A 144,179-nucleotide genomic window follows, 5' to 3' on the forward strand; every position below is an offset into this window, starting at 1 on the left:
TGCCATGCTGGCTCAGACCAAGAGTCCATCAAGCCCAGCATCCTGTTTCCATCAGAGGCCAAAACCAGGCACAAGAACCTGGCAATTACCCAAACACTAAGAAGAACACATGCTACTGATGAAATTAATAGCAGTGGCTATTCCCTAAGTATAATTGATTAATAGCCATTAATGGACTTCTCCTCCAAGAACTTATCCAAACCTTTTTTGAACCCAGCTACACTAACTGCACTAACCACGACCTCTGGCAACAAATTCCAGAGCTTTATTGTGCGTTGAAAAATAATTTTCTTCAATTAGTCTTAAATGTGCTACTGACCTCTAATGCTGTGCTTGTCTGCTCAGGCTTTACATCCCTACGAGGGCCTGACATCTAATACTGTGCCTGTCTATCCAGGCCTTATGTCCCTACAAGGGCTTGATCTATAATGCTGTGCCTGTCTGTCCAGACCTTATATCCCTAAAAGGGCTTGACCTCTAATGCTGTGCCTGTCCATCCAGGGATTTGGTCCCTACAAGGGCTTGACCTCTATCCTCTATTGCTGTGCCTCTCCGTCCAGAACTTATGTCCCTACAAGGGCTTGACCTCTAATGCTGTGCCTGTCTGTCCAGGCCTTATGTCCCTACAAGGACTTGCCCTCTATCCTTGAATGCTGTACCTGTCTGTCCAGGCCTTATTTCCCTACAAAGGCTTGACCTTTAATGCTGTGCCTGTCTGTCCAGAATTTATGTCCCTACAAGGGCTTGACCTCTAATGCTGTGCCTGTCCATCCAGGATTTATGTCCCTAAGAGGGCCTGACCTCTCTCCTCAAATGCTGTGCCTGTCTGTGCAGACTTTATGTCCCTACAAGGGCCTGACCTTGGTCCTCGAATGCTGTGTCTGTCCGTCAAGGCCTTATGTCCCTGCAAGGGTTGACCTTTAGCCTCAAATGCTGTGCCTGTCCATCCATACCTTATGACCATATAAGAGCTTGTCCTCTAATGCTGTGCCTGTCCGTCCAGGTTTTACATCCCTATGAGGGCCTGACCTCTAAATCTGTGCTTGTCCATCCAGGCCTTATGTCCCTACAAGGGCTTGACCTCTAATGCTGTGCCTGAACATCCAGGCTTTATATCCCTACAAGGGCTTGACCTCTAATGCTGTGCCTCTCTGTCAAGGCTTTACGTCCCTACAAGGGCTTGATCTCTAATGCTGTGCTTGTCCATCCAGGCCTTATATCCCTACAAGGGCTTTACCTTTATCCTCAAATGCTGTGCCTGTCCTTCGAGCCTTTACGTCCCTACAAGGGTTTGAACTCTAATGCAGTGCATGTCCATCCAGGCCTTATGTCCCCACAAGGACTTGACCTCTAATGCTGTGCATGTCCGTCCATGATTTATGTCCCTAGGAGGGCTTGACCTCTATCCTTGAATGCTGTGCCTGTCAGTCCAGGTCTTATGTCCCTATAAGGGCTTGGCATCTATTCTCAAATGCTGTACCTGTCCATCAAGGCCTTCTGTCCCTACAAGGGCTTGACCTCTAATGCTGTGCCTATCCATCCAGGCTTTATGTCACTACAAGGGTTTGATCTCTAATGCTGTGCCTGTCTGTCCATGATTTACGTCCCTACAAGGGTTTGACCTCTAATGGTGTCCCTGTCCATCCAGGCTTTACAACCCATGAGGGCTTGACCTCTATCCTTGAATGATGTGCCTGTCCATCCAGGCACAGCATTCAAGGCCTCTAATGCTGTGCCTGTCTGTCCAGGCCTTATGTCCCTACAAGGACTTGCCCTCTATCCTTGAATGCTGTACCTGTCTGTCCAGGCCTTATTTCCCTACAAAGGCTTGACCTCTAATGCTGTGCCTGTCCGTCCAGGCCTTATAGAAACATAGAAACATAGAAATGACAGCAGAAGAAGACCGAACGGCCCATCCAGTCTGCCCAGCAAGCTACGCACTTTATCTTTTTTTTTATTTAATCTTTTTCTCTCACCCACCTGTTACTATTGGCTTCCAGTACCCTCCAGCCCTAATTCCCCTCCACCCCACCACCAATGTAGAGAGCAGCGCCGGATCTGCATCCAAGTGAACATCCAGCTCAATTAGGGGTAGCAACCGCTGCAACAAGCAGGCCACACCCCTGCCCCATACTCTTACCCACCCCTGTTTTTTTTTTTTTTTTGAGATGGCAGCCCTCCATCCTTCCGCTCCGTGAAGGTGGAACACCAACCACTGGCCACTGGCATCCCGCTCTGTGAATGCCTCTGTGGCTACTGCCGCTCCGTGCAGTGTTTTGCTGCCTTCATTCCCTATGAGGGCTTGACCTCTAATGCTGTGCCTGTTCATCTAGGCTTTATGTCTCTACAAGGGCTTGACCTCTAATGCTTTGCCTGTCTGTCCAGGCCTTATGTCCCTACAAGGGCTTGACCTCTATGCTCGAATGCTGTACCTGTCCATCTAGGCATTATGTCCCTACAAGGGCTTGACCTCTAACGCTGTGCCTGTCTGTCCACATTTGAAATGTAAGAACATAAAAAGCTGACTTCAGATGTTTGGAGCTTGCATGTTTCATATGCTCAGTAGTTTTCATGACCTTCATAATATGTGCCATGTTCCTGAAATCTTTTTTAGATGCCAACAGTAATGTTTCTAGTACTATAGAAAACTGGTGCTAGTTGCCATCTAGTTCATCCTCTGTCTTCCCATAGTTTACAGAAGCACTGTGTAAACTACAAAGTCAACATATGTCGATATTGTAGATTCAGGTGGGAGACGATGTCAGCGCTTCGTTTGGTCCTAATGGCTGAATCCTCGTTGCAAAGCGAACCCTCAGTCTAGCACAGGCAATTCAAAATACTAATCCTTCACAGCATGGATCCTTAATTAAAACAAACAAATTTCTTTTAGTTTCAGGGCAGAGCAGCGAACTTCCTCCATCTTGCTCAGGAAGTCACGATCTGTTTGCACATGCTTAAATCCTAACAATTGTTTACCTTTTAACACTCTAGGGGCCAACCCATTCCAGGGTGCCCTTTCCTGCTCAAAGGAAAGGGAACTCTCCCCGGTGTAGCCGGCCTATCTTTTAGTACCTGTTGACCCATGTTGAACCACTGTTCACATGGCACCCTCCTCCACATCACCACGCTTTGAAGGCTCGTGCTCCACTCTAGGGGCCAACCCATTCCGGAGAGCCCTTTCCTGCTCAATGGAAAGAGAACTCTCCCTGGGGTAGCCAGCCTATCTCTTAGTACCTTTTGACCCATGTTGAACCGCTTTTCACATGGCTGTTCACATGGCACCCTCCTCCACATCGCCAAGCTTTGAAGGCTCGTACTCTACTCTAGGGGCCAACCCATTCCAGGGAGCCCTTTCCTGCTCAAAGGAAAGGGAACTCTCCCCGGTGTAGCTGGCCTGTCTATACGATTTTGGAGCGGCCTTGAAGGGAATGGGGAAAGCCATTGGGGCTCCCCTCAGGCTCAGCGCACTGAAGGTGCACACGCTGACCCCGTATTTTGTAACATGTGCGCGGCAGCACGTGCATGTTACAGGTGTAGATTTGTTCGCACCAGGTTGCGCGAACAAATCTACGCCCGCGCGTATGTTTTAAGATCTGCCTCTTAGTGTCTTTACCTCTATCTGTGCAGTAATCTTTGCATGGACAAGTGATCCTACCACCCTCCTGGTTTAGGTCAAATGTATGTTCTGATGGATAGGGCAACCTTTAATCTGGGCAAGAAAACTTCTTCCATGGACGTCCGATAATCCTGTCCTTGCACAGTCTTTTCTCCCCAGGGCTTGAAGACTCTGGATTGGTGGTCCTCGAGGATTTATACAGTTATTGTAGTCTTGATTAGCAGTTTTTCCACTCTTTAGTTCATCTCAATCTTTGACTCTCCTCTGAATCCCTTATGTGAGGGATCCCTGATGTAGATTTTTCTTACCCTGCTCCACCGCAGGTAAGAAAGGGCAGCCAAAAATCTTCCTTCTGGATATTTAAACTTAATGTCCCTTTTTCCTCAACTGAATATAACTCCAGAGTTACTCCTCACAATAGATCACCACTTCTAGGGCAGGTGTTCCCTATCCCTGCGCATCCCAGACACAGAGTTCCCTATTCCCTGAATCCAAGAAAGGCCCAGATGTCCAGTGAGGCTCCCACCACAAAAAGCTTAAAATCCCCAAAAAAGCCTGAAGGAATATCCAAACCAGCTAGCAAATAGACTGGCAGAAACAACCTCCCGACCCTGCTTAGGAATCCCAGTCTAGGTCAGCCTGTTCCCTCTGACTGGGCCAGCAAAGTACAAAAAGTTTAAGCTCCCCACTACCTCCCACTCTTCAAAAATTATACAAGACTGCTTCCAGACTGTCAGTAGAGAGCTATTATAAAGCTTCCTAGGGAGATGGCAATTCTCCGGCCTGTCAAAGAGAGGCACTGAAATTTGAATGGGTCCTCCTCCCATCTACTAACCTGATCAAGCTAGCATTCCTGGACATACTGGTAAACAAAGAATGGCTCTCGGTTACTCCTAAGAAAATTGAAAATTCAAGAGATAGGAAGCAATGTCCTTTTGTAGATAGCAAAAATCAGAAACAGAGAGTAAGATTAGTTTTCTCATTGGAGAAAGGTAAATAGTGGAGTGCCTCAGGGATCTATTCTGGGATCAGCACTTTTTAATCTACCATATAAATGGGCTTGGACCGACGTGCTGCAAATGCGCTGTAGAGAGCAGCTCTACTGTGCATGCGCAAGAGCACGTCGGTCAGAGGGCAGCAACATGGTGCTGGGAAGGAATGAAGCGGCGGGGAGGAGCAGCGGCGATGGCGGCTGCACACAAGGTCTCCGGGGGGTCTCTCTCTCACGTGAGGAGAAGTGGCGGCACAGACATAGAAATGGGAGGTCTCCAGGGGTCTCTCTCTCACATGCGCGCCTCATCACCAAGCATCGGGCGGGCCAGCAACGAGTCCAGTGGAGAGGCGCGCACGAGAGAGAGACCCCTGGAGACCTCCCATGGAGCAGCGGCAGTATCTAAGCCTCAGGCACGCATTCTGGATAAGAGAAGAGGGAGTGGAGGAGGGCTGAGGGAGAGGGACGGGGTTGTGGAAGAGGTGGGAGGGGAAGGAAGAGGATGTGAGTAAGTGGGGAGGGTAAAGTGGAGTACAGAAAAAGGGAGTGGAGGAGGGCTGAGGGAGAGGGAAGGGGTTGAGGAGGAGGTGGGAGGGGAAGGAAGAGGATGTGAGTAAGTGGGGAGGGTAAAGTTGTGGAGTACAGAAAAAGGGGTGGAGGAGGCCTGAGGGAGAGGGACGGGGTTGTGGAAGAGGCGGGAGGGGATGGAAGTGGATGTGAGTAAGTGGGGATGGTAAAGTGGAGTACAGAAAAAGGGAGTGGAGGAGGGCTGAGGGAGAGGGAAGGGGTTGAGGAGGAGGTGGGAGGGGAAGGAAGAGGATGTGAGTAAGTGGGGAGGGTAAAGTGGAGTACAGAAAAAGGGAGTGGAGGAGGGCTGAGGGAGAGGGAAGGGGTTGAGGAGGAGGTGGGAGGGAAGGAAGAGGATGTGAGTAAGTGGGGGAGGGGAAAGTTGTGGAGTACAGAAAAGGGAGTGGAGGAGGGCTGAGGAAGGGGTTGAGGAGGAGGTGGGAGGGGAAGGAAGAGGATGTGAGTAAATGGGGAGGGTAAGGTTGTGGAGTACAGAAAAAGGGAGTGGAGGAGGGTTGAGGGAGAGTGAAGGGGATGAGGAGGAGGGTGGGAGGGGAAGGAAGAGGATGTGAGTAAGTGAGGAGGGTAAAGTTGTGGAGTACAGAAAAAGGGAGTGGAGGAGGGCTGAGGGAGAGGGAAGGGGTTGAGGAGGAGGTGGGAGGGGAAAGAAGAGGATGTGAGTAAGTGGGGAGGGTAAAGTTGTGGAGTACAGAAAAGGGAGTGGAGGAGGGCTGAGGGAGGGGAAGGGGTTGAGGAGGTGGGAGGGGAAGGAAAGGGAAAATGAGAAGGGATGGAAGGAAGAGGATATAGTGGGGAAGGGTAAAGTGGAGTAGAGAAAAAGGGAGTGGAGGAGGGCTGAGGGAGAGGGGAGAAGGGGAAGGAAAGGGAAGGTGAGAGGGGAAGGAAAAGGGAAGAGGATATGACTGAACAAGTGGGAAGGGTAAGAAGTTCTGGAGAAGAGAAAAAAGTGGAGGAGGGCTGGGAGAGGGAAGGGGTTGTAGATGAGGTGAGAGGGGAAGGAAAAGAAAGATGAGAGGGGATGGAAGGAAAAGGGAAGTTGTGGAAAACGGAGAGGCTCTAAGCGTGCTGGTCTGACCGATGGAATCTCGTTCGTTTTAACGGGCTTAACGGCTAGTATATTTATAAATGATCTAGAAAGAGGAATGATGAGTGAGGTGATCAAATTCTCAAATGACACAAAATTATTCAGAGTTGTTAAATCATAAGCGGATTGTGATAAATTGTAGGAGGAACTTGTGAGACTGGAAAACTGAGCATCCAAATGGCAGATGAAATGAATGTTAACAAGTGCAAAGTGATGCACATAGTAATAGTAACCCATGTTATAGTTACACGGTAGGTTCCATTTTTGGAATTACAGCCCAGGAAAACAATCTGGGCATCATAGTGGACAATAAGGGGAAATCAATGGTTCAGTGTATTTCAGAAGTCAAAAGAACAATCAGAATGTTAGAAATTATTAAGAAAAGAATGGTGAATAAAATGCAGAATGTCATAGTTCCTCTATATACTCCATGGAGAGACGCACCTTGAGTACTATGTGCAATTTTGGTAACTGCATCTCAAATAAGATATAGCTGCTGTACTGGAAAACGTTCAGAGAAGGGTGACCAAAATGATAAATGGAAAGGCTAAAGAGGTTAAGGTTGTTCAGCTTGAAGAAGATACAGCTGAGGGGAGAAATGATAAGTCTATAAAAATCATGAGGACTAGAACGGGAACATTTGAATTGGTTATTTACTCTCAGATAATACAAAGATTAAGAGGCACTCTATGAAGTTACTAAGTAGCTCATTTAAAACATAATCATGAAAAATTTGTTTTCACTCAACACACAAGTAATCTCTAAAATTCATTGCCAGAGGATGTGGTTTAGTGTGTTTTGAAAAAAAAGTTTTGGACAAATTTTTGGAAGAGAAGTCCCTAAACTGCTATTAATCAATTTGATTTATGTACAGTTTAGGTCCTTGCCAGGTACTTGTATCCTGGATTGGTCACTGTTGGAAACAGGATAAGAACATAAGATATGCCATACTGGGTCAGACCATCAAGCCCAACATCCTATTTCCAACAGTAGCCAATCTAAGTTGCAAGTACCTTCAAGTACCCAAACAATAAAATAAATCACAAGCTGTACATGCTGTACATGATAGACCCTTGGTCTGACCCAGTATGGTAACTTCTTATATTCTTAATCATATTTATGTAAGTACTGACTAAAGGGGCTGTCCATTTTTGACTTTTATAACTAGGATGGGCCAATGACTACCCAAAATTCTACAACAAAAGATAGAATATCAAATTTGAATAAATGAAAGAAAGAAATTCCACATCAGTAAGGTTGGGCCACCCCACTCAATTATGATCATGGTGGTGACTCCCTGAAGAGATATTGTAATCAACACCTGAAAAGAACTTGGCTACAAGGATTGTCAGAACTTGGGTGGAAATTAGAGAAGGGATAGGATATTATAGGAGATTTAGGGCCTCATTTTCCAATATCGCATTGGTATCGCATGCAATACCAAAAAAGGGGTGTAAGACTGTTATTGCAAGTTGTGCTATTAGCCCAATTTGGGCTAATAGCACAACTTGCCAGTATATTGCAGTTCATGATGTCTCCTGACAGGCCTGTATCAGTATAATGCACAGAGAGAGAGAGAGAGAGAGAGAGAGAGAGAGAGAGAGAGAGAGAGAGAGAGAGAGAGAGCAAGCCTTACCATAGTGCCACCTCCCTAGATAGGTATTTGTATCCCTATGGGAGGCCCACCTAGTAACTTGAGGTGAGGTTTAAGTATTAGTGTAGGAGGTTAGGGGCCACTTTCACATTTAACATGAGACGTACGAACAGAACAGTGGTCTCTTGTGAAGATTTGATGACCTACGGAGTGAGGAAACTCACCCAAAGATGAGATTTGGGCAATGTTCTCTCAACCTAGCTTGATGGACTCTCTACCTGGGTAACAAATACCTGTCTAGGGAGGCGGCACCATGGTAAGTTTCTCTCTCTCTCTCTCTCTCATATACAGGCCTGTCAGAAGATACCATGATAAACCTTTACCGGCCTGTAGTGCATGCGATTGCACAACGTAACGCAAATGAAAGAGGTGTAGTTATTGGCCATGCTAACAGTGCAGCTGTTTTGCAGCACATGATAAATCCTCTCTACTTTACTCCACCCCCTGAATATATAATTAAAAATTTGCATGCATTAACTGCTGTTAGCGTGGTTTGCAGAATTATCACATGCGGTAACTCCTTGGAAAATGAGGCCCTTAGTGTCTGAACACTAGATACTTGATCAAGATCAGAATAGGCTTCAATAAAGGACAGAAACTTAGGGATGTGAATCGTTTTTGAACGATTAAAATTGTCAGATAATTTTAAAATCGTCCAAAATCGTTAGAGTGCACGATACAATACAAATGCCCCCGATTTATCGTCTGGGGCATTTGTATTGTATCGTTAAATAGGGCGCGGGAAAACCGGCACACCAAAAAAACCCTAAAACCCACCCCGAACCTTTAAAACAAATCCCCCACCCTCCCGAACCCCCCAAAATGTTTTAAATTACCTGGAGTCCAGTGGGGGGGTCCTGGCGCGATCTCCCTCTCTCTGGCCATGACTGCGTTAATGGCGCCGGTGGCCCTTTGCCCTTATCATGTGACAGGGCAAAGGTAGCGCCGGCGCCATTTTGGTTCCTGGCTCCCGACGTCACGCGTGCAGGAGATCGCCCCCGGACCCCCGCTGGACCCCCAGGGACTTTTGGCCAGCTTGGGGGGGGCCTCCTGACCCCACAAGACTTGCCAAAAGTCCAGCGGGGGTCCGGGAGCGACCTCCTGCACACGGGCCGTATTGCCAATCTTCAAAATGGCGCCGGCGCTACCTTTGCCCTCACTATGTCATACGGGCGACCGTATGACACAGGCCATGACAGAGTTCATCAAAGAGAACCCCTTGGAGAGGGGCTTCATTCGGAAGTCAAAGTCCCCAGTGGGGGCTGGGTTCTTCATCGTTGGAAAGAAGGATGGAAGCCTTCACCCTTGCATCGACTACCGGGGCCTGAATACTATAATGGTCAAGGACCATTACCCCTTGCCCTGCATCTCTGAGGTCTTCGATTGACTACAAGATGTGAAGATGTTCTCCAAGTTGGATCTCCGAGGGGTGTAAAACCTGATCCAAATCAAGGAGGGTGATGAATGGAAGACGGCCTTCAACAACCGAGACGGCCACTATGAGTATTTAGTGATACCGTTCAGGCTCTGTAATGCTCCAGCGGTGTTCCAGAGCACCATGAACGAGATGCTATATACTAAATACTAAATACTAGATACTAAAACCAACTATAATACTTGGCGATTTCAACCTCCACGCTGAGATCAACCCCAAAACACAAAGCTGCCAAACATTATTAGACATGCTTTCCAGCTTTAACCTGAAACAACAAGTAAACACCCCCACTCATAAAGCTGGTCACACTTTGGACCTGATTTTCACCTATCACCACTTCTCAGATACATCCATCTCAGCCAACCCAGTCCTGGTCTGATCACTTCCTTATACAATGCAAAACACATTTACAGTCCAGAAACATGACGTGCGCAAGTGAATCTAACTCTTTTAAATACCGCCCTCCCTTTCAACCGGACCTACTACAAAAAGAGCTAGGAAAACAACTTGGAAACCTAGACCTCTCCACCATCAACAGAGCGATTCAATCATGGCACCACCTCACAGAACAAACCGCTAACAAGATAAACCACGAAAAAACAAGACAGAGAAAAATAACCAACGGCAAAAACAACCCATGGTTTAACTCGCATCTAAGATCAATGAAAACAAACCTCAGAAAAATGGAAAAGAATGGAGAAAATCTAATTGCCCAACAAACCTTCAAAGATATCGCACTCAACTTGCCACATATAAAAACACGATTATGACCACAAAACGCAACTACTATAGTCAAAAGATAAAAAACTCATCCAATAACTCAAACGCTCTGTTCAACATTGTCAAAAACCTCGTAGATGAAAAAAGCAACAAAGCCCAAGCAACCAATACAATCTAACCCAAGACCTCGCCATGTTCTTTAAAGACAAAATCAACAGAATAACTAACACATTCAACAACGCCACACCCTCAGAGAATCAATTAGAAACAATGAACATAACACCATGGTCACTGTTCAACCCAATATCTGTCACTGAAGCCGAAAAAATGCTAAAAAAAAATCAACCCTACTCGTCATGACCTAGTAGACACCATCCCTACATGCAACCTGAAAGATATGGCTCATATCATCGCCCCAACCATAGCCGCCATTGTCAACAAATCACTCAAAGAAGGTGAGCTGCCAACCGCACTAAAAACTGCAACCATAACTCCAATATTAAAAAAGAAGAACCTAGACCTTACAGACCTGAATAACTACCGTCCGATCTCAAACCTTCCTCTACTTGCCAAGTTGACTGAGAAGGCAGCTTTGTCTCAACTAAATGAACACCTTGAAAACAACAAAAATCTACATGATGCACAACATGGATTCAGAAAAAACCGTAGTACAGAAACCTTTCGAACGAAATCATAAGAGGTCTCGACAACAAAATAAGCCATCTTCTAGTACTTCTCAACCTATCTGCGGCTTTTGACACCGTTGACCACAAAAGCCTACTATCAAGGCTTGCTAACATCGGCCTCTCAGGCAGTACCCTCAACTGGTTCACCTCATACCTAAATAACAGATTCTTTAAAGTCTCCTTAAACAACAATGCATCAAACCCCTTCCCCCTCGAAACTGGCATACCACAAGGGTCCGCCCTCTCTACCACCCTCTTCAACATATATCTTCTCCCTCTTGCCACCTCATCTCCAGTCTCAGATTAACTTACTATATGTATGCCGATGACATCCAGTTCATCGTCCCAGTTTCCAACACATTAGAAGAGGCACTCATCACAGCAGCCAACCACCTAACCTCAATTAGAAACATACTAAACCAACTAAAGCTATGCCTGAACATGAATAAAATGGAATGCATCCTCTTAGGAAGAAATCTCTCAGAACAAACTATCACTACACACTCCCTTATAATCGACAACATTAACATCCCGATAAAAAATGATACAAAGGACCTCGGCATATGGATTGACAAAGAACTCAACTTAAAAAAGAACATTGCAACCAAAACCAAAGAAAGATTCTACAAGCTGCACGTCCTGAAACATCTAAAACCACTTCTCCACCATCAGGAATTCCGAACAGTGCTACAATCGCTGATTTTCAACAGCCTTGACTACTGCAACTTGCTCCTGTTAGGTTTTCCTAAATCTACACTAAAACCACTCCAACTGCTGCAAAACGCCGCAGCCAGAGTCCTAACAGGCAGACGGAACACATCACCCCCATTTTAAGAAATCTGCACTGGCTCCCAATCAAACAGAGAATCGAATTCAAAACCCTTACAATAGGGCACAATGCCATATACAAAACGGAGAACACCACACTCAACAACATGATCCATCAATACAAACCTCAGTGAACACCAGAACTGCCTGCAGACTACTCCTGGACATACCCTCAATTCCCTCGGCGAAGCTTACGAGCACTAGAAACAGAGCCTTGTCAATTGCAGGACGAAACCTATGGAATTCCATACCACAACACCTAAGCTCAATAATTGACAGCAAATCCTTCAAAAAAGAACTGAAAACTTGGATTTTCAGCCAAACATTCAGAGATGGCGTGGGCTAAACATCATAACCCCACCATCAACAACTCCCATGTCGGATGATCTCACTAATATCTCCTAATGCTCTCCTCCCCCCTCCCCCCTCCACTCTTCAACGCTCTCCGCTCTCCACCTCGCACTATCCCCATAATAACATAAGAACATAAGAAAATGCCATACTGGGTCAGACCAAGGGTCCATCAAGCCCAGCATCCTGTTTCCAACAGTGGCCAATCCAGGCCATAAGAACCTGGCAAGTACCCAAAAGCTATGTCTATTCCATGTAACCATTGCTAATGGCAGTGGCTATTCTCTAAGTGAACTTTATAGCAGGTAATGGACTTCTCCTCCAAGAACTTATCCAATCCTTTTTTAAACACAGCTATACTAACTAGGGGTGTGCATTCGGATTGACCGCATTAGTAAAACGCAACTCATATTTTTTTTTTACTTAAAAAATTGATTCGACATAAACGATCGGATTTCCCACATATCGAACATAGATATGTTCGATATGTGGGAAATCGCGATTGTTGAGCCAAAATAAAAATATAAACCCCCTCACCCTCCTTAATCCCCCCCCCCCGACTTACCACAACTCCCTGGTGATGGAGCGAGGAGTGAGGACGCCATTTCTGCAATCCTTGGCGAGAAGCATGTGACGTCGGCGGCACGTCGAGTGACGCCGGCGTCACGTGATTCCCGGCTCGTTCGGCCCAAAAAGAACTTTTGGCCAGCTTGGGGGGGCCTCCTGACCCCCCCAAGCTGGCCAAAAGTTCTTTTTGGGCCGAACGAGCCGTCCGGCGCGAACGAACCGGGAATCACGTGGCGCCGCGTCACTCAGACGCGACGTCACGTGATTCCCGGCAAGTTCGCGCCGGATGGCTCGTTCGGCCCAAAAAGAACTTTTGGCCAGCTTGAGGGGGTCAGGAGGCCCCCCCAAGCTGGCCAAAAGTTCTTTTTGGGCCGAACGAGCCGTCCGGCGCGAACTTGCCGGGAATCACGTGACGTCGCGTCTGAGTGACGCGGCGCCACGTGATTCCCGGCTCGTTCGCGCCGGACGGCTCGTTCGGCCCAAAAAGAACTTTTGGCCAGCTTGGGGGGGTCAGGAGGCCCCCCCAAGCTGGCCAAAAGTTCTTTTTGGGCCGAACGAGCCGTCCGGCGCGAACGAGCCGGGAATCACGTGACGCCGCGTCACTCGACGTGCCACCGACGTCACATGCTTCTCGCCAAGGATTGCAGAAATGACGTCCTCACTCCTCGCTCGATCACCAGGGAGTTGTGGTAAGTCTGGGGGGGGGATTAAGGAGGGTGAGGGGGTTTATTTTTTTTTTTTGCACATATGTACATATACCCAACTCATTGGATTTTTTTTATGTCCATATTGGCCGCAAGTGGGACCCCCTTTCGGACATAAAAAATATGAACATAAAATTTTGCTCTGCACATCCCTAATACTAACTGCATTCTCTGGCAACAAATTCCAGAGTTTAATTGTGCGTTGAGTAAAAAAGAACTTTCTCCAATTAGTTTTAAATGTGCCCCATGCTAACTTCATGGAGTGCCCCCTAGTCTTTCTACTATCCGAAAGAGTAAATAACCGCTTCACATCTACCCGTTCTAGACCTCTCATGATTTTAAACACCTCTATCATTTCCCCCCTCAGTCGTCTCTTCTCCAAGCTGAAAAGTCCTAACCTCTTTAGTCTTTCCTCATAGGGGAGTTGTTCCATTCCCCTTATCATTTTGGTAGCCCTTCTCTGTACCTTCTCCATCGCAATTATATATTTTTTGAGATGCGGCGACCAGAATTGTACACAGTATTCAAGGTGCGGTCTCACCATGGAGCGATACAGAGGCATTATGACATTTTCCGTTTTATTCACCATTCCTTTTCTAGTAATTCCCAACATTCTGTTTGCTTTTTTGACTGCCGCAGCACACTGTACCGAAGATTTCAATGTGTTATCCACTATGACACCTAGATCTCTTTCTTGGGTTGTAGCACCTAATATGGAACCCAACATTGTGTAATTATAGCATGGGTTATTTTTCCCTATATGCATCACCTTGCACTTATCCGCATTAAATTTTATCTGCCATTTGGATGCCCAATTTTCCAGTCTCACAAGGTCTTCCTGCAATTTATCACAATCTGCTTGTGATTTAACTACTCTGAACAATTTTGTGTCATCTGCAAATTTGATTATCTCACTCGTCGTATTTCTTTCCAGATCATTTATAAATATATTGAAAAGTAAGGGTCCCAATACAGATCCCTGAGGCACTCCACTGTCCACTCCCTTCCACTGAGAAAATTGCCCATTTAATCCTACTCTCTGTTTCCTGTCTTAACATGCTATTCTAATGATGCAGTGATCCCGCCATCCGTTCCTCCTTTACCCCTTCCTCCTTTACTCCCTCCATCCTCCTTGACATGCATATCTCTCTGCCTTATAGTCTTGTTTTTAGAAAGTTGTTTCTCAGTTCTTTGTTGCTGTTAAAGTTTTGTTGACCATGATGCGCCCCTTGTTCAAGAGATTAAGATTTGTTCTAATATATTCCTCTAACAGTTCGTTGTAATTTTTGCCATACTATGTTCCATTTCTTGTTCGATGTAACAACTTGTTCTACTGTAAACCGGGGTGAAGGCTAACTGCTAAACCTCGGTATATAAAAGCTCCGAAATAAATAAATAAATAAATACTCCGCGATCTCTTGTATCAGTGCGTGGTCATGTACCTGGACAACATTTTGATATTCTCGGACTCTCTGACCACTCACCATCAGCATATCATCCAAGTATTGCAATGCCTCAGATAACATAGACTGTATGCGAAAGTCGAAAAGTGCCTTTTTGAGCAGGAGTCCCTTCCCTTCCTGGGGTACATCGTCTCCAGTGAGGGATTCCATATGGACCCCCAGAAGCTGAAAGCCATTCAGGAATGGTCGCAGCCGTCCGGACTGAAGGCACTTCAACGGTTTTTGGGTTTTGCCAACTATTACCGATGTTTTATACCTCATTATGTGTCCATCATTGCCCCGATGACAGCCTTGACCCAGAAAGGCGCGGATCCCAAGAACTGGCCTCCGGGAGTGAAAGGCCACCTTTCGTCGCCTCAAGGAGGCATTCCTGCAGCAACATTGCCTTCGTCATCCGGATCCGCAGCGGCTATTTGTCATTGAGGTGGACTCGTCCAAAGAAGGCATAGGGGCCGTTCTGAGTCAGACTTCCAAAAGTCACATCCATGTGCCTTCCTCTCCCATCAGTTCTCTCTGGCAGAGCGGAACTATGCCATTGGCGACAAGGAGCTCTTAGCCATGAAGGTAGCTCTAGAAGAGTGGCGCCCTTAGCTAGAGGGGGCACAACACCAGTTTACGGTCTACACGGACCATAAAAACCTTGAATACCTGCATCGGGCACAACAACTTAACCCTCGACAGGCACGTTGGGCCTTATTCTTCACCCGATTCAACTTTATTCTACGCTACAGACCTGCTGGGAAGAATATCAAGGCAGTTGCCTTATCATGGATTCGAGTCTACAGAGAATTCTGATGACCCGCAGGTCATCATCAAGCTGTCACGCATCCTACTGTCCGCCACCACGACCATCCCTCCCGGGAAAACTCTGGTTCCGCTGCACTTGCGGAAACAAGTCCTGGTGTTGGCTCATGATTCCCATTGCTCCGGTCATCCAGGGCAATCTCGGACTTTACAGACGCTGCACTGATACTGTTGGTGGCCTAAGGTCAATCAAGATGTCCGGGCTTACGTAAAGTCCTGCCAGTCATGTGCTCATCATAAGAGGATCCCAGGTGCGACCCCAGGCTTGCTTCAGCATTTACCAGCTCCCTCGGAACCATGGACCCATCTGGCGACAGACTTCGTGGTCGATCTGCCGTCATCCAGTGGCAACACGGTCATATGGGTGGTCATCAACCAGTTTAGTAAAATGACACACTTCGTGCCACTCCCAGGGTTGCCGTCTGTACCACAGCTTGCCCAGCTGTTCGTCCAGCACAACTTTAGACTGCATGTTCTACCAAGAAGTATCCTCTCGGACCAAGGCCCTCAATTTGCTGCCAGATTCTGGAGGGCCCTCTGCCAGAAGTTCGATGTCACTCTGGACTACTCTTCCACTTACCACCCACAGGCCAACGGTCTTGCGTACAGGATGAACCAAACTTTAAAGCAGTTTCTCCTTATCTATGTAAATGAGATACAGGATGACTGGGCAAGTCTGCTGCTGAGGGCAGAGTTTGCACTCAATTCTCATCTTTCCACAGCTACCAGATTCTCGCCATTCCAGATAGTCTATGGGAAGCAGCCACGCCCACCACTGCCAGTTCCCATTTCAGTCACTTCTCCGGTAGCCCAACTCTCAGCAGATGAGCTGCACCACCTGTGGATTTCCACATGACGCGCATTGATCAAAGCTGGTCAGGTGGCAAAAAGGTATGCCGATCAGCGAAGAAGACCATACCCGCCTCTCAGGCTGGGTCAAAAGGTATGGCTGAGCACACAGTTCATCCATCTGAAGCTGCCATCAGCGCGATTGGCCCTTGTGATTTAATGGACCATTTCCCACCATTCGACAGGTTGGTGCCGTATCGTATCAGCTTCATCTTCCGCCTTCACTCAAGATACACAACACGTTCCATGTCTCCCTCTTGAAGCCTCTAGTGTTATCTTGGCCACCCAGTATGCCTACGACTTCCCAACCTATTGCATCCGAAGACGACCTCACCTATCAAGTCCGAGAAGTCTTGGATGTGAGAAAACACAGAAAGAAATGGGAGTACCTGTTAGCTTGGGAGGGGTTGGCCAGCATCTTAGACTGGGGTTTGCTTGAGCAATTCCACAGAGACCATCCGTCTAAGCCCAGGCCTCCGGGGAGGCACCCTAAAGAGGGGGGTACTGTCCCCTATCTTGCCCGCAGCGGCAACCTGCTGTGGCAGCCTCTTAAGAAACCCCTAAGTCTGTGCCTGTTGCTCCGGCACGGGTCCCCGGGAAGGCCACCGGGTGGGGAGCCGTCCCTGCTCCTCCCTTGCAGAATCCGACAGGCTTTCCTCCGCGGAGGAAAATCCAAGATGGCTGCCGCCATCTTTAGGTGCGAGGCCGTGCTTCCTCTCTAGATTTAAAGGGGCCAGGCCCCTTTAACTACTTATAGCTGTTTTCAATGAGCTTGAGTAGAGGAAGTATAAAGAGAGGCTTCCTCTGCTCATTCCTTGACTTGGCAATGTCTCTTGTAGCGCTGTTTAAATCTGCTTGCTTCGGTGAGTCTTCTTGCGCTTTGGATCCTTGTTACTGGTTCCTGTCTCATCTTGGTGTTCCTGGTTCCTGACCGAATTGGCTAGCGGTGATTCCTGGTGTGTGACTTCGGACTGGCAAGTGGCGATCCCTTGGCGTGTGACCTCGGACTGGTAAGTGAAGACCCTCTGGCACTTGACCTTGGTCTTCTTCTGCACCACTGTCTCCAAGGGCCCACCTAAGTCCCAGAGACCTGGGTCCCTAAGGGCTACTCCTGGGGGGACTGCGGGTTTCCAGGGGTGAAGCTCCAGTTAGCCCTTGCTCTGAACTTTCAACTCCTTGACTTCTCAAAGGTCCACCTAAGTCTCAGCGGCCCGGGTCCCTACGGGCTCCTCCTGGGGGGACCGCGGGCTTCCAATGGCGAAGACACAGTTCTTCTCCTCGACGTCACGACTCTTCGTCTGCCTCCACAGTCGCCTCAGTCTCCAGTGCCGAGGGTCAGCTGGTCACTTCTTCTGTTCTGCCTCGCCACCCAATGGGAGAACATATGGATCCACTTCCTAAGGTATACCATCCTCCAGTCGGTCCAAGGGTTTACAAACCTGAGCATAACACAGTGAGTTAAAAAAAAAAAATCCATAAACAAATAAAAATATAATATGCAATAATAAAGTATACAGGGGTAATTGTGTTGTGAAGTGAGCATCCCAACAGTATAGGTCTTCAAGAAGTGTCAAATGGATATTGGATTAGCCTTAGTATCAATTTATAATTAGTATTGTTAATTAGAGAAGGCAATAATCTTGATAGAGGTAACTTTCTAGAGATGAAAAGGAATGGAGAATAGGAATGGCTTGATTTTATAGGAATAAGAATTTCATTCAGTTAATTTCAAGACTAGCTTTCTGTAAATGAAGACTCTTGTTTCTAAATGTTATACATACAAAATCAATTACTGTGTATTACTATTGTATGGAAACAAAGAACTCTGACAAATACAGTCCCTATACACTACTAAATTAAAACAGCATTGCAATGTTCTGCAATAAAATATGAGCCCTACATAACTGATCACATCTCCCTATATCTAGATGAGCAGATAAATAGACACAGTTTGATACACACTATACAGTTACTCTAAATCTCTATGCTTTATTAGTTTTTCAATGTTTAAAAAAACTCACATAGCATACAAACTGCAAATGAGATGCTCTTCATTTTGGTACAATTTTAATATCTATTCAGTGTAAATTCCTCTCCCTTTGATTTGTTGCTGGCTTTGGAATTGAACTATTCTTTGCATAGCGATAGCCATTTCCACTTCAGCACATGCACATAAAACACCGCTCCTTCTGCTGAAATGCATACTCTATTCTTATGCAAATTGCAAGAGCATTTTGGAATAATTGTGATCCATAGGGGTGGTTTATAGTTAATTCACCAGTGGTCTAACTGCATTCTAAGCTAGCAAATTGTTTGGTCTTCAGCCTCATAGCTTATTAGTCCAAGACTGTTACACTTTCATCTGTTATCAGCTTATAAACTGGAAGAAAACCCTTTACTATTTGAAGTTTCAATGACAATGTTTTACTCTTTACCTTCAAAGCAAGCATCTCAGACTTTTTTGCTGATGCCATTTACTGACTCTAACTTGTAGGCACTTCTGGAAAGTATACTGCAAGTCTCAGAAATAATTTATTTTGTCTTTTAAGTAATCTATATTTGGTTTTACCTGCACAATGGAAAGAGCCTTTATAACTTTTTTTTTTATTAAAATACTTCATATTGATCAGATTGGGGAATAATGGAAACTATTTCATATAAAATAGCCCAAGGCAAATTCACTGTGCACACCATACTGAAAGAAACCTTCAAGAAACAGAAGAAGGAAATTTATAATTTTGAGACATATCACGAGTCAAAAATCAGTTTTAGGAGACAGTGTCTGCTTTATAAAAGTAGCAATAAAGTAATGAAAGTCAATGTGGAACTGTTACTCTTAGTTTCTCAATACAGTTAAGGTCCATCATAAAATCATTACAGTGTTCAAATGTCAGCATGGCAGGATGGGTGCATTCTTTAACAACATTTGGGGCTACTCAAAAATAAAACAGAGGGGTGACTCCGGGGAATGGTAATGGAATTGAAAGAAGGAAGTCAATGGAATTGAAATGACCCCCCCCACTCCCCAAACACATTCAAATACAGGATGTGGCTGGAAAAAAGAACAAAATTAAGTTTACATGCAGGAAAAAATACAGAAAAGGTATCTGGGAAGAGTAGCAAACCAAGGGAGAAAAGCTAGAAAACTATGTGGACAAAACCTCGTAGTCTGAGCAACAATGTTCTGGATTTGCAGGCCCTCATGGTGAAGGCGGACTTGGATATGTTCATTAGGGATGTGCAGAGCAAAATTTTATGTTCATATTTTTTATGTCCGAAAGGGGGTCCCACTTGCGGCCAATATGGACATAAAAAAAATCCAATGAGTTGGGTATATGTACATATGTGCAAAAAAAAAATTTAAACCCCCTCACCCTCCTTAATCCCCCCCCCAGACTTACCACAACTCCCTGGTGATGGAGCGAGGAGTGAGGACGTCATTTCTGCAATCCTTGGCGAGAAGCATGTGACGTCGGTGGCACGTCGAGTGACGCGGCGTCACGTGATTCCCGGCTCGTTCGCGCCGGACGGCTCGTTCGGCCCAAAAAGAACTTTTGGCCAGCTTGGGGGGGCCTCCTGACCCCCTCAAGCTGGCCAAAAGTTCTTTTTGGGCCGAACGAGCCGTCCGGCGCGAACGAGCCGGGAATCACGTGACGCCGCGTCACTCAGACGCGGCGTCACGTGATTCCCGGCAAGTTCGCGCCGGACGGCTCGTTCGGCCCAAAAAGAACTTTTGGCCAGCTTGGGGGGGCCTCCTGACCCCCTCAAGCTGGCCAAAAGTTCTTTTTGGGCCGAACGAGCCGTCCGGCGCGAACGAGCCGGGAATCACGTGACGCCGACGTCACGTGATTCCCGGCAAGTTCTCGCCGGACGGCTCGTTCGGCCCAAAAAGAACTTTTGGCCAGCTTGGGGGGGGCCTCCTGACCCCCTCAAGCTGGCCAAAAGTTCTTTTTGGGCCGAACGAGCCGTCCGGCGCGAACTTGCCGGGAATCACGTGACGTCGCGTCTGAGTGACGCGGCGCCACGTGATTCCCGGCTCGTTCGACCCAAAAAGAACTTTTGGCCAGCTTGGGGGGGCCTCCTGACCCCCCCAAGCTGGCCAAAAGTTCTTTTTGGGCCGAACGAGCCGTCAGGCACGAACGAGCCGGGAATCACGTGACGCCGGCGTCACTCGACGTGCCGCCGACGTCACATGCTTCTCGCCAAGGATTGCAGAAATGGCGTCCTCACTCCTCGCTCCATCACCAGGGAGTTGTGGTAAGTCGGGGGGGGGGGATTAAGGAGGGTGAGGGGGTTTATATTTTTATTTTGGCTCAACAATCGCGATTTCCCACATATCGAACATATCTATGTTCGATATGTGGGAAATCCGATCGTTTATGTCAAATCAATTTTTTAAGTAAAAAAAAAATATGAGTTGCGTTTTACTAATGCGGTCAATCCGAATGCACACCCCTAATGTTCATTACCATGGATACATGGTTCAATGAGTCTCATGAATGAGGTACAACCATCTTGGGCTATAACCTGTTCAGAAAGGATACAGAGGGAAATAGAAAGGGAGTTATACATCTTTATGCCAGCAGCAATATCCTAGTAACAGAAATGCAGGGGGTGTGTGGGAAGGAAGAGAGCACAGTTGGGCTGTCTTAAAATAAATGATAGCATTTTCATTTATACCAGTGTAGTCTACAGGTCTCTGAATCTGACAGAAGAACTGGACTGGGATTTGACTGAAGACATCCAAAAAGGTGGAAAGGAAAGGAGACGTGTTGTTCATTGGATGGAACCCATGAAGGGGAGATACAATAATGAACCTGGTACTCACAAATGGAGATAGTACCATTAATGTCCAGGTAAGCGCCCATCTGAGTGCCAGTGATCAGATTGTATGATTTTGGTTTAATATAGTGGTCAAGATGAAGAGAAGTCACATGAAAATCAGTTCTGGATTTCAGAAATAGTCTGTGAAAATGGGAAAGTACCTTCAGGAGTAGCTAGAAGACTGAGAGAAGATGAGTAAAGTGGAATAACAGTGGAATAAATTAAAATGAGCTATAACAAAGGAAACAAATCTATATGTAACCCTTCCTTAGTGTATGAGTTGGGTACCGAGGGGGCAAAAATTATTTATAAGTTCTTTGGGGCAGGGATCTTGGCTAACTTTTACATCTCCTCCCATTCCAAGGGGCAGGTCCTTTTGACTAGGGATGGAAAATGGTTTCAGTTCAGGGTGACTACTGATCTGTGTTGGAGCTCCCTTATTCTGCTCTGAGCTCTATGTTGATGCCAAACAAACCACATTTGGACCACATAGGCAGCGTCCAAAATGATGCTCTACTGATACAGTTTTGTTGCATGGCACAGGAGTGGAGGAGTAGCTTAGTGGTTAGAGCAGCTGTCTATGAACCAGGAGAGCAGGCTTCAAGTCCCACTGTTGCTCCTTGTGCAAGTCAGTTGAACATAAGAAATTGCCATGCTGGGTCAGACCAAGGGTCCATCAAGCCCAGCATCCTGTTTCCAACAGAGCCCAAACCAGACCACAAGAACCTGGCAATTACCCAAACACTAAGAAGATCCCATGCTACTGATGCAATTAATAGCAGTGGCTATTCCCTAAGTAAACTTCATTAATAGCCATTAATGAACTTATCCAAACCTTTTTTTGAATCCAGCTACACTAACTGCACTAACCACATCCTCTGGCAACAAATTCCAGAGTTTTATTGTGCGTTGAGTGAAAAAGAATTTTCTCTGATTAATCTTAAATGTGCTACTTGCTAACTTCATGGAATGCCCCCTAGTCCTTTTATTATTCGAAAGTGTAAATAACCGATTCATATCTACTCGTTCAAGACTTCTCATGATCTTAAAGACCTCTATCATATCTCCCCATTGTTTCAGGTACAAACCTAGATTGTGAGCCCTTTGGGGATAGGGAAATACCTACAGTATCTGCATGTAAGCCACTTTGAAGTGCTTAAAAAAAGTGCAAAAAGCAGAATATTAAAAAAAAAAAAACAACATGGTAAATCACACACCACAGTCTGCAGTTTCTCTCAAAATTACAAATCTTTTCTTCTCTATCTGTGCACTAGTCTTTATTAGGCCAGAAACCCATCCACATTTCTGGATTAGATTGTGCAATGGTCCCTCTAAGATAGACCCCCTTGGATGGACAGGAAACCCTTCCTGATGGCACAAAATCTATCTTAGTACAGAGTTTAATGTCTCTATTCCTCAGGGCTTTGGTAGATGCCGGATCGGTGTCCTCCCTTAAATTGGATCTTTACTCACAGTTAGTTGATTAATCTTCTGGTGGGATCCCTGGCAGTAGGAATCCTTGCAGATTGCAGTTCTTGCCAGTCCCCTTGATGGGCAGGAAAAGGGGCAGAAAAACACTTCCTCCCAGATTTTGGAAAACAAATTTTCTTTCCCCAACTTAAATAACTACAGAAATCCACTACAACGGGTTACCACCTCTGTTGGCAGGTCTTCCCTAAACACTGGGTGTCTTCAGCTCAGGGTTCTCCAAACCCTAGCTCATGAAAGGCCCAGGCCTTCAGCAGTGCTTCCCTTAAAACAATCCCAAAATAGTCCCAGAGCAGACACTCTGCACTACATGGGGAGAGTACAGCAGTGGAAGCACTTTGGCTTATCCTGGAGAGGTCTCAGAGGGTTTCTGAGGCTCCAGGTAGGCCCAAAATCCAACTTAGGAAAAGTGCATCCTCTCTCTGACTTCTAAATAAATACTGCCCCCAGAGTCTGTTGGAGAGCTCTGCTATACAGAACCTCGGGACCAAGGGTATCCATTACAGCTCCACATGTGGGAAGACTGTCTATGAATGGATGTTCCTCGAATTATTTCCTAACTGCACTAGGCTGTTTCAAGACCTATTAGTAACCCAAAAAGTGATATGGGTTACATATAAATAAATACAAAGTGGAAAAGGAATTGGATATGTTTTTTAAAGAAGAGGCTGAAAAAAATCAAGGCATTAAGATCAGCATTCAAAAAGTACACCGTAACTCAAAAAGAGGATCATAGGGAAGAATATCTGATGAAACTGAAAGAGACAAGAAAAGAAATCAGGATGTCAAAAGCACAAGAGGAAGATAGGATTGCCAATGAGGTAAAGCAAGGTGAAGAAAACATTTTTTAGCTATATCAGAGAAAGGAAAAAGGCCAGAGGTGGCATTGTAAGACTGAAATAAGACAAGGTCATTGTGTGGAGAAACATGAGGAAAAAACAGAAATATTAAAGAAATACTTCAGTTTGGTATTCAATAAAGAAGATCCTGGAGAAGGACAGTTGTTAGAAAGAGCACAGATGGGGGAGAGACAGATAACAATCTGATTACAGAAGAGTGTTCGAGTGGAACTAGCAAAACTGAAAGTGGACAAGACCATGGGGCTGGATGAGATACATCCCAAGATACTGAAAGAGCTCAGTATGGTGCTGTTCAATAGATCTTTAAAAACAGGGATGGTGCTGCAAGATTGGAGATGGGAATTTGTAGTTCTGCTTCAGAAAATGGTAACAGGGAGAAGCCTGGAAACTACAGACCAGTTAGTCTTACTTTGGTGATGGGAAAACTAATGGAGGGGCCCTCCCCTACAAGGGGACAGGCTGGAGGCTGAGAAGTCTGTTCAACTTTGGTTTTGCTGGATGTCAAGGAATACCAAAGTGGCAAGGAGTAGGTTTTTTCCTCCAAGAGGAACTACCATACATCTGAAATGGAGAAATATAGGAGTAGGGTGAATTAACCCAGTGGGGAACTATCCGATAGTTTTTCTTATGTGAATAGTCCAGGGAACCTAGTATAGATAGAAAGGAGAGGTTTCCTCCCCCCAGAGGAGTTTACCATAGTAGTAAAACTGAGAGGCCAGTGGCCGAAGTGTGGAATGATGCTGTCCTCCTCCCGAGGAATTACCCAAAAGGTGAAGAGCAGGGTGTTCCAAGAGGGGACGGAACTGGGATAAACAGGAGGAATCTCACTTCTATAGGTCATTGGTGAGACATCACCTAGAGTATTGCATCCAGTTCCCCAGGCCATACCTCAGAAAAGATTGACAGAGTGGAAGGGGTTCAGTGAAAGATTAGACTTTGAAATTTAAATATCTATACAATAGACGAGAGGCCCAACTGGGGATGTAGGAAAGAAACCTTCAAATACATAAACAGTATTAGTGTACAAAATAGAAGCATCAATGGAAAAGGCGTTCTAAAACAAGAGTTCATGATATAAGGCTTTGAGCAATAGACCAGTGGTTTCAAACCCTGTCCTGGGGACCCCCCAATAAGTGGGTTTTCAGGATATCCACAATGAATATGCATGAGAGAAAATTTGCATGTTATGGAGGCAGTATATGCAAATTTTCTCTCATGCATATTCAATGTAGATATCCTGAAAACCTGATTGGCTGGAAGGTCTTCAGGCCAGGGTTGGAAACCACTGCAATATACTCAGGAGCAATGTTACTGAATTTATTCACAGAAAATATGGTTCATGCAAGACATGTTCTTCCAGAATGGGAAATACAGGCTAAAATGATAATGGAGTTAAAAAAAGGGATAGAATAAGCACAAAATATCCATAGTTTCAAAAACTGAAGAGATAGTCGAACTAATTAGCATGGGGTCTGTCCCATAGGCTATGAGTACAGTACAGGAATTAAAGGTCCCAGCAAAAAATGCAGACACTCACATCTTTGGTTCTATTTGGAAGGCTGCATTGATATACTTATTTAGCAACTGGCAGAGTGGCTTGTTGGCAGTGTGGCTAGTTGTTAGTGTCAGAGTGCTATTCAGAAAGGCCAGGGGGAACTAGGAAGCAATAGTTTTGGTGTTGGTAACTGTTTAGATTGTGGTGGGACCTGGTGGTTGAAAATGAGAGAGAAGGATTTCTGAGTGTAAAAAGGGAATCTTTCATAAGTATTTACTCTTGAGGGTGGAGTTATAATAGAGGAAGATCACAAAAAGTGTTTTGGGTAAGGAATTATATCCTATAGGTGGTCACTCTATGGCTGGCATTTGAGATACTAAATCCTTGGCAGTGTGGAAAATATACATGGGCATATTGGATGGATCAATTGGTCTTTCTGCCATCATCTTACTATATTATTCACCTCTATTAACAAATGTAGTCTTCTTTGCATTACAGTTACAGTATACCAAACTGATGGAAAGCTAAAGAGTTAGATTTACTTTTTCCATTGCTATCAAGCTTTCCCGAGCAGCAGCTTTTAATACTGAATTTCAGGTTTATGAATTTAATAAAATGCCTTCTATTAATAAGAATCCTGGCATATTAGTCATGCCATGCAGCATTCTGTGACAGCTTTGTAAATGCATTATAATTTGAGGCTGTCTTTGGAAAGCCCTTTTCAGCTGTAAGAAATATTTAAGTGAGGACCTGATTATTTTTTCTTTCTGTCAAAGCAGATGTGTGACCAACAGCGGCATGAGTTAATATGCAGATAGGAAGATTTGATTCAGTGTTCTTGAAAGAAAATGAAGATTCTTTCTTTTTTTTTTTTTTTTATAGTATGGAAGCCTCTGGAGTACTCTGACTGTCAGTGCCAGAATGTAAGTCTCTTTTAATCAGGCTCCCCTGTATCACTGTGGCTGAAGTTTCAGCCCTGAGGTGTATCTAACCGAAATCATTTCATAAAAAGAAGAAAATGCCTATGAACATACACGTAATTTCATGTAATTTTCTATTTTATTCAGGTGTTCTTTAATTGCTGGTAAAGATGTCACAGGCGAATATTCTTGTACCAGTCAAAAAGCATTTGTAAAATCATTTGTGCTAGGACAATACCTGAAAGGCATACCTCTTTGATACATGTGTAGTTAAATGCCTACCAGCTCTCAATGATTGCATTCAATTAAAATGACATCACTTTAAAAAATTATGTCCATATGAGATAATGCTTTACATTGCTTAAATTTTCGAAGTTACACATGAAGTCAGCCCGGCAGCTCAGTGGCAATGCTGTGAAGTGCCGGGTGGACTCCATTCCTAGTTTGCGTCTTCCTCTCCTTGAGTCAACCGGGGCTAGGGATTCTGTAGAGGCAGCATCCACAACTCCTGGAGGGAGATGGCAGTCGTAGTCATATTCCAATGTCAAAAAGCCCAGTCGCCAGAAGAATCCTGGTGCATGGCCTCTGACTAAGGACTGTCACTGACATGATGTCACAAAAGTAAATTGAGAAGGGATATAAAAATCAGGGAGCGGGAGGAATCCTCGGGTAGTTGCAAATGAATGCTTATAGTATGAGATCCCAGCCCTGGCTATGACAGAGCTGGAAGCTCAAAGGAGCAGGATGAAACAGCTGGAGTGAAAAAATGTACACATCTCTGTCATTATGCAGCATTTTTGACATATTTTATATGCTATAATCAAATTAAAACATTTTCATCCTATAAAAATGAAGACAAGAAAATAATGCTCTTACTTTTATGTTTCCTCCCAAGCACGTAACTATTTATGTATTTTTCATTTGTAATCTGTCAACTCTTTGCCACAATACTAGAACTGTTAAACAGGGGCAGATTGGCCTATCGGGGGATCGGGCATCCCCCAGTGGGCCGGTTGCTCTAGTCACGTGGTCTACCGAGCGCGGCTGTGACAGAGCCGCGCTCGGCAGACCACGTGGTATCTCCGGGGCCGGCCGGGGCGGCAAATCCCCAGGCTGGTCCGTCATCGGGAATCCGCCCCTGTGTTAGCATAATAGTGAAATTCCACCATGGCTTATCATAATAATAAATGTTACTGTAGGTAACAAAATGCCATTAGAATATTTTGTGTAAAACAAATTAATTTGGTTTCATTTAGCTTGCAAAAATCAAAATATGCCCTCTAAGTTTTTGTTCACTGTTGATTCTCTGTTTTCAAACTCCTTCAAAGTTAGCTTGAGAGGCAGATACATAGATAACATCCAGTAAATGTGAGTGCATATGAGGAAAGCAAAAACTTTTCTCAGCCTCCTACTCTAGCAGATAGGTATAGGAGAGGGGGGCTATAAGTGGTCTATCAAATCAGAGTCAATTTATAGGTTATGCTGGTGCCACGTCTTCACCTTTTGATCTAAATATTGGGATTCCTCAGTACTCCATACTTTCTTCCATTCTTTTTAATATATTCATTTCTCTAATTTGCCGTGTGTTAGATGTAGATTACCGATGGCATGCTGATGATTTTTGATTTTTTATTCCCAATAAAATTCCATAAAGAAACTCTCAACAAAGTTTCTGAATATATCTTGACATTGAAATCCTGGCTTAATAGCCAAAGGCTAATTCATAATATGGGAAAAACAAAAATTCCTTATTTGGCAAGATGTACTGTTTCAGATCTTCCTAGCTCATTGGTAATAAAGGACACATCCATCAGAATGTCTAGAAATCTAGGAATAATAATGGACACTTTATTATCATTACATCCACAAATAAATAAAGAAGTTAAAGATGCCTTCTATAAGCTACATTTACTTCATTGTCTAAGGCCCTTCTTAACTGAGAACAATATGAAAGCAGCAATTCATTCTTTTTTGGCTTCAACATCTGATTACTGTAAGGCCTTCCGTTGTCCACTCCAAGACCATTGCAGAAGGCGTAGAATGTTGCAACTCGGGTGGTGAAAGGTAGTCCTATGCGACAACACATTACTCCAGTTTTGATAAATCTCCACTGGTTGCCGCTGGTCTAGAGAGTTGAATTCAAAATTCAAAATTTAATTTTCAAGGGAGTGAAGGGTTTGGCACCAGCATCACTTAATGTAGCTCTCAAAATTTACCATTCTAACTCTCCAAACGGGGGCTTCTCAAATCTCTCCTGGTAGACATCCAGTCAGTTGAGTTTTCAATAAATCCACCATGAATAAACATGAGATTTAAAGAAAATCATAGCAAGCACAATCCTGTCAATGAAACAACAATCAAGAGCAAAGTATATAACAGAAAAAAAGTATAATTAGATTGAAACAAAGGAAAAGTCCTTTTCTTTAATCTACCATATTACATTGTATAGAAACCACAATCCTTCTGACATCCTCAAGAAAGAAAAAAAAGGATAATCATAAAGGGTCCTTAAGGAGGAGAACTGGGAGAACATTACCTGTATCAGGGGTCGAGCAGTAGCTGGCCCCGATGGCTTTTTTCTTAATTGGAGAACTGTTTCCTGCGAGACGCTTTCTGCTGGAGACGCTGACGTCACTTACCCCAGACTCAGGAAGGTATTTAAAGTGCCTTCCTTGATTTCTTTTTCTGAGGAGAACTGGGAGGACATTACCTGTACCGGGGGTCGAGCGGTAGCTGGCCCTGATGGCTTTTTTATTAATTGGAGAACTGTTTCCTGCGAGGCGCTTTCTGTTGGAGACGCTGACGTCACTTACCCCAGACTCAGGAAGGTATTTAAAGCACCTCCCTGCAGTGCGCAGCCAAAGCCGGCACACTGACGAAGCCGTGTGTGACAAAGGCGCATGTGCAGCTTTGTCTGTTTCGGCTTCATCTGGTTTTGGATCATTGGAAGGATTTTTGCCTCCCCACTGAATAAAAGTTTCATTATTAAAGATCTCGCCTCTTCTTCCTCCACTGGTGCTCCAACAGTGAGTAAAGTAATTTGGATTGAAGAAAACTGCTAAGGTTAACATATTCCTAAATAAATGTCTCATACAAAGCGTAAAGGAAAAATTCGAGTAGAGAACCCGACTACTCCAATAACAGCAACCTTACAATCTACCCTAACAGGTTTTTTCTCACCTGCGAATATTTTAACTCTGAGTAGGCCGTCCGCTACATTGATAGACGTAGAGCACATGTCTTCTGTGTTGGACACTGATACATCTTTAAGCCCCGGAACTCTAGAGATACCCTCTCATCGAAGCGGCTACCAACATCAGACATCTGGGATAGCTGGTCTCCCGAAGTTGGTGACTGAGTTTACTTCTATTGGGGTGAAAAAAAGATGTAGAAGGGGCTGCTAATATGTCCGCTGGAGAGTCTGGAGGGAAAACCCAGCTGCAACAGCAGATCTCTGGAGCAGCTGGGGGGGGGGGGGGGGAGGAAATCCAGATTTTGTACCAAGGACATCTTTACCAGTTGATAGAGAGGACTTGAACATGGGGCAACATGTTCAAGGGTCTGGGTTGGGAATACAACCTTTGGGTTTGCAATTGGTAACTAAACAGGAAATCACATTGGAATTGGTATGGAAGGCTCTAACTTCCTTAGAATCTTCCATTACTATGTTGGCAAATATAATGTTAGAAACTAAAAATCATATATGTCAATTGGAACCCGTTGTTAATGATAATATAAAGAAAGTGAATGTAATAGAAAAGCAGGTATTTCAAATACAAGATGTACAGAGTAAAGTTATGCAAGGAGAAACACTAAATTCTAGAAAGATAGAATCCCTTGAAAATGAAATTAGGTATAAGAATTTAAGAATTGTGAACTTTCCTTATGTAAAACTTAATTTACCTTTGGATATGTTTTATATTGCGATTCTGGCCGCGAGCGCCGCGACCAGACCCTTATCTCCGTGTTCCTGGACCTGTCCCCGCTTTCACCGGCCCAAATCCCGACGTCAGACACCGCGGCGTATTCCGTCTCGAAGACTAGCTCCAAGATTCTGTGGGCCTTTTCGAGTCGCCGAATGAGTGGGAGTGGGAGCAGTCTCGTACCGACTACGCCTACCCTCCTCCATGCACATACACAACGTGTTCCATGTGTCATTGCTGAAGCCTCTTGTTTTATCCAGGTACCAGTCCCGGGCTCCTGAACCCTCGGACCCTTCAGTACCGGACCAGGTTACGTATCAAGTACGTGAGGTCTTGGATGTCCGGTTTCATCAATGCCGATGGGAGTACCTGCTTGCCTGGGAGGGTTGCAGACCCGAGGATAATTCTTGGGAACTGGCCCGTAACATCCTTGACAAGGACTTATTACGGCAGTTCCATCTGGACTGGCTAAGAAGGGGCATAAGAGGGGAGGTACTGTTGCGGTTCTGGCCGCGAGCGCCTCGACCAGACCCTTACCTCCGTGTTCCTGGACCTGTTCCTGCTTTCACCGGCTTAGTTCTTGTCTTGTTCGGTGGCATCCCAGAGAGGGCGCACCGCCGGGAAGCCATCCATGGATGCCCTGTCTCTAGGCGTGCGCGCGCCACTTGGGCGCTTTTCTAGGCCGTTTCCCACCAGTGGTGACTCCGCCCAAATCCTGACATCAGACGCCGCGGCCTTGATAAGCTGGCCGCGGTCACCCAGTCTTTGCCTTGCAACGGGCTTACCTACCGGATCCCTGTTGCGCTCTGCCCTGGAGTGTCCTACTTTGCTAATTGCTCCGTTCCTGCTTGCCTGCTACAGTGCCTGCTTGGTTCCTGCTCGCCAGCTACAGTGCCTGCTTGGTTCCTGCTTGCCTGCTACAGTACCTGCTTGGTTCCTGCCTGCCTGCTACAATACCTGCCTGGTTCCTGTTTATCTGCTACTGTTCCTGCCTGGTTCCAGTACCCGAGTCCTGCTACAGTTCCTGCCTGGTTCCAGTACCCGAGTCTTGCTACAGTTTCTGCCTGGTTCCAGAACCCAAGCCCCATTACAGTACTGACCTACTGTCCTAGTCTGGTTCCAGTTTCCAGTCCTGATCCACTACCGCCTAAGTTCCAGCGGCCGGGCCCCTATGGGCTCCTCCCGGGGGGCTTCGGCTTCCAAGGGTGAAGCCACCTAAGTCCCAGCGGTTGGGCTCCTACGGGCTCCTCCCGGGGGAGTACCAGCTTCCAGGGTGAAGAGCATCTACGTCCTGCCTGAACATTTGCCTCCTGGCCTGCCACATACTAGAGACATTGAACATCTTTCCCAGTCTCCTGCAGGTCGGCCCAAGGGTCCACTAAACTGACATTCCCTAACATTTTAAGCAGTACGTTACAGAAGTTTTATTATTTCCCCGGGAGACAATACCACCAATTGCAAAAATTTATTTTTTGAATGAAGAATAGAAAGATAATAAAATACCACAAGGAGCTAGTAAACAGTTGCAAAGTGAGGGAGGTAACATAACAGACCTTTTAGAACAGTCTATGGAGGATCAAATAGAATTTAGGGGAACTTTACTGGTTTCATTCATATTTCCCTCTGACAGAGATTCAGTTTTGAAATATTTCTTTCACAATAGATTAAAAACCTTTTTAGGAGGAAAAGTCTGGGTTTACCCAGATATTGCAAGGGAAACTCAGCTGCGAAGGAAAAAATTCTTATCAATGAGTCAGGAAGTTAGAGACCTTGGAGAGGATTTCATAGTGAGATATCCAAGTAAATGTGTTGTTAGATTGAATAATAATAGATACATATTTTTTTATCCTGTTCAGTTGAGATCATTTATCAATGCAAGAGTACCTACAGGTGTGGGGAAACCCAACATAGAAACTGGAGATAAGTATAAAAAAGGTTTGCATATTACCTTAAAGTATTTTCAAGTAAATAATGTGCTATAAATAAGGGCTAGGAGCACTATAATTTCCTTTTACAGGTCACATGGTTTAATTTTTACTAAGATGTAAGTAATATTGTTTGAGAATGCAAATTGATTTAATTACTACGGAAATCTAATTGCCTTTTAATATACGTTAATACCTGCTTAAAAAGGAATTTGATTATAGATAAATGAAAGAATACTTGAAATGAATATTCGCTTAAAATATGATCGGTTCATTGATAATTGTAATGTTGTCTATGTAATGGTTAAATAAATTAGTTAAAATTAGAAAAAAAAAGGGTCCTTTAATACATTTTTTTTAGTTGAGAAAGGTTAAAAAAGTTATGCTAATCTTCCTAATAACCAACTAGCATGGAAATTCAGAAACAAATGTGGCACCTAGTCCTTCAGAAGAAGAAAAATCTTTCCTGTGGTACACTGCCTGTGCCACATCAGGGAACATCATCACCTTTTGATCACCAAAGAAAATATGTTTATTCTTAAAATACTATCCAGATTGGAAGATGTCTCCTTTTGCAGGGTGTGAAGCATAGCACTGCTTCCTAGATGTGATCCTTGGGTGATGACATCCCTGTCCATCAGATCCCAAGTTGAACATACATAATAAACTTGGGATTTACTCTTCATTTTTTGTTTGATCACCACAGATTGATAGAAAAACATAAAACAGGAAAAACAGACCCCAGCAGACAGACTGCTGGATATGACAACATGGCTGTCATATCCAGCAAAATGACTGAATGCAACAACAGCCATTTTGTTATTGCATCTCATACAATGAAAAATTAGCTATGGGGTCAGCAGGACATATTTATGAAGCATTGTAGTAGGTTATGACCTTGTTCTTCCATCTTTGTTCAAATGATTATTGAATAAGAGGACAATTTTAAAATCCACATTATTTCTTTAACCTATAGACTTTGCACCAGTTCTCAAAGTTAAAGTACACAGAATGGCCTAAGGAAAAAGTACCTATAGAGATTTTATCTGCTTTTCTATGATACTTTTTCTCTTTGAAACTCCAGAACTATGGGGCCGATGGAAAACCGTGCACTCATCTGAGCGCATTGTTTAACTTATGATTGGATGCATGTCCATGCCCCTTATGCTATAAAGGGATTAGCGTGTTCAAAATGCGCGTCCAACCCCTGGTGAAAATAATAGCGCTCATCATATGCAAATGCATGTTGATATGGCTATTATTTATTCACCCCAATCTAAAAATTACGGGGTAGATTTTCAAAGGGTTGCACGCGTAAGATACGCGCGCAACCCCCGAAAACCTCCCCCTGCCTCCCCCTGCGCGCACCGAGCCTATTTTGCATAGGCTCAGCGGTGCACGCAAGCCCCAGGACGCGCATAAGCCCCAGGTCTTCGAATAAGGGGCTGGCTGGGGGCGTGGCCGGGGGCATGGCGGCAGGCCGGAGGCATGTCCGGGGTGTGGCGGCAGTCTGTGGGCGGGGCCAGAGGTATGACGGTGGTCCAGGGGTGGGGCCGAGTGCTCCGGCACAATGGCCTGTGCCGGGGCATGAAGCCAGCGGCACACAGGTTGCACAATTGTGCACCCCCCTGTGCGCGCCGACCCTGGATTTTATAACATGCGCGCGGCAGCACCTATTTTCCTAACCCATGGCTGTGCACTAGTTAGGAAAACAAATGCTCGGAAAATAGAGCATCCATTTTCCTAACCTGCTGACAACTTTCAAGCAGATTTGAATGGATGAAATCCATGAGAAGCTGCTGGTGTGCAAGGACCTCATTTGTGGAGTTCTTTACCACAGGAGATTAAAGAATGAACTTGGTGAAATTTAGGAGATATTAAAGGCTCATCTCTTTCAACAAGGCTTTAGCATCTGATACAGATAAACTATTGTTGCTGACCATTTTTTTTCTGTTAATGTATTTTCAGGATGGTATTATGCTGGGTAGTAGTTACAACGGCTTTTATATGTATTTTTAGATTTCTGAGGTTTTTTTAATATGTATTTTTTATGGTTTTTTTTTAAGTAGTTTCAGTTTGTCCTATTGGTGTATTAAATGTGACAACTGTGGACATTTTAGTTGTAGATTGCCTAGACAATATGATAGATGATATATAAATTTACTAAATAAAGAAAGAAAGAAAGAAAGAAAGAAAGCTCAGCCACTTGAATTGAAAATCCAAGATCAATCTAGGTCAGACAATTTGAAAAAATTGCAATTTGACCAAGAATTTTGATTTTGATCTGAAATAATAATATTAATATGCAGGCTTGGGGGGTCATTTATCAAACTGATATATAGCATTTTCGCATGTGAAAATGCCATAATGCATAGTGTGATGCAAATTAGAAAAAGAGGAGGAGTTTGGGGTGGGTTTTGTGGCCAAGTGGACTGGCTTCATAATTTGTGAAATCATATTGTATAGCTTTAACTACACCGTTTTCATTTGTGGAAAGCCATGTGACAGGGCTTTATTGTGCTTTGCAATGTTTTTAGTAGTTTTAAGCTCCTGGAGAGCCAGCCTAGCTATCAGGGCCTTCCTACAACCACTGGGGGGAGGGGGGGGAGAGAGAGAGAGTATTTATACCTCTATATGAGGCCTACCTAGTCACTCGAGGTGAGGTTTACGTATTAGTGGAGGGGTTAGGGGCCACTTTGACATTCAAAGTGAGACATATGAACAGAATAGTACTCTCTTATGAAGATTTGATGACCACCTTAGTGAGGAAACTCAACCAAAGATGAGATTTGTGCAATGTTCTCTCAACCTAGCTTGATGTTACCCAGGTAGAGAGTCCTCCCCCTTTCCTGTCCTCTCTGTCCTTTCTTAAAAAGTTATAGCCCAGTATTGCCATATCCCAATCATGAGATTCTGTGAACCACGTCTCCGTGAGAGCAATAACGTCCAAGTCTGCCTCCACCATTAGGGCTTGCAGATCTGGGATTTTATTGCCCAAACTACCAGGCCAATACAGAACGGTGCGCTCGGCCAAGCGCACCGTTAGCCCCCGTTTGGCCGCTATTATTACCCCTTATACAGTAAGGGGTAATAATAGCACGTGGAAAATGTGCTGCCAACCCCCCCCCCCCCCCCCCGAAACTAATAGCGCTCATCACATGCAAATTAATTTCAGACGGCACCGGGCAAGTGTACAGAAAAGCAGAAAAAACTGCTTTTCTGTACACCCTCTAACTTAATATCATAGCGATATTAAGTCGGAAGTCCCAAAAATAAAAAAATAAAAAAATATTCTTAAAAAAATTAATCTGCCTGCTCAATTTTGCCGGCGTCCATGTTCTGAAACCGTGGCTGTCAGCGGGTTTGACAACCGATGCCGGTAAAATTAAGCATCGGCTGTCTCTGACAGCCACGGTTTCGGAGCATGGATGCCAGCAAAATTGAGCAGCAGATTATTTTTTTTAAGAATATTTTTTTATTTTTGGGACTTCTGACTTAATATCGCTATGATATTAAGTCAGAGGGTGTACAGAAAAGCAGTTTTTTCTGCTTTTCTGTACACTTCCACCAATAAGGAGGTGCTAGGGACACGGTACAGTACCTGAATATAATCCACTTTGAAGCACTGTAAAAAGTGTGAAAAGCGGAATCTAAATCTAAATAAATAAATAATAAAAGTATTTTCTTAGCTGGACATTGAAATTTCAGCACTTCCTGTCTCTTGGCTCTTCACCACAGACTAGATACAAAGGACCTGATATACCCCTCCTAGGCTCACAGTTTCCCGCCCCCAAGCTAATTACAGCCAGACACTTTCTGGAAACTTTTTCTTTTGACTTAAATGAACCCCACAGCAAATGTATGCACCAATATCAATATCTAGTCAGAGAGATTTTAGTGGCAGCTATTTCCAAATAAAGAGAGATTTTAGTGACAGCAATATCTAATTAAATCTAGAGGGTTTCTTTTTTGTTTTTTTGAGACTTACATAAACCTACAACAAATTAATACAGCAATGTTAATATCTAGAAAAAGAGAAAGATTATAATAGCACTTCCCAGAGAACAATATAATATAACACAGAAGCCCTCTAGAATTAGTACAAATTAATAAACAGTTTTTTCTTAGCTGGAAAATGAAATTTCAGCAATTCCCGTCTCTTAACTTTTCACCGCAGACTAGAATACTAAGGACTTGATATACCCCTGCTAGGCTCAGGGCCGAATTTTTAAACCTACGTGTGGGAGGTACATTTGTGTGCTACCCGGCGCAATAAATGTATGCCCAATTTTATAACATGCGCGCGCAGCCACACACATGTTATAAAATCCGGGATTGGCATGCGCAAAGGCGTGCACACTAGTGCACCTTGCGTGCGCTGAGCCCTAGGGGAGCGCCAATGGCTTTCCATGTTCCCTCCTAGGCCCCACCCTGCCCCCGGACCACCCTACCCCACCCCCGCCCCCAGACCACCCGTGTAGTAAAGCCCCAGGACTTACACGCATCCCAGGGCTTTACGCGCATCACCGGGCCTTTTGAAAATAGGCCCGGCGTGCGCAAGCCCGGTTACGCGTGTAAATCCTCCGAAACTCCGGCCCTATATTTCTGAAAGAAAATCAACATTCATCTTAAATTTAAAAAATATTAATTCAAGAAAAAATCTAAGATGAGGGCTTGTCTGGGTGTCCAGTTGACTCCTCTGAAAGACTGGCTAAACAACATCAAAACCACCAAGGCAAACAGAATGTGATACAAGTTGGCTATATAGGGCTGAAGCAGGAAAGAAAAGTGTGACCTTAGTCAACCTTTTCTAACCCAGGCAATAGTTTCCTTGGGGCCGATGCAATAATCTTCACGGAAAGCGGGCGCCAACTTTTCAGCGCCCCCTTTTTAATGCACACATAGCGCCCGCAAGGGGGGCGCCATGCAATATGTAAATAAGGGTGCGCAACCTTAGCGCCTCCTTGCTAAGGAGCAGGCATTAATATCTGAGCGATAAATGTGCATCTGAGACGCACATTTATCTTTTTGCATTTGGAGTGAATGAGTAATAGCCTCATTCACATGCATTTGCATGTGATGAGTGCCAACTCATTCACTCCCCATCGGACACACGTTAAATAGGTGCTAATCCCCTATTGCATTAGGGAGTTGATTAATGCCTATTTAACCCGTGTCCGACATCGGGTTAAACAGTGCGCTCAGCTGAGCGCACTGTATTGCATTGGCCCCCTTGTACTCAGTCGGCACAGCTGTTACTTCTAGTATAAAGTTCCACCTCTTAGGTGAAAAGAAAGTGAGAACTGCTACCAAAATCTTGCTTAGGAACTGTACTAGCTCAATAGATGTTGCAATTTGCCATGTATAAAATAAGTCAGATATATAAAAACCTAACTTAAAAGCCAATCAGCTCTGCTCATAGGTCCAGTTCCTCCTGTGAATGGAAACTGCTGCTGCTGGAATACTACCATTTTCCAGAGATCTAGTGAAGGAAAGGTCACCCCTAACCTTTACATTTGAAAAAGTATTTTACATTATTTAATTTATAAAGCCTGACCTACAGCTACTTTGTGGTGATGTTTAAATCTCTGCATATTTAATGCAAAAGCTACCATACTGTCTCATTCTTATTCAAATAAATACAAATCTCATTGCTACTAAAATTCAGATCTTGTGTGATCCCAATTTTGCCTTTTGTGCAGTCCCGGGCTTTTCTGTGACTATTAGAACATAAGAACATAAGAAATTGCCATGCTGGGTCCGACCAAGGGTCCATCAAGCCCAGCATCCTGTTTCCAACAGAGGCCAAAACCAGGCCACAAGAACCTGGCAATTACCCAAACACTAAGAACAGTTTACTTGAGCTTCTCAAATTATTGCTCTTGGTGTTGTAGTTGGTGCAAAATTTGGCAGCTGGGATAATTTGTGGTTATTAGGCTCCTGAACATGGTTACACTCAATCTCAAACATCTCCACTGGTTAGTGGTACATTTACAAATTCAGTTTGAAGTACTTTTTATGGTTCATAAAGTCATCAGGGGGATGGTCCTTGCTATTTAAGAGATATCTTGGTACCTTTTGTGTCTTCCTGCTCCTTATACTCTGCTGACTTATAGTCTCTCTCTTTCTCTCTCTCTCTCTCTCCTTCTCTGTTGTGGTAACTCAAAAGTTACCCTAACTGTGCCCCCTTTTTTTTTGCAGGCGCTATTCATGCAAAATTTATAGCAAAATAATTAACCTAGGCCCAGTTTTCCCTTGGACCTCCCAGCTTTTGCTGGTCACCAACTAATTGACCAGCAAAGAACAGTGCTCTATTGTGAAGATTTGAATGCCTTCAAAGTGAGGAAACTCACCCAAAGATGAGATTTGTGCAATGTTCTCTCAACCTAGCTTGATGTTTCCAGGTAGAGAGTGATATAAAGCAAACCTGTCCTCCCTGCTTTGAATGTTGTTTTAATCGTATGTCTATTTTTGCTGTACTGTGTTTATTTTTTGTGATTATGTTTGTATGTTTGTAATTCCAATTGAACATTTTCTTTAAGGTAGTTAGTGGAATAAAATAACTTGCAAATAAATGCATAAAAAGCATACACCATGAGAAAGATTATCCGGCAATCAACACATTGGACGCAAACCCAGAACATACTTCAATGTATGTCCTATTTCCATCATTAATGTTCCCTGTGCATTTAGATAAGTTCTTTTATCTCCAGGTATTTCAGTTATCCAGTTAGATTTTAAGAACCTTGATGCAGGGCTTCCTTGTACCTTTATATAGTTTGTTATTGGTGCTCTGGTTTAAAGAATCATATAAATGTGGAAAATAAGTGCATACCAAGTTATTCCTACAGTCAAAATATTCCTAATTTTACCAAGTTCCCATTTGATTTATTTACATCAGATTTGATAGAATGAGCACAGTGAATACTCCAACTGCTTTTAGGCTTTTACACCTATAAATTAACAATATGAGATGGTCAGAATTCTAAGAGAAAAAGGAAAAATTATGGACATGTCAAAATTAATAATAATTTTTATAGAGTACTTAAGCATATTTGGCTTTATGCTTTAGTGCAGGACTTCATATTCCTCCTGGTGATCCCCCAGGCCAATCAATTTTTCAGAAAATCCACAATGAATATGCACGAGATGAATTTGCATATACTGGGTCTCCAATGTACAGAAATCTATCTCTTGCATTTTAATCTTGGATAGCCTGAAAACTGTACAGATTGTGTAATCAGTAGGATAGACAAGGAAGCCCTGCTCTGATACTTTGGAGGCTATTTAATCACCCCTCTCTCCTAATTTTTATGTTAGATATTAAACCTTTATAAGTGATGATCATAATAATGAATTGTATCAGTAGAGGGAGCTCCCACAACATGTATGCATGTTTTCCTTTCTAAACAGAGCGACTATTAGCATTGTAAGAACAGTGCCTGCCCTCCTGATTCATTGTGGAACTGATGAGTGCAGATGCCTGGAAGGCTATAGGACCAAATAATACAAATGCTGTGAAATATTCAGCATCTATCTTTCTTAAAAACTACAATTTCTAAACAGCTGATGTAATATGTGGTGCGCCAGCAAAAGCCTAAAGATTTTCCCCATTAACTTTTAGGCTGAAGCTTTTCAGTCATTTCAAAAAAGATCACATCAAATTAAAAGAGATTGGTAGCTGACAGCAGTGAGCAGCATCTAAACTATAACCAACAGGATGAGAAAAGGCTATGACTAGCATGAAGTAGTCCGAATCTTCTCAATTGTTCATGGTAATCCCCTGGCCACTGAACTTGAACTCCCAGCTCCCAGTGCTCCCTATCATGTCATCAAGGTGCTGTTTATTTGTTTCCTTACCTGACTTTTCTAATCAGAGAAGAAAAGAAGAGAGTTATCAGGGTAAGCCTTGATGACCTTCTCTGTATGAAATCCCTCAAAATACTTGCTTTTTGCCCATTTACTATAGCAGGAAAAGATTCATGGTTATTGTTAATAACTAGCCATAGCATATAAAAAAAAAATGCCTCAGGCTCCACAGGCAAAGGTCAGCCGACAGCACAGTCTGAATTACAGAAGCTATGCTTGTGGCTGTTTTCTATCATAAACTCCATTAGTTATGTCCTGCATGTCTGTGCAATGTGTGGTGAGCACTACAAGCTGTTATTTATCAGTGATGAATCCAGCTAGGTACAGGTCATTCTTACATTATACAAGATTTCTAGAAAAAGCTTCTCTCTCACCAATCAAATATTGTAATATTGTTGACAGACTCAGAAAGTAGTGGGGATACTGGTCATATTTCCCCAATATACAGATGATTGAATCTGATTCATTACACTATCATCCACTATGAGTGCTGGCAGTCATACCTTGGTTCAAATGATTTGTAATTGTGAGTTCAGTTTACTTACGCCTTTCTTTGGGCATAGTCCACATCTGATACAAATTATAACAGACCTGATGCAAAAGCAAAGTTCATTAATGGCATAAAACATTGAGAGAAGACCTTCATAAAAGGGACCATGATATTAATAATGTGTCACTACTGGAATAATGCCCAACCTAAAATAATTGTTCCAAAAAGTCTTCTAATCCATCTAAAAAAATGTATCTTTATTTATATTGCAAGTAAAACTAGTATGGTCATAATGCAATTGAGGAAGCTCTTCTCAATCAAAATAACACATCCACATTTCAAGAAATCTCTACATCAGGAGCATTTAACACATTCAGTGTTGCAATTGGAACTTTTCCCTTCAGCTTGGTTGCATCACCATCTTTAACAGTTGTAGTCCAGGGCAGCAGCCCATGATTGCATTGTACTTCCTGAAAGGCATGGGATAACCTGCACAGAACAGCAGTTGCAACCCTACAGAGCACGTAATGGGATTGGGGGGTGTAGGAATTTGATCTAGTGTGGGAAAATGTGCATAAATTCACTGTTGAGAAGATTAGAAGAGCCTTTTTGGTCTCTATTTACCATCATTTACTAGATTACTATGTAACATAATGATAGTCAATCTTGACATTAATTGGGTTGTTTAAGATTCATGGACCCTTGCTACTGTGGTGAGGTTGACTGAACTTATGTGGTAGGTCCATAGGTCCTCACTGACAGCTGGCAGCTGGCAGAACTATACAGAGCCGCTTCACCCATACAAACTCCTTTCCCCTTGAGTTGGGCCCTTGGATTCTAGGGGCCCAAAAGTCTTAGGCATGAGTCTGGAAGTAGCATATGCATAGATCCAGGGCAAAGCTAGGGTCAGTGGCAGGTGGCAAGAAAGAGTTGTCAATATCCAGACAAAGGTCAGTGGCAGGCAGCAAGTGATTATGGTCAATTTCCAGGCAAAGGTCAGATCCAGAAGTCAGTCCGAAGGCAAGCTTATTAGAAAAGGAAAATGACTGATGCAGCAGGATAGGCAGGAAAGCAAAAATCTGGATAAGATGAGGCTGGACAAGCTAGAGAGGCAAGGCTGGTTTGGAGAATTGATGGAGAGACAAGGCAGGTTGGGCTGGAGAGACAAGGCAAGGCAGGGCAGAAAGCAGCAAAACACACTACATACCAAGATGGAGACCGATTGCTGAGGCATTGGAATGCAGTCTGAGGAGTCTTTAATAGTGAGGGCAGCATGATATCATCAAGGAGCGCTGTGGAGGCTTTCCCGCCATGGGCCTTTTAAGAGGTGAAGTTTTGTGCTTGCATGCACCATAGGACGTCCAGAGCAGGAGCAGGCTGGTGACATGTGGAGCTGCATTCGGGAGCACAGAGAAGACAGTGGAGCCTATGCCATTAGATGGTGCATACTGCGTCCTGAGCTGTACTGGGTGGTGTCAGGGTGAGTACTGTGGCTCACTGGGCCTTCCTGCAAGACATGTTCCTAAATGTACCTCACCTCTTAAGTCCACTCCTCAAGGTCCTGGGTCTTGGAATTCTTTCAACAGCAGAGAAGCTTGGAGGTTGGCTGCTGGTTCACAAGAATTCTCTCCTGGGCTATATCCTTTGCAAGTGATGAGGTATTCCAGCTTGTTGTGTCATCTATAGGAGTCCAAGATTTCCTGTACTTCATAATGAGAGTCTTCTTCAGAAATTATCTCTGAGATTTTGGGGGCTGTCAAGGAGACCAGGAGAGCACAAAGGTTTTCATTAAAGAAACATGGAATACACTGTGTATTCCTAAAGTGGTCGAGAGCTTGAGCTGGAAAGTCACAGATCCCATCTGATGCAAAACTAGAAAATGACCTATAAATCTGGGTGCCAAATGAAGGGAAGGAACTTAGTCTAGGATGCTGGGTGCTTAACCATACTAAGCCATCAACTGGAGTTAAGGATCTATCTATGTCTCTTGTCAGGATATTTCTTCATCTGAGCTGCTGCCTTGGAAATCAGGCAGTTAGTTTATAACCTAAGGTCCTGGAGTTCCTGAGCTGTGAGATGAGCCACCAGACAAGTCAAAGAGAGAGAATGTGGTAGCAGGACCTGTGGATGCTTGACATAGACAACATGGAATAGGGTGGCACTACTGACATGATTGTTGTGTGAGAATTCCACACAAGATAGCAGAATAGACCAATTGTCTCTCATTGACGTATAGGTGAAGGAAGGTCTTGAGGATCTTATTAATCCTCTCTGTTTGGCCATTCCCTTGTGAGTGGTGAGATCTAGGGTAATGCCAAATTTTTTACAAAGACCCTTTCAGTATCGGGCCATGAACTGAAAATCTCTGTCTGACATAATGTTTGAGACCAGTCAATCTAATTGGAAGACGTGTTGGATGAAGAGGCGGGTTAACTCAAGAACAGAAGGCAAGCCTTGGAGAGGAACAAAATGTGCCATTTTAGAGAATCTGTCTACCTTGACCAATATCATGGTGTTGCCATGTGAGAGAAAGAGGTCTATGATAAAATCAGTGAACTAGTGTGTCCAGGGTTCCTTAGCGGCTGGCAATGGCTCTAAAAGCCCCCAAGGTCAGGCACAAGTAGTTTCATGCTGCACACAAACAGGGCAAGATTCCTGTTTTTACCTGTGACCACCAGTAGTGGAGCTGAAGGAGTTCAAAGATATGGGTTACTCCACAATACCCTGCCAGGTGAGATATTTAAGGTGAGGTATTTAAGCCTCCGCTATGCTACCTATCTTGAGTTAGCAAGGACTTTGGTTTAGCTACTCTGACTACTCTAAGCTGCTCGCTTAGATGCCTCGCTACCCTCCACGGAATCTCGCTCCTGACGAAACTCTAGGTACCCGCTCTTCAGCGGCCTCTCGCTTCCAACTACCCTTCAGGGTTTCTACTAACTTGACAACCGCTCCTCTTCATTGCCAGGAATATGCTTGCACTACGCTCCAGTGAATATCTCTATGATCCGGTTCTTCAACTCCACCCACCAGGCTCGGCTTATCCCGCACCGCGGGTTCCTATCTACCTTGAACATCTGAGTGAGACTTTTACATCTGAGACTGTCAGAACGTATCGGCACCTTGCCGGACTCCAGTGCCTTTCCTTCCTGCCTCATATCATCTATACCACAATGCCACAATAAAGCTTTCCACCTACAAGTGTCCGCTCTCTGCGTTTAGCCTATCGCTGTGGTTCCCCACGGGGCCCCTCCCTGTTGGAGGATTCATCTCCATTGCGACTAAGGGTCCACACAATGCCACAAACACAACAGATTGCTAACTCCATAGACTTGGCTCAGCTCGCGGCCTTGCAGGCCATTCCTGGCCTAGCCCAGTGGATCACAGAACAGCAAAAGTCTTTGGAGAGCCTAGCTACTGCCTAGCTACTGCCTTCAATCAATTGCATGCTCAACTGAATTCTTCAGCAACTCCCGTGAAAGAATTGCTGTCTCCAGTGGTGACCTTCAAGACCACTGTACCCTATTCCACACCTAAGAACATAAGAACATAAGAAATTGCCATGCTGGGTCAGACCAAATGTCCATCAAGCCCAGCATCCTGTTTCCAACAGAGACCAAAACCAGGCCACAAGAACCTGGCAATTACCCAAACACTAAGAAGATCCCATGCTACTGATGCAATTAATAGCAGTGGCTACTTCCTAAGTAAAATTGATTAATAGCCATTAATGGACTTCTCCTCCAAGAACTTATCCAAACCTTTTTTGAACCCAGCTACACTAACTGCACTAACCACATCCTCTGGCAACAAATTCCAGAGCTTTATTGTGCGTTGAGTGAAAAAGAATTTTCTCCAATTAGTCTTAAATGTGCTACTTGCTAACTTCATGGAATGCCCCCTAGTCCTTCTATTATTCGAAAGTGAAAATAACCGAGTCACATCTCGTTCAAGAACTCTCATGATCTTAAAGACCTCTATCATATCCCCCCACAGCCGTCTCTTCTCCAAGCTGAACAGCCCTAACCTCTTCAGCCTTTCCTCATAGGGAAGCTGTTCCATCCCCTTTATCATTTTGGTTGCCCTTCTCTGTACCTTATCCATCGCAACTATATCTTTTTTGAGATGCGGCGACAAGAATTGTACACAGTATTCAAGGTGTGGTCTCACCATGGAGCGATATAGAGGCATTATGACATTCTCCGTTCTATTAACCATTCCCTTCCTAATAACTCCTAACATTCTATTTGCTTTTTTGACTGCTGCAGCACACTGAGCTGACGATTTTAAAGTATTATCACTATGATGCCTAGATCTTTTTCCTGGGTGGTAGCTCCTAATATGGAACCTAACATCGTGTAACTACAGCAATGGTTATTTTTCCCTATATGCAACACCTTGCACTTGTCTACCTACCCGCTTTATGGGTGAAGCCAAGATGTGTAGAGGGTTTGTTAATCAATGCAGCGTGCATTTTGCATTACAGCCTACCCTCTTTCCCACAGAAGCTTCCAAGACCACCTACATTCTATCTTTTCTAGAGGGACGAGCCTTGGCTTGGGCTTCACCGTTATGGGAACGTGAAGATCCTATCCTGAATGATCTACCAGGATTTCTAAAACTTTTCAAGTCTGTCTTTGATGACCCGGCTCACCAGACTGTCGCTGGATCTGTTTTGCTCAATCTCCAGCAAGGCAATAAGCCACTCACAAACTTTGCAATCGAATTCCAGACTTTAGCATCCGAACTACATTGGGAGACTGGATGTCTACGTGCCATATTCATGGAGGGCCTAAACTCTCGCTTAAAGGATGAATTAGTGGCTTGTGATTTGCCTGACACCCTTGAGTCCCTGATGGAACTGGCTGGGAGAACTGACCCCCGTATCCGAGACCGAACTCTAAGAGTCCACGAATGTCTACTGGGGGGCTAACTATCCTAAACCTGTGCCTAATGCCTCTAGCCTGACGTCTGCTCCCTTAGAAGAGGAAGAGCCTATGCAACTAGGCCGAAGCCATTTAACTTCCAAGGAGAGACGCTTTCGCAAACGCATGGGGTTATGCATGTACTGTGGCCAGTCGGGCCATGCCGTCCAAACCTGTCCCATCTGTCTGGGAAACTGATGGGTCTAGAGTTACTCGCAATCAAGCTGGCCTTTGAAGAGTGGCATCCTTGGCTGGAAGGCACACAACACCAAATAGTAGTGTACATTGATCACAAAAATTTGGAGTACCTCAGACATGCTCAATGACTCAATCACCGTCAAGCAAGATGGTCCCTGTTCTTTGAAAGATTTGACTTCATTCTGAAGTATCATCCGGGAGAGAAGAACACTCGGGTGGATGCTTTGTCATGATCCTTCTCCCCGCAGGATGTGCCAGATGAACCCCGGCACATCATTGACCCCGGAAGAGTGGTTCTTGCAGCCACTCAGGCGGTACCCTCCAGGAAGACGGTGGTGGCCAGAAATCTAAGGATGAAGCTGTTGACATGGGCACACAACTCCCGTCTGGCCGGCCATCCAGGACAGAGTCGCACCATAGCTATGTTACAGCAGTACTACTGGTGGCCAACCATGAAAAAGGACATACAAGCTTATGTGGGTTCCTGTGCTGTCTGTGCCAAGCAAAAACCACCAGCTAGATGTCCTTTGGGTTTGTTACAACCTCTACCATCACCGGATGAACCTTAGACACATATGGCAAACGGTTTTGTGGTAGACCTGCCATCATCCAATGGAAACACCATTTGGGTCACAGTTGACCGCTTCTCCAAAATGGCACATTTTGTAGCGTTACCAGGATTACCCTCTGCTATGGAGTTGGCAAAACTATTAAACACATCTTCCGTCTTCATGGGATGCCTAAGCATATGCTATCCAACAGAGGAGTACAGTTTACTACAAGGTTTTGGAGAACTTTATGTCAAAAATTTGACATCGCCTTGGACTTAACCTCCACCTACCATCCTCAGTCTAACGGTCAGACTGAGAGGATGAATAGAACGCTGAAACAATTTCTGCGATCCTATGTCAATGCAAGGCAGAACGGTTGGGTTGAATTACTGCCTTGGGCAGAATTTGCTATCAACTCGCATCCTGCTTCTTCCATGGGCTCTTCTCCCTTCCAGCTCATCTACGGACGACAACCGCTGCCTCCTCTGCCTATTCCATTATCAGTGGCCTCTCCTGCTGCACAGACTACTGCAGCAGAGCTATCTCAACTCTGGAAGCAAATGAAGGAGCTACTCCTCAAAGCAGGACAGAAAGCAAAAAGAACCTATGATGCTCATCATCGAAAGGCACCACAGTTTCAGCCTGGAGATAAAGTCTGGTTAAGTATCAAGTATCTTCGCCTTAAACTTCCTTCAGCACATTTTGCACCTCACTATGTGGGTACCTTTGCTATCCTTCGGCGACTAGGAAATCTGACGTACAGTTTGAAACTACCTCCATCAATGAAGATACAAAATGCATTCCATATCTCTGTTAAAACCCTTGATGCTCTCCGAATTCTCCAAAAAGACCCCAGAACCAAATAGTCTGGACACTGAGGATGACATTGAATATGCTGTGGATGACATCTTGGATGTCCATAAGAGAGGCAAGACATGGGAGTATCTCATCTCCTGGGAGAACGATGGACCAGAAGAGAACTCATGGGAACTGCTGGCCAACATCACAGATAAGGAGATGGTATGTCAATTCCACCTGGCACACCCACGAAAACCCAGACCACCTGGAAGAGGTCTTGGAGGGGGCCTTTGAAGGGTGGTACTGTTGCTACCGTTGGCTGCAGACGGCTGTGACCGCTCTGCCTTACCTCTTTTCTACCCTTTTCCTCCTCCTTGGGCAAGATGGCTGCCTCTGGTGCCAAGTGCTGAAACCCTCCTCGTCTCCAATTCAGCATGGGTGTCCCAGTCCGCCTGTGGCCTCCTAGGATCTTCTGTACTATCAGGTACTCGCTCCTAGAGGACCTACCAGTCCAGTGTATCCTGCACCATGGACCTTTGATCCCACCATCTTCATTGCCAGGAAGATGCTTGCACTACACTCCAGTGAATACCTCTACGATCCAGTTCTCCAACTCCACCCACCAAGCTGGGCTTATCCCACACTGCGGGTTCCTATCTACCTTGAACATCTGGGTGAGACTTCTACATCTGAGACTGTCAGAACGTATCGGCACCTTGTCGGACTCCAGTGCTTTTCCTTCCTGTCTCATACTATCTATCTACAGCAGTACAATAAAGCTTTCCACCTACAAGTGTCCACTCTCTGCATTTAGCCTATTGCTGTGGTTCCCCATGGGGCCCCTCCCCAAGGGAAGAGTCATCTCCACTGTGACTATGGGTCCACAAAATGCCACAAACACAACAACTCCGAGGGGCAGAAGCGCCGAAACAGTGTGTCGTGACGTAACAGTGCTGAGCCAGGTCCTGGGGAGTGTGAACGCTGAGGCAAGTCTCAGATGTAGAAGTGCTGAGCCAGAACCCCGAGGCGCAGGGTGCTGAGGCAGGGACCCAGAGGTAGAAGTGCTAGCCAGACCACAAGGAGCGGGGCTCCGAGACAGGGTCCCAGGTGTAGAAGCACTGAGCTGGAATCCCGAGGAGCGGGGACTCAGAGACAGGATTCCAACGAGCAGAGCAGAGATCCATAGAGCAGGAACAACAGGTCCAGAGAACTGGAACGAGCTTCAGCTAGGAACCAGGGAACTCATTGCCAAATCAGTTAGTGGTGGAGAGAGGTAGTCCTTAAATATCTCAGGCTGCTGATGTAATCTGGCGGGGACAAATCTGAAGTTCCTGCCATTGGCCCTTTAAAGGGAGGACAGATGGCGCACGCACGAACACCTAGACAGGCCCAGGATCGGAATGCTGGTCAGCGGCCTCCAAACCACCACGTGGAGCACAGGGAGCCAGGAGGAAAGTGGTGGCAGTGACTGGCTACAGCCGCAAGAGCAGCAGGAGCAAACGGCCAAGCATGACATGAAATGAGTTGAGCCGGCTGTGGGTGGCCGCGGCCGGTGGGCGTAACATGTTCCTAACAGCGTGGACCCAAACTATACCCAATCTTAAATGTCAATGTCAACACCTTAAATTTTTAAACATGGTCAGCATTTTAGTATCTCTTTATATCAGCCTGTTGAAAGAAATGATTTCCTGTATTTTGAAAAGTTTTCATCCTTGGAATTTGCACACGGAACACCCAATTAGTCAATTTTTGCAGATTCAACATTTATGTTTAGGAATACACAATTTTAAGATATAAGCACAAGAACTGGCAAGAACATATTAACATAGTAATGATGGCAGATAAAGACAAATGGGCCATCCAGACTGCCCAGAAATTTGCTTATGGCTGTAACTGCTGCTCCATGCAGGTTACCCCCATCTGTTTTGTTAAGAAGATTTTTATTTTGCAACTATCCTATAATAGCTATTCAACATGCTTATTGAAGAGCAATGTTTTCCCAACAGAGAATTGCTTTTGGCATATAGGCAACCAGAGTGATATAAACAAGTTTGTGTGTTGAGATATTCTGAAGTCTTTGCCGTACAGAGACTCCACATGACATTTTTTCTGAGAGAACAGGTATTGTCTATATTCAGGGGCATAATATCAGAGGGAATAAGATAACTCTGTTTTATCCACTCAGGAGTTTGATTTTTTCCTCTGATGGAGGCCATAGAGTATGTGGTATGGCCTCTTCACTATGAGGAGAATGTTCAACAGTTTTGCATACTGTCTTAGCAATTTTCAAAAGCCATTTGCCCACATTACATGCACTTAATGCGGGTAAAACCTATTGACAATACAATTTATTTATTTATTTATTAGGTTTTATATACCAGGGTTCCTGTATGGGATACAGATCACCTCGGTTTACAGTAAACGTTAACTTTGCTCATGGGCTATACATAGAAAAGAAGAACAGTAGAAAACTTCGCTCGTAGGCGATACCAATACAGAAGATAACGGGAATTGGCATAAACTGGTACAACGGGTACATTAACTTCACTCATGGGCTGTACATAGAGCAATAGAAGCCAAAACAGTAGAAAACTTTGCTCGCAGGCGGGGCAGATAACAGAAGAAACAAGAAATTGACAAAAGCTAGTACAACGGGCACAATTGGTGCAACTGATAGGGAGGAATACAAGAACTGGTCCAGTTAGTATCTAGAAAGAGAAAAATATAGCAGGGGGCAGGTATTAGCGTAGGGGCAGGTATTAGAGTTGGATGTAAAGTAAGGAAAACAAAGGTGGGACCAGACTGGGGAATTCCAACGAGGAAATGGAGGAGGGGTTACTACAAGAGAAAGGCAACAGAAGACAAATGAAGGTGAAGTAGAAAGCTTCATGGAAGCTGATGGGGAAATACTATATTTTTAATAATAATACAATGGCATGTACTGTAGCAATTTTCAAAAGCTCACTTTCATGGGTAAATTGTATCACATGTAAAATTGAAAATCAGATCCTTTGTGTACACACAGGCTATGACTGTGGACACACCTATTTCAAGAATATAGTATTATCTCTGGAGACTTAGTGATTACAATATGACATATATGGTTTATATCTTTGCATGTCCTTGCCCTCAGGAATGTGTGGCCAGTTTGGGTCAAGCTTGTTGGACATTGGAGTTGCACTGGGATCAAAAAGCTACAAGCAGCCATGGTCCAACGATGTTTGGGCCATGAATTATAGCTTTCAAGATCTTTGTTGGATCATTTTTGAGTGCAGCCATTAGCACCCAGGGGTGATCCCAAGTTATGACAGAATTATTGTGAAGTTTTTTATTTTTATTTTTTTATGAGATGTATACCTTGATTGTATAAACAGTGAGGTAGCATGATATACCCTGATATGACTGCACATGTATCCTTCAAATTACCAATGTAAGTCAGTATTTTTTTTGAAGCACCAGTGGGAATAAAACTTAAGGGTTGATGCTCATTGATTCAAAGACAATGATGACAATTTTAAATTCTATGTTGGTTTGCAGTTTGAAGTGACTGGGATGAGAAACAGAAGGAAAAAAGCCCCGTTTCGCAACACAGAGTGTGGGAGAAGTGTCACATTCCCCTGATGCAGAACCTTATCAAAATACAGATTCATGTCAGGATGTGTTAATTTGATTGAGTATTTATTTATTTTGGATATGTTAATATTGCTTGCAATAAAAAAAAAAGTAAAATCACAAAACCTTTGGATCAATGATTTTAAGTTGGGACCTTTATTCAGACAGTAAGACATTATTAATGAGGTAATCCATTGTATTTGGTCCTTTTTTTTTTACAAAATATTTTATGCTGAAAAAGATTGGGAGTAGCTTTTTACTTGCATGATTGTTCTTTTCTCCATGTTTCTGGATGATTTGTGTGGTACAATATATCTAATAGCATTCATAGATTACAATAAGGTACACTGTTCTCTTGTAAAGGCCGCATCTCCTAAAGGGTATAGACAGTGTGGATGTATTTGAAAAGAGGGCTTCAAACAAGTTTAAGTGGCAAAGAAATTCTAAAATATAAGATAATAACATGAAGCTAGAGGGGGTAAATCCAGGAACAACAAAAGGAAGCATTTTTTTCACAGAATAGGTAAGGGATGTACAGAACAGCATGATTACATACACTGAATTGTAAAAGTATTTTAACACATGGATTGAGTGAAGCTTCTTATTTCAACAGGACAAACGTTAGATGCATGTGCTTTGAGTTTTGTTTTGTTTATGTTCTTTTATTGCTTCAAATAGTTCTTAATTGCAAAACGTACCAGTGTTTGAAGATTGGATCTGGGTGTTAGAAACAAAACTCCGTATGTATTTTGCTTTCCCTTCTTCCAAGGGCTGTCACTGCTTAGACTGCACTAATTAATCTCAAGATATATAAATCTATTAAAATAAATAAATACAAAATTTTGTAAAAATGAGTTGGATTTCTCTTTTTTTAAACGTACAAGATCTGAAATGAGATAATCCACAAACTGATAACATATGTATATACAAAATTTACATAAATGTTAATACAAACAATTCAAAGATATCATGTGATATATATCATATACTAACAATACAGGTGCAATTTCCAAATACTTCTTTATACAAGATATTACAATGCCCCAATACAAGTCATCATCCATCCTCCTCAAATACACACATACCATTCATACCTTCACACACCATCCTTACTCAGCATAATCAACTTAAAATCACTATAACATATAACCATAACCTCAACACAATAAAGTATTTCCAAATGTGTAAGAATCTAACTTTGGTCATGATTGTTATGTGTATATTGAAGGATGGATGGATGATGACTTGTATTGGGGTGTTGGTGTAAAGAAGTATTTGGACATTATACCTGTGTTGTTAGTATATGATATGTCACATGACATGCTTTGAATTGCTTGTATAGCAATCTAATATAAACCAGGTTCCTGGTCCCATGAGCTTATCATGTATTGGAGACTTAGAAGATGGACTAAATTGCATCTGGGTCTGAGTGATGTGCTTTGGACCTCTCAAAAAAAGAGTTTTCAACCTTGCAGAGACTGGAAGCTGCCGTAGCCAAGGAGAAGGAATATTAAAATACGTCAAAACCCCCTGTGTGCTCTCCTGTAAATGACAAATGTTCTGCAAGAACTACCGTCCAGCACTCACAGTCTTAACATGTTGGGGAAAAGGCTGTATGGTTTAGCCTGCCCAGAGAACAGCACTACATAGCCAGCAGAGGAGGAAGCCTAACGATTGCAGGGAGACCATATGAGGAAGAAAAGGCACACATTGGCTGGCTCACAGAGACAGTGGGAGGGCTGGGGATGGCCAGGAGTTGGAGCCAGGAGCCAGGAAGAGAAGAGTGTATCCGGCAGCTCTGCAATCATTTCTTCTCCTGAAGAACTGATTTTCATGAGGAAATGTCAGAAGTCTGTGTTCTGAGGAAACAGACAGCTGCTCTTGCTTCATACCCAAGCTGCATGTAAAATCTCACCAAAGGACAGAGGAGTCAGGAGCTAAGACACTTCCTCCCCAGAGATTTCCAAGTCCAGGAGCACATGGCTAGGTCATCCTCCTGAATTAAGTAATCTAAACTTTGCAAAGAGAGTATCTTAGCAGAGGAAGGAAAAAGGTTTATTTCATTGCCTTTTGTCACAAATTCATTATCTCATCTTAACTGTTTCAGCCTTTCAGCTGAAGTCTCGCATAAGCCCTTGCCACACTCGCATGAGATAGGGTAGGGAAAGAGAAGCTGATGGACTATGGTCTTTTTGATTGAGACTGAAACCAGGCCCACTTTCTGTTTAGTACCAAGTAATCCATTTGGGGAAGCTCCCCAGGGGAGAGAGACCTTTCACATATACTGCACTGCTCATCTGTCTGGTTTGTTAGCTAGCAGGCTCCATCATCAAGAGGGACTCCTTCATTTTCTTGATTGTTTTCTTTTTCCACACAATTTTGTGTTTGAGATAGGGTGCACCCTTTACAAACTGGTGACATTTGGGTGGATCTGTCCCACTCCCCCCCCCCTTTTTTTTTTTTTTTTTTGAGTAATCAGAGGTAAAGACAGTTTTTGAAAGTTGCATACTTTACTGCTTTCACCCCTACCTTTCTCTATTAGTGTTCCTTATTTTATATATATATATATATATATATATATATATATATATATAGTTTGGGTTTTTTTACTAACCTTATAAGTATGATGGTTGCCCTGGCTAACAGGCCACACCCAGTGTAATTTTTGCATTGCTTGATTTAAAATAAGAAAATTCTATATTATACTTCACTACTGTACTTTTCCCATTTAATGTTCTGGTTGGAATTACTGTCGACTTACATACTACTAGTGAAAAGGTTAATTACTGTTTTATACTGGTGTGGTGATTTTATCTGGGTCTGTGGTGCCACAAGTGAGAGGTTGTTTGGGAAGGGCACAGATTTGTGGTATTGGGTTGCCCTGAAGCCTGTCTCATCCCCCACTCAGGCTACGAACCCAAAGATAAATCACATTAGTAAATATAATTTCTCATGTACACCCCAACCCAAGGGGGGCACATTTGTATTAAAACTGATACATTTTTAATACATTTGTTATGAGTTTGTGTTACTATAGAGAGACAAGTGGCTGCAGGCAGATCCAGGCAAGAGTACTAGTAAAGAGAAGGCAAAAGAGATGCAGGAAGTGATGGAAGATGGAGGAAGAGTGCCAGAAGTACTGGTGTAAGCCTCATCTCTCAGTGCTGACTTAACACCTATCGGACCATGAATGAAGTTGTCTTTTTCAGGATTGGGTCACACAGACTAGCTCGTTCCTAGTCAGGGCCTGGAACCTTTATTGGTGGGGTGATGGATCATCCTTCAGGGCCAGGAGTGACAGGACCAGGGGTGACTGTATACCTCTATCCTGGGGAGGTGATCTTTCTTTGTCCCTCTGCTGTGCTTGCTGTAGGTAGCAATGAACATCCAGGGGACTATGGTCAAGTGTCCAGATGAAATACTTTACTGACGGTAAAACAGGCGAAGTAATGACACAGTTTAAACCAGCTCCAAATTCCACAGATGATCTCTTGTTACAGCTTTTCCCTTTATCTGTGCAACAGTGTCTACTATCAGGACATGGAAAACCATCACTCTCTAGGGCTTGGATACGTGAAGCTCCCATGTGGGCAGAGTGTCCTTGTGTATGCAGATAAAACTCCTCTATGAGTAGCAAAAATGACAGAGAGTCCAAATTCCTCTCTCCTCAGCAGGTAAAGACTCCAAGTGGGTGTCCTCAAAAGATGTCAAGAAGGTATTACTCATGGTTCTCCTCTCCAATGTGTCACTCTTGATCTTTCTTACTCTCTAAAATCCCAAGGAGAATGGGATCCTCTCGGGAACACAAAGTTCTCAGCATTCCTCTTCAGGTAAGAAGATGACAGCAAAACACTTCCTCCTGGCTCTTCTAACAAAATCCTTTTCCCCAAAACTAAGTAAAAAAATATCAGAATGTCCTTGAATCAGGTCACCACCATTCCTCTGCTCCACAAATAAGGATACAGAGGGGCAGGTCTTCCTTATCCTGGGCACCCCAGGAAAAGGGTTCTCCATGCCCTTTATCCAGGTGATACCCAGGGTCTCTTAAGGCTTCCTACTACAAAAATTTCCAAAACTTACTAAAACAACCTAGCATGGTTACCGGCATTGTTAGGAACACCGGCCAAGGCGCCCTACAACCGGGTGTCATGGCCGCTGGTCGTGGCAGGCCGTGGCCGAGTCAGGTCGGAGTTCTCAAAAGTAGTCTACTCACCGGGAGCACTGGAGGCTCCTGCGGTGGAAGGCGGACCTACTTTAGTTTCTTTGCGGCGGCTGCCGCTGCCTCGCCTGGCTGCTTGGTTCTCAGCGGTCCGGCTCCTCCCCCTCAGCCCCTAGGAGCCATGACCGGATATTGTCATGGCTCCTCCTGAGACTCCGCCTCCTGGCTCCTGTATTTAAGGCAAGGTCTGACACTCAGACCTTGCCTTGGTATAGAGGCTCAGTACTTGGTTTCCTGTTTGGTGTTCTGGATCCACTTCTTGCCCCACTTCTGCTCTTCTCCTCGCTGGACTGATTCTGTGGCTCCTGACCCTCGGACTGGTGGTGGTGTATTCTGGTATCGACTTGGACTGGCTCTGGACCCTTCTTCTCTGCTCCTGGATCGGCTTCAGACCATTCTCCCGTCTGCTCCTGGACTGGCTTTCGAACCTCCTCTGGACTTCGACCCTTGGACTGGATTGGGACTATTCTTCTACTATACTCCCGGACTTTTTATGACCTGCTGGAGGCGCCAGCCGCCTGGAACCCAAGACCTGCAGGAGGCGCCTGCATCCAGACCATCTTCATTCTTCAGGGAGTCGCCTAAGTCCCAGCGGCCGTGTCGCTATGGGCTCCTCCTGGGGGGATCACAAGTTTCCAGGGTGAAGTCGTCCTCTCAACATCTTCAACAGGCCTTGTCATCTGACGGTACAGACCGACGAGGGTTTACTTCCTTCTCGGCAGCGCAGACTCTACCTCAGAAGAAGGGTCCACTCTTCGGTTCATAACAGGCATGGTTACCTGGCATGGTTACCAGTATGGTTAAAAGGTGAAAGAGGCTATTTTAGCCAAAAAAACATCTTTCAAAAATTGGAAAAAGGATCCATCTGAAGAAAATAGGATAAAGCATAAGCATTGTCAAGTTAAGTGTAAAACATTGATAAGACAGGCAAAAAGAGAATCTGAACTGAAGTTGGCCATAAAGGCAAAAACTCATAATAAAAACTTTTTATAATATATCCAAAGCAAGAAACCTGTGAGGTAGTCGGTTGGACCATTAGATAGACGGGTTAAAGGGGATCTTAGGGAAGATAAGGCCATTGCAGAAAGACTAAATGAATTATTTGCTTCTGTGTTTACCAATGAGGATGTTGCGGAGATACCAGTTCTGTAGATGGTTTTCAAGGGTGATGAGTCAGACAAACTGAACCAAATCACTGTGAACCTGGAAGATGTAGTAGGCCAGATTGACAAACTAAAGAGTAGCAAATCACCTGGACTGGATGGTATGGATCCTAGGGTACTGAAGGAACTGAAAAATTAAATTTCTGTTCTATTAGTTAAAATTTGTAACCTATCATTAAAATCATCTATTGTACCTGAAGACTGGAGAGTTGCCAATGTAACCCCAATATTTAAAAAGGGCACCAGGAACAATTCGAGAAACTATAGACTAGTGTGCCTGACTTCAGTACCAGGAAAAATAGTGGAAATTATTCTAAAGATCAAAATCGTACAGCATATAGAAAGATATGGTTTAATGGAACACAGTCAACATGGATGTACTCATGGGAAGTCTTGCCTAACAAATCAGCTTCATTTTTCCGAAGGGATTAATAAACATTTGGATAAAGGTGAACCAGTAGATGTAGTGTATTTGGATTTTCAGAAGGCATTTGACAAAGTGCCTTATGAGAGGCTTCTAAGAAAACTAAAAAGTCATGGGGTAGGGGGCGATGTCCTTTTGTGGATTACAAATTGGCTAAAAGACAGGAAACAGAGAGTATGATTAAATGGTCAATTTTCTCAATGGAAAATGGGTAAACAATGGAGTGCCTCAGGGCTCTGTACTTGGACCGGTGCTTTACTATATATTAATAAATGATCTGGAAAGGAATACGACGAGTGAGGTTATCAAATTTGCGGATGATACAACATTATTCGGAGTAGTTAAATCACAAGAGGATTGTGATACATTACAGGAGGACCTTGTAAGACTGGAAGATTGGGCATCCAAATGGCAGATGAAATTTAATGTGGACAAGTGCAAGGTGTTGCATATAGGGACAAATAACCCTTGCTGTAGTTACACGATGTTAGGTTACATATTAGGAGCTAACACCCAGGAAAAAGATCTAGGCATCATACTTTGAAATTTTCAGCTCGGTGTGCTGCAGTAGTCAAAAAAGCAAACAGAATGTTAGAAATTATTAGGAAGGGAATGGTGAATAAAATGGAAAATGTCATAATGCCTCTGTATCCCTCCATGGTGAGACGGCACCTTGAATACTATGTACAATTCTGGTCACCGCATCTCAAAAAAAGATATAGTTGCGATGCAGAAAGTACAGAGAAGGACAACTAAAATGATAAAGGGAATGGAACAGCTCCCCTATGAGGAAAGACAGAAGAAGTTGGAGAAGCATGGAGAAGAGACGGCTGGGGGGATTTGATAGAGGTCTTTAAGATCATGAGAGGTCTTGAATGAGTAGATGTGAATCAGTTATTTATAGGGATGTGCATTCATTTTGAACTTATAGGTAAAACACAACTTTTTTTTTTTTTTAATTTAAAAAAGTGATGAGGCGAAAACGGATTTCCAACTTATTCAACAAGCTGGCCAAAAGTTCCTTTTGGGTCCAACGAGGGTCCCGGAGCCAACCCGCGGGGAATCACGTGACGTCCGCGTCACTCCGACGTGACGCCGACGTCACATGCTCCTCGCAAAGGAGTTCAGAAATGGCGTCCTGACTCCCCGCTCGATCACCAGGGAGTTTTGGTAAGTCTTGGGGGGGGGGGGATTAAGGAGGGTGAGGGGTTTAAATTTTTATTTAGGGAATCGGTGCACGTATGGATATAGACTCAACTTATGGAATTCTCCATATGTCCATATTGACCGAAATTGACCCCCCCTTTCGACTTATGGACTTATGAACAAACTTTTGGTCTGCACATCCCTAGTTATTTACACTTTCAGATAATAGAAGGACCAGGGGGCATTCCATGAAATTAGCAATTAGCACATTTAAGACTAAACAGAGAAAATTCTTTTTCACTTAAGGTACCATTAATCTCTGGAATTTGTTGCCAGAGGACGTGGTTAGTGCAGTTAGTGTAGCTAGGTTCAAAAAAGGTTTGCAGGAGAAGTCCATTAACTGCTATTAATCAAGTTTACTTAGCTAATAGCCACTGTTATTAATTGCATCAGTAGCATGGGATCTTCTTGGTGTTTGGGTACTTGCCAGGTTCTTGTGAACTGGTTTGGCCTCTGTTGGAAACAGGATGCTGGGCTTGATGGACCCTTGGTCTGACCCAGCATGGCAATTTCTTATGGGGAAGATTTTAAAAGGTAAGCATGCGGCCTACATTTGTGCGCGCTACCCGGCATGCACAAATGTACGCCCAATTTTATAACATGTGCGCGTGCAGCCGCGCACATGTTATAAAATCAGGGGTCGGCACGCACAAGGGTGTGCACACTAGTGCACCTTGCGTACCGAGCTCTTGGGGAGATCAGCTGGCTTTCCCCATTCCCTCCCCCACCTTCCCCTCCCTGTCCCGCCCCCTAGCCCGAAAAAAAAAAAGTACCTTTATTTTACAAGTTACACCTGTGCACAATCCCCCAGCTCAGCGGCCGTGGAGAGGCTTCTGGCTCCTCCCCCGCCCCATCCCTGGACCACCCTGCACATGCCCCATCCCCAGATCGCACATTTTTTCAAGCCCCGGGGCTTACACACATCCTGGGGCTTTACACGCGCCGCTGGGCCTTTTGAAATTAGGCCCGGTGCATGGAACTTCCCTACGCACGTAAGGCTTTGAAAATCTGCCCCGACGTTCTTATGTTCTTAGAGGCAAGCCCAACCCGCTAATTAGTAGACTGGTGGTGCAGCCTCCTGACCTTACTCGGGATTCTCAGGCAGGGCCTGCCTGGATCCTCTAATTAGGCCAAAAATCCAGCAAAGAAAATGGTCCTGCACTGCACCTAGTTCTGTTCTCAAAGATACTGCTTCCTGTCTTTCAGTAGAGAGCTGTTTTTATTATTTTCCAGGATGATGGCTATCCCTGCTCCCTCAAAGGGAGGGACTGTACTGAATGGTTCCTTCCGTAATATTCCAAGCTGCCTGTCCTACTCCCTGACTAACCCCTAGAATCATCAAAATGCGATACTTTTCACATGGGCAACACCTGCAATAAGGAAAAAGTGTATGGATATGATAATTTCAGAGTTACAGCACCATGCGCTAAGATCTCACAGAGAGCCTCTAGGGTGGCACACATAGTAGTCAACATACTGCTATAGAAGGGCCAGCTAATAACTCGAGGTGAGATTTTGTTGGTGGTCTAGAGTTTTGGGGCCAGCTTTACATGCAGAGTGAGACGTAAGAACAGCACAGTAGACCTCGGTGAAGATTTGACGTAATTTGGAGTTAGGAAAGTTAAACCAAGATGAGATTACTTGAATATTCTCTTGCCTTAGCTTGATAGTACCTGGTAGAGAGTCCATCAATAATTATAGCAAATTGCGTTTCGGGCATATCACACAGCTTAACACTAGGAAAAATTGTGTAGTTATTTCCAACATTAAAAGCATGCGATAGCATATCACACAGTGAGATAATACACCTCATTTTCATTAATCTCGCCCAAACCCTCCCAAATCCCGCTCTTTTGAATAAATTTGCCAAAATTTACATTCATGCTGCAATAACCATCACCATAATGCATTTTGATGAATGACCCTGCTAGTTTACTGTTATTATGTATTCACTTTCCTTTACTAGCTGAGGACTGATCTAGCATAATATTTCATATTATAAACTGTTTTCCTTTGTTTTTTGGGGGGTTCCTCCTCTTTTTGTCCATTTGTGGGTGGTGAGGGTTAGGTAGGCACAGCTTCACCATCCATGATGCTTGAAACAGAACACAATTGTATCATGAAGGCCAATCCCTACTAATTAACATCGTAAATGCAGCTCCCTTAACTCTAAAATAAACTGATGGTAACAGAAATACAGTATATACTGTAGAATATTACATTAACTGATTTGCTCGACCTATGGGTCTATAATTTAATTTTCCTACTGTGAAGACCAAATTATGGTTAATTTTATAGTATTCATACATGTCACATATCCCTAGTACAGTGTAGTTTGAGTTCATTACACTCAGTGTAATGTGAAAATAGAGAATTTGAAAATTATAGGTTTTAGCACTTTAAAAAAAAAATTACAATGTATATCTAAGTTACAAAAAATTACTGTGAATCTGAAAAGAAATACTAAAAATTTGTTCTGGTAGTTGTACAACTGATTGTCACTCTTCCCATTTCCCCCAATTCAGCATCTTTGCAAAAGTTTTGGACTCCTCTCACGCCCTACAATACTCATTATCTTTCACTATTTTTTTTATTGATTTTAATAAAACTATTTCCTTCCTAGCATTGTCTTTAAAGCACTGTTCCAAACACTTATTATTTTTAGCACAGGTTATTGCCAACTCTCAGCTGTTTATTGCCTTCCATGCTGTTACTTCTATTTTTTTGCACTCCTCCCTACTAACTTGTTATATCTCCCCTGTCATACCCTAAGTTTCTACAAGACCTCACACTTAATTCAGTATATTCACTGATATTTAATGTTGCACTTATTACCAGCAACTATAAGCCAGTTAATTTGATCTCTGAAGTGAGCAAATTAATGGAATTACTGCTAAATAAAAAAAAAAAAAAAGCATAGTGCAGTTTCTACAATCCAGTGGCTTGCAAGATCCAAGGCAATATGGGATGGATTTTAAAAGGGTTTCGCGCGTAAGTTAAAAAAAACCCCTGCACGCCGCCGAGCCTATTTTGCATAGGCTCGGCGGCGCGCGCAAGCCCCAGGACGCGCGTATGTCCCGCAGCTTGCAAAAATTGGTGGGGCCGGGGTGGGGCCGCGGTCCAGGGCGTGTACGGGGGCATGGCCGAGCGCCCCGACACAGCAGCCTGCGCACGTTACACCTCATGAATGCAGATCTATATTAAGATGTAGGTCTTGTCAGATAAATGTGACAAACTTCTTTGATAGCGTGACTAGAGAGTTAGATGGAGGAGAACAATAGTTGTATTGTACTTAGATTTCAGTAAGGCCTTCGACATGGTTCTGCATAGACAACTTATAAATAAACTGATCGTCCTAAGTATGGTCCTTAAGGTGATTGACTGGGTTAGAATTTGGTTGATTGGGAGGCATTAAAGGGTAGAGGGAAACGGAGTACTCTGAGAAGACTGGCATTACTAGTGGCATGCTGCAGGGATGGCTCCTTGGTCTTGTTTTTTTTTCAACATTTCTATGAGCGACATTGCAGAAGAATTATTGGGAAAGGTTTGTCTTTTTGAAGATGATACCAAAATCTGTAACATCCAGGAAAGGTTTCTGATTTTTTATTTTTTTTAGAGCTTTTTAATACTTTTTCATAGTTAATAAAATTTGGTGAAGATGAATAGGGAAGTATCTCGATTCTTATTAAATATTAAAAAGTATTAAAAAGCTCTAAAAACTAAAAAATCAAAAACTGTTTCTTGGACCAGTGATTAAAGTGTACCCTAAGCGGTGAAAAGACTGGAAGGCATATGAATCTGTCCCAGTATCTGCGGGGTGGTATGACGGTCCATATACAATAGTAGGAATACATTTTCTCTGACTACACTAAATTTGAAAGATATTGTAGCAACATGTTCCTTATGAAAAAAAAAAAAGAAACAGGGTCTCTCAAGGTCTTCTGTACCCCCTACCCAACCCTCCCAGCTGGAAAAATGCCGGGGCCAGGATTCTCCCTGCCCCCCTTACCCGGTCTGGGGTGATCCACAGACGAGGCCTACGCCCCGGCTTAAGCATAAGAACGTAAGAACATGCCATTCTGGGTCAGACCAAGGATCCATCAAGCCCAGCATCCTGTTTCCAACAATGGCTAATCCAGGCTATAAGTACCCAAAACTAAATCTATCCCATACTGCTGATACTAGTAATAGCAGTGACTATTTTCTAAGTCAACTTAATTAATAGCAAGTAATGTACTTCTCCTTCAAGAACTTATCCAAACCTTTTTTAAATCCAGCTATACTAACTGCACTAACCACATCGCCTGGGAACAAATTCCAGAGTTTAATTGTGCATTGAGTGAAAAAGAACGTTCTCCGATTAGTTTTAAATGTGCCCCATGCTAACTTCATGGAGTGCCCTCTAGTCCTTCTATTATCTGAAGGAGAAAATAACCAATTCACTTTAACCTGTTCTAGACTTCTCATAATTTTAAACACCTCTATCATATCCCCCTTCAACCGTCTTTTCTCCAAGCTGAACAGTCCTAACTTCTTTAGTCTTTCCTCACAGGGGAGCTGTTCTATCCCCTTTATCATTTGGTCGCCCTTCTCTGGACTTTCTGCATTGATACTATAACTTTTTTGAGATGCGGCAACCAGAATTGTACACAGTATTCAAGGTGTGGTTTCACCATGGTGCGATACAGAGGCATTATGACATTTTCAGTTTAATCACCATTCCCTTTCTAATAATTCCCAACATTCTGTTTGCTTTTTTGACTGCCACAGCACACTGAGCCGACGATTTCAATGTGTTATCCACTATGACGCCTAGATCTCTTTCCTGGGTGGTAGCTCCTAATATGGAGCCTAACATTGAGTATCTACAGCATGGGTTATTTTTCCCTATATGCATCACCTTGCACTTATCCACATTAAATTTCATCTGCCGTTTGGATTCCCAATTTTCCAGTCTCACAAGGTCTTCCTGCAATTTATCACACTCTGCTTGAGATTTAACTACTGTTGCGCAGGAGGTAGACCCTTGGCCTGGTGCAGGATTGGTACGGCCCTCCAGTCGGACCCGGAGAATGCCTGTCACCAGGAGGTGGAGCACAGGAGGAGACAGAGGCCAGCTGGAGCTTCACCAATAGCAACCCCAGGTTCCCTCAGGTTGAGCTCTTGGTTACCCAGGCCGCCCAATCTTAGGTGGGCCTTGCAGGGTCTCCTAGAGAGGAAGCGCAGGGGCGTGCCCACCATGAACAAGGGTGTGCGGTCGATGTCCAAACCAGAATGTCCAGAGGTCACAGGAGGCCAGAACAGAGAGTCCAAATGAATAACGAAAATCAATGCCAGAGTAACAGTACCGAATGGTCAGCCGAAGCAGGGGTCAGTACCTGTAGTCAATCTAGAAGAAGTCAGGTCAGGCGGAGGTCAAGTTCCATGTAAATTTGTGTGGCTAAAATCACAAACTGCACAAATGTAGCCAGGTAAAAAAGTAAGGGGCCATGTTGGAGCCATTCCTCGGGGGGGGGGGGGGGGGGGGGGGGAAGGCTTTCAAATGTATAACATTAGTGTAATATTCAGTTTTAAGTATTCATATCAATAGCAGGCCTAAATCTACCCATTCCAATTTTGAACAGGTAGATTTTGTCAGATATTTAACTGCACAATTAGCTGAGTAAGTATGACTGAACAGCCATTCAAAGATAACTGGAGGCGTTTCCCTGGTTATTTTCCCACTCGGTAAGTTTTTGAAAATTGATCCCAAAATAAAGTAACTCATTGTCAACTGACTACCACAGTAGACACATGTCATCTCACAGAGAAACAACCCATTGCAACTGACACAATACGAAACTATAGGGGCACTTAAGAAAATATGTTTGTGAACTTTTTGAGAAAACAAACTAGTCTGAACTTTAAAAATTGCACATCTCTTGTGATAAAAAAAAAGGCTATCTACTGTATAGGCCCCTAAGTATTTCGTCTTCTTTTGTGGTCAGTGGAAAGGATCCTAGCAGAGATTGTAAACCTCATGAATTTTTATGTTTAGAGTCAATATGAACAATAAAAAGTTGCATTTATTTGATGACTTAATTTACTTCTAGGAAGATCTATTCTAGGAATGCAAATGGCAGATTAAAATATTTCATTTGCAAACAATTGAGACTACATTAAAACTAGCAGTTTCAGCTATACCAAACTCTTTTTAGCTCTATTAGGAGATAATATAACTCACTAATGTTCTTCTTAATTGCTATTATTATGTTAACGCTAAACGTTATTGGAACAATTGTAATTCTGCTTTATTATACAATGAGAAATTCCTGCAATGTAAAAAAATAAACCATGCATTTTAAATGTATCCTACAAATCTACAAGGTGCAGAGGATTTTCAGTCAGATTGTTCAAATTTTATGAGCTATGTGTAAAATATGATACTCAATCATTTCTTTTGAATGTGCAGAACCTTATTCCTTTCTTGAGTGTAATAGCTCCTTTCAGAACATCACGCTAACCTCTGATTTAAGAGGACAATTTTTAAGCTGCCTTTGAAATTTCAAAGCAGCAAACACAGTGGGCACAAGAATATCCAAGGAATTTAGCACTTGCAAAATATACGTGAGGATTTAAAAAACTAAATATCTGTGCGGTCCTTTTCCTTTCCACCACGAACCCCACTTTCTTCTGTGACTAAAAGTATGTGCATTGTTTCACAGCATGCATACTTTTGTCCTCTGAGGGGGTAAATAGTGTTTGCCTGCAGGGATTTATCAGGGTAATTCCTTTGTAAGCAGGAAAACTCCCTTTAAAAATTGCCTTTCTCTATGGACATCTTGAGGGTTGAAGGCATTTGGTTTCAATTTGAGACTCATATTACCATAATGTATCTGTATATGGAGTGCAACTGCATTCCTATCCCTTCATATATTATTGCTTTCAGTGATGTATTTCTTACATTCTGAATTCTGCCAACTGCTTGCTATAGGCCATGAATTTGAAGTCTAAGAAATGAAGCTTGTAAGGTATTAAATAAAGGACACACAATGAAACAACTGTTATTATGACATAACAAGTGGAAGAACCATTGTTTGTTTAGTTTTCAAACGTCATTATACCAGATGAATATTCAGGTTGCTACATACTACACTATATATATGTCCACTGATGCAAGATAAAGAAATAGCATAAAGATTAAATTTTACCACAGTCTCCAGGTCCGTGCTGGGTCAAGCATGATTAAACCTGTAATGAAACATTCTTTGCAGCACATTCTAAGACTAGCAACATAAGAAATGTTTGCAGAGATGTGAAACTAGACACTCCTCAGGTTTAAAGATTTGAATTTTACAAAAGAACTTTGAACCAGTCACATCAGCAACATATGTTTAAAAATGATCTCTAGGGGAAAAAAAGAAGCATCCTAATTGAGATATTTTTAACTTCCACTAAAGGGTATCTGTTGGTCAGTATGATACCATCTGGCATGATCTCACTCATGGATACACATAGACCTCATCATATACAGTATCATGTCTTCTTTATTACTGTAGTTGATTCAGCTTCAAGCTTTAGTATCAATTAACAGTGCTGACAAGCGCAGATGGCCTATTACTCACATACCCTAGCATACCTGATTGTATTCTCACAAAGCACAGGAAAAGGGTGCAAATCAAATCTTTTGTATAACTACTGTGTGATATAATAACAGAATTTTACTCACTGGAAAAGCATCTATTAACCAGTCTAATGGAATAGTTCAGAATTACCTGGTGAACAGATTTAATATGCAATTGCAGATCAGTGCTGTAAAAGGTTTTGAATCAGGTCCTTAGCTTTTAAAAAGGAGTCTTATAAAAAGAAATAATGCAACATTCTGTCATTGAATATGTCTGAAAATTCTCCATGTCAATTTTTGTAAATTGATGCATAATTTTAGAGCATAATTCACCCCAGTTACATCAATCAAAGTGTCATGTCTTGTTATACCTTGCTGTAGAACATAATGCAACATGGCATGTAATTAGATGTTACATGCCAGAACATATGTCAGCTGTAAAACACAAGATTAAGAGTCTTTCCAAGTAAAGCCCTAGCCAAGATATCTTCCTTTAAACATATAGAAATTCACTGTAGTAAAATGTTTTGCTTGTATATTTTGATCCAATTAGAAATATGTAGAAAATGACTGTCAATACAAATTGATGCTGACTGATGTGCCCAAAACTCAATTCATTGTGTGTATGGCTCATTAATTTTACTTCAGACTTGAGGGGGCAAGTAACAGTGCCAGCTTGTATTTATTTGCATCCTTCCACTCACCTAATATGCCTTTGATAAACTAAAATAAAAAAAATTCACACAAAGAACACAAATAACATTTCTCTATCATTATTATATGTTCTATATAAACCGATACGATGTGTATACGGTTACCGGTATATAAAAATACTTAAATAATAAATAGATAAGAACATAAGAATATGCCAACCTGGGTCAGACTAAAGATCCATCAAGCCCAGCATCCTGTTTCCAACAGTGGCCAATCCAGGCTATAACTACCTGTCAAGTACCGAAAAACTAAGTATATCCCATGCTACTGATGTAGTAATAGCAGTGGCTATTTTCTAAGTCAAATTGATAAATATCAGGTAATGGACTTCTCCTCTAAGAACTTATCCAAACCTTTTTTAAACCCAACTGCACTAACCACATCCCCTGGCAACAAATTCCAGAGTAATTGTGTATTGAGTGAAAAAGAATTTTATCCAATTAGTTGTAAATGTGCCACATGCTAACTTCATGGAGTGCCCCCTCGTCCTTCTATTACCTGAAAGAGTAAATAACGGATTCACATTTACCTTTTCTAGACCTCTCATGATTTTAAAGACCTCTATCATATCCCCCCTCAGCTGTCTCTTCTCCAAGCTGAACAGTCCTAACCTCTTTAGTCTTTCCTCATAGGGGAGCTGTTCCATCCCCTTTATCATTTTGGTAGCCCTTCTCTGTACCTTCTCCATTGCAAGTAAATCTTTTTTGAGATGCGGCGACCATAATTGTACACAGTATTCAAGGTGCGGTCTCACCATGGAGCGATACAGAGGCATTATGACATTTTCCATTTTATTCACCATTCCCATCCTAAAAATTCCTAACATTCTGGTTTATGAAGACCTGAAAAAGAGTGGTAATCAGCAGGGACAGCGCTAGAGCTGAATTTTTGGGGAGGCCTGACATCAACTGGGGGGGAAGAGTCACTGTGATAGCCCCACTCTGTCCCATCCCTCATTTCATACTATGTGGGTTTTCTGTATTATCTATCTTTTTATTTTCTCCTTGCCCTGGCTGTCTTTCACTATCCCTCTATGGTTATGACAACTTCTTTATGCAAGTGTTAATAGACTCCTATAGAACAAGTAAGTTAACAGGCTTCCAACCAGCCATGCATTCATGAACTTCTACATTTCTGAGAGAAGGGGGATAATTATCTGCCAAAACTAAATGGAAAAACTTTGATTGAACTCAAATATTTGCAGGTCTAGCCGGAGAACAGTGTTGTTTTCCTGTTCAAGTTAGCCTGAGGCCTCCAGGTCCTCTAAATGTTGTGCTTTTAAGGTCTGACACGATCCTGTTTCTAGAGGAGGGGGGTCTGAGTCAAATGTGAAGGGGTATAGGCTCCCTAAATCCCCCTAGTAATTATGCCTCTGGTAATCAGTTATCACATTTCAGACAAACTAAATTAAAATGTAGGACAAGAGGAATGATCTAAGGTGTTATTTCCCCATAATATAGACATGAACTATGTTGACAACCAAATCAAAGTAAAAATTTTAAATTGAAACTAAGTAGAGATGAGAGCTTCAGTTACTTAGAAATATTTAGAAGGCAATTTTTAAATGTCATTTATGCTGGTAAATGTTTTTTGGGTTTTTTTTATTTCCTAACCAGCCCTGTAGGTAAAAGTCAATATATTGGACTTGGAAGTCTTTCCCAACAGGGATAGGGAAGGAAATGTTATAAGACACGTAGGGGCCGATTCAAAAGATGAGCTTGGATAGCGGGCGCTTGGTGTTGAGTGCCCGCTTTCCAAATGTGCCCCCAGGCACCTCTCCTGGGTGTGTGATGCAACATTTAAATGAGGGGGTCGCACTGCCAAGGAGGCACTAGGGACAACTGCATGCCCCTAGCACATTCTTGGCAGTGGGCACCCCGGAGAAGTCAGCTGTCAGTGGGCTAAGGAAAATGGGTACTCAATTTTATGAGCGTCTGTTTTCCTAACTGGTGCACAACCACGGGTTAGGAAAATGGAAGCTGGTTAATTGAGTGTCCATTTTTTTTTAGATCAGGTGTGAATAAATAATAGCCTTATCAATGTGCATTTACATATCATGAGCGCTATTAGTTTCGCCAGGGGTTGGACGCGCATTTAGGACACGCTAATTCCCTTATAGCATAAGGGGCATGGATGCGTGTCCAATCATGGGTTAAACAATGCGTTCAGCTGAGCGTACTGTTTTCCATTGGCCCCATAGTTTTGGAGTTTCAAAGGGAAAAAGTATCATGGAAAAATCTGGTAAAATCTCTATAGGTACTTTTTCCTTAGGCCATTCTGTGTGCTTTAACTTTGAGAACTGGTGTATAGTCTATAGGTTAAAGAAATAACGTGGATTTGAAAATTGTCCTCTTAATCAATAATCATTTGAACAAAGACGGAAGATCAAGGTCATAACCTACTACAATGCTTCATAAATATGTCCTGCTGACCCCATCCCCATAGACGGGGATGGAAGGAAAGTTCCCTCCGAGGCCTCTCCGATTTCAGAGCGGCCTCGGAGGGAACAGGAAAAGCCATTGGGGCTCCCCTAGGAATGGGCGCGTGCAAGGTGCACAAGTGTGCACCCCCTTGCGCACGCCGACCCCGGATTTTATAACATGCACGCGGCAGTGTGTGCATGTTATAAAATCGGACGTGGATTTGAGCGCGCCGGGTTGCGTGCACTAATCTACGCCCACGCGTTCCTCTTAAAATCCGGCCCTATGTAAACTTGATTGGATATCCTCCTGACCCCCCCAAGCTGGCCAAAAGTTCCTTTTGGGCCGAACGAGCGTTCCGGTGCGACCCCGCGGGGAATCACCTGACGCCGCGTCACTCGACGTGGCGCCGACGAGGAGCACGTGACGAGGAGGAGCAGTGCTCCTGCAATCCTTTGCGAGGAGCACGTGACGTGCTCCTCGCAAAGGATTGCAGAAATGGCGTCCTCACTCCTCGCTGGATCACCAGGGAGTTGTGGTAAGTCTTGGGGGGGAGGGATTAAGGAGGGTGAGGGGTTTAAATTTTTATTTGCACATATGGACATATACTCAACTCATTGAATTCTGTTTATGTCCATATTGACCGCAAATGGGACCCCCTTTGGACATATGGACATATGGACATAAACTTTTGCTCTGCACATCCCTAGTATCATATCTCCCTTGCATCTCCTCTCTTCTAGTGTATAAGTATTTAAATTCTTCAGCCTGTCCTTATGTGTCTTCCGATACAGATCCCATACCATGTTGATCGCCCTTCTCTGGACTGCTTCCATCCTGTCTTTATCTGTTTTGAGATATGGTCTCCAGAACTCAACTTGGTACTCCAGGTGAGTTTTCACTAAAGACCTGTACAAGGGCATTATCACTTTCTTTTTCCTGCGGTTATTCTCACTATGCAGTAGAGATGTGAATCGTGTGATCGATAGTCTTAACAATCGATTTTGGCTGGAGGGGGGGAGGGAATCTGATCGTCGAGGTTTTGTTTTTTTTTTTAAATCGTTTAAATCGTAAATCGGGGGAGGGCGGGAAAACCGGCACACTAAAACAACCCTAAAACCCAGCCCGACCCTTTAAAATAAATCCCCCACCCTCCCGAACACCCCCAAAATTTTTTAAATTACCTGGGTTCCAGTAGGGGGGGTCCCGGTGTGATCTTCCACTCTCGGGCCACGGCTGCTTTAATAGAAATGGCGCCGGCGCTACCTTTGCCCTGTCATATGACAGGGCAAAGGTAGCGCTGGCGCCATTTTGGTTCCTGTCCCCCGACGTCATGAGTGCAGGAGATCACTCCCGGACCCCCTCTGGACCCCCAGGGACTTTTGGCCAGCTTGGGGGGGGCCTCCTGACCCCCACAAGACTTGCCAAAAGTCCAGCGGGGGTCCGGGAGCGACCTACTGCACTGGGGCTGTATTGTAAAATGGCGCTGGCCGTATGGCCGTATTGCAAAATGGCGCCGGCCATACGGCCATAAGGCCGGCGCCATTTTGCAATACGGCAATATGGCCATACGGACGGCACCATTTTGCAATACGGCCCCAGTGCAGTAGGTCGCTCCCGGACCCCCGATGGACTTTTGGCAAGTCTTGTGGGGGTCAGGAGGCCCCCCAAGCTGGCCAAAAGTCCCTGGGGGTCCAGCCGGGGTCCGGGAGCGATCTCCTGCACTCGTGGTTCCTGCCTGCCTGCTACAGTGCCTGCTTGGTTTTTGCCTGCCTGCTACAGTACCTGCTTGGTTCCTGCTGGCTTGCTATAGTACCTGCTTGGTTCCTGCCTGCCTGCTACAGTGCCTGCTTGGTTCCTGACTGCCTGCTACAGTACCTGCTTGGTTCCTGCTGGCCTGCTCCAGTACCTGGTTGGTTCCTGATTGCCTGCTACAGTTCCTGCCTGGTTCCAGTACCCGAATCCTGCTACTGTTCTTGCCTGGTTTCAGTCCCCGTGCCTTGCTACAGTTCCTGCCTGGTTCCAGTACCCAAATCATGCTACAGTTCCTGCCTGGTTCCAGTACCCGAATCCTGCCTGGTTCCAGTACCCGAATCCAGTTCTTGCCTGGTTCCAGTCCCCGAGCCTTGCTACACTTCCTGCCTGGTTCCAGTACCCGAATCCTGCAACAGTTTTTGCCTGGTTCCAGTACCCGAATCCTGCTACAGTTCCTGCCTGGTTCCCGAACCTGAGCCCAGTTACAGTGTTGCTACTGTCCTAGTCTGATTCCAGTTACCTGTCCTGATCCACAACCTGCCTAAGTCCAGGCGGCCGGGCTCCTACAGGCTCCTCCCGGGGGAGTACCAGCTTCCAGGGTTAAGAGCATCTACGTCCTGCCTGAACATCTGCCTCCCGGCCTGCTATTCATTAGAGACATTGACCACCTTTCCCAGTCTCCAGCAGGTCGGCCAAAAGGTCCACTAAACAGAGGCTCCCAAAGCAGTATCCACAGGTAAAGAGCAGCTGGGTACCTTGTCCCCCAAGCACATGGTTTGAAGATCGCCCCCTTAAGGTCTTTCACTGCCTGTGTTTTAGAACTCAGAGTGAGACTGAATGGTTTTGAGATGTGGGTGACTAGGAAGTAACCGGGGTTTATAGCCTTGGCAATGATGTTACAGTTCACAGGTCTCAAATGTATTAATTCAACCATTCTGTGTGTGATTCTGTATCCAATATAGTATATACTTTTTTTCCGTGTAAATAGAAAGAGATGAATAGTATTCATTAGGGGTGTGCATTCGGATTGACCGCATTAGTAAAACGCAACTCATATTTTTTTTTTACTTAAAAAATTGATTCGACATAAACGATCGGATTTCCCACATATCGAACATAGATATGTTCGATATGTTGGAAATCGCGATTGTTGAGCCAAAATAAAAATATAAACCCCCTCACCCTCCTTAATCCCCCCCCCGACTTACCACAACTCCCTGGTGATGGAGCGAGGAGTGAGGACGCCATTTCTGCAATCCTTGGCGAGAAGCATGTGACATCGGCGGCACGTCGAGTGACGCCGGCGTCACGTGATTCCCGGCTCGTTCGCGCCGGACGGCTCGTTCGGCCCAAAAAGAACTTTTGGCCAGCTTGGGGGGGGTCAGGAGGCCCCCCCAAGCTGGCCAAAAGTTCTTTTTGGGCCGAACGAGCCGTCCGGCGCGAACGAGCCGGGAATCACGTGACGCCGCGTCACTCGACGTGCCACCGACGTCACATGCTTCTCGCCAAGGATTGCAGAAATGACGTCCTCACTCCTCGCTCGATCACCAGGGAGTTGTGGTAAGTCTGGGGGGGGGATTAAGGAGGGTGAGGGGGTTTAAATTTTTTTTTGCACATATGTACATATACCCAACTCATTGGATTTTTTTTATGTCCATATTGGCCGCAAGTGGGACCCCCTTTCGGACATAAAAAATATGAACATAAAATTTTGCTCTGCACATCCCTAGTATTCATAACCACCTTTTCTTTTCACTTACTATGTTGTATAATTTTCTTATAACAAAATACACTCTTCATCTGAAAATTGAAAGGACAGAATCTGTTCTAGTAGATGACCAGCAGTTTTGGCCAATTTGTCTCCATATACATTTCTGTCAGAGACCATGTCAGTTGGAACTAAACTCACTGAAATGAAGCAATTTACTTGTTCTTTGTTGCAACTGCCATGGAAATTGAAGAAGTGCAGTAGGGTTGACTGCCCACCAAAAGAGTCTCATAGGAGAAGGCTACTCACCTTGCTGAAAACCTTGAGGCTTTGTAGATCCTTAATGTTCATCTTAAATAGTGTGTGTGTGTGTGTGTGTGTGTGTGTGTGTGTGTGTATGTGTGTGTGTGTGTGTGTGTGTGAAAGAATTGCTTAAAGAAAGATTTTCATGGATTCTGAGTGCTGAGTTAGCTTTCCCAATGGGAAAATAAACAATTTAACTTGGAATGCACAAGAACTTTGTAAATTTTCTTTTGAAGCTGAATATGTCATAATGGGACACGTTATATACCTGATTTTGTTCTCAAATATTTTTTAGAGGACTAAGCTATAGTGTTATATATATATATATATATATATATATATATATATATATATATATATATTTGGGTTTTTTTTTAACTTTATATTTATTACATATATAAAAAAACATGAACACTTTGACAACAGAAACGTGATTGTAAAGAAAATATCTAAGAAAAACATTCCAAAAAGAAACTGAAACTTCAATCTAAACAGTCCACAAAATATAAGTGGAGGGAGGGGGCAAAAAAAAAGAGGAGATATAAAAGAAAAACTTTACAGAAGAAACTGCATTACATGAGATTTATAACTACATCCTGGAATTAATCAAACTGGACCGACTCTAGTACTGAAGGATCGGGATCAATTATCAGCTTTTTGGAGTTAATATAAGGTCTAAGCTGCTCAGGTGCAAAAAACACATATGAATTCTGTTGAAATTTAACCACACATTTACAGGGGTAACAAAGAAAAAAGGTAACTCCAAGGACAAGGCTTTCCTGATGCAAGGTCAGGAAACTCTTCCTCTTTTCCTGGGTAATACGAGCCAAATTTGGAAAGATTCTATCATTTTGCCCCATAAAATGAGCATTCATTTGATGAAAATAGGCCTTTATCACATTGCTCATATCACTCTCAGCAAAGAAGGACACTAATAATGAGAACTTTCCGCCACCTCATATTGGGAAGAATGCAAAAAATCAGTTAACGCAACATTTGCGGGAATCTGAAGATTAGCTTTTCCAGACAGAAAATAAACTTTTGTAATAGAAGAAACCAAATCTGGGGAAATATTCAAAACCTCCTGAAAATATCTACAAAGAGTAAGGTGTGACAATTCACGTATAACACAGGGAAAATTAATTAATTAAACTGAAGTTTAGATGTCTAAGTCTATTTTCAATTAGCTCAACTCTCCTGGAAATGTTGCTGCATTCCTGGATAAGGGAAGCTTGCTGTTTTAACAGTGTTAACTTCATCCTGAATTGCAGAAATTTTCCCAGTAATATCATAAGAAAGAATTTGCCATACTGGGTCAGACCAAGGGTCAATCAAGCCCATTATCCTGTTTCTAACAGTGGCCGATCCAGGCTATAAGTACCTGGCAATTACCCAAACACTAAGAAGATCCCATGCTACTGATGCTAGTACTAGCAGTGGCTATTTTCTAAGTAAACTTGATTAATAGCTGGTAATGGACATCTCTTCCAAGAACTTATCCAACCCCTTTTTAAACCCAGCTGTACTAACTGCACTAATCACATCCCCTGGCAACAAATTCTAGAGTTTAATTGTGCATTGAGTGAAAAAGAATTTTCTTTGATTCGTTTTTAAATGTGCTACATCTTCATGGAGTGCCCCCTAATCCTTCTATTATCCGAAAGAGTAATTAACCAATTCACATTTACCCATTCTAGACATCTCATGATTTTAAAGATCTCTATCATATCCCCCCTCAGCCGTCTCTTCTCCAAGCTGAACAGCCCTAACCTCTTTAGTTTAACCTCATAGGAGAGCAGTTTCATTTCCTTTATCATTTTGGTACCTTCTCCATCGCAACTATATTTTTCTTGAGATGCGGTGACCAGAATTGTACACAGTATTCAAGGTGCGGTCTCACCATGGAGCAATACAGAGGCATTATGACATCATTCGTTTTATTCACCATTCCCTTCCTAAAAATCCCTAACATTCTGTTTGCTTTTTTGACTGCCGCAGCACACTGAGCCGATGATTACTTTTAAGCAGTAACAGATAACTTTTAAGCAGTAACAGATAACATGTAGATTATTAATAATTTTGAACCGACCTGATAAACCTAAACACACAACCTCACCTAGCATCTTATAGCTATTATGAAACTTTGTACCGTACCTTACAGGCACCTGTCTAGATGTTAAAATAAAGCTACATTTTAAAGTGCCTTATTGTTAACCGTTGTGATGACTTCTAGCTTAACGATGGTATAAAAAAGAGTTTAAATAAATAAATAAATTTCAAAGTAGTATCCTGACATTGGACATCATGATCAGGAGACAAAGACTCCAGCTTGCTGGCAATAGAGTCCACCTTTTGAGAGCATTGAGAAAAGTTAGCTCGATATTGTGCCATAAGATCCCAAAAAGCCTCTAAAGACACTAGCTCTGGCTTTGAAGGCAAAATGGAAGTGCCACTAAAAATAGCAACTGGAAGGGGAGCCAGGACTGCTCAAGGAAGTAGAAACGTTTTAGCGGATTCCGATACAGCCATCACTCCTGCTAGATACAGAGAAGCAACGCTGAGCTTCCGAAATTCCCTCACTTCTAGCATATGGTGTTATATATTTAATCACTATTAAAACACAGATTTCATCTTAAAGCAGTATTTAAGTAATCAGCATTGTTTACTGAGATATATACTTATTGATAGACTAATGGTAAGTGATGAACTTCAGTTTGACATGATTACCTGAGCTAGGGACTGTGGTAGTCTTGAATGTTAGTGTCTTTAAACATTTGTTGACCACATACATGGTTTCATCTCTAACAACTTTGTAGGTTTTCTTTGTTTAATCATTTTTGATAGGCTAACATAATTCTTTCTCTTTCTATTTGTCTCAGTTTTACCATGTTTTTCTTCCCTTGTTTAATAGTAATATAGTAAATGATAACAGATAAAAAGATCAAAATAGTTAAATGTGTCTACCCAGTACAGATTCATCCACCATTTCTATGTTTCTATCCAGTTTAGGTATATGCACACACAAAATCTATTTTGTCACCTACTCTTCTACCATCCACCCTCAATTCTTTTAACTGTTCTCTCAACCCTTTTCTCACTTCTGTCTTGATAATGCGCAGAATCTTTCAAAGCCAAATCAAATGGTTTTCCTTGTATATTAAAAATAGATATTTCCAAGTTAAAATAAAAAAATACACTTTCAGATAAAAAAGAATTGAGTATGGGAGTCTCACAAGGATCGTCCCTGTCAGCCACCTTGTTTAATGTTTGCATGATTCAGGATTGTCATTTCCTTAGTGGATTAGGACTTCTGCATTATGTATACGCAGATGATATTCAAATTCTAATTCCAATAAATTCCTCTGTTGAGTCGACAATTAAGCTGATAGCTTTCCATGATTAAAAAACTTTTGACTAATATGAAATTAATACTGAATATAGAAAAAACTGAAATTATTTATCTGGATAGAAGGACATGCCATGACAAATTACAGACTATAACACTCAAAGATAATAACATCAATCTTGAATTCGGAAACAGCACACGTGATCTAGGAGTCATTATTGACTCTGAACTCAATTTCAAAACGCACATATCTATCAAGTTAAAAGAAGGATATTACAAATTACATACACTTAAAAGATATGTGCGTTTTGAAATTGAGTTCAGAGTCAATAATGACTCCTAGATCACGTGTGCTGTTTCCGAATTCAAGATTGATGTTATTATCTTTTGAGTGTATTTTGTTTATATTTCTTTTACATATTTTATTTCAAACTAATTATTAATGTAAATTGTTATGATGGTATATTCCGAATGAAGGTCAATAAAAACATAAATAAATAAATAAAGTGTCTTCATTTCTTCAGTTAGTAAGCCATTGCAGGTCCTGATATCATTAATCAGTTTCTCATAAAACTCAAGGCTAGGGTAAAAGTATTTGGCACCCTAGCTGAACATTTGATCATGAAACCCTTGCCCCCAGCTTATCTACTGATGGCAGCTCCAGTATAGCACTTCCTCCTATAGGCAGCAATAGCTCTAGCAGAAAACTTCATTCTTTGACTATATTGGCTCTGGCTCTGTACCCCTCTGGGCCTTATACTAATAGGATTTTGCCACCCTAAAATTTTGGCACTCCTGGCAACCACCTAGTTAACCTAATGGAAGGACTGGACCTGATAAAATCAATACCCAAGCCAACACCCTGATGCAATCATATTACTGTTGTTCTGGGTTGCAAATCTTGCTCCATGCAACTTACCCTAATATTTTAGGTTTAGAATTGAAACTGTTAATTCATGCAAGTTACCACAGTACAATCTTAGAAGCACAAAGCAGGCACACCAATGCTGTTATGGGTGAACAGTCATTTCATGCAGATTTCCCAGTCCTTAATAACTATCCTTTGTCTTCAGGGATCCTCTGTGTTTATCATCTTTTTTATAACTACTTTAGTGTTTTTGTCTACATTTCTTCATCTGGAAGGGCATTCTGGGTATCCACTGCCCTATGCTTGATAAAGTAATTAATGGGTAATTAATGGAAATCTGACAGGGACAGAGACACCATGCAACAAGGACAGTATTAGGGATGTGCAGCCCCAAAAGCTTTGGTTTGGTTCATTTGGTTTTTTTATGTTTGGTTTTGATTTTGATTTGGTTTGTTTAATGTGTTTTTTTTTAATTCAGTTCATTTGTCAGATCAAAAAACTTCATTAAACAACCCTCCACAAAGAAAAAAGAACAATAAAAAAGGGCCTTTGGAGGCTCTGACTGGTCCTTCCCAGGCAAATAACTGTCTAGGCCCAGTGCTGAGACCTAGCCCCAGGCTAGAGTTTTACCGAGTCTAGCAAGGGAGCTGAGGCCTAGTCCCAGTGCTGAGGCTTAAGCACAGGCTTAATCCAGCACATAGTCCAGTCTCTCCACCTTTGTCACTGCCAAAACCAGAGAGATCCCATCCCAACCCCTTCTTACTGGGTCAAGATTCTAAAATGGCAGGAGCGATGTCTAGCCACTTCAGCTCTGGTCTCAGAACTTTAAAAATTATGCTAGCTGCCTGTAGAATGGCACCACAATGTTATCACTTTCAGTGCCTTCCGCTAGTGTGGCTGGCACCGTTTTCACGTACGACTATAGAAATGTATGGCAATACAACTAAATGGCACTGGATTCACTGGTGAAAATAGCCAAATTGATGGTGCTTCAGCATTGTCCTACAAGTGGATGATGCCATTTTTAAAGCATTGGGACCCTCTTTGGCTGCTAATGTACTATTTATTGTGTGCTAAATCTACATTTCGGAGGCATTTGACACTTGAGCTTCATAAAGACAATGTATGCTGACTGATCCATGGTTCATGTTGACTTCTTGTCCTGGTGTGCACCAGAAGTAGTTTGCTTTATTGGTATTCTTCAATCTAATAATAAAAAGTTTTAAACAAAAGCACTGGGACCCAGGCAGGATCAACTAGGCATTCCTTCTGACCGTTTAGAAGCTGGACCTGAAAAACAAGGTAAGTGGGAGCCAGGGGTAGGAGCTCTCTGGCCTCAGAAGTGACATGGAGGAGGGAACTAGCACTGGCTTTGGCGCTGGACCTGGTTCAATGCCAAGCCTGGCCCAGAGCTTAGGCCATGGTGCTCACCTTTACTCGAGATCTAGGCCTTAGCACCTTGCTGGGGCCTATGACTTAGCACCAAGCCAGACCATGGCCTAAGCCTCAGTTCCTGGCCTAGGCCTCAGCACCAGGCCTGGTCCGGTCCTAGGCCTTGGCACACAGCCCCAGCCTAGGCCTAGGCCTCGGCAGCAGGGCTAGGCCTCAGTGCTGGGGTTGGCAGATTTTTAGCCAGGAACACCCAGCCAAAGATGCCAGAGGCCTGTTTTGTTTTTTTTAATTATCACAAATACAAAAATACCAAAGCATGTTTGGATGTTTTCTTATGAGGCTATTTTTGGTTCATTCTATTTGAAACAAATCACAAAATGGCCTTATTTCATTTTTAGCATTCATTAGAAAAAAATGTGCATCACTGAACAGTATTTTGGTGGTAGAAAGTTAATGAGAACCCCACAGTTCCTAATAGTGCAGGACTAGCTCAGTATTTCCTATTATTATGAGCCAGGAGAAATCTGAACTCAAAACCTGTGTCAAAATGGTCTTGGTTTCAGCTTTAGAATTAACCACTTTGTTAATTTGGAAGTAATATTCTTGGTCAAGGATGTCTAATCCAATATGCCACAGTCAAGTTCACAACTTGACTTTATGCTAGAAACTACCAGAACTAGAAATGAGTGTTTTATTTTCAAGTTCAAGTCACACCAATAAAATAAACTTATGGAAAGAAAAGACTTATGAGTAACAGATAATGCTAGATAATACTTCTAAATTACTTTTCTTTATAAATCTTTTTTTATTTGATCACTAGTTCCTGGACCCTCACAAATATGTGATGATATCTTTGGCATTCAAAACATGTACAGCCAGAGCGACTAAATAAATGAAGCAAGAGACTTGTGTCATCATGGATTATTCCCAATGGCACCAAACAGGAGTGATTTATCAAAAATGTTGGCTCCAAAAAACAATATTCTTATACCAGAGTGACTATATATTTATACAGTCTCACAAATCAAAATAATTGTAGCATCAAAAGTTGTTTGAAACATCAAGGGAAGAAGGACTGTGTTCTAGCTAAGAACTGTTACAGATGCCTCCCTACAAATTCCAGTCAAAACATACCATGTAAATGAATCTAGATGCTGAGCCTAGATTTATAATATGCAGTTACATTGAAATTTTGGGGGTGGATAAGGGTATTTCAATTATTTAATGGTTCAGAGAATACAATGCACATTATACAGTATCTTGTAATAATATTAGTGGTTAATATTAACCCATCTATTGAACATGGGGTATCGTTAAAAAAGTGAAAATACTAAAAATTAAAAATAAATACAACCCCCTTAAATGCGGTGTAGAATAATTGAAATTTCTCTGCATTTTCTGCTCCAGTCTTTTAGCAGTGACAATATGCAATCCAACAACTAAGGGCCTCATTTTCCAATATCGCATTGGTAACGCAGTAGGGGGCGTTACCAATGCAAATGAGGCTTCTTTCGTGCAGTGGGAAAACATGTTGTTGCCAGGGTAGAGTGTCCATCAAGCTAGGTGGAGAGAACGTAGCCCAAATCTCCTCTTGGAGTGAGTTTCCTCACTCCGACGGCCAGCAAATCTTCACTAGAGACCACTGTTCTTTCCGTAGGTCTCATGTGGAATGCGAAAGTGGCCCCCAACCCCTGACGCTCATACCTAATCCCCACCCCGAGTTAGTGGGTGGCCCTCCCATAGGGATTAAAATACCTGTCTAGGGCATAGGCACTATAGTAAGGCTCTCTCTTTCTCTCTCTCTCTCTCTCCTGCAACAGGCTGTCCAGACATATCGTGGACTGTGATAACCCTTTACTGGCCGCGTACGTGGTAAACTGCTTGGAAAATGAGGCCCTATATCAGGCAGAACTTGTTTGCATTTATTATATGATAGAATATGTATGTAATATTTTTGAAACTCATCGCAATCATAAGAGTGTTGGTAAATAAATGAACAAATGCATAAGAGTGTTGGTGGGTAAACATACATTAGCCTTCTGAACCATTCATCACATGCATAAGGGTGTTGGTAAATAAATTATTTTAAATAAACAGATATCAATAAATAAATAAATAATATCACATGTCAGTTATTGTAATGCCTTATATTTATTTATTTATTTCAAATTTTTATATACCGCATTCGAGACAGAGTCACATCATGCTGGTTCACATAAAACAGGGGTGCATAGTAAACATAACTATAACAAAGGTGCTGAAAAGGCAGTTACATATAACAGGGTGATAAGAACTAGGGTGAGAAGGAAGAGAAAGGATAGGTTATTAATTTAAATATGTAAAACAATAGAATGGATAACCAAGGTGTAGTTGGAGATTAGTTGACTATGTTGGCGTCCGGGAAGGCTTGTAAGAATGTCCAGGTCTTTAGTCTTTTTTTGAAGGTTGAGATGCAAGGTTCTGTTCTGAGATTTGAGGGGATGGAGTTCCATAACGGTGGGATGGCTGTAGAGAAAGCCCGGTCTCTTAGTGTGCAGTGTCTGGTAGATTTGGACGGTGGTACCTGTAGCGATCCCTTGTATGCATCTCTAGTCAGTCTTGATGAATTGTGTAGTTGGAGGGGGATCTGTAGGTCGATGGGAGCCAGTTGGTGGGTGATTTTGTATGTGGTGAGAATGGCCTTGTATATTATTCTAAAGTGTATGGGTAGCCAATGGAGGCTCTTTAGTATGGGGGTTATGTGGTCCCTTCTCCTGGTATTTGTCAGAATTCGTGCAGCTGCATTTTGCACCATCTGGAGCGGTTTAGTGTATGAGGCGGGAAGGCCGAGTAGGATGGTGTTACAATAGTCTAATTTTGAAAAAAATAATTGCTTGTAGAATGGTTCTAAAATCTTGGGCATGGAAAAGAGGTCTAATTCTTTTCAGCACTTGTAGTTTGTAGAAACAGTCTTTGGTGGTTTTGTTAATAGTGGCTTTGAAATTCAGGCGATTATCAATTAGGACTCCTAGGTCTCTCACTTGTGTGATTTTTGGCGTGGCTTGTTGTGCAGAGGTGATGGTGTTATTTTCTGAGGCAATGAGCAGGAGTTCAGTTTTGCCGGAGTTTAATACCAAATTTAGGCTGGTGAGGAGGAGTTTAATTTTTTTAAGGCATGTATCCCAGTAAGCCAGAGTTTTTGCGAAGGAATCCTTAATGGGTATCAGGACCTGGATATCGTCTGCGTAAAGGTAGTGTTTGAGGTTGAGGTCGGTGAGAAGTTGGCATAATGGTATAAGGTAAATGTTAAATAAAGTAGGAGACAGGGAGGACCCCTGTGGGACTCCTACTGACGACGGATGTTGAGAGGATTCTTTGTTCTGTATCTTGACCTTGTATCCTCTATTGCTGAGAAATGATATGAACCAAGATAGTGCTGTGCCTGAGATGCCTATGGAGGCTAACTGGTTAATGAGTAAGGCATGATTGACGGTGTCAAAGGCTGAAGAAAGGTCCAGTAGGATCAGTAAGAAGGCTTGCCCTTTATCGAGGCCCAGGATGAGGTGATCCGTTAAGGAAATGAGGAGGGACTCCGTGCTTAGTGTTTTGCGTAAACCGTATTTTGATGGGAATAGGAGGTTGTTTTCTTCAATGTAGTTTGAGAGTCGGGTGTTCACCAGTTTCTCCATAATCTTAGCTATGAAGGGGAGGTTGGCGATAGGTCTGTAGTTGTTTGGGTCATTAGGATCTAGATTAGGTTTCTTCAGTAATGGTTTAAGAGAGGCCAATTTTAGGTCATCTGGGTAAGAACCTTGTGTTATTGAGCAATTTATGATGTCTGACAGGGATTTGGAGATGGAGTCGGGAATTGATAGAAGCAATTTCGAGGGGATGTGGTCCGAAGGGTGAGAGGATGGTTTCATTTTCCGTAGAATACCTTGGATCTCGATGGAAGAAGTTGGTTCCAGTTCTTCTAAGCGGGAATTTTTGAAGGTAGTCTGAGGTGGTATAGAAGTAGATGCGGTGTTAGAGGGCAGCTGAGTTAGAAGTTTGCTGATTTTGTTATTGAAAAATAGCGCTAGTTCTTCCGCTTTGGATTTGGCTTGGTTGAGAGCGATTTCTGATGAGTTTATTTGAGTGAGGTTGGAGACGTAGCTAAAGAGGGCTTTAGCGTCGAAGATTAGGTGGTGGATCTTGGATGCGTAGTAGTTCCTTTTGGATCTTAATGTATTGGATTTGTATTGGTGAAGAGTAGATTTATAGGTGGATAGAGTGATGGTGCATGGGTTTTTACGCCATTTAGCCTCATATTGTCTTAGCAATAATTTAAGCTTTTTTAGCTCTAGAGTAAACCATGGTTGTCTTTTGGACGAGTTGGGGTGAGGTTTTTTTGTTGTTAGGGGGCATAGCTTGTTGGCTATCGATTCCGTGATGTTGTTCCAAGATCGAAGCGCTGAATTCGGGTTGGTGAAGTCTACTTGGGTGAGATGTGATAATAAGTGATTGCTAAGATCTTCTGTGGTGCATGTTTTCCTGTAAGTAAAGCAATGTGAGGGTATGCAAGTTGGACTGGTATCTTTTATTGAGAATGAGGAAGTTATGAGGGAGTGATCTGACCATGGTACCTTCGTGCAGGTTGGGTGTTGGGCCAGTTTGATTGCTGTATTGATGAAGATAAGGTCTAACGTGTGTCCAGCTTTGTGTGTGGGTTTGTTAACTAGTTGAGTGAAACCTAAAGCGGAGTATGCTGTGAGTAAGGCTTCGCAGTTGGGTGATAATTTGGAGTTGTCGATGTGCAGGTTGAAGTCACCTAAGATTATCGCTGGGGCGTCTAGATTGATAAGGGAGGTAGTTAGTTCGACCAGGGGAGATGCGTCTGTTTCCAGTAAACCTGGAGGAGCGTAGAGAAGTAAAATTTGGAGTTTGTCTGATGTGAAGAAGCCAAATTCGAGTTTCGAGTCGGTATTGGAGGAGTGTTGAGTGAATCTGAGGACCTTTTTTGTAGCTAGGAGGATTCCTCCTCCTTTTTTTTTTCCCTGACGTGGGATGGAGAAGAAGTTGTATGTCTCTGTGGGTAGTTGGTTAATTATTGCAGTGTCTGAAGGTTTGAGCCATGTCTCAGTAATTGCGCATATGTCCGGTTTCACATCGATGAGATAGTCATTTAGTATTACTGATTTTTTAGTTAGGGATTGTGCATTGAATAGTGTTAACGTAAATAGTGTGAGGCCTAGCATTTGGGTAATGGGAGTGATCATGATTGGAGAGATGGATTTAAGGTTCTGGTAGTGGGCGTGTCGAGTTGAATGTCCTTTGGAAGGTGGACCGTGAGGGAGGATTGGGATTGGAAAGGATGGAGACATTCTTCTTAGTTTGCTGGACTGGATGCTGGAGTGGCTGGACTGGATGCTGGATGCTGGAGTGGCTAGACTGGATGCTGGAGTGGCTGGACTGGATGCTGGAAGCTGGAGTGGCTGGACTGGATGCTGGAGTGGCTGGACTGGAAGCTGGATGCTGGAGTGGCTGGACTGGATGCTGGAGTGGCTGGACTGGATGCTGGAAGCTGGAGTGGCTGGACTGGATGCTGGAGTGGCTGGACTGGATGCTGGAAGCTGGAGTGGCTGGACTGGATGCTGGAGTGGCTGGACTGGATGCTGGAGTGGCTGGACTGGAAGCTGGATGCTGGAGTGGCTGGACTGGATGCTGGAGTGGCTGGACTGGAAGCTGGATGCTGGAGTGGCTGGACTGGATGCTGGAGTGGCTGGACTGGATGCTGGAAGCTGGAGTGGCTGGACTGGATGCTGGAGTGGCTGGACTGGAAGCTGGATGCTGGAGTGGCTGGACTGGATACTACGGTGGCTATAACGGGTAGTGGCTTTAATGCAGGCAGTAAGTATCGTAGGGGTTCAGCACTTTTACTGTTTGTTACTATTGTATTATTGAGGCTGTAGTCATAGGCTGAAGTCACTTTCGTGGAGGAACTTACCCCAATATCAATGAAAAACCTGCAAAGAATGAGAATGCAGCCAGTCTCTGTACAAATACTAACAACAGAGACTAGGGACGTGCAGAGGCTAAATTTTCTTTTTGGTTCATTCATTCATTTCCTAAGGTCAACTCCATTTGTTTCAACAGTTTCAAATGAAAAAAGTATATATTTGTTTGTTTCCCATTCAAATCAACGTGGGAAGCAATGCAGTCTATTTTGAGTTTCAAAATTGAGGATTTAGGTAAACAACATTAGAATGGAGAAGAGAACTCCAAGGCACCAAAACTATGGAAAAGTGGCACTAAAGGTGGCATGAAATTCTACATTTGGTGCCAAAAGGTACCAGTATTGGAAAGAACTCTCCAAGTCACCTTCAGAGGAGCAAAGCAGCAATAAGAGTGTCAGAAATACCCCAAGGCTTTAAAATAAGTCACCAATAACAGTAGCATGAACCCCTATAAGAGCACAAAATAGTCAAAGTGGCACTAAAAGTAGCAAGAACAACCTAGTTATCATGAAGGGGTAACAAATAGAGATGTGAATCAGAACCGGAATCGGTTCTGATTCCGGTTCCAAAACGCATCATGTTTTTTTTTTGTCTGGCCCGATCGGGTTTTTTTTTATCGGCTGCGCCTGAGCCGATAAACAAAAAACCCACCCCGACCCTTTAATCCCTTAGCTTCCCCCACCCGACCCCCCAAAAAACATTTTACAGGTAACTGGTGGTCCAGTGGGGGTCCCGGGAGTGATCTCCCGCTCTCGGGCCGTCGGCTGCCACTAATAAAAATGGCGCCGATGGCCTTTGCCCTTACCATGTGACAGGGTATCCATGCCATTGGCCGGCCCCTGTCACATTGTAGGAGCACTGGATGGCCCACGCCATTTTTAAAGATGGCACCGGCCATCCAGTGCTCCCTGGATTTTAAAGGGTCGGGGTCGGTTTAGGGGTTATTTTTGTGTGCCGTTTTTCCTGCCCTCCCCCAAAATGATAAGAGATCCCCCACAAACAATTTTGTGGGGTTTTCCTATCGGTTTCAGGGAGCCCACGATTTCTGACGATTTTGAAAATATCGTACGATATTTTCAATCGGCAGAAGCCTGATTCACATCCCTAGTAACAAAGCATCAAAGGTACAAAAAAAAACCCCAAAACAAAACAGGCAATAACAGAGGGATAAAGCATCACTAAAAGTCACATGAAGATGCCAAAGCACTGAGAAATGCAAGGCAGCAACCCACAATGGAAAGAACATCCCTAGGTGTGTCTGGGGTATGAGCAAAACAGAGTAGCATAAAGACACCCAAAGTATAAAGTCTGGGTATGGCAGCACTCCCTGAAGGTGTAGCATAAGTGGTAGAGCAGCAAGGCAGACTGGCAGCAAAACCCTCAAGGTGTAGAATCTGGGATATGGCTATGAGGTAGAATGACAGAAAGAATGCCAAGGCAACAAAATAGGAGTTTGGTAGCAAAGCAGAAAGTAAGAAAGACCTCCAAGGTGTAGCATAAGGGCATAGCAGCAACACAAAATGGCAGCAAGACCCCCAAATTGTGATACAAGGGTTATAGCAGCAAGGAAGGCTGGCAGCTAAATTCTGATGGTGTAGAATCAAGGGCAAGAATGGCAGCAAACCCCCATGAAATGGCATAAGGCAGAGTGGAAGCAAGACCCCCCCCCCCATGGTAGAATAAGGGGGTATAGTAGCAAGGCAGAGTGTCAGCAAGACTCCCAAGTGTAGGATGAAGGGCATGGAAACTAGACAGAGTGGCATCATGATCCCTAATGTGTAGAGTCTAGGTTTTGCCACAAGGCTGACTGTTAGCAAAACCCCCAAAGTATATCATCAGAATAGGGCAGCTTCACCTTGATCGGTCCTCAATCCTATTTGCCCTTTTCTCCTGCCTTGGCTCTGTTCTGACTTCTACCTCGCTGAAGAATTTCTTGGTTCTATATTTATTAGTCTTAGTTTTCAACGCATTAGACTTAAATGGGAAACAAATGAATGAAACTAAAATTTTCATTTAATTTATGGGCACTCTCCATTTGTTTCAGGGATCCACAAATAAAACAGAAATGGTCTCATTCTTTGCATTTTACTGATTCATTTCAGTCAAATGCATATCCTTAAGAAAGACCAAATTATGCCTATATTGTATGGGCTATACCACTGGCAGTGAAACATAGATCTTACTTTATCATGCACATATTGGTTTGAGTTGGACCCAGAATACTTGAGTGAATGGATCACTTTGTATTACCCAGAATATATAGTTAGATCTTCCCAGGAGAGTCTATTCAATATCCCTGTGGGAAGACGCAGTGATTCCCACAGGTCTGGAGACAAACTAGACTGACTCCATCCTTCTTAAAACAGTTTATTCTTTATTTTAATTTCAGACATGCACAACCATAGATTGTCTTCTCCTCAGACAGGGTACACTCTTTACATACAGTGTGTTGCTGCATCTCAGCTCAAGGTTTGGACCTTATTGCATACAGGAGCTGCCTTCCTCCTGGAGAACTCAGGCCTGGTCTGCTTATCTCCACCTGGATCCCAGTTCTTATTTGCAAGTCTTTGGTTATGCCCTCTGAAGCCCCAGCTGCCCTGCAAGATCCCACCTATAAAACATATTTTCCTTAGGGAATTTAAGGTAGACCAGATGTCTATCCTGGTCCTGCACCAGTAAATAGGGGAACACTAGGTACACCGCCTCATATACCACTCCCCTCAGCTTGGACCCATTGGGCAAAACATTCCAACTCCCTCCTGGATCCCATCCAGGAAAGTTCAAGACTTCCCAGTCCTTATCTCTTAGGCTACCCTCGACCATGTCATAACCACCACCCAGTGTGCCATTCACAAATTGCACATCCTTAGTTCTTTAATTAAGTCCTTTGCTGGCTCCAAGTTCAAATTTCACCCCAATGAAGCTATATGGACCAACTGGGGAACCACCAGTGCTGGATCTTCTTTATTCTCAGTAGCTGGATTCTCCACCATACCATGCTCTGGGATCTTCATGGACGCAATTGTCTGACTCCCCTGAGTTCACCTAGATCTCCTACCCAGTCAGTTCTATATCATAAATATATTTAAGGCATATAATTAGCAATTATAAAATTCTGCAAGTAATTTTGCCAATCTACATACACGACAAGTAAAATTGCAACTTATGTGCCTACATTTTGCCCCTGTACTGGAATGCCCCTTTTTTATGCATATATATATGCATTTGAAAGTGAAAATATGTATTTTGAACTTTTATAAAGTATGTGAGTACTTACAAACATATATGCTAATTTTTATGTGTATACATTTGTGAAAATTTACCTCTAAGTTTGTACTTAGAGGTCAAGAATGGGTAAATGTGAATCAGTTATTTACTCTTTTGGATAATAGAAGAACTAGGGGGCACTCCATTAAGTTAGTATGTAGCACATTTAAAACTAATCGGAGAAAGTTCTTTTTCACTCAATGCACAACTAAACTCTGGAATTTATTGCCAGAGGATGTGGTTAGTGCAGTTAGTGTTACTGTGTTTAAAAAAGGATTGGATAAGTTCTTGGAGAAGTCCATTACCTGCTATTAATTAAGTTGACTTAGAAAATAGCCACTGCTATTTCTAGCAACAGTAACATGGAATAGACTTAGTTTTTGGGTACTTGCCAGGTTCTAATGGCCTGGATTGGCCACTGTTGGAAACAGAATTCTGGGCTTGATGAACTCTTGGTCTGACCCAGTATGGCATTTTCTTATGTTCTTAGAAGGAATGGCTGCAGGATGTGAACCCTTTCTTAAAGCTTGCAGCTCTAACCCACTCCATGCCACCATTGTTTCATATAAAGAAATAAAATGCCTTGGCCAACAGAACTACAAATTTTTAAATTGTCTGACCTGTAAAGATAAATACCAATAAAATCTAAAAAAAAACCCAAGGAAATGGGAAAAGATTGCAATGATTAATAGCAAAAGGGTATAATTTTCAGCCATTGGTGACAGCACTGTAATTCAGCCATTCTATGAAGGTTAAAAGAGAAAATCAGTTTTTATTCTACAGATGTCAAATATTCCCAATGGACAGAAGCTGGCAGAATTCCCTTGCTTTTGTGGTAAGAACACAAAAAGTTACAGCTATTTTGTATGTGTCCCTGTAATATTGTATCAGTTTATTTGGGAGAAGAAAAACACTACAGATAAGCTATGAATAATATCCAGTGCCTTGGGATGTTCCCATACAAAGCTACTTGAGAAACACTAGCCATGTACAATAGAACTATGATAAGCATCCTTTGCTTACTAGGAAAAGTGTAAGCTTAGCATACTGCAGTCTCTCCTGTCAGACGTCCATGTTGATGGTGAAAGGGAACCTGAGCTGCCACAGTTGGTTTAATACTGTTGTTCCTATCTGGTCTGTTCCTGTTGGAAACTTCTTGAAAAGAGTAATATCAAAAAACTGTAACATAGTAGATGAAGGCAGACCCCTCCCCCCCCCCCCCTCCTCCCATAAATATCCTTCACTTAGGGGTAGATTTTCAGACGAGCGCGAACAGCCTACTTTTGTTTGCGCTCCAGGCGCAAACAAAAGTACGCTGGATTTTAGTAGATACGCGCGTAGTCGCGCGTATCGGCTAAAATCCTGGATCGGCGCGCGCAAGGCTATCGATTTCGTATAGCCTGCGCGCGCCGAGCCGCGCAGCCTACCCCCGTTCCCTCCTAGGCCGCTCCGATTTCGGAGCGGCCTAGAAGGGAACTTTCCTTTGCCCTCCCCTCACCTTCCCCTCCCTTCCCCTACCTAACCCACCCGCCCGGCCCTGTCTAAACCCCCATCCTACCTTTGTCGGGGGATTTACGCCTCCCGGAGGGAGGCGTAAATCCCCGCGCGCCAGCGGGCCTCCTGCGCGCCGGGCCGCGACCTGGGGGCGGGTACGGAGGGCGCGGCCACGCCCCCGGGCCGTAGCCACGCCCCCGTACCCGCCCCCAAAACGCTGCCGACACGCCCCCGCAACGCCGCGCGCTCCGGCCCCGCCCCCGACACGCCTCCCGACACGCCCACTCCGAAAACCCCGGGACTTACGCGAGTCCCGGGGTTCTGCGCGCGCCGGTAGGCCTATGTAAAATAGGCTTCCCGGCGCGCAGGGCCCTGCTCGCGTAAATCCGCCCGGTTTTGGGCGGATTTACGCGAGCAGGGCTCTGAAAATCCGCCCCTTAGTTCACATCCAGTATCCTCCCTTCCCATATCTGCCTACAAAGCATGCAATAATGAGTAAGCCAGGGAATGAGAATGTTATCTAGATGAAGCTACCCAGATAACTTTACTGAGATTCAGCATAACATACCTGGTTACTTGTTCTCCTGAATAATCCAGGCGCGCCCCGATAATTTCAGGATAAGACTGAATATCAGCACTCTCTGGCTAAAGTTGAGCTCTGCTCCTGGAACCGCCATCACTGCCTCTTTTTTTTATCTAGCTAAATTTGTTCAGGGAAATGATTTACACAGACAAAATTTAAAAGCAGTGCAGGGAGGTGTCGCAATGAAAACACCTCAGACGGTCTTCAGGGTGAAGCGTGCTCTTCCAGGCTTTTGGGAAGGCTGCTCTTTTATTGTAAATGATCTCATAGTATTTGATATGATACATACGTCACATATTTTCCTGCTACAATGTTTTCCACCACAAGTGTTTATGCTGACCTTTTACTACGTGGGTGCAAGTGGGCAGTAGGTGCAAGCGGTCAGTCTTCAGGCAGGGAGGGGGGAGGTCATTAGCTGGTCATGAGGCAATGGTACTGAGCTATCTAGGTGTGAAAAACCACATAAATGCTAGTAGGTCATAAACTAAGCTGGTGCTGCAAAGCTTTTTCTGCAAAGCTTTTGCCCTAGATATGTTCCTTGCAGACTTCCTGTTAGCTATAGACAGGAAGTATGTTTGCTTGCTAAAACTTGCTGCGGTCGGAGCAAAACAGTTTCTTTACGCTAAGAGCAGGTTTTAGACATGGGACAGATGTTGACCTTCTGAGGTGGCGTGCCATCAGTCAGGGAAGCCAAACACCCAACCCCCACATCTGGTCTTTCTTTTTTTTTTTTGTTTTTAATTTTAAGTAGCGTGAAGTACATCCCTGTATCCAGGCCGAGATTGGGGTTTTAGAATGGATATGAGATGGGGTATGCACCGAAGGCAGCAAGCCAAACAAAGAAGGAAACCTATTATCAAGAATACAACAGGAATAAGTCGTGTGATACCACCGATATTAGGAAACCAGGACCATAGCCAGTCCCAGGAGGATATCAGTGTGGTCTCCTTTGAGAGCGGTGCCTCAGCGATCATGGTCTCCATCTGCTCTATGGTATGTGTGAGATTTGCTTTATAATCTGATATGTATATATATACAGCAATGAGAATAGTCTTTCTGAGACTTGGAGCCAGGAGATGTTTGTGAAATTGTGCATGTGGTCAGTGATGGTTGCATTAGGGAAGGAGTATTTTCTAGATATGATGTGGTGCAGAATGAAGGTTTGATTGCAATATGGGTATTTCCCTAGCCTGAGCCCTGTGATACTGTCATTATTTTATTCCAACAAAAACAGCATTAATTTGTACCCTACTATTCAAATACATTACTGTGTAATTGACTGGTGAATTTATAAAGGACCCATTGGTAAGTCCATGGGTAAGTAGTCCATCCTGATAGGTTAAAAAGAACTGCATGCATCAATAGTCCTTCTCTGGAATGGGTTGGCATGTGTATGCAAACCCAGCAATCTGTTTGTTCAATAGTTGTGATAAAGTCTGTGCATCGGTAATGTACATATTGGATTGTCAATAGTTCTTGTTCAGACATCGCAATGGCAGGAGAGATGAAGCTAAATATGAGTATACAGAACACAATTGTTAATGAGTTGGCATTCAGGCAAGAAAAGGCAGCTAATAAGAAGTTCTCTGGAGTTTTCTCAAAGCTTTGCTGTTCCAAGAGTTGTGCAGATTGGTGGGATAGGGCTTTGATCTATCTCCAGGTCATCAGGGGCTGCTTTTTGCGGGGAGTCCGGTCTCTGACCGTCTGTGGATTGTGGAGGCTCAGGGAGAAGTTTGGGATCGGGTTTTGTGGATCCGGACACCTTTCCATCTTTCCACGGCTTCATACAATGGATTGGCACCCAAATTGGACCTGTGAAAGAAAGCACAGTAGCATGCCCAGGAACGGGACCATGCCAGACAGTATTAGGCAATACAAAACTGACGGTTGTGGGTGACTAACTTTAGTCCCATAATGATTATCCGCGACTGTGGTCTGATTTGAAGTTGATATATTTAGATGAGTTAAAGTGTTTTGGGGGGAAGACCAATGGCAAAGTCCAATGGCATGGCATTTCCCGCTTTCAGTTTGTTTGTGTTTATGCTCCAGGAAGAGAAGAAGCAACAGTACAAACATACTGGCTATCAGAAATAATGTTTAAATTAGCATTGATAAAAATTGCAAGGGTAGAATGACTGCAGCTAGTTCTGCTTTTGGCGCTGACTGCTGCAGCAAGTTTAATAAAATTTAATGATGTCATAGTCAATCTTACAGCAAGGTGTATCAATTTTTCATTCATCAAGGCTTAAATTGTGATATGTGTTTCTTGTAGCGTCGGGTACCTAATATAGGGAAAAAACTGAAATTCAGATTAATTAATGACATTTCATTATGGCTATAATTCTACTATTACTAATCTTATATAATGTTTTTCCACTTTATGAGTAAAAACAATGAAGCATCAGCTTAAGTGTCATAGCAAGATGTAACAGAAATAAATTAGATCAAAGATCAAAAATCAAAAGGATGTGTAAGAAATGTTTGAAAAAAATTGTTAAAAGAAGCTGCAAAGTAAAGCGTTCATCTTCACATGTCTCATGACAGGAAGACTGTCAATCTGGAAAATATTAAAATCTAGCACTCAGCAAAAAATTATTAAGGCAATGATTAAAGTGAAATTGTTACATTTTGAACCTTGGAGAATTAATTCTATTATACCATTTAATAAAATCAATTTGGATTTGCAAGAAAAAACTTGGGAGGGATTGCTTTAGATGTAGCACCCTCTATGAGTAAAAATAAAAGTTCAGAATTCTGAATAAAATTTAGAAAAAGAAAATAAAACTGAAGTTTCCTGAAATAAAACTAGTATTCAAAGAATTATGAAGATAACAAAAACAATATGGTACATCTGGTAGTAACATTTGGTAGAATAACACAGTGCCTCATAGTGGATGCACTATCATCACTTTATAGATGTTAACCTAGAATAAATTTAAGCAATAAGATTCTGAGCTGAAGTATAATGTGCAATACTAAGGGGTAGATTTTCAGACGAGCGCGAACAGCCTACTTTTGTTTGCGCTCCAGGCGCAAACAAAAGTACGCTGGATTTTAGTAGATACGCGCGTAGTCGCGCGTATCTACTAAAATCCTGGATCGGCGCGCGCAAGGCTATCGATTTTGTATAGCCTGCGCGCGCCGAGCCGCGCTGCCTCCCCCCGTTCCCTCCAAGGCCGCTCCGAAATCGGAGCGGCCTTGGAGGGAACTTTCCTTTGCCCTCCCCTCACCTTCCCCTCCCTTCCCCTACCTAACCACCCGCCCGGCCCTGTCTACACCCCCCCCTTACCTTTGTCGGGGGATTTACGCCTCCCGGAGGGAGACGTAAATCCCCCGCGCGCCAGCGGGCCTGCTGCGCGCCGGGCCGCGACCTGGGGGCGGGTACGGAGGGCGCGGCCACGCCCCCGGGCCGTAGCCACGCCCCGTACCCGCCCCCAAAACGCTGCCGACACGCCCCCGACACGCCGCGACGACCGGGCCCGCCCCCGACACGCCCCCGACACGCCCCCCTCCGAGAACCCCGGGACTTACGCGAGTCCCGGGGCTCTGCGCGCGCCGGGAGGCCTATGTAAAATAGGCTTCCCGGCGCGCAGGGCCCTGCTCGCCTAAATCCGCCCGGTTTTGGGCGGATTTAGGCGAGCAGGGCTCTGAAAATCTACCCCTAAGTAATTAGAATAATTAGAACTTAAACATCAGTTAATTATCAAATGAGTAGAGCTTGAATATGCTCCATTTAAACAAAAGTAACTGTTTGTTTTTTTTTTTGCTTATTTCCGTTCGCCGCACAAGTCACTGACAAAAGTACTTCTATAAGCAGTGCTGTGCCTGTCACCACAAAACTTACTTCCTCTTTGTCTTTTTTTTTTTTCTTTGCTCAGCACTGAACTGACAGAAGCAGTTTCCTAGAACAGTGCTTTTACGGTAAAGCAACTTTTGCTTCCCTAAGAGACAGTTTAACTCTGTGGTTAAAATGTCCTTTCAGATTGTCAGTAACCTCAATTCAGTATTAACACAGTTTGAAAGCATTAAAAAGTTTTAGTTTTGAAGCTTGAGGGAAAATAGATTTGGATCAGCAGAAGATCTGAGCTTCAGCGCACAGTTAAAGAAATGTATCAGATATATACAAATACAAAATTAGAGAGATAAACTGCAGTACTAAGTTCAGTTTTTTTATTTTCAAAAGTTCTCCCTCCCCCACACGAGTTAACAACAGAAAGACAGTGTGTGGGAGGAACAGTGTTTCTCAAGAGAAAAAGAAACAGAGGAAAAAACTCCATTCAATGAATCAATAGTCAGATTTTATCCTAATCTACTTTATCCTAAACAAAACTAATTCTGTGCACTATTAATGTAATCAATAGCTATGAAATATAAGGTTCAGAATCACGAGGTCATTTTAATTTTGGTCCGATTTAACTTTGTGAAAAGGGAAACATTTCACATGAAATTTATAGTGTCTTGGCCAAATTTCAACACAGTTGTAACATACATTGAATCTTTTTTGATGTGCGAGGGGCCCCTATCATTTCCTGTAGGGAAATGTGCTTTAAATACGTATGTTTTGTTTATTCTGGTTTCCAATAGAGCATTGTACTGTCTTATTAACTCATTTCTCTCACGTTGGAACCGTTCTTGCTTATATCGCTGCTGCGATATTAGGAGTACCTGGCCCAAGATCATATATGCTAATTTCTTGGAAGACCTGGGAGCATTTTTACTGCGTACGGCACTCCGGGCGGTGTTCAATTCAATTGTTGTCAGAGATCCTTCCAGAGGACAGACTCTTTTTTGTGGGCTTAAGGCAAGCGTCCATCCGTGAAATAAATCAACCCAAATGGTGACATAAAAAAATGAACGTTCTAATTTGGCAACTTGTGCTGCTGGAGGACCAGCGACAGGCGAAGGTACAATGACTTTTTCAACTTCCTCACTACTGTCCGTGCCTTCCTCATTATTCTCAAGGAAAATAGGCATGGATTGGAGGCAAGGGTTAGGTGACAGGTCAGGAGGTTCAATCAGTGACAATTCAGGAAGCTCAGGGAAACCCTGTCTCCTTGATGCTTGTGCGAAGTTAGGCAGTGACAGCTCAGGATACAGGGAATTTATGGGTGGTGAAAGAGCTTTAGGGTAAGGCGGAGAGAGACTAGCTTCTCTGATTTCAGTGTCTTTAGCTTCCTGAGGTTTTTTCTCTGAGATGAACGCAGAGGAAACCACGGGAGCCGTGGTTGGGGACTGTGCCTTGTGAGTGTGTGTTCCCAGATGTTCTATGGATTCATATTCTATCCCCCCTAGTTCATTAATCCTTTCTGTAATGGGAAAGACTTGAAGTCCTTCTAATAATTCTTCTCCTGTAAGATTTTCTTTGCAAATTGGACCACACTGGCCAGGTTGTGGTTCAATTGTGCCTAGGAGCTGTTTTTCTGAATCAAACTGGGAAGTCTGAATGGACTGCGTCATGGGTTCTGGCATGGGAAGCTGAGGATACAGCGAAGTTGCTGTTCCTGAGGGTTTTTGCAAATCTGGTAAGGGATGAGGGTGTGTACTAGCTGTGCTGACGGACAGTCTGTCTGTTTCTTTACTGTCTGTGTCTAAGGACGCATGAACTAAAAGTGGTGGCTTGAGATTTTTAGTCCTGATGTGTTCTAAAGTCTCTGTACATTTTTTCCAGAGCAATAACTGCTTTAAAGGAGCTCGTGGATATGTATGCAGACTATTACCTATCTGGATCCAATCTTCTACATTTAGAGTTCCTGATTCGGGGTACCAGGGACAACGACAAACTATTTCTTTCATCAATTTTTCCATATCCCCTAATTTGATATGTACCCTTTCTCCCTTGGTGACTAAATAATGATTCTTCACTAATATTTTCAATTCTTCCACATGACTTCTATGCTGAATTGAAATGCTATCTCCCATACTCACGAATGTTTGGGAACAAACTCGCTGAATAAATACTTACGACGGGTCTGTTGGTGGGAGCAAACTCGCTGAGAGAAAAATACTTACGTTTGTGGGAGCGAGTTTTGCTGTTGTACGATGCGCATCTAGGCTTTCTGTCCAGCCGAATGAGCAGGGAGTTGTCACGTCTCGGGTCACTCCTTGGATCAAGACTTACATCACGTCGGGGTCACCACATGTCGCAATGAAAACACCTCAGACGGTCTTCAGGGTGAAGCGTGCTCTTCCAGGCTTTTGGGAAGGCTGCTCTTTTATTGTAAATGATCTCATAGTATTTGATATGATACATACGTCACATATTTTCCTGCTACAATGTTTTCCACCACAAGTGTTTATGCTGACCTTTTACTACGTGGGTGCAAGTGGGCAGTAGGTGCAAGCGGTCAGTCTTCAGGCAGGGAGGGGGGAGGTCATTAGCTGGTCATGAGGCAATGGTACTGAGCTATCTAGGTGTGAAAAACCACATAAATGCTAGTAGGTCATAAACTAAGCTGGTGCTGCAAAGCTTTTTCTGCAAAGCTTTTGCCCTAGATATGTTCCTTGCTGACTTCCTGTTAGCTATAGACAGGAAGTATGTTTGCTTGCTAAAACTTGCTGCGGTCGGAGCAAAACAGTTTCTTTACGCTAAGAGCAGGTTTTAGACATGGGACAGATGTTGACCTTCTGAGGTGGCATGCCATCAGTCAGGGAAGCCAAACACCCAACCCCCACAGGGAGGAACTTTTAAAACCAACATTTGTGCTGGTAATTCATGAACGCACCCAGACAAATCTGCCTCTGGTACAGACTTGGGGCAAGATTCATTAAGGCTTTTCCCTTTTTTTCTGCCTATGGGAAAAACCCATAAGCCCAGATTTTAAAAGGGTAGACATCCTGGTCCTGCACCAGGACCAGGATGTCTATCCTGGTCCTGGTGCAGGACCAGGATAGACATCTGGTCTACCTTAAATTCCCTAAGGAAAATATGTTTTATAGGTGGGATCTTGCAGGGCAGCTGGGGCTTCAGAGGCACATACATTTTGGGGTTTACGCACATGGCTGGGCCTTGCATGCACCGCACACATTTTAAAACAGGCCTGGCCATGCACTTAAACCCCAGTACGCATAGAAATGCCAGAGGAGGGTAAAGGGGCAGGCCAGGGGGGGTGTTCTGGGTGGGGATGGGCAGGGCCGGGACAGCGCCATTAGCCAGCTTCTGGCACGGAACTTACTACTGCTCAAAGGAGCAAGTAAGTTCAAAAAATAAAAAATATCTTAGTTAGGGTAGGTTTAGGAGTCGGGGAGGAGTGGGGAAGACGTAGGAAGGGTAAGGTTAGGGATGGGAAAGTTCCTCCCAGTCCGCTCCTTAATTAGAGCAGACTGGCAGGGAATTGGAAAAAAGGCCGATCGCATCACCGCACATTATTTTGAAAATTTCCCCCCATGCGTGCGAGTCGCAGGCCATCTGCAAATGCATGCACAGATGTTAAAATCCGTGCGTGCGGACATCGTATTTTATAACATGCGTGTATGATGTGCGCATGTTATAAAATTGGTATGTCCATGTGTGTGTGTGTGCACATGGACACACACACACACCGGTCTTAAAATTGACCCCTTAGTGGATCAGTTCCTTAGATTGTGAGTTCTCTGGGGACAGGGAAATACCTACAGTACCAGAATGTAATTTGCTTTGAAGTGTCTGAAAGGCAGAATATAAAGCAGCTAAATAAATAATTATAAACAGTGGTAATAGCAGTGGTGGCCATCTTCCACTTTCTCCCAATAGGGAAAAGAAAGTCAGTTCAAACAGGTTCCAAGTTGATGACCTGGCAGAAAATTGCTAGTGATTACAAATCCCTTTTGTGCTAGCATGGGAAACTTTAATAGCTTACCACTGAACATGCGGTTAACATGATTTTGAATAATCCGTATTCATATTAATGAGATGCTTGCATGCATTTGCATGTGATGCAGTTCATTAATATTTTGCTTCTGTTAATCTTGTTTTATCAGCAATACACACAAAATACACATAAATGTGGCATTTAACATGCATCATAGTAAAATTGACATCAATAAAAAATTATAGACCTTATAAGTGATGAAAAGTCTAACAAGAGGAGTTGATTTGTATGCTACAGTGCTAGCTGCATTGTACAAATCTACTCCTTTTCATCACCGAAAAGGACTACAATTCCATACTGATGTCATTTTTACTATGAATACCTCTGAATGTGTCTGTAGCAATACCGCCCCCCCCCCCTGCCAACCACAACTCACCTTCCAAAAACCCACCCCGACAAAGAGCCCCTCTATAGTGGTACCTAAATACAGAGTATCAGACTGACCCCCATACAGGCTCTCTCTCTCTCTCTCTCCCCCAACATATGTGCATCAGTTTTGGCCCTGCCCCCCAACTTCTTAAAATGTGCTGTTTTTGTGTGAGAAATGCTTTTAAAATCTACTTCATAGTGCATATGCATCAAAAGAATCTGCATATTTTGCATTTGCCATTTGTACATTTGGCCAAGTGGGGCAAAATAGCAAGTCCAGATTCTTCTGCCCAAATCAATTAGCAGGAGAAAAATTGCACATAAATCTCTTAAAAACCCACCCCAGAATGCCCCTTTACTCGGCATGTGCAGCAGGAAAAAAAATTCTTTCATTTTAAAATTCATTTCATGGGGACCCTAATTCATTTCTTTAGTTTCAAAATGAAAAAAAAAAATTAGTTTGATTCATTTTCATTTGACATTAAAGTTAACGGGGGGAATTATTACAGGTAATATTGGGCTACAGAATAGTGGATTTTTTAAATCAATTGTCAAAGCTTGCGGGAAGAAATCAACAGAAGGGGGAAAGAACTCCAAGAAAAACTGAGGAGATTGGAATGTGGCACCAAAAGTGGCATGGATAGCCTATGACTGAGCAAAGGAACAAAGGGGATTTCACCAAGTCACTGTAATGGGAGCAAAGGAACAGAAAGAGTAGGAAGAACACCCCAAGGCTCCAAAACAGGGCATGAGCAACAGTGCCTTGAACCTTTGATGGCATCTCATGTGGCAAACTTGCACCGAAAGTGGCATTAGCGCATCCTAAGGCAGCATGAAGGGTGAACAAAGCAGAAAAGGTGGCAGTAAAACTAAGGTAGGCACTCATAAAGGGGCCAAGCAGCACAAGAAGTGGCTGGAAGGCTCCAAATGTTATGAAGCGCTAGGAGAGTGGTTCTACTTTCCAGGGTAATGTGTATCCTTGGACCCAAGCTCGACCCCAGAGGAACTCCGAAGAGGTGCCGAGGCAGGCGAGGCATGTCCGAGCATGGGCTGGACAGGAGTGAGGCTGGAGTGAAGACAGATGATGGAATCCAGAACAGGGACAAGACTGAAGACGACTGAAGGTACTGACCCTCCACCGGACCTGCATGCTTCAGGAAGACCAACAACGCAATGGTGGTCTTTTGAACAGTCCTCCGACCATTCCAAGTCCTTTCGGACCTGATGCTGGGTAAAGGCAAGAAGCAGCAGGCCGGATGGAGGCCAGGGGAAAACGAAGAACTAGGATGAAGACTCAGGCGAAGATGTGGGTACTTGGTCGAAGTCTCAGGCGAGGACACTTGGACAAAGACTGAAGACAAGGAGTCAGGAGCGAAGTTCTGAAGACGAGGAGTCAGGGGCGAGGTTCTGTAGACAAGGAGTTAGGAGTGAGGTTCTATAGACAAGGAGACAGGATCAAGAACTGGGTTGAGACTGCGACGCAGCATGCCCTACATAGCCCACCCGCGGGGCTGGTTGCGGGCCACGCTGGGACCGACGTAGACTCTAGACGAGATAGTGGAATAAGTGAAAAGAGCATGTTGCAGAAACTGTAGAGGCCATGCACCGGGGCGTGCCCTACACAGCCACCAGTGGCTGGTCATGGACCACGCTAGAACAGAGCAGGTTCAAACAGAGTCTTAGACATGGACGGCTGCAAATGCGAGGGGCTCCAAAGACCGGGACAGGATTCAAGCTCAGGATACAAGATACAGGATTCTCAGACAACTCAGGGTTTAAGACTTAGGATTCAAGCAGAAATCTTCTGGAGGCTTGCACTGCAGAGGAGAAGATGGCCTTGAACCCTGAGGCACCCTACACAGCCCACCCGCGGGGCTGGTCGCGGACCAGGGCATGGTACACCAGGAAAGGTGGCTATGAGGAACCAGGGGTTCAGGTCAACTGGGCTGGATCACGGACATCAGGAACAGGAGACGAACATCAGGACTGGATCACAGACATCAGGAATGGAGGACGGACATCTGGACTGGATCACGGACATCAGGAACTGGAAGACAGACCGGACATCAGGAACTGGAAGACTGACCGTGGACATAAGGAGCGGAAGACGGACATCTGGAGTGGATCAAGAACATCAGGAACAGATCACGGACTTCAGGATGAGACATGGAGCTCCAACAGGAAACAAGGAACACAGGACGTTGAAGAAGAGCTGGAACAGAGAAGACTCCTGGAGCGAAGGATAGGAACATCCAGGAGTATCTAGCTCCTTCCCAAGGCAAAGCTGGACTGAAACAGGGCCCCTTTTATAGGGCTGAAGCAAGGCAGATTTGATGACATCATCTTGGGGCCTGCGGGACTTTTCCCGCCACCAGCCCTTTAAAGAGGTGCGCGCCCATGCCTAAGGAGAAGCAGGAGAAGAGGCAGTGTGGTTGGTGGCGTCCCCAGCCACATGGAGGACCCAAGATAAGCAAGGCCGACTGCAGAAGTGCCTCCATTCCGTGGAGACAGGAAGAAGGGATGCAGGTAGGTTGCAGGCACTGGCAGGGATGGCTTTCCTGCTGGGTAAGGACCCCGGCAGCAGCAAGGACGGCTTCCTTGCGTCCGAGGACCCCAGGAGCAGCAGCAGCGATCCCAGCCATGCAGGACAGAAGAACGCGGCTTCCGTGCCGAGGAGGTCAGCATCAGACCACCACGCAGGGACAGCGTCAGCGGCCTGACTGGCCGCGAAAGGTAGGGGGCCTGTCCGCGCTCATCGCGGGCAGGTTCACAACACCAAAACACCATGAGAGGTGCAAAGCAGCCCCCCACCCCACCCCAAGATTGTCAAAAGTGTTAGCTCTGGGGTATGACAGCAAGGCAAAGGAATTCCAAACGTGTAAGGTCTGGGCATGAAAGCAAGGCTGAGTAGCACAAAAGCTCCCACAGTGGAATTTAGATTTTCTTGTAGAATGGGTTTGTCAAATGTAAAGGTTAATATCATGCTTAGCACATCACACTGGATTCTCCAATGATTGCTGAGTGCTTTTCCAGGAAAGTAGTGAGGACTGATTATCTAGAGACCATTTCCCACGTCATCGAGCTGCATGAAATCTCTGGTACTACTCTATGATGGTAACATGATGGTAACATTTAAACAGGCATGTAGGCACACAAGTGAATGCATTCGTCAACCCGCTCCCAGGGAGGTGGCTATTTAATTACATGTGTGCATACATGTGCACATGTTATAAAATAGCCTGACTGTGTAGCACCTACATTATGGAATAATATTCCTTTGGAAATGTGCTTGCTGAGTGATTATAAATGTTTTAGAAAAGTGCTAAAACGTATTTGTTCAGAGAAGCTTTTAGGTAATTAATAGAGGTTTTTTTGTTGATGCATATGAGTATGTTTTAATCTGAAAGTCTTCAATTATGGTTGTTTGATGTTGTAATCCACTTCCAACAATTTGTTCATAAAAGAATGGAATATTAAGAAGTTGTAAATAAATAAACGTGCAGAATTGTACATGGTCATACGCCTATGCACGCAAATGCCACTTCTACTGCGTAAGTGGGGGGATTTTAAAAGACATGCGCATCAACACCATTTACCAGTTTGTTCCCAGTTTGCCCAGTTAAGGAATAGGACCCCCTAGTATAATTGCCTCTCTTTTCCCTTGTTAGCCCCGACCCTTAAAACCCTAAAAATCTGCTTATTTCTCTTTCTTTTATTACTTACGTGTCATCCAAAGCAGACCCTGGCGTGTGCTTATGCTCATAAGTATGTGTTAATTTCAATATGCAATCCAGGACCAACCATGCCCGGCCCAGACCATACCCACTTCCTGACCCTTTTTTGGCACTTTTCATTTGTGTAAGTAGTGGCAAGAACGTGCGTACTCGAGCAGCTTATTTAAATCCACTTAGCATGCACCAGCCCAACCTATGTGTACATCTCCTGGTTTTGGTGCAAACTTGGCTTTTAAAAGTCACCTTTATGTGTTATCAGAATTAGAACAATGAAATGCTTATGCTTGAGCATCTTTTGTCTTATGCCAGTATTTTCTCCTTAAGAATGAGGGCTTCTTTGGGTAAAAAAAAACCCACCCCAATGAAATCAATTATTCTTAATAGGGTGGGAGAACCAGGCTGAGAATGTTCGAGGAAAGGAAGACCTATCAAACAGATGCTGCCTTGCCCTGTAGTGAAACTGTGTCTGCCTTTTATTCACTTTTTTCAAATGTTTGTGTTGGGGACAAAATATCACAGTATAACAAGCCAAGAAAAGATCAAGTGTGGAAGGAACATCTAAAGCTGTAAAAGAGGTTACCACTTACCAGCAGCAGTGCCATGAATCCTAGAAGGCATCTCAACTGGCAAACTGGTACCAAAAGTGGCATTAGCATATTTTGGTACCAGGTGGTAGTAAAACCTCCAAAGCAAGCACTGAAAAAGGGGCCAAGCAGCACAAAGAGTGGCAGGAAGGTTCCAGAGCATGATGAGAGGTGCAAAGCAGCCTGCCAGACTGGCAAGGTATTAGCTCTGGGGTACGACAGCAAGGTTCAGTGGCAAAGAGAACTCCAAAGTGTAAGCTCTGGGCATGGAAGCAAGACTGAGTGGCACAAAGACCCCCAAGGTGCAGGGTGGAATTTAGATGTTCTTGTATAAAGGGTTTGCCTCTTTGTGGGATTGGTACAGTAGGACTATAAAATGTGCTGCAGCTTAGAACATTTTCTTTCAACCAGACAATGGGGCCGATGCAATATGGGGTGTTTGGCTTAGCGTGGTGGAAAGCGCATGGCTGAACGCACATTTTTCGAGCACAGAGGGAATGCATTTGCAATATCTTGTTTTACGTATCCATAACGCATGCGGAAAATCTGCGTGTAAGGAATAGCGCCAATGGGACGCAATTCTTATTTAAATGCACCAATTAGGTATTAGTACCCGATGGAGTAATGTGCACTGAAAGTTTGTGGGTCTTTAGCAAGTTTTTTTGCATTTCAAATTTTGTGCCTGCTTTACAATGGCATTATTGAGCTGATAGCTGGCAGTTCCTGAGGTTTTCTATTTCTCTAATGGATACTGTTTATTTCCTTGTTGTGTTGACCTTTTTCTTGTGTCTGCGATGAAGAATTAGGGCAACTACACCGGCAATAGCAAATAACCCTGCCAACAACAGAAGACCGGAAGAGCATGCACACTGCGAGGAGCAGGCACAGGTTAGGAAATAAGGCATTTTATTTCTTTATATGAAACAAACTGCAATGGAGACATGAAGAGAGTTAGAGCAGCAAGCTCTAAGAAAGGGTTCACATCCTGCAGCCATTCCTTCTAAGAACATAAGAACATGCCATACTGGGTCAGACCAAAGGTCCATCAAGCCCAGAATACTGTTTCCAACAGTGACCAATCCAGGTCAAAAGAACCTGGCAAGTACCCAAAAACTAAGTCTAACCCATGCCACTGATGCTAGTAATAGCAGTGCTATTTTCTAAGTCAACTTAATTAATAGCAGGTAATGGTCTTCTCCAAGAACTTATCCAACCCTTTTTAAACCCAGCTACACTAACTGCACTAACCACATCCCCTGGCAACAAATTCCAGAGTTTAATTGTGCGTTGAGTGAAAAAGAACTTTTTCCAATTAGTTTTAAATGTGCTACATGCTAACTTCAGGGAGTGACCTCTAATCCTTCTATTATCCGAAAGAGTAAATAACCAATTCACATTTACCTGTTCTAGACCTCTCATGATTTTAAACAACTCTATCATATCCCCCATCAGCCATCTCTTCTCCAAGCTGGAGTCCTAACCTCTTTAGCCTTTCCTCATAGGGGAGCTGTTCCATCCCCTTTATCATTTTGTCACCCTTCTCTGTACCTGACTCTTTCCTTTTAAATTTTCATTGAGATCTGATGAATTCACATCCAATTTTTGGGCCATTAGGATACCCTGGGGTTGGACGTCGGTGACATCGACATTTTACAGTTGAACGTTCATTAATTTTGCATCTTTAAATAACCCTACAGTCCTTTAGTTCTGGATCTGTTTGCAACGTGTTTTTTTTGTATCCCGCTAGTCACACTGCTGTGATAAGCTGAGGATGTGGTTGGTCTAACAGTTAAGAAAACACCTAATGGACCCTTGCTGTGACCACATTTGTCTTATGTTCCTTATGTTATTATGTTTCCAGGTGCAGCTCGGAGCCATCCGAAGACCCTGCAGGCAGCATGTTATTCGGCCACACACAACTCTCCTGAGTCTGAAGTGGTGTGAAGATATCATCTCAGCTCTAGAGCAATTGAGACCATGTACCAGAACCTGTGCAATGATATAGATCCCATTACCTCTCGCAACCATGTGGTGCCAGGGCTGGCGAAACGTCTGTGTGCCTTGCATTTTTTTGCGACAGAACATTTCCAGAATACAGTCGGACTGGTGTTAAGGTTTGTGGGTTTCATGGACCCTTGGCCTGAGGTGAGAGTTGTTACCACCTGTGGGGAGGAGTCCCACAAGTCTACACCGTCGGAAGGCGAGGTCAGGTACAGCAGGAGCTCTGAGAGAGAATATGTGGGGAGGTCCCGAGGTGCAGGGTGAGAGACACAGCAATGAGGAACCCCAGAGTAAGCAGGTTGGACTGGAGAGCAGTACCTGGGCAGAGACCTCTGAGAGGGTGGCGCTAGGCAGGCCCGAGGAGTGGGAGGCGTGAGGCAGGAAGTGTAGGAGGTATGCTGCAGTCAACCCCGAAGGGCGGAGCTGCATAGCAAGGAAGGTACTGATGTGATGACATAGGCTAACCCGCAGAGCGGGGAAGCCCAAGTCGGGTCTCCAGGTCATGACGTAGACAACCCCGAGAAGTGGGTAAGTACCGGTAATCACCGGTGTTAGAACGTAGGAACTGCCCCGAGGAGCGGGGAAGCACAGACAGTCTCTGGTGTAGAAATTAGGCACTGCCCCAAGGAGCAGGGAAGCGCAGAGTCTCTGGTATAGAGCGTAGGCACTTCCCTGAGGAGCAGAGAAGTACAGACAGTCTCTGGTGTAGGACGTAGGCACTGCCCCGAGGAGCGGGGAAGCATGGAGATGGGTCTCCTGAGTGGTGAGGGTGTTCCCAGAGGCAACCCTGAGGAGTGGGAAGCCGGCGGGCAGGACTCCTGGAAGGTGCAGGGCTAGCCCAAGGAGTGGGGGAAGCCAGGAGACCAGGTCTCCGGAGAGAGAGCACCCAGGCCCCCGAAGAGCGGGTACCTGATCCAAGGTCCAAAGTCCAAGAAGGGTCCAATACAGTCACCACAGGTCCAAGGATACAGGAGCTAGTAGAGTAGCGATGGAACTTGTTGCCAAGTTGGCTAGCGGAGGGCAAAGGCGGTCCTTAAGAACCCTGACCAAATGATGTTATCAGTCAGGGATGCCCCTGAGATTCCCGCCGTAGCAACTTCAAAAGAGGGTCCGGTGGTGCGCGCCTAGGAAGGCCCGGAGTTGGCGTGGGTGGCGGCCGCATTCCGGCCGCCACAAGGAACCATGAGAGGTGCGGCGGTAGAGGCTTGCCCCCGCCGCAAGCAGGCCAGGAGAGGGAAGCAGGGCAATACAGGACGTGAGTAGACACGGTCGCAGCTGTCTGCGACCAATGGTCATAACAGTACCCCTCCTCTTAAGGCCCCCCCGGGGGTTTGGGTTTGCGAGGATGCATGGCATGGAACTGCCAGATGAGGTCTTTGTCCAGGATATTGGCAGCAGGTTCCCAACTGTTCTCCTCATGCCCAAAGCTCTCCCATGAAAGGAGATAATCCCACTTTCTACCACATTTTCTAATGTTCAGTACATCTCGGACTTGATATCTGACGTCCAGTTCTGAGGACAGTGGATGAGGCTCTGGTGATGTTTTAGAAAATCTGGATAGCACCAAAGGTTTTAGTAGAAAAACGTGGAAGGCGTTGTGTATCTTAAGCGAGGAAGGCAGCTGGATTCTGTAAGTGACTGGACCCAGATGGCAGAGCACAGGGAAGGGGCCATTATACCTGGTAGCAATGCAAGCTGAAGGCAGCTTGAGTCGGATAAACCTAGTGCTGAGCCATACTTTGTCACCAGGTTGAAACTGGGGCACTTCGCGATGATGTGCATCTAAGGCCCTCTTTGATCTCTGGGCAGCCTGCTTGAGCAGCTGTTGGGTATTGTGCCACAACCGATGCAACTCTTGAGCGGCTGACTGTGCTGCTGCTATGGCCATGGACAGAGGGAGCGGTAGTGGTGGCAAAGGCTGGCTTCCATAGACCACCTGGAAAGGAGACGAGCTGGTGGAAGTGGACTGATGAGAGTTTATTGCAAATTCTGCCCATGGAATGAGGTTGGCCCAATCATCTTGCCGTAAGCTCACATAGGCGCTCAAGAATTGCTTTAAGGTTCTATTAGTCCTCTCAGTCTGTCCATTTGCTTGGGGATGGTAAGCCAAGGTGAAATCTAACGAGATGTTGAATTTTTTGCAGAGAGCACTCCAAAAGCTTGCTCTGAATTGAGCTTCATGGTCCGAGAGGATATGCTTGTGGAGGCCATGGAGCTGGAATACATGCCGGATGAAGAGTTTAGCAAGCTGTGGTGCAGAAGGGAGACCGGGTGGAGCCACGAAGTGGGCCATTTTAGAAAAACGGTCAATGGTGACACATATGGTGTTGCTACAATTGGAGACGGGAAGATCCACTATAAAGTCCGTCGCAATATGGGTCCATGGCTTGATCAGAATGGGGAATAGTTGCAAGAGCCCCATGGTCTTCCTGCTGGAGGCTTTTGATGAGCACACGTAGGACAGGACTCTACGTAAGCTTGGGTGTCCTTTCTTATAGTAGATCACTAGTAATACCGCTGGAGTGTAGAGAAAGTTCTAGACTGGCCCGGATATCCTGAGCCCATCGAAGAATCCTCCGTCATAGTTGGCGAGGGACCACCACCTTCCCTGGTGGGACCGGAAAGGTGGTGGACAGAATGACCTTTGCAGGGTCTATTATGTGCCATGGGGTATTGGGTACATCCTCTGCGACAAAGGATCTGGAGAAAGCATCAGTGTGACCATTTTTGATGGCTGGGCGGTAACACAGCAGGAAATTGAATTGGTTAAAGAAGAGGGCCCATGGGGCCTGGCGATGGTTTAAATGCCCCAAGCGGGTCCTCCCACCGACCACGAGGCAGCCCGCGCCGACCACCCGAGGATGGACCTCCGTCCTCGCCCCTCCTCCTCCACACAGTTGGCCATTCCCGGGGGCTAGGGACAGGCAGCCAATCAAGGCAGCCCTCACTGGGCTTTAACTCCCTGCTTCAGCCGGCACTACAGCCTCTTCTTCGGACGGATCAACGTGAGAGTAGGACTGCGTGATCGGCGCCGGGGACTAGAGATGTGAATCGGAACCGGAATCAGTTCTGATTCCGGTTCCAATTCACATCGTGTTTTGTTTTTGTTCGGCCCAATCGGGTTTTTTTTTTATCAGCTGCGCCCGAGCCGATAAACAAAAAACCCACTCCGACCCTTTAAAATTAATCCCTTAGCTTTCCCCACCCTCCCGACCCCCCCAAAAACTTTTTACAGGTACCTGGTGGTCCAGTGGGGGTCCAGGGAGCGATCTCCCGCTCTCGGGCCATCAGCTGCCACTAATAAAAATGGCGCTGATGGCCTCTGCCCTTACCATGTGACAGGGTATCCATGCCATTGGCCGGCCCCTGTCACATGGTAGGAGCACTGGATGGCCCGTGCCATTTTTAAAGATGGCGCCAGCCATCCAAGCTTTAATGGTGCAAAAAAAACGAATCACTGGTGTACAAGGATTGAGCGTCCTTTAAGAAGCTAACAGATATTCTTAACTACGCATCACAATATCGATTTCCAGGGGCCCGAATGCAAGGACATTTGAAAGGTGGATAAGAATGTCAGTGCCAGGTGGTGGCTGCCCACCATTTATAAAGCATTTCCAAAATCGGAATATCCCTGCATCCCAGCTCCCTTTATTATAAATGTTCAAGCATGAGACATCGAATGGCAGAACACAATTTTATGGACGTTTGATTACTGGATGTGAGCCGGGCATACAGGAAGAGGACGTCGATAAAAATCATTACTACACGCCGAGAAAAATGAAAAAAAAAATTAAATGAGTGGTTTCCAGGAACAGTAATGTAAAGACACTGAAAAAAGTTTAGATAGCCCCCAGACACTTTAAACATTCTTATCTACTTTTTCAAAACCCTTGCATAGCAAGCCCATTATAATTGGTTTTGCAATGCCCCATTTTTGGACATTGATCCTTAACATGCTCTATCCTCAAATGCTGTATTCAAGGACGTACATTCACTATATATGCCACAATATATATATATATATATATATATATATATATATATATATATATATATATATATATATATATATAATAAATGATCATATAAGTAGAAAGCATGAATTCAAGGGACCAGTTACCACCAGTCTGTAGCCAGTACAGGTCCAATCGAACTCCGCACAAAGGCGAAGTTTGCCTCGTGCCAGCAATTTATATACCCTGCTGCTGATAGGATTATGACGCACTAGCAGATAGGATTACGACCCGCTTGCTGATGACACAGGCACAGTGGGGGAGCAAAGTCAATTTCAAATATGCTTTTCTACTTAAAATATTGGGTTTTTGTACTTCAACAATTGTTGACAGACACAGACTTATCGCACACTGATGCAATATTGAACATCCGATGCAATAATAATGATGGCGCAACAGATACGCCATTTCAAACCATGCGCGCCTTTTTCATGTGCTTTTTATTTCAGATTAATTTAAATATTGCATCCGCGGTGCTGGAGAAAAAATGGTGCGCACATTTAAACCGCGTGCATTCCTAATGAATGCAATTTCTCTGTGCGTCTTTTATAACATCGGCCCCAATTTCTTGAGACAATGCAGAGGAAATCTCTGACATGCTCAGTCTTCAAGATCAGAATCACTGTACCCCATCTGCAGCAATAGGTCACATTGGCAAATTGGTTCACCATGCTACATCATCCTTCTTGTCTCCTTGACAGCCTACCCATCCTCCCATCTCTGCTGCCTGCTCTACACCCTATCAATTTCTGACTGCCTTCTTTTGTCACCCTTATATTTAGGGTACCACTGCAGGGCTCATCTAAATTAGCCCTGTGAGCTGTGCCACTATGAAACCCTCAAGGTATATCTAACCCAGATTTTCTGTGGCTTCTCCCCCTACAGATGACAGAGGCTATCCACTGAAAACATTGCTCATGATCCTTATTGCCACCGCATCAACTGTAACTGAGTGTCACTACAACAGGGCACACTGTAAGACCAGGGCTGTCAAAGAGAGAATGGCTTACTTAAAACGTGCTTCCGCTGTCTGACAGATCTGGAGGATGCCTTCTTTACAGCCCCCCTAAAGTGTGTGAGATCTTTCTAGCCTGCTGTATGCTACATAATCTTGCCCTAAACAGAGATATACCTTCTCCTGAGGAGGGCCATCGAGAATGAAGAGGAGGAGGAGGAAGAACATCTGACTCAGGATGAATTGCAGGAAATACATCTCTTGAGTCAAAGGCAGGCTATACAGCAAAGGAGCAATCTCATTGAAAGACATTTCAGAAGGTGATAGTACATTTATTTACAAAAATGTACAGGAAAATAAAGGATATTAAAGTAAAGTATCACTTCCTTGGCCAGCCTCTTTTTCTGGCTTCAGACAGCTTAGGCTGCCCCATCCTGGAGCTCCTGCGCAATGACTCCTACCACTGTTCATGCTGCCCTCAAAGGGCAAAGGAGGTTATTGCAGTTCTAGTTCATGGCTGCAGGAAGGTACAGCCAGAGGCAGCAGTGGCTGTGGTGGTGGTGCTGTTGGCAGAAGCATGACAGCTGGTGCAGGTGGGGGTGGTGCTTGCTGAAGTGCCAACCAGGGATATCCTGGTGCAGGCTGAGGTGCAGGTGGCTGGGGCACAGTGGGATCTTCAGCATGGGCAGGTGATATCCATGAGAATGGTGGCCCATAAGGTGGAGGGTACTGCATCAAGGGCACCATAAAAGGCCATGGAGCCACTGGTGGCTGAAGCTGCAAGGGGGGCATCCACTGCAGCATCTCCTTCCACTCTGCAGTTTGATCATCTGTTGCCTGGCAAAGGTCCCATACAGAAATTAAAAAAAACAAAAACTTAAAACTTGGTTATTTAAACAAGCCTACCCTTAATCCTCCTATTTCACCCGCATCCTCCACCACACACACCCCTCTTGCTAGGCCCGTACAGTTAACTCCTCCCTGCTGCCCTCCGTTGCTCTTCCTTTGCAAATGGTCACTTTATCTTCTCTTTAGCCTATTCAATATTCCGAAACCCCTTATTGCCTTAAGCCTTGTTCTCCAAAACCTTTGATTTTTGTAACTTGCCTCCCTCTTTTATTTTATAATCCTCTTATCCTCTTCTTTAATCTACTCTAGTCAATATACCGTCATTTATTATTGTTCTCATATCCGCTGCTTTAAATTGCTCTATTATTTATTTATTTATTTATTTATTTAGGGGTTTCTTATATATCGAGGCACGTTTGCAAAACATCACCTCGGTTCACAATGTAACATAACTTAGCAACAGGCTTTACAATAATAACATTAACAGGTAGGGGTTAACAAGGGCAGGAGATGATAATACGAGAAATATATACAAATGTACAAGTTGATTTTAACAAGTAGATTAAATAAAGCAATAAGAATAATTAGCAGGGTTAAGTAATAGATGGAGGGGGAAGAAGAGGAGGAAACCTAGAGTGGGTGGGGGGTAAGGAATGGGCGAGGGTCAGATGGGGTATGGAGAGAAAATAGACGGTGCGAGGGTCAGGTGGGCGGTCGGTTGGTGGTCAGATGGGCGGTCATGTCGAATCTATGGGGGGAGTCAGTTCGTTAGTCAGGATACGCTAGTTTGAACAGCCATGTTTTGAGATTGTGCTTGAATTTTTTGTGGCAAGGTTCCTGGCGTAGTTGGGAAGGCATTTTATTCCAGTGGGAGGTACCTGAAATGATGAAAGATCGCTCTCTAAAGGTGGTATGCTTCATGCACTTAGGAGAGGGTATTTGGAGTTTGGCTAGATGATGTGTTCTTGTGGGTCTTGTCGGAGTGTGAAGTAGGAGATGTTCTGGGAACCATTGCATGTCCTGGTTATGAATGGCTTTGTGTATTAGCGTGAGTACTTTATATATTATCCTGGAGGTTACAGGGAGCCAATGTAATGATTGAAGGACTGGTGTAATGTGGTCATGACGGTGAGTGTTGGTAAGGATGCGTGCTGCAGCATTTTGTAATAACTGTAGAGGTTGTAGGGTACTTTTTGGTAAGCCAAGGAGGATAGCGTTGCAATAATCAAGTTTGGACAGGATCATAGCTTGCAGAACTGTGCGGAAGTCGGAGGTATGAAGAAGAGGTTTGATTCTCTTCAGGGTGTGGAGTTTGAAGAATCCACTTTTTATGGTGGCTGAAATGAATTTTTTGAGCTCTAGTCAGCTCTTCAACCGTATCTAGCCCTACACATAAAGCCGGACATACATTAGACTTAATATTCACTAACTCCCACATCATCACCCCAGAAGCCCCCACTTGCACCCCAGTTCCCTGGTCTGACCACTCTCTCATAACCTCCAAGCTCACCTTAAATAAAAATCCATGTCCCATCATAAAACAAAGCAACCACGTTTACTACAGGAAAGCATGCTCTCAAGGAGATCTAACCCTCTCCCTCACATCCGAACTCAGAAAATTGGACCTCACCAACATTGACTCTGCCCATCGCTCTTGGAGCAGAATGACCAAAGACGTTGTGGACAAAGTCTGTCTTATCACATCCAAAGAAATAAAACCACATAATTAAAAAAAAACATGGTTCACAGCAGAACTTAAGTCCCTTAAACTGCAGCTAAGAACCAGAGAATGGAAATGGCGCAAGAACCCTTCCCCCTCCCTCCTAGCAGAATACAAAAACACCCTCAACTCCTACAGAACCTCTATCCTACAAACTAAAAAAGATTACTACTCTCAAAAAATCCATCACTACTAACATGATGCCAAAGCCCTCTTTGCCTATGTCTCGCTTCTCACAAAACCAACCCCACTCCATTCTCCGATAATGAGGCAAAAAACAAATGCAATGAACTAGCAACCTTTTTCCACACCAAAATAAGTAACATCATTGCAAAATTCCCCCCTTCCGCTCCACCCCACATACTAGACATGAAAATACCTGCATCCCCCTTGACTCTATCGACACCACCTCCATTTCAGAGATATCTAACCTACTAAAGAAAATGAAACCCTCTACATACCCTGAGGACTTTATTCCTACTAAAGCCATCCTTACCATTCCTGATACAATTGCCAAACCCTTATCAGAAATTATCAACTGCTCACTCACCATAGGACAAGTCCCTTCAGCCCTGAAACAAGCCATCCTCAAACCCATTTAAAAAAAACCAAAACTTAGATATTTCAGACCCAGATAACTTTAGATCAATATCCAACCTTCCTTTCCTGGCTAAACCTTTGGAGAGAGTCATCAACTTACAACTCATTGATCATCTTGAAAATAATAACCTCCTCTACCCATCCCAATTCGGCTTCAGGAAATTCTTCAATACAGAAACCCTTTTACTATCCTTATCTGACACAATCCTTAAGGGTATGGACAAGGGTCAATCATTTATTCTCGCCTTATTAGACATTTCCTCAGCCTTCGACACCGTCAGCCACAATATTCTTATTGAACGCCTTATGGACATAGGTATATCAAGAACAGCCCTAAGCTGGTTTGCATCTTTCCTAAATAATTGCCAGTATAAAGTCAAAATAGGTAACCACGAATTGAACCCCATTAATCTAACACATGGCGTACCACAGGGATCCTCCCTCTCCCCCACCCTTTTTAACATTTACCTGCTGCCCTTATGCCAACTTCTTGCCAACCTTGGTCTCATGCATTACATCTATGCAGATGATGTACAGATACTCATCCCTGTCACAGACTCTGTATCTAATGCGCTTAAACCTGGAACAACTGCCTCTATTCAATTAACTCCCTCCTCTCTAATCTCAAGCTGGCCTTAAATACATCAAAAACAGAGCTGCTTTTTATCTCCTCAGCTCGCCTTAACCCACCACCCTCAGTGCATCCCTCCGCTTTCTCCCAACATGTTAGAGATTTAGGCTTTACTGTTGATAACAACCTCAGTCTCCAAAAACATATTAACAACACAACCAAAGACTGTTTTTACAAATTGCAGGTACTGAAAAAACTAAGACCTTTACTATACCACAACGACTTCTGAACAGGCCTCCAAGCTACCCTTTTCACTAAGATCGATTGCTGTAATTCCCTTCTCAGGCCTTCCAGCAACTTCAATCAGACCCCTTCAAATGCTGCAAAATGCGGCCGCAAGAATCCTAACTAAATCACGCAGATCAGAGCACATCACTCCGATCCTCAAAGACCTCCATTGGCTCCCGATCACTTCGAGAATCCTTTATAAGAGCCTTACAATTATTCACAAAACCTTAAACAATCAAAACACCACCTGGCTAAATAAATCCTTCCAATACCGTACCTCCAACAGACCCTCCAGAACTGCTTACGAAGGATCCTTGGCCATTCCCGCCCACAATATCACCCAACTCATATCTACCAAAAAACGGGCACTAACTGTAGCAGGTCCAGCTTTATGGAACTCTATGCCACCAGATCTCCGCCTAGAATACTGCACTGCCACCTTCAAAAAAAAGCTTAAGATGTGGCTGTTCGAACAAGCCTACACTTGAATTAGCCACACTTGAACTAGCTCCCCCAACCATAGCTCCTTCCCTCTCTACCACCCTCCTCCAGAACTATACAAACAATGATATATTGTTCTATTTAACTCCTCTCGCCTAGGTCACCTGACCATTTTCTTCAACTCTTCCAAGTTGTTTATACCCTTGTTACATGTAACTTTATACTTCCCTCTCAGTTTCAATATGTTTATCCCCCTGTTATTTGTAAACCGATATGATATGTCTAAGAACGTCGGTATATAAAAGTTTTACATAAATAAATAAATAAACATTCTAGTTAGCCTTGCCAATGTTCAGTTAGTTATTTATACTGATGTAGTTCAATTAGTTATTTATACAGTGCTAGTCAATATTTTATCATGTATTTAGCTTTGCTGATGTTCAACTATTTATTAATCACCCTCCTATACCTTAAGCTCCTGTTTCAACTGCCCTTTTTCGAGTAATTTCTTGTTTCTGTTAATATTGTTCGATGTAAGCCAGCATGATGTTCCTATGAATGTCGGTAGATAAAATACCTTAAATAAATACATTAATTAATTAATTAATTAATTCTGCCTGCTGAATCCCTGCCTTTCTTTTCTTTTCTTTTATTTATTTATTTATTTAAGGTTTTTATATACCGGCAATCATGAGGACATATCTTGCTGGTTTACATGAAACGGGGTGCATTAAATACATCAAACTAAAACTGTGGTGATCGAAGGAAACAGTTACAATTAACAAGGGTCACAGAACTTGGAGAAGAAGGAAGAGATAGGAAAGAATAACTGGTTAGACAAAATACAAATTAAATTAATTAAATACTATGTACAAATGGTATTGTTAATGGTTGAATGTTTTGAATGGTTGAATGTTTTTTCTTCCCTGATGGTATCATGGAGGCCTTGTGCTTCCTCCCTGATGGTATCATGGAGGGTCTCTGCTTCCTGCCTCACCACAGGCCTAAGATAACCGCCAAGACGCTGCCGCTGTGCTGTATTAATAGCCTCTCAGCCTGACTGGCAACCATTTCAGGTTCGGGCTGGTCAGACACACTGTTGTCTTGCAGGCAATCCTGTAGCAGATCAGCCAGTGTGTCCTCCAGATCCTATTCCTGCTTCTGCTGCTCCTCTTCCTCCTCAGGCTGTTGCAGCTCCTCACGGGCTCCTTCTCCCTCCTTATCTGAGCTGTCATGGATTATGCGCAGATGCCAGTACTGCCTTTGGGGCTGTCTAGGTGCCGGTCCTGGACTCTCATCATCTGGCTCCTCTAGAAAAAGAAACAGGTAAATGACAAACACTGCCATTCAGTGTTTTCTGTATTTTGGTTCATATGCCCTGCATGTTCCACTAGATAGACCTAATTACTAGTCCTTTGGTTCAGAGCTATAATTGGCCATAGCATTCAATATTGCCTCAACCCTGATTTACATGCCATCTGGCAGTCCCTGAGGCAGAAGGAGGGCTTAATCCAGGCTTCAGGGCACTTGGGTATTATGAATTTCTAAGGAGACAGAGCACTTTAAGTGTGCTTTATATATTTGCGTCACAGTCTACCACTCATACAAAGGCAAGGACCTGTCTTTTGAAGAGTAATAAAAGGGGAGAGAAGCAGAGAAAGTCACAAAGATACCCCTAATGTAATTTGCATTGCTGGGACACAAGTCATGATGGACTTTTGGAATCACTGTGTAGGACAGTTACTATGGTGAGGGATGCATTCACTGTTAGCTGATCCCACCCCACACCATGGAGGATAAGCATTTGCACAGCCACTGCCTTAAGGAACACAAGGCTAGGAGACAGAAAACCATTACATCCTAACTTGTTTAAATCTTGGGGCCCTGCTTGACCCTGCACACACATTTTACACACTCATGCTTTAAACACACAGCCTGTGTTTGCAGGCTCCTTTATAAGGGAGACTTTTCCCTTAAGCTGTAGGAAAGCACAGAAAAAACACACAATAGATGTGACCTCTGCCATTGGTATAGCAGGTTTTTATTGTGCCCGCACACGTTTGCTATCCCTTGGGGAACTTTGTTGGGGAAACTGACAGAGGAGATAGCCCCCAACAAAGAACATCCCTTATGCTCTTTAATATACAGGCTATGCAACAATGCAAACCCTTGGTCTGATCAAGTATGGCATGTTCTTATGTTCCTAAACATTGAACTTTATTTTACCATTAAAAAAAAACAACATTGTATTATAGCTGAGAGCATATCTTCATACACACCAGAAAGACCACTGCATACTTTCACATAAGTGAAATCTGCAAAGCCACAGAGGATATAAGGTGTATGCTGCCTTTGTACATAAATGTGTAGATCTGGCATTCCTTCAATGTTTTATAGCTTTAAAAAAAACTGTCCTGTGTGGTCAATAATGACCACAAACTGCTTTGCTCTACACTGTGTACATACAGATAGGTAGAGATGTAACCAATAATGGTTTGCATAGCATACATGAGCAGATTTACTATGACATTATGTTTAATAAGGCTGTACTGTCTTGCTTATAAAGAAGTGCCTAATGGATATCTGTACACATAGCCTACTTTTAGAATGCTAAATACAATGCTCACCTTCCTGCCATAAACATTGCATGGTGTTTAGCTGCCCAACTCCACCCACAGCTGCTTCAGATAAGGTACTGAGCACCAGCTGCTCAGAGGAGTTGAAGCTGATGGGGCTGCTTGTCGCTCTGCAATCCTCCTGGCCTGCTTCTGCTTGACATGTATCCTCAGATCCCACCACTTGTGCATCAGCTCCCCAATGCTACGATTGTGGTGGAACACAAAGTTGACTGCATGCCTGATCCACTTCCAGATCTTCTCCTTCCTGTAGGCACCCACCCTCTTGGACTGAGGACTATTCAGCAGATTCTGGTACCACATGACATACTCAACAAGCATGTCTACCTCAGCAGGTAGGAAGTTAGGCTTCCTAAGCATCACTCCACGTACCTAACACATGGTGCAAGTAGGACAGTGCATGGGGCAATAGATTCTTTTGTAGGCAGTGTAATTTGTGCCCCTCCCCGCGTATATAATGCGAACAGGTGGGTCTGATCTGCGCAAATAGGAGTAGAGCTGAAAGTTATTAAAAATGATGTGGACCATGTGTGTGCTGGCTGATTTGTGCACTCTGGCTGATTTGTGCATGCTGCCAATTAAGACTGATGAATGAGATGTGCATGCTGGATAATTTGTGCATATAGCAATTACACATGGTAGCCAACATGTGCATGCTCATTGATTTGTGCGCATTGCAATTAAGATTGATGCTGCACATGTGCATGCTCTTTGATTTCGGCATGTCAAAAGAAGATTCATTATACCTACATGAGTTAATTAGAAATTGGCTTAGGAATGGTGATTCTCCACTCACTCATCATCATACAGCTTGACTCAAGTGTAAATGATATGCAATCTGAAATAGCTGAGGATATTTAAGCAATAAAGGGGAGGATTTTAAAGCTTAAGCTTTATATTGTGGAGAACATTAACACTGTGTGGGGGAGTGGGTTGATTTATTTCACCTGGCCATGATTTGGTTGATTTTCTCTCTGACCTTGCAATCCAGATCCTTCAGTCTTCACTAGGGTTATTATGTGCACAATACCTGAGCTGAGGATGTTTAAGCAATCAAGTGGAGAGTTTTGAAGATTAAGCTTTATCATCGTGGAGAACATTAACACCTGGCTGCCTTGATGTGTGGGGGAGTAGGTTGATTATCACCTGGCCATGATTGCATTGATTTTCTCTCTGACATTGCAATCCAGATCTTGCAGTCTTCATTAGGGTTATTATGTGCACAATACATAGACTGGAGTTTTGCATGTAGCTGCTATAGGAGCAAGACTAAAACTTTCTGGTAAGTACGGTTTACAAATTAAAGCCTAGGGGGTCATGTCTATTATATTTATCAGTTCTGGGACATTTATGTTGAGAGTTTGTACCTCCTATTTTGTTTTATGTGTCATTTCTCTCTAAAAGGATCCATGCCAGATTTTAGATTTCACACATGTGCTTTCTGCTTCCCTCCCATCCATATGTGAGGTCAATACTCTATCAATGGGAAGTAGCTGTTGAAATTTCCACATCATCTGGATCTCTTCTCACTATACTAGCTCAGTTAAATAGCTTCTAGCAAGACTGAATTCTACAGCTTTGCATATTGAAGCCTTTTAAGAGGTTGAGAGGACTTGTATTATATATCAGGTACAACAGAGCCTATTTTCAAGGCTGGGCACTACCTGAAGCTCTATAAAAGGTATGATGTTAGAAAAATTATTGGGCTTTTCATGTTCTAAAGAATATGAGCTTGTAGATGGGTGCACAACCTTAAAGTTATGGATGTGAAAAAATGGTATATTGATTGGTAGCAATGACTACTCTGTTTGTATGATATAGTAAAAATCAATAACAACTCCACATTTGTCACCCTGTTTCAGATCTGGAAATGGTGTTAGCCACTAAAGAATCAGCTGGTATCAACCATACCATCTTTCCAATAAACAATCCAAGACGCATATCACTTTAAGAAAATTAAAATGACCATCATACTAGGCATTGTTAGCATACCACTGTAGGACTCAGTCATCTTTATAATCATCGGTCATTATATAAATGTGTAACCAATCCTAGTAAACTCTATTGTGTCTAGCAACTTATAATTTTTGAAACAATGAAGTTGCCCTTAATTTTTATTTTGTTTTTTTGAAAAAAATTGCTTTGATTAACCAACATGTGAACCAAAAACTTATCTGGAAAATGTGCTGCACGTTGCACTAGCCATTTCAGTATACAAGCCCGCATTAGAAACATAGAAACATAGAAATGACGGCAGAAGAAGACCAAACGGCCCATCCAGTCTGCCCAGCAAGCCTCACACATTTTTTCTCTCATACTTATCTGTTTCTCTTAGCTCTTGGTTCTATTTCCCTTCCACCCCCACCATTAATGTAGAGAGCAGTGATGGAGCTGCATCCAAGTGAAATGTCTAGCTTGATTAGTTAGGGGTAGTAGGGGTAGTAACCGCCGCAATAAGCAAGCTACACCCATGCTTATTTGTTTTACCCATAAAACATACTGGATGAGCTACAGGACTACTGCAGACTATACATTCTGTCTAACAGAGGAAAAAGATATAGGCTTATAAGTTCAATGGTGTTCTGTCCCTCAAAACCCTTCCTTCTCTTTTATTTATTTATTTATTTTATTTATAGCTTTTCTATACCGACTTTCCAATAACAGAATTACTGATCAATTCGGTTTACATTTTAAACTTTAACAGTGACAAGTAATTGTCTTACAATGAACAGGAAGAAATAACTTGGAAATAAATATATGGGGATTATAACATAGATACAATATATAGCCTAATGTAGGCAAAGGCATAAAAACATAGGCACAAGGACTGCCAAGGATTTGAATTGAGTTGATGAGTTCTTTGGGGTATTATTTGTGTTATTCATTGGGGTATTCTTTGGGGTTCGAGGAATGTTTAGAGTTGAACTTGTTTCTTTCTTATATAGATCTCTTGTCGGTTGTTTGAAAACCTGAGTTTTTAAGTAGTTCTCTTATAGATTGATTGAAAAAGACCTAAAGGGGACCTTGGCAGAGATGAATTCAGCCAGCTGAAATTATGGAAAAGCTTGGTGGAAGAGCCAAGTCTTAAGTCTTTTTTTGAAAACAATGGGGCATTGCACTGATTTGAGTTCAGGTGGGAGAGTATTCCAGAGTTTGGGGCCAGCTGTGGAGAATGCTCTTTTGCTTAACGCTGATTTCATTGGATGGGTTTGGAGGTTGTTTCTGTAGGCTTGTCTCACTGGTCTAGTAGAGGTGTGCAGTTGTAAAGGGATTTTGAGCTCGAGTGGGGCCAGGTTGTGTAGTGCTTTGTGTATTGATGAAAGCACTTTGAAGAGTATTCTGAAATTGACTGGTAACCAGTGCAGGTCCTTTAAAACGGGTGAGATGTGGTCTCTTTTGTTGGTCTTGGTTAGAATCCTTGCCGATGCGTTTTGCAACATCTGTAGTGGTTTTAAGGCGTTTGCGGGGAGTCCCATTAGCAGAGAGTTGCAGTAATCAATTTTCGTGAGTATGATTGCTTGCAGAACCAGTCTGAAATCTTGAAAATGGAGGAGTGGTCTAAGTCTTTTAAGATTTGTAATTTGAAGAATCCATCCTTTACTATATTATTGATGAGAGCTCTATAATTCATTTGGGTATCAAGTATAACTCCAAGATTTCTGACTTGTGGTGACAATGTTATTTGCGTGGAGAGGTTGGTGCTGGGGAGTGAGTAGGTTCCATCTTGAGAAATGAGTAGGTATTCTGTTTTGTTTTGATTAAGGATAAGATTTAGGCTTGTGAGTAAGTTGTTGATGGTTTGTTGGCATGTATTCCAGAAATCCAGTGTTTTTTGGAGAGATTCAGTGATTGGGATTAGAATCTGTACATCGTCTGCGTATAAGTAGTGGATGAGATTTAGGTTAAGAAGGAGTTGGCAAAGTGGGAGGAGGTAAATATTGAATAATGTTGGTGATAGAGATGATCCCTGTGGGACTCCCAAGTTGCAGGAGATTGGTTGAGATTCTTCCCTGTTGACCTTGACTTTATATTGTCTGTTCTTAAGGAACGATTTGAACCAGTTGAGGGCTGTATCTTTAATTCCAATATCTGAAAGACGATCTATTAATGTATTATGATTGACCGTATCAAATGCTGCTGATAGGTCTAGGAGGATGAGAAGACATGGACATCTTTTTTCCAGATTCATTAATATGGAATCCGTTAAGGAGATTAGGAGGGTTTCTGTGCTTCTGGATTGGCGGAAACCAAATTGGGCTGGAGATAGGATATTGTTGTCGTTTAGGTATTCTGTTAGTTGTTTGTTTGCTATTCATTCTAAGATTTTAGCGATGAAAGGTAGATTGGCTATTGGGCGAAAGTTGGCTGGGATGTCTGGTGAGAGATTAGGTTTTTTTAGGAGCGGCTTTATGATTGCCATTTTGAGAGATTCGGGGACTAGCCCTTGGGATAGGGAGCAATTGATGATTTGTGCAATAGGTTTGGATATGGTTTTAGCGCATGAGATGAGGAGATTGGTGGGAATGGAATCCTGAGGATGTGATGAGGGTTTGATTTTTTTTAGGATGTTTTCGATCTCTAAGGAGGCAGTCAATTCGAAATCTCTCAGGCATGTCTTTTGTGATGGGAAGGTAATATGTGGTGTTGTTGGCGTATAATTGTTGTTGTTCCTGGACTGCGTTAGTAGGTTTGGGATCTTGTTCTTGAAGTAAATTGCAAGTTCTTCTGCTTTGCTTGCCGCTTTATCATCTGGTATGGCTGTCAATGAAGGTTTCGTGAGGGAAGAGATCAGTGAGAAAAGCCCTCTGGGGTCAAAGATGAAGTGGTGTATTTTTTGTGAGTAAAAATCTTTTTTTGCTTGAAGGATGGATGTTCTGTATAGGTGCATCGTGGACTTGAATGTTGAGAGGTTAGAAGGTGTTGGATTTTTACGCCAAAGTAGTTCTTTTTTTCTGAGATCCTGTTTTATGGATTTTAATTTTGGTGTGTACCAGGGTTATCTGTTGTCTTTATTTGCTAGGGCAGCTTTGGTGACAATTGGGCATGAAGAATCGGCCACTTTTTTGGTGATGTTGTTCCAGGATGAAATGGCTGAGTCCGCGTTAGTGAGGTCCAGCTTGTTAAGTTCAGTAGTTAGGCTTTTGTTGATAGTCTCCTGGCTGCATATTTTCCTGAATTGGATAGTGTTATTTTGCTTTTTTGAGGGAGTAGGTAGGTTTAATTTCTAGTACGGTGTTGATCAGCTTATGGTCTGACCAGGGAACTGTGAGGCAAGTGGGTTGGGAGGAGGGAGAAAGATCCTGGTTTATGAAAATGAGGTCCAGCGTATGACCTGCTCTATGGGTAGGTTCTTTAATTAATTGTTTAAAACCCATGAATGTTTAAAACCCATCTGCTTTGCAGATGAAAATCCACCACCCCTAGCACACTCCATAATGATGTGTGTGTTATGAACGCTGCCCGCGGGTCCACCCGCGAGCAGGCTCTGTTTTACTCACCCTTGCTGCCTTATCTTCGTGGAGCGATGCTGCCGATGTCGGCCCTCCCACGTGGCAGTAGCCATGGACTTTTCTTCCCTATGCGGCCCGGAGGCCACCCGTGTCTCTCCACCATGGCTGGAGCCGCAGACTTTCCAGCCTTCTTCGGGGCCCGGGACCACCCCCATCGCTGCTTCCATCTTCTCGGCGCTAAGGCCGCATCCCCGGGTCGGAGTAGTGGCTGGAGCCGTCCCCGGGGCTCCCCGCAGCGGCTGGAGCTGCTGCCGACGTCAGGGCCTGCTCCTCAGGCCCTGCCCGGCTTCTTCAGTGTCTGACGTCAGTGCAGGCCACTGTCCGCGGTCCTGCACAGCTCTCCTGCTACTTCCTAGGTGTGCGGCCACGTCTCCTTGCTACATTTAAAGGGCCAGACCCAGGAAGTGTGCTGGCCCCACCTTGGGACTAATTTCCTGTACCAGCCCTATAAAGGGCTGCTCCATCAGTCTGATCTTTGCCTTGCATCAGAGTTACTTCACTCTGGAGGCTCCTGCCTGCCAGAGCTCCATCAGGTCTTCTAGTGTCTTTGTGGAGCTACTCATCTCGTCTCGTCTTCTCGTCATGCCACGTCATGTCTTCATAGCCTGAGGTCCTCGTCCAGGTGTCCTGGTGTCTTGATGATCTACGTCCTGGTGTTCTTGCTTCCCTGGATGTTGTTCCTGTGTCTTCATCCAATGCTCCTGTGGGCTGGACTCCCTCGGACGACGTCTTTCCCGGGTTGGAGTGGCCTGCAGGTGGACAGGTGTCCTGCGCTCTCGAGCTGTCATGTCCTGGATCTTTCCTGCGCTGTCCCGTTCTCCTCGTGGTCTGTGACCAGCCTGCTAGGGCTGTGTAGGGCGCGCAGTGGGACAGGGTGGTCCGCGACTCAGTCCCACGGGTGGCCTGAGTAGGGCGCCCTGAGAGACAGTGCCATTGTCCGCCTTCCCTACTTCTCGTCTCGTCTGGATTCCAAGTTCCTCGTTATGTCTGCACTTCAGCGTCATGTCTCTGATGCCGTTGCATCGACCCTGGTCCTGGATGCCGTCGCATCGACCACTGGTCCGTGATGTCTCACATCAGCCTTGGTGTCAAGTCTTCGTCTGCGATGCCGTTGCATCGATCCTGGTGTCACGTATTCAATAGTCCTGGTGTCATGTCTTCAACCCAAGTCTCGTCTGTGATGCTGTCGCATCAACCCAGGTCTTCGTGTCATGTGATGCTGTTGCATCAACCCAAGTCTTCGTGTCATGTGATGCCATCGCATCAACCCAAGTCTTCATTCCATGTAATGCCGTTGCATCAATTTTCATAGTCTTGTCTTCATGTCAAGGCCATCTGCCCTCAACCTCAGGCCAGGCCTGCTGCTCCATGCTGCTCGCAGCAGGTCCGAAAGGGCTCGGAATGGTCGGAGGACCATTCACCTTCCAACATCCTCGGATGTTGGCCTTGGGAGCTTGCCGGCCTGGCAGAGGGTAAGACTGTCAGCCATGCAGAGCCACCGTCAACCCTTGGCTCGGCCCTGAAGGTCTGGGTCGGGCTGAGGCCCATGAGCACATTAAACACCCCCGCCACATACTAGTGTGTACTTAGTTCCCCCTTCACCCTGTGTTAATATCCCTATGTGCAATCCCTCTACCCCTTGTGAGTCTTTAATCTTTCCTCTCAGCCATATTAAAGTTAACATGTGTCACAAAATAAAAAGTTTGCTATACAACCTTGAGTGGCTCCCTGGGTCCCATTGCTATGCAGAAATAATAAAAAGAAGATTGCAATGGAACATAAGAACATAAGAGGTAATGGTGGTGGGGCTGCTTGGCAATAGTGATCATAATATGATCAAATTTGAATTAATGACTGGAAGAGGAACAGTATGCAAATCCACGACCCTCGTGCTAAACTTTCAAAAGGGAAACTTTGATAAAATGAGAAAAATTGTTAGAAAAAAACTGAAAGGAGCAGCTACAAAAGTAAAAAGTATGCAAGAGGCATGGTCATTGTTAAAAAATACCATTCTAGAAGCACAGTCCAGATGTATTCCACTCATTAAGAAAGGTGTAAAGATGGCAAAACAATTACTGGCATGGTTAAAAGGGGTGGTGAAAGAAGCTATTTTAGCCAAAAGATCTTCATTCAAAAATTGGAAGAAGGAACCAACTGAAGAAAATAGGATAATGTATAAATGTTGGCAAGTTAAATGTAAGACATTGATAAGACAAGCTAAGAGAGAATTTGAAAAGAAGTTGGCCATAGAGGCAAAAACTCACAGTAAAAAACGTTTTTAAATATATCCGAAGCAGAAAACCTGTGAGGGTCGTTAGATGATTTAGGGGTTAAAGGGGCACTTAGAGAAGATAAGGCAATTGCGGAACGATTAAATGATTTCTTTGCTTCGGTGTTTACTGAAGAGGATGTTGGGGAAGTACCCGTACTGGAGGAGGTTTTCATGGGTAATGATTCAAATGAACTGAATCAAATCACGGTGAACCTAGAAGATGTGGTAGACCTGATTGACAAACTGAAAAGTAGAAAATCACCTGGACCAAATAGTATAAAGCCCAGAGTTCTGAAGGAACTAAAAAAATGAAATTTCAGACCCATTAGTAAAAATTTGTAACCTATCATTAAAATCATCCATTGTACCTGAAGACTGGAGGATAGCAAATGTAACCCCAATATTTAAAAAGGTCTCCAGGGGCGATCCGGGAAACTACAGACTGGTTAGCCTGTCTTCAGTGCCAGGAAAAATAGTGGAAAGTGTTCTAAACATCAAAATCACAGAACATATAGAAAGACATGGCTTAATGAAACAAAGTCAGCATGGCTTTACCCAAGGCAAGTCTTGCCTCACAAATATGCTTCACATTTTTGAAGGAGTTAATAAACATGTGGATAAAGGTGAACCGGTAGATGTAGTGTACTTGGATTTTCAGAAGGCATTTGACAAAGTTTCTCATGAGATGCTTCTAGGAAAAGTAAAAAGTCATGGGATAGGTGGCGATGTCCTTTAGTGGATTGCAAACTGGCTAAAAGACAGGAAACAAAGAGTAGGATTAAATGGACAATTTTCTCAGTGGAAGAGAGTGGGCAGTGGAGTGCCTCAGGGATCTGTATTGGGACCCTTACTTTTCAATATATTTATAAATGATCTGGAAAGAAATACGACGAGTGAGATAATCAAATTTGCAGATGATACAAAATTGTTCAGAGTAGTTAAATCACAAGCAGATTGTGATAAATTGCAGGAAGACCTTGGGAGACTGGAAAATTGGGCATCAAAATGGCAGATGGAATTTAATGTGGATAAGTATAAGGTGATGCATATAGGGAAAAATAACCCATGCTATAGTTACACAATGTTAGGTTCCATATTAGGTGCTACTACCCAAGAAAGAGATCTAGGCGTCATAGTGGATAACACATTGAAATTGTCGGTTCAGTGTGCTGCGACAGACAAATAAGCAAACAGAATGTTGGGAATTATTAGAAAGGGAATGGTGAATAAAACAGAAAATGTCATAATGCCTCTGTATCGCTCCATGGTGAGACCGCACCTTGAATACTGTGTACAATTCTGGTCGCCGCATCTCAAAAAAGATATAATTGTGATGGAGAAAGTACAGAGAAGGGCTACCAAAATGATAAGGGGAATGGAACAGCTCCCCTATGAGGAAAGACTAAAGAGGTTAGGACTTTTCAGCTTGGAGAAGAAACGGCTGAGGGGGGATATGATAGAGGTGTTTAAAATCATGAGAGGTCTAGAATGGGTAGATATGAATCGGTTATTTACTCTTTCTGACAATAGAAAGACTACGGGGCACTCCATGAAGTTAGCATGTGGCACATTTAAAACTAATCGGAGAAAGTTCTTTTTTACTCAACTCAATTAAACTCTGGAATTTGTTGCCAGAGGATGTGGTTAGTGCAGTTAGTATAGCTGGGTTTAAAAAAGGATTGGATAATTTCTTGGAGAAGTCCATTACTTGTTATTAATTAAGTTGACTTAGAAAATAGCCACTGCTATTACTAGCAATGGTAACATGGAATAGACTTAGTTTTTGGGTACTTGCCAGGTTCTTATAGCCTGGATTGGCCACTGTTGGTAACAGGATGCTGGGCTTGATGGACCCTTGGTCTGACCCAGGATGACATGTTCTTATGTTCTTATACCATGCTGGGTCAGACCAAGGGTCCATCAAGCCCAGCATCCTGTTTCAACAGAGGGCAAACCAGGCCACAAGAACCTGGTAATTACCCAAACACTAAGAAGATCCCATGCTACTGATGCAATTAATAGCAGTGGCTATTCCCTAAGTAAAATTGATTAATAGCCATTAATGGACTTCTCCTCCAAGAACTTATCAAAACCTTTTTTGAACCCAGCAACACTAATTGTACTAACCACTTCCTCTGGGAACAAATTCCAGAGCTTTATTGTGCGTTGAGTGAAAAATAATTTTCTCCCATTAGTCTTAAATGTGCTACTTGCTAATTTCATGGAATTCCCCCTAGTCCTTCTATTTTTCGAAAGTATAAATAACCGATTCACATCTACTCGTTCAAGACTTCTCCCCAGCCCAGACTGGGCAAAGGGCCACCGGCACCATTTCTATTAACGCAGCCGTGGCCCAAGAGCAGGAGATCGCGGGAGATTGCGCCGGGACCCCCCCACTGGACCCCAGGTAATTTAAAACATTTTGGGGGGGGTTCGGGAGGGTGGGGGATTTGTTTTAAAGGGTTGGGGTGTGTTTTAGGGTTGTTTTGGTGTGCCGGGTTTTCCCACCCTCCCCCTCCCACGATTTACGATTTTTTGACGATAAATCGGGGGAATTGTTATTGTATCGTGGCTCTAACAATTTTTGACGATTTAAAATATATCTGACGATTGTTTTAAATCGTCAAAAACGATTCACATCCCTAGTAGCTAATATGATCATCCATTATAATAATCCTAGGTGTTAACTGTACCATATACATACATAAGCATTACCTGTCCTTCACCACACCCCCAGGACCCCCATATGCGGTAGCTTATATAACAGTTAACACATTCAACTTACACCACAGCAGTGGGAGGCTTCTTCATTGAATTTAGCTTGTAGCTTACACCAGACCCTGTGGAAGACATATTAATGGGTCCTTCTGCTGCAAATGGGAAACAGGTGGTGCTCATCTGCCACCACCATGGATGCCAGAAAAGCAATGTTCCTGTGGTGAAATTCGGCTGTCTCCCCCTCATGGCCATCTTACACACACGTAATGATGAACAGGAAGTCCTACCCTCTCATTTCCGAATACGCATGCAAACATGAACATGAGAATATACATGCACTAGTGCATGGTGCATGCAGGGGCGTGTGCAAGGGCATGCACTGTGCACAAGGGACACACGCACCTTGTGGCTGAAACATGTACATATTTTGTATAGCTTGCTCACATATGTGTGAGCATTGCAAAATACGTGTACCTTGCGACATGATGCACCATAACATGCGTTTATGGCTACATATGTGCATGTTTTAAAATCTATCTTTAAGAGTGGTTAAAGTGATTTTTGGAATCCATATTAAATCCAGTCAGACATTATATTATATATTTATTTATTTATTTAGTTGTTTTTATATACCGACATTCATTGGTGTATATCTCATCGGTTTACATTATAACTGTTGGAAATAGTAAGACTAAGGTGTCTTACTATTGATACATTGTAATATTGCGAAACATAAAAAACTTAAAAACTTTAAAAAACTTAAAACATTAAGGATACTCATTCATTTGATGCAGCAGTTTGAAAAGACAGGCTATTTCTCTCTCATAGAATTGAATCTCTCAAGAACTGGAATAGATGTCTTATTTTAAGATTGGTTAATTTCCCTAAAATCATGAGGGAACTTTCTTTTACTACCTTGAGGAGATATTTCCTTGAAGTGTCTATTCCTGAGGATCATATTCCTTCTATTAATAAGTTCCTTCTATTTTTTTATGCCTATTTTCAACTTGTCCAACTGAGTTGAGGTTTGGTCAGTCTCCAGCTGGAGCAGATGCATTTGATTTGATGGTTTTTTTGGAAAACTATGGACCTGAAATGATAGAACATTGCACTTTACTTGCCTTGTTTATTGCTGTGCAAAATATTCGGGAAATTATGAAATCATTTTTCCATAATATTAATTCTTTATTTTATGGGCAGGCAGAATTTTCCCTGATATTTCCCACTCTACACAAGATAGAAGACATGGTTTTATTTCTTTGAGGCAAGAAACAAAAATAGTTGCATCTTACTAACTTTCTAAGAGCACTGTTAAATTTCTGAATGTCTGTTATGTATATTTTTGTTCCTGATCAATTGAGGGTCTTTCTAGAAGCCAAGAAATTGCCTGTTGACAACTAACTATCAGTAAATGCACTGTAATATTGATAGGTAGCTTCTTTGGTAATCCTTTTTCCTAATGTGTGGGTTTTTTTTTTTTTTTTTATCTCTCCTTTGTATTCCATCCCTTCTCAGGTCTATTGTTGTACCAAGGTGAGGTACTTACATAAGTGCATATTGCTTAATTCTCTGCATTTATTGATTCTGTATAACATGTGAGATCTCAATTTTTCTATTATACAGGGAATGTTTGTTATGTATAAATGAAAAAGCTATACATTAAAAAAATGAAAGGATAAAGAGGTATTGGGTGGGAAGGGACTTGGGTTCTACCAACAAGCATTAAATGTGAGTCGCTTCTTAGTTGGGCCTCAAAATACAAAAGCTTTTACAGAAACAGCATCACAAATCAAAACTAGAATTAATGTTAATTTAAAACATGCTGAGAAGGGGATTGAGTTTAGCTCGAGGCATTTTTTGGGAACAGATGGTCTCTATAGCTAGGGTTGATGATTTTTTTCCCCAAGGCTCAGAGTCTGGCAACACTGATTTCTTATGAGTTCCAATAGCTGTAGCAACACAGCAGTTTTAAATTGCATACTCTTGTCCTACCAGAGTCTGTACCAACGAAAGAGAGTCAGCACTGCAGGCAGCTCGGAGCTCCCATCACAGTCTCAGGCTTGTGAAATAACAGTTAGGGATGTACCTTTTGTGTGATACAAAATGGGAAATTTCCCTTTGTGTTCCATGCTGCTTTCAAAATGAAATGAAAGAAAAAAACAAAGTTTTATTTCTTTTCCTTTCATTTTGTTTATGAAATTCAGTGATAAAATAAGCATCTCTGGCCTTGCCCAATGTAAACCTTCCCCTGGCCTCTGTCCCCCCAGCTACTTACCCCATCTGTGGGTCCAAGTGACAAGAGTGATGTGGCAGCTGATACTGTCCCATCAAAACTATTTCAAAATGGCATGTTTTGTCCTGAGGCTGGTGCCATTTTGATTTACATTTGTGTAACATTCCGCCATACAAAATGGTGCTGGGCAAAAGGATGGATCGCTATTGCCCCTTGGCCCCTCAGAGCTAGTGGGGAGTGGGGCATAATTCAGAGATCTGGGGGAACCATAGTTGGTAAGCCATGAGGGGCTTTCTCAGGCGGCAGCATTAGAAGAGGTGAAAGAGGCAAATCTGGACCCAATGTTGTTTCTCTTTTGATTTTTCTTTCTTTTCAAAAATTCTTTCATTTTATTTTTCATTTTAAAAATAAATAAATAAAAATCAACAGATGGAAAAAAGAGACAAGAATAGCAAAATCAAAGGTAAACAAAAAGTTAAAACATGTTCAGTGCATACCCCTAATGTTGTGACGTCAGCCGGACACGCCTCCTTCTGTGACGTCAGACCCCTTCTGTGACCTCAGATGCTGGGGGGATGTAAACCCGGCATCTGCTAGGTTCCCTTGCCTTGCAAAGCGGTCACCTAGAAAGTTGCTGATCCTGCTCAGTCTGCCTGCCTGCCAGTCTGCCTGCCTGCCTGCCAGCCTGCCTGCCTGCCAGTCTACCTGCCTGCCTGCTTACCTCAACTGACTCCGACTTGTCTCATTGCTCCGTATTCTGTTGCCTGCCCAGACCTCGGTCCGTCTGTCTTCGCTGCCTCTGGTGACCCGTCCAGCTTCTACTCCGCTCCTGGTCTTCTTCCACAGCACCTTATCTCCTAAGTCCCAGCGGTCCGGGTCCCTACAGGCTCCTCCTGGGGGGACCGCAGACTTCCAGGGCGAAGCCGCCTAAGTCCTAGCAATCCGGATCCCAACAGCTCCTCTGGGGGGGTCATGGGTTTCCAGGTGAAGATTCAGCTCCAGCAGCGTGTGTCTGCCTCCCGACCGTCCTCCATCGTCGGTCGGCCCAAGGATCCACTACCGGATTACACCTAATAATCTTCAAAAACCATCAGCCCTGTCTATTATATCAAGTTAAAATACATGGTGCATTTATTTTTGAAAAGCAAAATTGGGTTTTTAGTCTGCAGTAAGATTAACATTTTATGGGGGTCCCTCTCAAAATGTTTCATTGCTTAAGAATATAGTATATTTTTTGTGCTATTTTATTATATTGCAAAATAGCATAATACACATATTGTAAGGAACATTTATTTATTCAGATCACATCTAACAGATTTCTGAAAAGGATAATATAATTAACAATGAGCAGCTTTTTCCAATATAGTAAAGCAGAAAGGCCTTTGTTTACATTATCCATATTCTCAAAGCTTAAGTTCTTTCAAGATATTCAAGGGAATATTCATCCAGATGCTAGATGATATCCTGGAGTAAAATAAATTCCTGGATCGCTCTCACTTGCAGGGTGGACTAGCTTCAAGTTTCTGAAATAATGGGATTTTTTTTTAAATATATATATATAAAGGATGACATGACAATTATATGCATAATGATCTAGTTAATAAAAAAAACTCTTAAGGTGTGGGAGCTGGGTTGGGGAGGGAGGGAGGTGTTGGGGGAGTGAGTCCAAGTTATCACACAATAATTACACCTGATGAATGGATTTAAGACCCATGATTGCAGGGTTCGGAATGAAGACCTATTCCATGGCTACTGATCAAGGACTGTTGCTGCAGTGACTGGGCTAAATGAGTTGGAAGGAGATATAAAATAGGGGGAAAGTCCCAGGTGATTTGTGAATGATGGCTCATGGCACAGTGGCCCAGTAGAGGTTGAGTCCAATTGAAATGGATCCCCAAAGGAGGAGAAAAAAATCACCAGGCTGAAAAAGAAAAGAAGAAATAAAATGTACATTCTATTGATTTCAATATTCCATATATGCATCTTTTGTAGTCTTCATAGCATATAGGGCTGATGCACTAACTAGTGCATATACACAATAGGCCTGATTTTCAAAAGCATGTACATGCATAAAATTGGATTTTAATTGTGTAAATACACTTTACCCAAGTAAGTAGGATTTTGAAAATTGATACAATATATGCATTTGAATTGTCCATAGGATTTACATGTGTAAGTACACTTTACTCAAGGAAATGGCTTTTGAAAATTGCTACTATACTATATTATATTTACATACTTAAATCCTTTGAATATTCACTGGTAAACCTATTTAGCATGCATGCAAAATTAAGAACATAAGAACATAAGAAATGCCATACTGTGTCAGACCAAGGGTCCATCAAGCCCAGCATCCTGTTTCCAAAAGTGGCCAATCTAAGTCACAAGTAGCTGGCAAGTAGGGAGTCAGTTGGACCGTTAGATGATTGAGGGGTTAAAGGGGCACTTAGAGAAGATAAGGCCATCGCGGAAAGATTAAATTATTTCTTTGCTTCGGTGTTTACTGAAGAGGATGTTGGGGAGGTACACGTAATGGAGAAGGTTTTCATGGGTAATGATTCAGATGGACTGAATCAAATCACGGTGAACCTAGAAGATGTGGTAGGCCTGATTGACAAACTGAAGAGTAGTAAATCACCTGGACCGGATGGTATACACCCCAGAGTTCTGAAGGAACTAAAAAATGAAATTTCAGACCTATTAGTAAAATTTGTAACTTATCATTAAAATCATCCATTGTACCTGAAGACTGGAGGATAGCAAATGGCCCAGTATGTGCATGGGGCACATTTAAAACTAATCGGAGAAAGTTCTTTTTTACTCAACGCACAATTAAACTCTGGAATTTGTTGCAGGAGAATGTGGTTAGTGCAGTTAGTATAGCTGTGTTTAAAAAAGGATTGGATAAGTTCTTGGAGGAGAAGTCCATTACCTGCTATTAAGTTCACTTAGAGAATAGCCACTGCCATTAGCAATGGTTACATGGAATAGACTTAGTTTTTGGGTACTTGCCAGGTTCTTATGGCCTGGATTGGCCACTGTTGGAAACAGGATACTGGGCTAGATGGACCCTTGGTCTGACCCAGTATGGCATTTTCTTATGTTCTTATGTTCTTATCTCAGGGCTTCTCCATACTTGGGACTCAGTGAATGTTATATTGTACTCACTTTCTCAGTTGTCTCCACTACAGCACTGCTACCGGAGAAACCGCTGTTCTAGCGCCCTGGTGAATACTAGCCCAGCCAGGCTACATCTTCTACTCAATACTGCCACCTCTGGTGGCTTCTCAAACTGTCTAAATAAAGAACTATCTGTATTTGTGTGTCCAGAGGGCTCCAGGGGCAATCCGGGAAACTACAGACCGGTTAGCCTGACTTCAGTGCCAGGAAAAATAGTGGAAAGTGTTCTAAACATCAAAATCACAGAACATGTAGAAAGACATGGTTTAATGGAACAAAGTCAGCATGGCTTTACCCAGGCCAAGTCTTGCCTTACAAATCTGCTTCACTTTTTTGAAGGAGTTAATAAACATGTGGATAAAGGTGAACCGGTAGATATAGTATACTTGGATTTTCAGAAGGCGTTTGACAAAGTTCCTCATGAGAGGCTTCTAGGAAAAGTATAAAGTCATGGGATAGGTGGCGATGTCCTTTCGTGGATTGCAAACTGGCTAAAAGACAGGAAACAGAGAGTTGGATTAAATGGGCAATTTTCTCAGTGGAAGGGAGTGGACAGTGGAGTGCCTCAGGGATCTGTATTGGGACCCTTACTGTTCAATATATTTATAAATGATCTGGAAAGAAATACGACGAGTGAGATAATCAAATTTGCAGATGACACAAAATTGTTCAGAGTAGTTAAATCACAAGCAGATTGTGATAAATTGCAGGAAGACCTTGTGAGACTGGAAAATTGGGCATCCAAATGGCAGATGAAATTTAATGTAGATAAGTGCAAGGTGATGCATATAGGGAAAAATAACCCATGCTATAATTACACAATGATGGGTTCCATATTAGGTGCTACAACCCAAGAAAGAGATCTAGGTGTCATAGTGGATAACACATTGAAATCGTCGGTGCAGTATGCTGCGGCAGTCAAAAAAGCAAACAGAATGTTGGGAATTATTAGAAAAGGAATGATGAATAAAACGGAAAATGTCATAATGCCTCTATATCGCTCCATGGTGAGACCGCACCTTGAATACTGTGTACAATTCTGGTTGCCGCATCTCAAAAAGATATAATTGCGATAGAGAAGGTACAGAGAAGGGCTACCAAAATGATAAGGGGAATGGAACAACTCCCCTATGAGGAAAGACTAAAGAGGTTAGGACTTTTCAGCTTGGAAAAGAGACGACTGAGGGGGGATATGATAGAGGTGTTTAAAATCATGAGAGGTCTAGAACGGGTAGATGTGAATCGGTTATTTACTCTTTCGGATAGTAGAAAGACTAGGGGGCACTCCATGAAGTTAGCATGGGGCACATTTAAAACTAATCGTAGAAAGTTCTTTTTTACTCAACGCACAATTAAACTCTGGAATTTGTTGCAGGAGAATGTGGTTAGTGCAGTTAGTATAGCTGTGTTTAAAAAAGGATTGGATAAGTTCTTGGAGGAGAAGTCCATTACCTGCTATTTTCACTTAGAGAATAGCCACTGCCATTAGCAATGGTTACATGGAATAGACTTAGTTTTTGGGTACTTGCCAGGTTCTTATGGCCTGGATTGGCCACTGTTGGAAACAGGATACTGGGCTTGATGGACCCTTGGTCTGACCCAGTATGGCATTTTCTTATGTTCTTATGTTCTTATCTCAGGGCTTCTCCATACTTGGGACTCAGTGAATGTTATATTGTACTCACTTTCTCAGTTGTCTCCACTACAGCACTGCTACCGGAGAAACCGCTGTTCTAGCACCCTGGTGAATACTAGCTCAGCCAGGCTACATCTTCTTCTCACTACTGCCACCTCTGGTGGCTTCTCAAACTGTCTAAATAAAGAATTATCTGTATTTGTGTGTCCAGAGCTGAGTCTGACCTGTGGCCCTTCATGGGACGTCCCCCCATGGGCGTGGTCAGCTGCTGCTGTGTCCAAGGGTCCACCCAAAACCTCACTAACAATAACAGATTGCTAACCCCATGGATCCGGCACAGCTCAATGCCTTGCAGGCCATTCCCGGCCTGGCCCTGCGCATTACTGAACAACAGGACGCATTGGAGAAACTCACTTCTGCGTTTCGTCAGCTGCATGCACAGAAGAATCAAAGCACTGCTTCCAGTAATGAAGGTCAGTTACCTGAAGTAACTATAAAGACTATGGTACCTCTGGCTGCTCCAGTTCATTTCTCTGAAGAGATTCAAAGAACTAGAGGTTTCTTAAACCAGTGCTGCATGCACTTTGCATTAGAGCCTTCTCACTTCCCCACAGCCTATGCCAAGACTACTATATTCTATCTTATCTTGATGGAAGGGCCTTGTCTTGGGCCTCAACGCTGTGGGAACGCAAGGATCCAATTCTGCAGGATATTGACGGCTTTCTGGATTTGTTTAAATCTGTTTTTGATGATCCTGCTCGAGTGACTGTTGCTGGTTCTGTTCTGGTGCATCTGAAGCAAGGCCATCGACCACTGGCTGATTTTGCAATAGAGTTCAAGACTCTTAATACCAAATTATGCTGGGATTCTAAAAGTATGAAAACCCTCTTCTTCAGAGGACAGGATACTCGCTTGAAAGACAAGCTGGCTGTTCGTGAGACACGTGACTCGCTGGATGAACTAGTGGCTTTGGCTACTAGAATTGACCACCGGCTTTGTGATAAGGTGAAAGAACTCAAGCCTAGTAAAGTACCAGTTCAGAAGGAGGTTCGTGTTAAACCTGCACTTCAGATGGTTCCAGCAATACCTGTCGCCAGTGAAAAGGAACCGATGCAACTTGGTCGCAGTCATCTGACTTCAAAAGACTTCGGAAGAGGCATGGCCTGTGTATGTACTATGGACAAGCTGGTCACGATGTCCCAACATGCCCAATTCATCCAGGAAACGGACGGGCCTAAGTCCTGCGGGAGAACTGTTCTTAGGCCTTACTACGCCCTTTCCTCCTCTCTCTCTCTCCCAGTCTCCCTGATCTGCGGACCGTCTGAATTCAATCTCTTGCCCTGGTGGATTAAGGGGAAGGAGGCAACTTTATAATATGACACCTAGTAGAACATTTGAGGATTCCCCTCGTCTCTTTGAAGATTCCACTGCTCTTATCATCTATCCATGGAGAGCCTTTGCCGGGTGACGTGACCCGTCGCACCGAATCGGTAACCCTCCGCACTGGAGCCCTCCATACTGAGTTAATTTCCTTCTTTGTGTTAGAGAAGGCCATGCAACCTATCATTCTGGGGTAACCCTGGTTGTAATCGCATCAGCCTCAATTCGACTGGGCCACCTTGGAACTCTCCCGCTGGGGCCCAGGTTGTCATGGCAAGTGCCTTAAGGTTTTTCCTGACCTCTGTATGCTACAACTCCAGTGATGCCAGGACTGCTGCCTCAATATGCACCATTTCGCTGATGTGTTTTCCAAAGAAGCTGCTGACATCCTTCCCCACACAGATCTTATGACTGTGCCATAAAGCTGAAACCGAACACTGAAACTCCTACAGGACATTGTCTATCCACTCTCTGCAATAGAGAATAAGGCTATATCCGAGTACATCAAGGAGAATATTTAGAAAGGATTCATTAGACCATCAAAGTCTCCAGCCAGCACAGGCTTCTTCTTTGTGGGGAAGAAGGATGGTACCTTACATCTTTGTATCGACTATCAAGGTCTAAACGAGATCACGATCAAAGATCGATATCCCCTGCCTTTAATCTCAGAGCTGTTTGACCGGCTTCAAGCTGCCAAAATATTCTCGAAACTTGACCTGAAGGGAACCTATAACTTAGTTTGCATTCACAGTGGCAACGAATGGAAAACAGCCTTCAACACTCGAGATGGTCATTTCAAGTACTTAGTAATGTTCTTCGGCCTGTGCAACACTCCCGCTGTGTTCCAGAACATGATGAACGACATCTTGCAGGACCTGTTGTACAAGAGTGTCGTAGTGTACCTAGATGATACCCTGATATTTTCTCAGGATCTGTCTACTCATCTAGAGGACGTCAAACAAGTACTATGAAGACTTTGAGAACATCGGCTCTATGCCAAGCTATCCAAGTGCAAATTCCATAAGGACACTGTGCCTTTTCTTGGCTACATTGTGTCTAAAGATGGCTTCCAGATGGATCCCCAAAAATTAGAGAGTATTAAAAATTGGTCCCAACCTACTAGCCTGAAGACCCTGAGATGATTTTTGGGGTTTACTAATTACTATAGAAGCTTTATAAAGAACTATTCTTCTTTAACTGTGTCCTTAACTGCAATGACCTGAAAAGGGGCCAATGCTTCTAAATGCTGTGGAGGCCATATCCGCGTTCGAGGATTTAAAGACTGCCTTTTCTACAGAACCATGCCTGCATCATCCAGACCCTGACAAGCCATTCTTCGTGGAGGTCAATGCTTCTGATGTCAGTGTGGGGGCTGTATTGAGCCAGACCGGAGACTCCGAATCCTTACCTCCCTGCTCTTTCTTCTCGCGACTTTTCTCTCTGGCAGAGAAGAACTATGGGATCGGAGATAAAGAGCTCCTGGCTATTAAGTTGGTATTCGAAGAATGGCAGCCTTGGCTTGAAGGCGCTCAACATCAAATTACCGTGTTTATGGACCATAAAAATCTAGAGTATCTCCACCATGCGCAACGTTTTAACCATAGACAAGCCAGATGGTCCTTATTTTTTAACCATTTTGACCGTGCTCAAATATTGCCCTGGAGACAAGAATACCAGAGCTGATGCCCTGTCATGCTCCTTTCTCTCGGAGGATGTTCCAGAAGAACCTCAGCATATAATCGACCTGAAAAAGTCATCTTGGTGGCTACTCATACCTAAACACCTCAGGAAGAAAGTGCTCTATTGGGCGCACGATTCCAAGCTGGCTGGCCATCCTGGTCAACGCTGTACCCTGCTGAAGCTCCAGAAGTATTATTGGTAGACAACTATCAAGGAAGATACATTCTCCTACGTAGCATCTTGTGCCAACTGTGCCAAGCACAAACCTACTTCTGGCCAACCGTGGGGATTGCTGCAACCGCTTCCATCTCTGGAACAGCCCTGGACACATATTGCTACTGACTTTGTAGTTGATCTTCCCCTCTCTGGAGGTATGAATACCATTTGGGTCACAGACGACCGCTTCAGTAAGATGGCCCAATTTGTGGCGCTGCCTGGCTTACCTTCAGTCTGGCTTACCTTCAGCCTTGGAGCTTGCGCTGTCTTGCATCGCACCTGAGGACCCCGGAAGTGCTGCCATGTTCCCCCTCTTGGCTGATGCTGCTGACATCACTGACGTCAGAAAGCCTAAATTGCAGTGAGGAAACCGGAGGCAGCTGTAGGACCGGCGCACTGCCTTGCTGCCTACCTGCCTGAAGAACCACCGAAGGCTCCTGTGTCTTTTCTACTCTTCCCCCCTGTCTCCCTTGTGGTGTCCCCCCTGTATTTACCTTGCCTGACCAGTTTTCTTCTCTTTCTTTTTCTCTCTTTTGTTTATTTTCTCCCTTTTAGACGCTGTCTTGCATCACCCCCGAGGACCCCGGAAGTTTTGCCGCACTCCTCCCCCTTGGCTGACGCTGCTGACGTCACTTGCATCAGAAAGCGCGCCAAGAGGGGGGATTTAAATTGCGGTGAGGAAACCAGAGGTACCACGCACCGGGGTCACGCGCCAAAGGGGCACAACAAAGGGGCATGCCCTTTTGTACGCCCCTTCGTACACCCCTGAGAAACCGAGAATGACCAGACAATCCACAAATCAAACTTGTAACATGGACAAGGAAGGTGAAGTACCATTTAAACAATCAATCACCGTCTGCTTGAAAAAAGGTAAATATGAAAACAGTTATTATTTAAAGAACAAAACTAGTTATATAGCAAAAGAGACAGAGAAACCCTCACATAATAGCCTTATACAGATAAAAAGAACCCCTATCTCAAAAAACTCTGCCATAAACAACCTACTTATATTAACATTTCTCTTAGTAAATGCACAATCACAAAAAAATTCCCAATCATCACGGATTTACTGTATGACAATAAACCAAACTTCGTTGCAATAACTGAATCATGGTTAAAAAAATCAGACGTAGTTCTAAAAGATCAAAAAGCACATAGAAATTACGAGGTTTTCTCAGTCTCCAGGATAAATAAGCGAGGAGGTAGACTCTTACTAATTATTGAAAAAACTTTTAAATGTAAACCAATCCCAATAACACCCCCTCCAAATCATGAAATTGCCATTTTTGATGCTAAAAATATACAAATATGCCTTATCTACTGCCCACCAAGCCTCCTAGAATTAAATCTCACTACTAATTGAGTTCCTTATAGGGATGTGAATCGTGTCCTCGATCGTCTTAACGATCGATTTCGGCTGGGAGGGGGAGGGAATCGTATTGTTGCCGTTTGGGGGGGTAAAATATCGTGAAAAATCGTGAAAAATCGTGAAAAATCTAAAAATCTAAAATCGCAAAACCGGCACATTAAAACCCCCTAAAACCCACCCCCGACCCTTTAAATTAAATCCCCCACCCTCCCGAACCCCCCCCAAATGAGTTAAATAACCTGCGGGTCCAGCGGCGGTCCGGAACGGCAGCGGTCCGGAACGGGCTCCTGCTCCTGAATCTTGTTGTCTTCAGCCGGCGCCATTTTCCAAAATGGCGCCGAAAAATGGCGGCGGCCATAGACGAACATGATTGGACGGCAGGAGGTCCTTCCGGACCCCCGCTGGACTTTTGGCAAGTCTCGTGGGGGTCAGGAGGCCCCCCACAAGCTGGCCAAAAGTTCCTGGAGGTCCAGCGGGGGTCAGGGAGCGATTTCCCGCCGCGAATCGTTTTCATACGGAAAATGGCGCCGGCAGGAGATCGACTGCAGGAGGTCGTTCAGCGAGGGTTCTGGCGCCTCGCTGAACAACCTCCTGCAGTCGATCTCCTGCCGGCGCCATTTTCCGTACGAAAATGATTCGCGGCGGGAAATCGCTCCCTGACCCCCGCTGGACCTCCAGGAACTTTTGGCCAGCTTGTGGGGGGCCTCCTGACCCCCACGAGACTTGCCAAAAGTCCAGCGGGGGTCCGGAAGGACCTCCTGCCGTCCAATCGTGTTCGTCTATGGCCGCCGCCATTTTTCGGCGCCATTTTGGAAAATGGCGCCGGCTGAAGACAACAAGATTCAGGAGCAGGAGCCCATTCCGGACCGCTGCCGTTCCGGACCGCCGCTGGACCCGCAGGTTATTTAACTCATTTGGGGGGGGTTCGGGAGGGTGGGGGATTTAATTTAAAGGGTCGGGGGTGGGTTTTAGGGGGTTTTAGTGTGCCGGCTCACGATTCTAACGATTTATAACGATAAATCGTTAGAATCTCTATTGTATTGTGTTCCATAACGGTTTAAGACGATATTAAAATTATCGGACGATAATTTTAATCGTCCTAAAACGATTCACATCCCTAGTTCCTTACAACACACCTAAACATCTCCAAACCCACCATAGTGCTAATCGAGGACACATTAGAGAAAATATTAAACCTAGCTAACATGTACCTAGACAATATAAAACAACTGCTAAACCGAATGGAACTTGTGATTAATATTGAAAAAACAGAATTTCTACACTTAATAATCCTCAATAATCCTCAAAGACAACCAGAACATTGAACTAGCTGAAAAAGTACAAAACCTTGGAATAATAATGGACCCAGAAATCAATCTAAAGCAGCACATATCACTAAAAGTAAAAGAAGGCTATGCAAAACTCATGGTACTCAGAAAACTAAAACCACTACTAACACTAGCTAATTTCAGAACAGTACCTCAGGCACTAGTTTTCTCCAGCATGGATTACTGTAATGCCCTTGTACTAGGACTCCCAAATACAACATTAAGGCCACTTCAAATACTTCAAAACACAGCAGCTAGAATACTAACCGGAAAAAGGAGGAGGGACCATATAACTGAAACCCTAGTGGAATTACATTGGCTACCTATTGGACACAGAATTAAATACAAAGCCCTATGTACCATACATAAACTAATACATGATGAAAAATCGGACTGGCTAAACACAACATTACGAGTACACGTCCCACACAGAAATCTTCGATCAGCAAATAAAGCACTTAACCATTCCCTCAGTAAAGACAGCAAGACTAACCCAAGTGAGAGAAAGGGCTTTATCTTTAGCAGGCCCCACACTTTGGAACACAATGCCTCTAGATATCAGATTACAAAGAGATCTCAAAACCATTAAGAAAAGTTTAAAAACATGGCTTTTTAAACAAGCTTTTTATAAAGAGATTGGAGAGTAGAAAATATATAGGAATAGGCAGAAGAGCACCAGCACACAGCACTATTCTAAGAATGTGCATTATAATAATCTATGAACTCTACAATTGTAAACACTATGAATATGAATTTTTACCGTGAACAGTACCTTACAGATACACTTGGTCATGACCTACTTCACTAAACAATTGATTGTCTTTAACAATTTATTGTAACTGAACCTTTTGTGGCACCTGTTAGAATGTACTATAGTATGCATCCACCTACATTAATTTAAGTGCCTACTTGTAAACCGTTGCGATGGTATATAACTTAGCAATGGTATAGAAAAGATTTTAAATAAGTAAGTAAATAAATAAATAAATAACCCACATCTTTCACCTTCACGGCCTACCGAAGCACATAGTCTCGGATCGAGGATCACAGTTTACGGCAAAATTCTGGAAGGCTTTGTGCAAGCTTTTTGACATCTCTCTAGATTATACATCTGCCTATCATCCTCAATCAAATGGCCAAACAGAACAGATGAATAGGACCCTGAAACAGTTCATTTGGGCCTATGTGAGTTGCCGTCAGAATAACTGGGCCAAACTGTTACCATGGGCTGAATTCGCCATTAATTCCCATCCACCATCATCCACTGGATCAACACCTTTTGAAATGATATATGGACGTTCACCATCACCGCCACTTCCACTGAAACTCTCAGTGACGTCCTCAGCAGCCCAATCCACTGCTGATGACAGCGATCAATTATGGACTCAGACGAAAGAAAGGCTACTCAAAGTGAGTGATCGAGCCAAAAGTTTTATGACGCTCACCATTCCAAATCGCCTGTCTTTCAACCTGGAGACAAAGTCTGGCTATCCACTAAGCACCTTAGACTGAAGTTATCCTCCACTCGATTTGCTCCTCGCTACGTTGGACCATTTCCAATCCTCCGACATCTTGGCAACATCACTTAGTCTGAAGCTACCACCTGGATTAAACATCCACAATGCTTTCATGTTTCACTTTTGAAACCACTCATTCTCAGTGAGCTCTCTTCCAAGTCTCAGAAACCATCTCCCATTAACGCAGAAGATGACCTAGAATACAAGGTCAAAGTTGTCATTGATGTCCGAAGACGAGGTAAGACTTGAGAATACCTTCTTTCTTGGGAAGGTTTTGGCCCCGAAGAAAATTCTTGGGAGCCTCTGGCTAATATCCTTGATAAAGACATGCTCCATCAGTTTCATCTCTCGTGTCCTTGGAAACCAAAACCTGGTACCCACAGAGGAGACAACCCTTTGAAGGGGGGTAATGTTGCGACTGTCGCTGCCCGACGGCTTCACTCTGCCTACCTTTCCTTGTCTGTGACTACTCCTGCTCCTGATGGATGCCTGCCTGCCACGGCATCATTCTGCCGTCCTCTCCGGCGTCCCTGGACCGGCTTGGGCGCTGCCTCCCGCCATGCTCTCCAGATACCTTAGGGCGTGCGAGCCGCGTGGCCCTCATTCTTATTTCCTCAATGGCATGTTCCTCAGGGGCGTTCCCCTGTGATAATGTCACGCTGCCCGGATATTTAAGCCTACTGTTTATTGCTAGCCGTTGAGTTAGCAAGGGGAATCTTACGGATGGGATTCGCTCTCCATACCCAGCTACTCTGCCTTCCAACTTCTATTGGACTCTTTCTGCTAATGGGGTACCCGCTCCTCGGGGGCCTCTTTGCTTCTTTCAGGTCGCTGTCAGGTAACCGGTACTCGTTCCTCGAGGGCCCATGTTCCCTGATCCACTGCCTGCATCTATCTCCTTTTCTACTTGGAGGAATTCGCTACAGACACCATCAGTGAGTACTACTATCATCTACTCCTCAGAGCTGTCTCCCTGGAACCAGGTACTCGATCCTCAATGGCCTGCCTCCGTTCCAGCGCCAGTGCCATCTCTTACGTGGAACCACTGTGTAAGTACTTTGCCAACAAGTCTCTCTACCTCCAGGGATCTGGAGGTAGAGAGACTTGTTGGCAAAGTACTTACACAGTGGATCCCTGGAGGTAGAGAGTCTCTCTACCTCCAGGGCTATATCTTCTACTCACTACTGCCACCTCTGGTTGCTTCTCAAACTGTCTAAATAAAGAACTATCTGTGTTTGTGTGTCCAAAGCTGAGCCTGACCTGTGGCCCCTCACGGGACTTCCCCCCATGGGCATGGTCAGCTGCCGCAGTGTCCAAGGGCCTCACCAGTTCTTAGAATATTACAGGTAGGTTTTAAAAGCCTTGCTGGCACAAAAACAGCCACATAAACGAGTAAGTGGGCCTCACGGGAGCTGTGCAAATTTTAAATAGCCTGGAAGGAAGCGTGTACATTCATGTACGTGCATCCAGAAAAAGTAGGCGGAAAAGGGGCAGGGCATGTGGTTCCAGAGGCGGGGCCAGCACTGATGTGCATAGCTCCTGCCAGCATGCGTATTTTACTGGTGTACTTTGCTACAGCTCCTCAGTAAAAGGGAGAGAGAACCTGTTTATGAGGCTCAGCCTCACACTCAGTTTGTGCACTATTGTAAGGGGGCACTTTGATTCAGGTAAGTTTTCAGGAGGTGGGTTGGGATTTGGGGGAGGGGGGTGTTACAGAAACATTCAGAGGTATTCATTATAAAATTGACATCATTCAAGAATTTTAGTCTGGAATACTGTTAAGCGGACATAGGGGAAAAAGCACAGGACTACTTCTATAGCCAAGTTCTAAAGAAAACGAAGAAAGCGTGCATGAGGGTTACTACCCTTAACCAATAAGCCTTGATACTTTTGATGCAACTCCAACATTGGTCTCTGCTTCAACGGCAGAGGAAAAGGGGAATTGGATTTAGATAGAAACCAATGAGAACCTCGACATTTACAGTCTGTGGAACTGATGAGCATGATGGTAACCAACACAGAGCAGCAGTTACCACCCTTAACAGAAGCTATGGGATTATTGCCCTTAACCAATAAGCCTTGATGCTTTTGATGCAATTGAAACATTTCTATCTGCTTTGAAGGTGGGTGGTGGGGGATGAAAAGTAAGAGAAATTTGGATTCAGGGACAACCAACATGATTCATGACTTTTTTTAGTCTGGGATATTGATGCTCAGACATTAAGAAAAAAAACACAGGACTGCTTCTACGGCCAAAGCACATCAAGCAGCACTGACTGATACATGGGGGTAACCTGCACAGCACGGCAGATACTACCATGGGAAGCTTGCTGGGTAGATTGGATGGGCCATTGGTCTTTTTTTTTTGCCATCATTTCTATGTTTCTATGTTTCCCTTCTAACCCACTTGATAAAAGAAGCCCGCTTGACAGCCCCGATGATCTCTCCCTCCCTTCCCAGCTGTTCCAATGACCTGACACAGCCCCCACTGATTCAGAATTCCCCTTCTTTCTTCCACATTTGCTCCAATGTCCTGATGCAACCCCCTAACCTAATAGAAAAAGTCACCGAAGTACAGTATAAGTTCTTTAAACATTTGGAACATAAAAATTACATTAAATTGAAATCCAGCAAGGAATTTCCATTTCTTGGAGAGTATGAGACAAAAGTAGAAATGTTATGTATGATAGGAAAAATCAACCTATAAACAGATCAGATCTATATATTTTTTTTCCTTTCATAACATTTAAAAATGAATTCAGTTTTAGTGCTACATTTACTACTCAGTTATTCTTAGCCAGTGATCCATAATGCCATTTTAGGAATTGCTTATAAGCAGCTCTACAATCTTCACAGATTATTTGCTATGCTTAATAGGAAACAAAGGTAAATGATATAAAGATAAGCAAAAATATATATATATATATTTTTTTTAATGGTGATTGACAATACTCTAGTTTATGGAAAGGTATTCAACAAGGAAAAGATGTACAGCTAAACATAGCACACTGAATAGGACAATGAGTTCCACCAAACTGCTGGTCTCAGTAGGCTGACATTCTACATGCAGAATGCATTAATGCATAATTATATTTCTCAGTAAAATATTGCTTGAATTAAAACAACGCCAAAGAGATGTGATGATAGAACCCCTCCACCCCCCTCCACCACCACCAAGCACACAAGATATTGAATTGTTCTTATCTGAAGCCAATAGAATTAAATTAGTATGCTGGGCAAGTCAGTTTTGCAGGTAAAAATAAAAGCTGTGTACATTTTAACCTTTTTTCTATATACAATGAACAATACATATGTAACAGACCCTTTAAAGACATTTTAGTTCTGTGAAGACATGAAAGATCAACTGTTTTACAAATGCCACAAGAACAAAGCTATGTCAAATTATATATGGCATGGGTACAAAAGAACATAAGATCAGTTTCTTCTTTTCTAAAAAGTACTTTCTTTTAAATCCCATAAGAGGTTTTCTATTCCTTAGGTCTCCTTGGAAATAATTCTCAAAAGAAATCTATCATAGCCAATATAATGCCCTGAGCAAAAGTTAGCAATAGGGAGTAAAATAATGAAGATTTCTATTAGTAAAATGTCAGAGGTGAATTTTAAAAGCCCGATGTGCGCATTAATTAGGGATGCGGGAAGAAGTTGGGCTCGCTCGTTGAGCAGATTTTTTTTTTTTTAAATTAACAGTTTTTATTAAAGTCAGTAGTATAACAAAATGCTTGCATAATTCATGTCCATATACAAAGCCCAAGAAAGGTAAAGTCAACATACAAGCGAACAAGAGAAAAAGACCTTACTGAAACCCCAATTGGCTATATATGGATTTTAAAAGCTGCCGAGATATGCGCATATTAGG

General features: G+C 43.5%; 1 long non-coding RNA gene across 1 annotated transcript; it reads left to right on the forward strand.

Annotated features, from left to right (window-relative positions):
• Positions 1-21,029: 21,029 nt before the first annotated feature.
• LOC115096100 lies at positions 21,030-50,931 on the forward strand. The gene is made up of 3 exons (XR_003857964.1): positions 21,030-21,196; positions 25,890-25,930; positions 50,141-50,931. It is a non-coding gene; the product is annotated as an uncharacterized LOC115096100 (long non-coding RNA).
• Positions 50,932-144,179: the final 93,248 nt, after the last annotated feature.

Source organism: Rhinatrema bivittatum, chromosome 7 (assembly GCF_901001135.1).
Source record: "Rhinatrema bivittatum chromosome 7, aRhiBiv1.1, whole genome shotgun sequence".
Lineage (NCBI taxonomy): Eukaryota > Metazoa > Chordata > Amphibia > Gymnophiona > Rhinatrematidae > Rhinatrema > Rhinatrema bivittatum.